This window comes from Mytilus trossulus, chromosome 6 (assembly GCF_036588685.1).
Source record: "Mytilus trossulus isolate FHL-02 chromosome 6, PNRI_Mtr1.1.1.hap1, whole genome shotgun sequence".
NCBI classification, from domain to species: domain Eukaryota; kingdom Metazoa; phylum Mollusca; class Bivalvia; order Mytilida; family Mytilidae; genus Mytilus; species Mytilus trossulus.
The window spans coordinates 62,602,366-62,732,399 of NC_086378.1; the positions used below are offsets into that span (position 1 = coordinate 62,602,366).

General features: G+C 32.3%; 5 protein-coding genes and 1 long non-coding RNA gene across 6 annotated transcripts; 5 read left to right on the forward strand and 1 right to left on the reverse strand.

Annotated features, from left to right (window-relative positions):
• Positions 1-12,867: 12,867 nt before the first annotated feature.
• LOC134722886 (carcinoembryonic antigen-related cell adhesion molecule 20-like) lies at positions 12,868-32,497 on the forward strand. The gene is made up of 5 exons (XM_063586519.1): positions 12,868-13,153; positions 22,089-22,154; positions 23,992-24,333; positions 25,366-25,623; positions 32,223-32,497. The coding sequence occupies exons 2-5, from the start codon at positions 22,100-22,102 to the stop codon at positions 32,495-32,497; spliced, it is 930 nt and encodes a 309-aa protein (XP_063442589.1). The 5' UTR covers positions 12,868-13,153; positions 22,089-22,099.
• Positions 32,498-35,412: 2,915 nt separating this feature from the next.
• Positions 35,413-45,401, forward strand: LOC134721654 (uncharacterized). Its single transcript, XM_063584793.1, has 8 exons — positions 35,413-35,668; positions 36,610-36,900; positions 38,115-38,222; positions 39,561-39,645; positions 40,366-40,445; positions 40,927-40,969; positions 41,833-41,915; positions 43,871-45,401. The coding sequence occupies exons 2-8, from the start codon at positions 36,633-36,635 to the stop codon at positions 44,005-44,007; spliced, it is 804 nt and encodes a 267-aa protein (XP_063440863.1). The 5' UTR covers positions 35,413-35,668; positions 36,610-36,632; the 3' UTR covers positions 44,008-45,401.
• Positions 45,402-49,858: 4,457 nt separating this feature from the next.
• Positions 49,859-80,711, forward strand: LOC134722887 (carcinoembryonic antigen-related cell adhesion molecule 20-like). The gene is made up of 11 exons (XM_063586520.1): positions 49,859-50,002; positions 51,411-51,462; positions 54,093-54,440; positions 71,221-71,478; positions 73,990-74,253; positions 75,740-75,997; positions 76,466-76,759; positions 77,110-77,208; positions 78,782-78,863; positions 79,436-79,589; positions 80,688-80,711. Exons 2-11 carry the CDS (start codon positions 51,417-51,419, stop codon positions 80,709-80,711), a joined length of 1,827 nt encoding a protein of 608 aa, XP_063442590.1. The 5' UTR covers positions 49,859-50,002; positions 51,411-51,416.
• Positions 80,712-81,518: 807 nt separating this feature from the next.
• LOC134721655 (uncharacterized) lies at positions 81,519-84,982 on the forward strand. The gene is made up of 4 exons (XR_010107894.1): positions 81,519-81,608; positions 83,464-83,500; positions 84,134-84,222; positions 84,753-84,982. It is a non-coding gene; the product is annotated as an uncharacterized LOC134721655 (long non-coding RNA).
• Positions 84,983-95,836: 10,854 nt separating this feature from the next.
• On the reverse strand, positions 95,837-97,800 carry LOC134722888 (piggyBac transposable element-derived protein 4-like). The gene is made up of 4 exons (XM_063586522.1): positions 97,692-97,800; positions 97,254-97,437; positions 96,773-96,962; positions 95,837-96,391 (listed from the first exon to the last, which is right to left on the reverse strand). Exons 1-4 carry the CDS (start codon positions 97,798-97,800, stop codon positions 95,837-95,839), a joined length of 1,038 nt encoding a protein of 345 aa, XP_063442592.1.
• Positions 97,801-101,090: 3,290 nt separating this feature from the next.
• On the forward strand, positions 101,091-118,269 carry LOC134722889 (carcinoembryonic antigen-related cell adhesion molecule 5-like). Its single transcript, XM_063586523.1, has 11 exons — positions 101,091-101,233; positions 103,038-103,090; positions 104,535-104,900; positions 107,437-107,691; positions 108,852-109,109; positions 110,676-110,933; positions 111,450-111,743; positions 112,390-112,488; positions 115,023-115,104; positions 116,178-116,251; positions 118,229-118,269. The coding sequence occupies exons 2-11, from the start codon at positions 103,045-103,047 to the stop codon at positions 118,267-118,269; spliced, it is 1,773 nt and encodes a 590-aa protein (XP_063442593.1). The 5' UTR covers positions 101,091-101,233; positions 103,038-103,044.
• The last annotated feature ends 11,765 nt before the right edge of the window (positions 118,270-130,034 follow it).

The window sequence follows — 130,034 nt, forward strand, 5'->3', positions numbered from 1 at the left end:
AAATGCAGTTTTTGCACAAATATCTTAAAACGAATACGAAGATAGAAGCCTTTTCCACTATGTGTGACATTTTTTGTATATAAATATATATTTTGCGTGGTCAGGTCAGTGCAATGACCTCTTTGATACTGATTGAACAATAAATTGAATATGTACACTGCTCTCAACTCCGTACATGTAATTGCTGTTGTGTATGTATTCATGTATATCATCTAATTGTAACAAGACATGATGTATCATATTATAAACAAATATTTACTCACCAATCTTTGAAATTAATCCTTATTGGGAATCAAAATCATTAATCCATTTTATTTATGAATGAACTACACATCCCTTTAACAAATCGCACGTGGTAAATGATCACTCGACCAGAAATTTAATGTAATTGAAATTAACATAACAAAAGACGTGATGTTTGATAAAATTGAAACTGCTTAATAAATACAGGTAGCCTTTGTGAGAAATAAATAATGATAAAAACATACTTTATTCAAATAATTATATATGGTGAGAGGTATAGATATATAGATCGATAAGGATTACATGTACAGGTACATTTGTACAAGGATAGATAATATTTGTAAAGGTGGATGTTAATAATTTATAGTGGGAGTTTTTTTTCTCATTCGCCATTTCCCCGACAAATGAGTCTGTAAAAATGGGGCCCCTTAGTTGTTCCCTGGGCAACTGAGGGTTGATGTAACAGGTGATTATTAATAAAATACGTTAAATATTAAAAAAAAAAAAAATTTTAAATGTCCTAACCGATCCAGGATGGTATAAATTAGACAACGGTAGGGCAATTACAACAGAAACTACATATTTAAGCCTCCCAAACGAATAGCAGTCTAATAATGATTGAAAAAATAAGTTTTGTATAATGAGGTAAAATAATTGAACGTGGCAACGTACTTATACTTCATCCCGAATCAATGAAAACCTGTAATTTAAACTGTTATTTTAAAAATAATTTCGAACTGTAAAGCCAGTACTAAATCCGGCGTTGTTTGAAACAGGTAGTCACAGGAAAATGAGGGACTCGTTCTATGTTTTTTCATTTATACCCTATGGGAGACTGTCGGTCACCTTCTTATCCAAAATCTTTCCCGAGCGACTCTGTCGACCTTCGACCAACCCTCGTTGTGGTCTATGATCGTGATGGTAAGGTTTTTGAAATCAGCTTGTGTGTGTCCAGGTGATCTCAAATGACGACTTACGGGTAGGTCGGGCTTGCAAGTGTAGTCACTTCGATGACCATTCATGCGTTTGTTAAATGGCTGCTCTGTCTCGCCAACATACTGCATGCCACATCGATACTGAAGGAAGTATACAACATTCTGGGTTTTGCAAGTTACATTGCAATATATAGTGTACACAGACCCAGTCGAGTGGCAAGTGAATGTTTGAGTATTCAATATTTGTTGACAAGTCAGGAAACGTCTGTTACCACATGACTTCCACCATCCTGCAATTGAACAGCTTTTATTTGAGGAGACGTCAGCTCTAACAAATAAGTCTTTCAGACTTGCTGGTCTCCGAAAAGCTAAGACAGGAGGATTGGGAAAGATCTTGGATAGTTTTAGAGTGTTTGGCAATAGTTTGCCAATTGGCACGGCTCAAACGTGAAAGGTTATTAAAGGCTGGATTGTATGTAAGAACAAACGGGACTATTTTGCTGCGCCTCTTCCGTTTGTACTGTAAGAGGTCATTGCGGCTGTTATTGTTAGTGCGCGCAAACCCCTTATCTATGTCCAATTTCTTATAACCTCGTTTGGCAAAAATCAGCGAAGTTCCTGTAACCGTTTCGTGAAAGTCTCCTCAGAGGAGCAAATCCGCTTGACTCTGAGAGCTTGACTGTACGGGATACTTTTTGTAGTGTTTGGGGTGACAGCTTTGGGGAGAAAGGTATTGATGTTTATCTGTGGGTTTACAGTATAGGTCTGTTGATATGACACCGTCCTTTATAGATGTGGTTGTCTAAGAAAGATATCTTATAGTCGGAAATTTCATACGTAAATTTAATTGAATGGTGGGCGTTGTTTGCATGTCTGATGAAATCATCCAGTTTTTGTTGAGATTCAATCCATTTCATGTCAACATCATCAATGAAACGGAACCAAGACAAAGGTTTGGATAAAGATGTTGCAATAATTTGTTTTTCTAATTTGCCCTTGCAATATTGGCGTAAGACGGTGCCATTTTCGTCCCCATCGCTGTCCCGTTAATTTGAAGGTAATGCTCACCATTAAAGGTGAAATTGTTGCATTTCAGGACCAGAGTAAGCAGCTGGACTAAATATTCAGTAGGTGGTTCTTAAATGTTGCGCGAGTCCCATATTTCCCTACAAGATTGTATGCCGTCATCATGAGGTATGCTGGTATACAAGGAGGGTTTCCGGAGGAAGAGGGTTCATGGATTCCATTTTACGAAGATAATCTGTAGTGTCTTGAATGTGGGAAGGAAGATTTTCTACATGAGATCTTAAATGAAAATCGACGAATTCCGAGATTTTCTCAGTCGGATGGCCGTTTGCGGATACAATGGGTCTACCAGGGTTGTTAACCTTGTGTATTTTTGGAAGAAGGTACAATCGACCAGGCTTGGCATTCTCTGGCTTTAAATAACCAATTGTATCCTCATCTATGTGACCGTCATTGTACATGGTTTGTACCGCAGTGATAATTTTGGAGCTAAAATCGGAAGTAGGGTCATAGTCTAGCTTTTTATAAAATCTCTCATCAGAGAGCTGACGCACTGCATCCGCGATGTAGTTAGCTTTGTCCATTATCACAACGGCACTGCCCTTGTCTGCTGGTTTTATCACAATATCATATCGGTTTCTCAGCGATTGTATGGGGTTTTTTCTCGTCAGGAGAGGTGTTGTAAAATGGCGAGTACTTGTTGCTAGCTAGATGAACAACATCCGATTTGATTTTGTCGATAACATCTTCCAGTGAAGCAGATTTACTAGGTTTTGGAATCCATGAACTCTTCTTTTTAAAATGCAGAATTATGATTTCTTCCTCCGAGTCGGACGTGTCTGTGTCTTCCTCATTATCCACCTCTTTATCCTTGTTCCCAAAATATTCTTTGATTCTGAGGGTTCTAGCAAAGTTATCAAGGTCATCTCCCAGTTTCATATCATCTATTTTATTGGGAGTAGGGCAAAAATTCAAACCCTTGGACAAGACTTTAGTTTCGTCCTCAGATAAAGAGACTGAGGATAAATTGACAACCGTTTTGTTGGGATCCATCGGAACTCGAATTTTTCTTTTAAATCTACGATTTCGAGGCTTTTTCTTAGATTTTAAAGAGGGTCTAATTGAAGGGTGGTTAATTTGCACACCATCACGTTTAAATTTGTTGATCTGTTTGACGTGGAGCTTATGTGATTCAATATGGTTGATATCACCAAGACGTACTTGAATTTCGTCAAGTTCAGGATCAGACAAATGTTCACGGGATCGGCAGTGCAAATTATCACGTAGTTTATAAAAATAATTAACTTGATGAATTGCCTCTTGGCGAAAGAGATCCATCAGACGAACAGAACTGTTGTATAAAATGTTGTTCCATCTGTGAAAAAATCTGTTCGACTTTTCTCCTGTTGTAAGTGGGGAGGCCTTAAAAATATGTCCTTTCGGTGATGGAATATGCAGTAAGAAAATCGGATCGGGTGAACACACTCGATGCAGACTACCAAAAAGGTAAAACTATTAAATGACTGAATAAATAGTCAACGATCAATCTTACAGGGCGATGTATCATGTAATATGATTCTGTACACTACAAAATATAATATATAACAGGTCAAAAAGGGTACAACATCACCAATAAATAACTATAAAATATACAAATATTAGATATTTCGGATAACAGATATCCTTCTTCGGTAATTGCACAATGACAAATGAATCATGTCAATTCAAATTGAGACTCTATCAAAATCTTTATTTATACAATTTAAATATATTATACAACTCGTCTAAACATCAAACCAACAATGTTAGATCTGTAAATTTGCTTTCGCAAATTTTTGGTTCTTCCCTCGCCGGACTTCGAAGCCATGCTGCTGTAATATCGTGACACCAAATCGCCTGCACTGCAGCCGTCCCGCTAGATATCGTGACACCAAATCGCCTGCAATGCAGCCGTCCCGCTAGACCTAGCGGGACGGCTGCAGTGCAGGCGATTTGGTGTCACGATATCACAGCAGCATGGGATCGAATATATACAACTCATCTCAACATCAATTCAACAATGTTAGATCTGTAAATTTATTCTTCCCTCGCTGGGATTCGAACCCATGCTGCTATGATATCGTGACACCAAATCGCCCGTCCCGCTAGATATCGTGACACCAAATCGCCTGCACTGCAGCCGTCCCGCTAGACCTAGCGGGACGGCTGCAATGCAGGCGATTTGGTGTCACGATATCACAGCAGTATGGGTTCGAATCCCGGCGAGGAAAGAACCAAACTAACATTGTTGGTTTGATGTTTAGACGAGTGGTATATATACGTTATGTACACAGCCATGTATCACCATCATTGATGGCGATCCGATGGATACATCTGTTGTAGGGTTGTCACCGACTCGAATGTACTTATGTATATATATATACTTATGAATATAATTATTTTCTGTGACTGTATCTTACATTAATTTGTAGGATCCTTTACTATAGATAATTTAGCTGATCTGTAAATGTAAATTTTTGGTTCTTCCCTCGCCGGAATTCGAACCCATGCTACTGTGATATCGCGACACCAAATCGCCTGCACTGCAGCCGTCCCGCTAGACCACATGACCACCTGGGCTCTCAAAAAAGAGCTTCGCTGGCCATGTGTTACCTTTCCACGTCAGTTTTAATCTAGCGGCGTACTACAGTACATGATATATAAGGCATGAAGATGTTATTGTTACAGATCAGCTAAATTATCTATAGTAAAGGATCCTACAAATTAATGTAAGATACAGTCACAGAAAATAATTATATTCATAAGTACGTCTGCGTCAGTGACAACCCTACAACAGATGTATCCATCGGATCGCCATCAATGATGGTGATACATGGCTGTGTACATAATGTATATACAACTCGTCTAAACATCAACCCAAGAATGTTAGATCTGTAAATTTGCTTTCGCAAATTTTTGGTTCTTCCCTCGCCGGGATTCGAACCCATGCTACTGTGATATCGTGACACCAAATCGCCTGGACTGCAGCCGTCCCGCTAGACCACACGACCACCTGGGCTTCAAAAAAAGAGCTTTCGCTGGCCATGTGTTACTTTTCCACGTCAGTTTTAATCTAGCGGCGTACTACAGTACATGATATGTACGGGATGAAGATGTTATTTTTACAGATCAGCTAAATTATCTATAGTGAAGGATCCTACAAATTAATGTAAGATACAGTCACAAAAAATAATTATATTCATAAGTACGTCTGAGTCAGTGACAACCCTACAACAGATGTATCCATCAGATGTATATATTATTTGGCAATAGCCAATGGCAGTCAGCAGCATTAAAGAACATCAGTTCTTCGACCTGTTAGTCGATGCGTTTTGTTTAAATATACTTTTTTCACATTTTGGGTCTTTTGGAATATGTTGTTTTTGCTGTTTTTAGACCCTTTTGCAACGAAATTTGTTTAACATGCACACGTATAAAAATTGCGTTTTTTTATCCAACGCAATCATAGGTTTGAACGTAGTTTTCAATTCATGCTCGGTTATATATGTTTCCCCATAGGGCATTAATGATTAAACATAGAAGAGTCACTCATTTTTCCCTATCCTCACTAATTTCCTGCCATCACTTGTGTCCAGTAACTCCGGCTTTCGTACTGGACTCGTACACTTATCAGTAATTTTTAAATTATATTAGTTTTAGTAACAGTTGACAGGGGTGTGTAAATACGCAGCCACGTTCTATTACTTATCCTTAGTAAAAATCAATATTACTCATTTTTGTAGTCTTTGCGCCGTGTATGGAAATTTTAAAATTGTTCCAGCGTTCGCTTAAATTGAAGATTTTGATAGAGACTTAATTTGAATTGACATGATTCATTTGTCATCGTGCAATTACCGGGGAAGGATACCTGTTATCCGAAATATATAACATATTGTTCGTTTTACTGTGTTTTTGGTTATGTTGTACCCTTTAAGACTTGTTATATATTATATATGTTGTAGTGTACTGCATCATGTTTATATAATCCATCGCCCCGTAAGGCTGATCGTTGAATATTTATTCATATATAAAATGACTGAATAAAAAGTCAACGATCAATCTTACAGGGCGAAGGATCATGTAATATGATTATGTACACTACAAAATATAATATATAACAAGTCAAAAAGGGTACAACATCACCATTAAATAAAAATAAAATGAACAAGTATTAGATATTTCGGATAACATATATCCTTCTTCAATAGCAGCACGATGTCAAATGAATCATGTCAATATATTCAAACTGAAAAACTTTTCTAAATCTTGAAATTTATACAATTTAAGCGAATACCACAGACGCCGATACAATTTTAAAATTTCTAAACACGGCGCAAAGAAAGAGAGAGGTACTGATGTGAATCTGTTGATTTACAGTAGAAATCTGTTGATATGACACCGTCATTTATAGATGTGGTTGTGTCTAAGAAAGATATCTTAGAGTCGGAAATTTCATAAGTAAATTTAATTGAATGGTGGGCGTTGTTTGCATGTCTGATGAAATCATCCAGTTTTTGTTGGGATTCAATCCATTTCAACATCAGTACCTCTCGCCCCAAAGCTGTCACCCCAAACACTACAAAAAGTATCCCGTAGAGTCAAGCGGATTTTCCCATATACGACCACCTGAGCTCTACAAAAAAAAGCTTTCAGTGGCCGTGTGTTAACTTTCCTCGTCAGTTTTAATCTAGCGGCGTACTACAGTACATGATATATATATGTTGTGTACAAGATGTAAGTTTGTACAAATTATAATTTGTACAGGAATTTTGTACAAGTTATAAGTTTTTTTACAACAGTCCTACCTTCTTGCAACAGGTGATACAGGTTTATCATATAAAATGTACCAGTGTAATGTTTTAAATTCAAAAACATATACTTCAACCAAACATTTAGTGCTATTCTCCTTGTCTTCAAACATGAAATGAGGATAGCTGAATGGTTTAAATTCTAATTCTATTATTTTCATTATACAATATTCATGTCCATACAAAATCTTTGCGTGGCCTTATAATGTTTGTCCATCAATGCCCAGTTTAAGACTGTATCATGAAGTTGTGAAAATATGACAGAAATATGCGAAGCAAAAGACTTTGTGCTTGCATCATCCATTTTTGTTCAGCAGGTAATAAAACAATGATAACTTGCACAAAAAATCTGTACAAATTATAATTTGTACAACATTACAACTTGTACACGACATATATAACGCATATTTAGGTATTTTTTGTAGTTTATATACATAGTTGGAACATTCATAGTATTTGGTTCTGTCTGTACATGTAGATGCATGTACATGTAGATGCATGTACAAGTTTGTTCCAGATGTCATTTTGCTGAATGTAAAATTGACGTCAAACAATAATGATACATGTACTAAGCAAACCGTTTCCTGTTTTGTTTTTTAAACACTAGTCATTTTAGGTCCCTTTGTAGCTTGCTGTTCGATGTGATCCAGGGCTATGGGTTTAAGGAATGTGTTTGCATGTATCGAGGGTGAGTGGGACATTCACCATGCACTATGTATATGATTTAACGTTTACATTATAACCGGACGTGGCTGAGTATTTATACAGCCAAACAAACTTCACGTACATTTACTACTTTAGAAAGGCCCACCTAACTCCGAAAAGAAGAAGACGTCCACATGTCAATACACTCAGTTTTTCCCTGAGGTTTTTGTTAAACAAAAAGCCATTAAGTCGTTACAACTCTTATAATGTTTTTTTTATGTCCGCCTTTGATAACCAATAGAGATGGATTTTATTTTATATCCAGGTGCAATGATATATTTCCCTATGGCATTGTCTATAAAACGAGGTTATTGCATTTTAAGAAATTCGTCTAGAACTACATGTACATTGTATTCCGGACTATCTCCGCATTAGTAATCAATCGATTAAAAGATTGTACGGCAGGCAAGGAATTTAACAATACGACCTCACTGAAAAGCTATTGCTCAGAATCTTTGGTGTGGTGCAGATAAGTATCATTCTTCAAACACGTTTTTTTTTGTATTAAACGTTCCATTTGGAAATCTAACTTCATAGGTTATTGTTGTTCCATTTCCCACACCTGCTTCACTGCCACCAATAAGTCATCATAGCCGTCATATTGTTTGCTTTCATAGATATATCATCAAAATAAATTGAACATTTGGGAAAATCTAGTCCCGGTTTATGCAAATTTACGACAATCGCCTGGGATTTAAAACAGTTTCAATTTCCGTTTAATAGCATTGGAATTATCGAAACACGGTTGAAGTTTTGGTTTGAATATTTAAAAAAAATATATTCAATGAATAATTGATTTGCTTTTTAAAGGGAACACTTGGTTAACATATTTGAAGTTTTTAGAAGTGGATAATCTGTCGTGATATATGTTTTATCTGAAGAGTTACACACTTTGTCATTCTATTTCATGTTGCGGAAATCTATTCTTCATTCTGAAAGGCTTTGCAATTAAACACTTATGTTAAAATTAAATCACTATTATAATAGCGGAAACTGTATCTTTCTTTCTTCCTACAGGCTATGATAGTAAACACTTGAACATTATAAGATATTGTTTTAGTTTTAGTGCAATAAATCCATTTGCAAAGTAAAATGGGCAACACTCTAGGTGTGAGTGTCTTAGTCAGGTGACGATAAGCTGTTTAATGTGTAGCAGACATAGATATGGCACCTGATAGACATTCGATTTACATATAAGGAGTCAGTTTAACTTCTGTGTATGAAATGAGTGGCTTTGTGAAAGTTATTTTACAATAAACAAAAAATACAGTCTTTTTTTTAGAAATAATTAATGAGACTACAAAACATATGAAACAGAAAGAATTATGTGAAATATGTTTGCTTTTACAAAATGTAATAGACATGTAGTTAACATTGCGTCAAGATTTTACCTATGAAATGTATTGAAGTGCCAGTGGAATGACCGTATGAATCAAACATGAAAAATGTATATTAACTGTTTTTTATGAATACAGCATTAAACGGCATCAATCGCAAAGTCATAACACATCCTTAATTTTCCGTACACTATACTGCTGACTACACACCGATCAAACCTCGAATACTGCTCTTCGGTTTGGTCTCCTAACACCCCAAAACAAACAAAACATAATATTGAAAAGGTACAAAGAAGGGCAGCACGTTACGTCACCAACAGATATCATAACACCAGTAGTGTCACTTCCATGATTGACTATCTTAAATGGAAGACACAGCTGGAAACTCGCAGAAACATCAATGGAGTATCAATGATGTATAAGATAACACACCAACTTATAGCAGTTGACCCAAACCTTTACCTCTCACCACAGCCAGTCAAAAACACCAGATTCAACAATTCACTACAATATCAAACTTTCAGCACCAGAACAGATTACTTAAGTACAGCCAATTTTCCATACACAGTTGTACTCTGAAATTCACTTCCACAAAATATCATTAGTGTTAACTCTTTGGATCAGTTGAAAATAGTAATCCAAAGTCAGTATATTTAGTCATCCAACTTGTTTGTACATAATATGTGAATGAGTTACTTTTTTTATTTTTACAAAATGAATTTAATGTTTGATCAATGCGTATGCACTCATTATATTGTAACATTTTATTAAGTGTCTGTTTGCGATGCGCCGATGTATAGTCATCAATGTGCTGATGGATCGTCGTACGATGTAGATGTACAAAATGTACATGTAGACACATTCATTTGTACGTGTACGCTGTACATGAATAGTACACAAAAAAAATAAGTGAAGTTAACGTTCTTAGTTCCTTAATTAATCACAACAACAAAATGCATTTATAGTCTATTAATATTTATACGAACTTGTTATATGAATTGAAATAATTACCTCTTTGGGCCATTTATACTATACAACGCATTTTTACTCACATTGACATCTTTCGATTAAGGTTACAAGAGCGCAATTTATTTGTTTACAGATAAGATAAGATAAATTTATTTTATTAAAGTGTCACGTATTGACCGGCAAGTACTCAGAATAAAATCCTATACGGCTTTTGATTAGATGATACGGAATTGGAATTACATTTAATCGAAAAATTATATTTACATTTTGCAAAGTTAAGAAAATATCTTCAATTTCTGCACGTTGCGGCCTTTAAATATATTTTTTATTAAGTGGAAAAAAAATCTTTTTCAACTGCATTAAATTTTAGGTAAATTTTTGCCGCATAACACTATATATATTTTTGGTTGTAATGCAACACTGGCATTTCTGGTAACATAAACTGATATCTGTTTTTTCCTAGTCTGTGTAGTATTCAAGCAAAAATACGGAACACCAGTGGTATTCTATGGAAAATGCAAATTACGAATAATTGCGCTCTTGATTAGGAATCGTGAATCAAATTATAAAAGGCGAAAGAAACGAAGGTCTGGTGAATAAACCGATCTATTTAAGACGTTAGTTCCATGTAAGTTCTTCCTAATGTACGACGGGAACACGTATAGAGTTGAACTAATCTGTTACTTCTTGTTAATATGCAAAAATGATTAACGACTATACGTTAGGCCTAATTAAAGTTAAGAGAAATAAATATATGAATCGGATTTATTCTTTAAACAAAAAGGTTTACAATATATATATATATATAATGCAAAGTTAGAACTGTTCTCATATTAACCAGCAAGGAAATAACTTTAAGATAGAACTAAAATGTTCAAACATGGAACAGACATTACTCAATCAGTGGGTAACAGATTGAGTTATGGCAATCATCTCATAGTAAGCATTTTACACTTAAATACACAATGCTTATGTACAGTAAACAACAATAAACATAACTATGAGATAACAGCGTACATTTAAGACATGTTTTGGGTCAAGTAGGACTTTTATACAAATTTAAAAAAAAAGATTGTTAATGAAATCGTCTCCCAATATCCTTCCGCTCACATAAAAATGTTGAATGTTTAACTTACACATTAGATAATTTTGTGATATATGTATAGATTATACTGCATTTCTTTAAATTGTTCGCGGTCTTAGTTGTAAGATTTATGAAATAGAAACTATTCTTTGCAAATCAGACACATAATTATATATCTTTTCTTTACGTTGCATTCCTGTAAATATTGACAATGCATTTTCCCATTACAGGAACTTCCTTTACGGCTTAAACTATACCACTTTTACTATAAAGTTCTAAAAAAAATATATATCCTAGAATGGAAAGTTCAAATGCATTACTATTTTTGTCCAAGCTTAAAAATACAGGCCTGTGCGGCATATTTTCAACCTTAATATGCTCCGAACTTTTAAGAGTTTAAACTAACATTAAATTTCTTAACTATCCCTACCTCTCACGTAGGGTTAGCACAGATTACAATATAAACAATATACACAGCTACTTAAATTTGTTGCATAGGTACTATTTCTGTACCAAAAATCTGTAGTACTGAAAATCTACTTATAATATTCAAATCTATTTTGTAACTTTTGCCCAGAGGAGAAGATTTTTGAAAAAGTTAACGGACGACGATGACAACGACGAACGCAAAATGATGAGAAAAGCTTACTTGGCACTATGGGTAACACAAACCTTCCGAAATACCTTAATAAACTCGTATGGACCGGAAGTGGTGGAATTTGCTGTTCAACAAACATATTTAAGATGTTCTACAAAGCCGATTACCTGGACTACCGACATTAAATAGTTGGTTAATAAGTTTACACGTCGAGTACTGTGTTTTCATATCTATTTTCTCTCTATGCGTTCGCTATACTATGTTGCAAATTAGGCAATTCTGTAATGACGTCTGTAATGTAGGTGTTGTTTTTTCTCGTTTAACGTGTATTGTATCTAGACTACGTGTCATGTTTGTCTTTATGGTAAAGTATTATCATGTTGAAATAAATTAATAAAAATCTTCATTTCGTCCAAACAGTATTAGATTTGTGCATCGATAACTTTCTATCGAATATTAAGTATTTTCTTAAACAAAAAATCTGAATTTCAATTCACTAGAACCCATTAAAGGCTCGTTGTGTTAGAAAAGGGGGGGCGACGGATGCAAAACCAGATTAGGGCATTACCATGAATCATAATCAAACTGATTGATATTAGTTGTAGTGTGGACATTTAAATATATGAAATATATCATGATTACATATTTCTTATACTAGTTTACATTGTATTTATCAGGTAAATTTAACAAATTTTAAAGACCTTTTATTACTAGTTTTAATTTGACCATTTAACTGCCATTTAAATATTTACCACATAAATACACAGTCATATATGTTGACAAATTTTGGGAAAGATGAAATAAAATATATTTTAACATAATATATTTTGTTCATATACATCAAATACACGAGATTTAATTAATATAAAAGAGTCACACACCTATACTATGTACCCTAAGATACTTAGTTTTATTGTGCTCTTTGAATAACCTTCAATACATTTTAACATCTACGAGAAGACAAACTTACATCAAAAACTTCTAAAGTTCGGAAAAAGATAATTTTACGGTCATGATTAAAAGTTGTCACACTTCTGTACCCTCTTATTATTCTTCACATATTCAGATTCATTTAAAAACTATTTAATTTAAATACGTCTAACATACTTCATTCCTTTACTCAAGCCGACCCGGAAGTTTATATTATAAATACACTGGGATTTCTCTGTTAAAGATGACAATAATATCGATATCATTTTGTGAAATGATAATTATCTTCGTTTCCGAATCGTACGGAAAAGCAAGACCGTAGTTTGTGTTCAAAACCATCCTACTAAATTGTCCGGTTTAGTGCATTTGATGGAACGATAAATGTTCTGAGGCAAATTGACGAAGGGAAATACCTTTGTATGTAACCAAGTATAATTTGAAGGAAAAAGTGACACCTAAAATAAAAAGAAGATATTACAGTAAGTGTCAATACTATTTTTTATTTCTTATGTTTAATCTTAAAATGTCTCGTATTTGAATGATGAATTACTTAGTTCAACACTGCTGGTCTAGTATATACTATTTTACTATTTACACTTTTCCAAGTTTACAATGTAGTTTATAAGGAAGTATAGAGTTTATATCTACGAGGCAGCAATTATAAAACGATAAACAGAAATCCAAAAATATATATATACTAGACAAAAGTTTCAATCCTAAGAAGCTATGCACCCTTATCAGACTTGTCATTTACTGTATGTGTTCTTCAGCTTAATGAGTGATCACACAAAAAAAGTCATATACTGTGTTGTTGTCTGGGACATAGGGTAAAGTTAAACTGGGTTGTTGAAGTTTTAAACCCTTTTATATTTTAATCACGAAAAGCGGAATTGCAAAAGAACACAGATGCACATCTATCAAATGTCTGTTTGTGTTGATTGGTTGCTGGCTTGTGTCTATTCCACAGCCCATGTATAATATGTATCCACAACCCAAATAGATTCAGTCTGATGATTTACAACATACAGTAACAAATAAGTAAACTAATACAACTATGTTCGATGTTACAGAAAAAACATTAGAATCGATGGATACGAACGTATTTCAACATCATTGTTTTGATATATTTATACTTCCAATAAGAGAGAGGTAAACATTTATTTTCGTACCACATGTTAGCCAATTCTTATATTAAGACACCTTCGAGTCCTTGTCCCCTTTTCCGACCTTCGTTTATGTAGTCGTAACTATTCAAGCGCAGCAAGTAGCATTTGTGTACGATTACAGAAAACGCTGAGTCAAAAATTAAATATACGGTGCATTTAAACGACATTAACGACCCATAATTTTTTGGACAACTTTTATAAAACAAATACACAGGAAGTTATTAAGCTTTCTCCTACATCACACAATAAAAGTACTCTATTTAAAAAAGATTTTTTTTAGATAAAAATCAATGTTCGAACAGGGACATGTACATGTTACCACAAAACAGAAAGGGAAATCCGAACGAACAAATCAGTGAAGATGAATTAGAGTTAACATTGTTATATGAATGTAATCAGTGGCAGATAAATAAGTGTGATTGGAGCGTTGTTAAACAGGACGAATATAATACATTACGAAACTAAAATATCATAGTCATGATATAAGTAAACTGGAAAATAAAAATATGTGTAGGTTCTGTAAAGGTTTAAGATTAGAAGACCGGTAGTAAAATGTGTGACTTCTACCCCGAATTGAGGAGCGCTGTGAGCAACCGTAGCTTATATAGAGTGCATAATTTTACATTTAACACAAACGATTCAAACGACTAAGCGCGAACATGCTTTGAACACTTCTTTCAGTAACATACGTTTGCAAAGTTTACATACACTTTTACAAACTATGCACACGCTAAAAATGCGTCTGTAGTTTGTCTTTTGTTAGTACAAACGGTACATTAATTTTGTTTATAACTTCAACCTGATTAGACGATGTATTAGTTTCTACGTTTGTAAAAAGTCTGTTAACCAACAACATGTGCATGCTTTATTGAAAGTTCAAACAGGTTCAGTAAAGACTTATTAAACGAAGCATTTTTTTCTACTTTTGTAGCATTAAGAAAACATCAACAAACGCGACACAACGTTTACAAAATTATATTTAGAAAGAAATGCACTCTGAGATTGTATGATTTATTATAAGATTAGTCAACTAATTAATATTTAGTATTCAGTTAATCTTTAAAAAAAAAAAATTTGACAAAAAGCTTTATTTGCATTATATTCAGTGACGGATCCAGGAGGGGGCCTTCCGAGTGCCGTGGTGGACCCCCTTGTTTTAAAACGATGACTGCATTTGAATTTGGACATGTCGTTAACCCCCCCCCCCCCCCCCACACACACACACACACACGTTTATCCTTGTTTGGGAACCCCTTTAAAAATGACCGGATTCGAACCTGATATTTGCTGTTTCCTGTAAGTTTTCAAGATTGTATCATACAATTATTAAGAAGTAACGCAAAATAGTTATTTCGAATTATGAAATTTTGTTGCAATGTAGTTTCCGTTAACAGTATAATCTTTGTTGAATTTGAAACAGAGGATATGTTTTGGTCAAATCTTTCTATTTAGCTCAAGTATTAATTTCTGTTCCTGCATTTTGGTCTGTTTCCTCGTACATTCACGTTTGTGATGTTTCAAATATAACTAGGTCAAATGATAAAAGATGTCGCTTCATCAAGAACTAAAACCATTAAAACAAAAATAAAAACGATGATTTTATCCCAAAGAATTTATTGCAATATGTTTGCCCATTATTCTTAATCTATATTTTTGCCCATTATTCTCTATTCTTTATAAATTTTGCCCATTATTCTCTATTCTATATTTGTGTCCATTATTTTCTATTCCACACAATTTTTGCCATTTTTTCTCTATTCTTAATACATTTTGCCCGTTATTCTCTATTAAATATTTTTGCCCATTATTCTCTATTCTATATAAATGTTGTCCATTATTCTCTATTCTATATAAATTTTGCCCATTATTCTCTATTCTATATTTTTGCCAATTATTTTCTATTCTACATATTTTTTGCCATTTTTTTCTCTTTTCTTTATACATTTTGCCCGTTATTCTCTATTAAATATTTTTGCCCATTATTCTCTATTCTATATAAGTTTTGTCCATTATTATCTATTATATATTTTTGCCCATTATTCTCTATTCTATATTGTTGCCCATTATCCTCTATTCTTTATAAATTTTGCCCATTATTCTCCATTCTATATAAATTTTGCCCATTATTCTCTTTTTTTTATAAATGCTGCCCATTATTTTCGATTCTATATAAATTTTGCCCTCTATTCTATATTTTTGCCTTTGGCATTATTTTCTATTCTTTATAAATTTTGCCCATTATTCTCTATTCTTTATAAATTTTGCCCATTATTCCCTATTTTATATAAGTTTTGCCCATTATTCTCTATTCTATACTTTTGCCCATTATTCTCTATTCTATAAAATGTTTGCCCATTATTCTCTATTCTTTATAGATTTTGTCCATTATTCTCTATTCTATATAAATATTGTCCATTATTCATTATTCTATTATATACATTTTGCCCATTATTCTCTATTCTATATTTTTGCCCATTTTTTTTCTATTTTATGTAATTTTTGCATATTTTTGCCCATTCTCTATTCTTTATAAATTTTGTCCATTATCTCTATTCTGTATAAGTGTTGTCCATTATTCTCTATTCTTTATAGAAAGTCTGTTAACCAACAACATGTGCATGCTTTATTGAAAGTTCAAACAGGTTCAGTAAAGACTTATTAAACGAAGCATTTTTTTCTACTTTTGTAGCATTAAGAAAACATCAACAATTCTTTATTCTTTATAAATTTTGCCCATTATTCTCTATTACATATTTTTGCCCATTCTCTATTCTATATAAGTTTTGTCCATTATTCTCTATTCTTTATAAAAAAGCTATCTACACCAAATACCACTTACTTTTACATTCCAAAAGTGGTTCCACTTAACTTTACTCTACCGTAAACATTTAAACTAGACATGACTTAGAGCGTCAACGGCAAAAGAAAATGACCGAAGGAGATGGGTTGAATAAAATCCATGGAATGAGAAATTCTATTTCGAAATCAAATGCATACCAAATAGTATTGCCTTAAATAAAGGCAACAGTAGTATACCGCTGTTCAAAACTCATAAATCCATGGACAAAAAACAAAATCGGGGTAACAAACCAAAACCGAGCGAAACGCATTAAATATAAGAGGAGAACAACGCAACACACACAGAAACAGACCAATCATCAGACAAAACACCACGAGAATAACAAATGTAACATGAAAACCAAATACATGAATTTGGGATAGACAAGTACCGTGCCACGTCTTATCTCAATATCTCAAAAATAAGAGAAAACACAAACGACTCAACGTTAAAATGCAACACAAAGAGAAAAGAACAATATTATAACAATGACCATCTTCCTGACTTGGTACAGGACACTTTTAAAGGGGAATAAAAGTGGTGGGTTGAACCTGGTTTTAAGGCATGCCAAACCTGCTTAACATAGTTCCCCTTAATAAACTGACATAATAGCTTTTTGTTTGGTGTGAGCCAAGGCTCCGTGTTGAAGGCCGTACACTGACCTAAAATGGTTTACTTTTTTTTAAATTGTTATTGGATGGAGAGTTGTCTCATTGGCACTCACACCACATCTTCCTTTACCTATAATCATATATAAACTTCTACATTTTAACCAAGCAAAAGTTTCAAAATCATTTATTTACTAGTCATTACACCCTACTGAGTTGGCAGTGCTAAATAATTTCTATGAAAATGGCATTGTGCCAATGATATAAAAAACGAATACCAAATATCATTGACTAGCATCAGTGGGCAAAACATAAAAACAGAATGACAATGAATGTAAACACATTAATTGCACTTCTGTCAGTTATGTTAGGGCTTTCGTTCTTAATACACCATTCATTCATTGTACACACAAAAGGGCAATATACACTTATCATTTGAACTTCCTATTTGCGTTACTTGCGATAATGTTAACCCATTGAAATATTTGTAAAGTTAATTTCCTTAATATCTCAAATATCATAGTACATCTAATCTGAGCAGCGGACAAAGGAATGTACGGTCTGCGGAGTCGAAGTTTAAACCAATTTCATACAAGTACACTACATGTACGAAGTACGAACCTATGTATCTGAGCAGCGGACGAAGGAATGTACGGTCTGCGGAGTTAAATAAACACCATACGATTACATTGCATGTACGTAGTACGTAGTACGAACGCTTATATTTAAGCAGTGAGCGGACGAAGAATTGTATGGTCTTTGGACTTAAATCAATCTCATACGATAATATTGCATGTAAGAAGTACGCACCCTTTTATCTGAGTAACGGACGAAGGAATGTATGGCCTGTCGAATTAAATCAATATCATACGATTCCAGTATATGTACGAAATACGAACCCTTGTATCTGAGCAGCGGACAAAGGAATGTATAATGGTCTGTAGAGTAAAATTTATATATGTAATACGATTTCAATACATGTACGACGAACGAACCCTTACAATGTATATCTGTTCTGTGATAATAAGTCCGTTCATAGTCTAGCGAAGGTACATATGCTCAGTATAAAAATGCCTTAGCTGCACTTGAATATGTGAACTTTGTCATCAAATTTGTCTGTATACATGTACATACGTAGGTTTAGGGGTTCATTCCTTCTCCCTTTTAGTTCCATACAAAGAAGTGCAGAATTTTACTTTTTACTCTTTGATATATTGTGTACCTTGACTGCAATGAATCAATTTAAATCTTATTGTAATAGCCTCCCTTTTAGTTCTTGAGCAATTATTGATAGGATGAAATTGTCATAACTTAGGTTAAAAAAAAATACTTGTGTGCGTATGGATCTAGTTTCTTTTATAAAGCGTAGTAAGAAAAAAAAAAATAATAGAAAATTATCCATGAAATTCATTCGTATTCATAGGTTATTTTGAAGAAAATTTTTTGCAATTTCATAATCATCTTTGAAAAGATTGGTTTTATTCAAAATGAACTGTTTTGTTTTGTATGCTTCAAATATATTTACAGCTGAGCATTTTATTCGCTGGTCATGCTTGTTCTTTATGCTAGTAAACTAAATTTATAAACAACTCAATACAACCCCGCAATGTTCATGTGCCTGTCCTAAGGAAGAAGCCTCGTTTTAATCTATTAGTTTTGTCATTTGGAAAATTGTTATTGATGGTACTAGTCTCAAATACTTTTTTTGCAATATCTCTAGACTCGCTTTGATTTACAGAATGATGGACTCACCATGTGATCCCCTGCGTCTGTGTTTTATTGAAAGCGGCGGGTTTCGACCTCTAGATGGAGTTTTGAATTACATCTAGCATGTCTAGTTTGTTTGTCGTCTGCTACCGGTCTCATGTAGTTAGCCTTTAGGTTTACAATTGTATAATGTAGATATATAAAAAATAAATGCTTATGTTACCTATAAATTGCAGCATGATTGGCTCTTAGTTTATCAGACAAACGATTTCTGCGAACAGTTTTTTAAATTGACATTATGATGCCTTTATTTGTATACAACATTCGTATATTAGTTACGATTATCTTCTCATTTTTTAATACCATAATTACAATTATATTTTTTCCGAGTTACAATTATCATCCCGAATTTATGTGTTAATTTACTAATTTGTCATTCAAAATCATATGATGTATGTAGACTAAGCTCGAAGGATTATGATCGCAGCGATATAACCTATTTTGTGTCAATGCGGCGTAAAGCAACCAACAATCAATCAATCAATGAAAAGAGTATTTTACATCAACATGACCCGAAAACAATTCTGTACAAATACTAATAACTTATAATTTCATTTTACGTTTTGAAATTTCTAGATCATCGGTGCACCTTCATCAAACTTTAATATATTGACTATACGTTTAATCTTATCGAACCCCTACTTCTACCGGATAATGGACACTATTGTTTATTTATCCAATGAAAGGTGTGATGTAGATACATTACGATACTTGATTTGTTAAATATCTATTTTTATATATACAAACTTTTGATTAAATAGTTCCTTCTTCCTAGTTTGATGCACGATTTTTAAAATTTATTCTAAACACTTCATGATGTTCATTGAAGAAAATGACTATTCATTAAAAATTGAAATGATATAATATGATCAAATAGATCGTGAGTTATGAACAACCGATTCTGTAAATATGCAAGTATTTAAAAGTCCTTAAATGAATACCTTTCTGTAAAATTCGTGCAATTAATGTTTATTCGTTGTATAGGTAAAAACATGACACACCCAAGTTAAATGTAAAATGTCTCATTTAAATGGTTTTCTCTATGTGTGCTTTATATTTCTAAATGAATTAGTCATATTTTCCTCTCGTCATGTTGTATTGTAGATCAGTGTAAAAAATAATGATGTGCACCGTAGAGCCATAATATTAATTTATTATTGACTGTCTACATAGTTTGTAACAAGACGTTATAAAGTCTTATAAAAGAAGTAAAAAAAAACCATGATAACCCCCGATTTCCTCCTTTAAAATGCTAAGCACAAACCAAATAACAAAAATAGGACGACCATGATTTTTCAAATTAAAATGTTCACTCATTAGATGTTGGATGTGTACTGATTGATAATTTAGTCTTAGATGCATGCTGGTTTTATTAGTTGTTAGTGGCTTTGAACTACATTGTAGCTGTCAGTAACTGCGAGTACTCTCATATCTTTACTTATTGTTTATTTGTTGTTTGGATGTACAAGTACCCCGACACGTCCACTTGTATTTGTAATATTTGTATTTTTATCCATCTGACGAATTGATCTTTTTTCAACTGATACTTATAATTCGTTCTTATGTTGTACGGTTACACCACTGTCCCAGGTTAGGGATAGAGTTAGGATCCCGCTAACATGTTTAACCCCACCACATTCTGTATGTATGTGCTGGTCTCAAGGAGCCTGTAATTCAGTGGTGGTCGTTTGTTTTATTTATGTTACATATTTGTTTTTCGTTCATGTAAGTATACTCGTTTGAATTGTTTAACAGTGTCATTTCGGGAATTTTTATTGCTGACTATGCGGTATGGAATTTGCTCCTTGCTGAAGGCCGTACGATGACCTACATTTGTTAATTTCTGTGTTATTTGGTCTCTTGTGGAGAGTTGTCTCATTGACAATCATACTCCATCTTCTTTTTTTATAGTTATGAATTATTGTGTCTTGTCATAAAAAGAAGCTATGAATAGCTATAATAAAAGACCATGAGAACCCCCAATTTCCAACCTTAAAATGCCAAGCACAAACTAAAAACATACAAAAAGGAAAACTATGATTTTTCGAATTAAAATGTGCATTAATTTGATGTTGGTTCTGTACTGATTGATAATTTAGTGCATGATTTTTTATTAGTTGTTAGTGGCTTTGAACTAACTGCCAGTATTTCGGTTTGGTCTTTGATACGATTGCCATATTTAAAAATAACACTTCCAGGGGCGTAGCTAGAAAGAAAGGATGTGGAAGCACCTACCGCCTAGCGGAGCATCTAGACTTCACCAGATCTGTACTATGGGATATGAGCTTTCTTTTTTGTTGAAGATCGTATCGGTGATATACATATAACAGTTATTAAATCTGTGTCATTTGGTTTCTTGTGGAGAGTTGTCTTGTGGCAATCATACCACGTCTCCTTTTTTCATAATTACATGACCGATATGATGATATCTGACCTTAACCTCATTTTAACTAACCAGTGTTCATGTTATAATTTCGGATTGAAATCTGTTTCATTGTAACTAAAATGTGTCATCACTTTGTAAAGGACAATATTAAGAGTGCGTCGTACATATGGTATTTTTTTCCCGAAACATGCTCATTGTGCGAAATATTGAATAAAAAGTATTGTTTAAATGATGTTTGCCACATGTACATGTTTTATGTCCCTTGTTGTAGAAGTATACGAAACGATTTTAACTAGAAAGCATGGTAATATTCAACTATATTTTCTACCCCAGGAGTGGCTTACGTTAGCTGTACATGAACATGTATGTGGCAAATCTCTTCGGCATTTTGGTGCCTCTATTCTCTTTAATTACGTAGTTTATTTGTCTTTTAACTCAGTTATTCGAACACCATTGTCTTTTGTAGATGATACGCACATCTGACGTAAGTTTATACGACTGATAATATTGATGAGTATTGAAAGGAAGTACTAAATACTGAAAATTAAAAAAAATACCAAACATTTTTCAAAGCTGTATAATTACATTAACGGAACATGTACTAGTTTAACCGCACCAGAAATTGAGTATACGCTATTTCTCTTGTAGATCGGCAGTAAATGATAAAGATGTTTGGTGTCTTATTGTCTGTTGTGCTTGTCTGCATAATAACAGGTAAGCTTGCTGTTACTGAGAACATGTCTACTAGTTATGTTAGTTATTGGACACATTTTTTTATATGCATTGACGTTACGCGCGATGTTCGTACCTCATTGGAAAATCGATGTAGTTGGCAAGATGCAAGTAAAAAAAAAAAAATTTTGAGATATCATATTTATTGCTATTGTACACATTTTAAATAGAAATATTTTTTTTAAACAAAAAAGAAAAAAATAATTGTTGAAACTATGTTTCATGCTGCATGCGACAAGCTAGCTATCTATAGTTTAAAAAAACCGGCAATTTTTAGGCTGTCCCGCGTAACATATTTCATTTTTTGTAACCACTAAACTGTGATTTTCGTCTAAACTATTTAATGTTTTGAAAAACCGTTTTTTCCATTATTAAACAAATAGGTTCCTTAAGAATTTTATGCATTTTTTATGACGTTATGATGACGTCATAGAAAAAAATAAAGTGTTTCATACTACAAGGGCAAATCTGTCCCACGGGGGAAAAAATGGTATTCCTGATTTGAGATTAAAAAACATTTATCTAAAATGGAAAAAAGGTTAGTATTTGTATTTACTACATCAATGTTAATTTGCTTAATTCTATGAATTTGAAGACAAATATCCTGAAAAATTATATATGGTAATTTATGAGCGATTTTTCAAAGGCTTACAAGGGTGTCACACCGCCAATTTTTGACGTAAAAACGAACGCAACTCAAATTTACGGCAATTGTTTGCTTATCAGAGCTCTTATAATGGTAGAATTTATGATTTTTTAAAATGTTATTTTTCTTAATTTTTAAAAAAATCTAATTTAAAAGTACATCAATTTTCGATAAGTAGTTAAAACGCACCGTCGATTTTGCGGAGTCTTACAAGAATGTCGAACATGCTTAAAACCAACGTTTCAGTCGAAGTTTTGGTTTGAACGTTACGAAATATTTGCGACGTTGTGTTACGCTTACATGTACGATCATTGCGCGTAACGTCATTCAATTTGACTAAATGTCAGTTTTAACTGGCGAAATATGGGACGTAGTAAGTCAAGTATGACATTCATTAAGATTATGGCATAAAACCACTAATTCAAAGCCCCCTTACGTTTTATGTTAAATTGTGCAATTTCAAGCATTAATTGCTACTTGAACTGAATTTTTAACAAAGCGGCATGTATTTCATGTCAAAACTATACTGTATCCTGACTTGTGCTGAAAAAGTCAACATACTTTTAATTGCATATTAGATCGTACTGGTTCCTGGAAGTTTGATGGTACAAAATATGTACTTCTGATCTGAAAAACAAAGCAAATGTGTCCTCCTGTTAAAATGTTATATTCTTCTTTATTGTTCAAAAAACTTTCAACAATAGTTCTACAGTGATCCAAAGTCCATAAGCATCCAGTTGATACCTGATTGAACTATCAAAATCCTTCACCTATAATTGACAAAGATACAGATAATTTATGCGTAGGAACTATTTTGTTTTAAATATGTACTACTTTCTTGTAACTATCTTCTTTTCGACCGGTCCTGAATCAGTGGTTCTACACCTTATATGCCATATGAGCCAGGTTTGACAGAAAGGTTTGAGACTTACTAATAAACATAAGATGATTAAGGTTAAGAGATACATAGTGTGTCGTTTATTGAAAAGATTCTGTATACTCATGCTTGCATCATTATATAAAACTCTCAATATTAAGTATTTTTGTTTTAATTTGTAAAATGTAGTTTGCATAATTGCTTGTGTTGTCCGATTGTTTCGATTGCCTCTAATCATTTACCATTGTTTTTGTTCAAATGTTTTAATCACATATTTCAATGTTTAATTTTTGTAGGACATGTATCGTGTAGGAACCTTACAGCCTCACCGAATTATGTACACAGTGGCACACAACTGACATTAACATGTGATGTAGGTGAATCAATTGTTAATGGAACAGCAACCTTCCGCAGTAGCTCTGGAAGTTTAGGCAGCATTACGTATGATGATATGAACAATTGTTATGTGAATTCTTCATCTACGCCCTGTTCATCAACGTGTTCATGTGAGGAAAATAACAATCGAATGATATGGAAATACACACAATCGTCCACACCTTCTTCTGACCAGACCTTTTTTTGTGATTTTATTGGTGATAGTGATCTATTCACTACAAGTACAACAGTGAAACGGGCTGGTATGTTTATTTGAAGCTGTATATTACAATATTGTTTTATTTCATTTCTTCAAACAAACACATTACCCGTGGATAAAGTGAATTAGGTAAAAAAAGTAAACATCACCATTATAACAAAAAATATATAAAAATTTCGTTTCATAGCGAAACATTATACACGTTTTATATGTTTTTTAATACATTACTTACAATAAAACGGATACATGCATACTTGCATACATGTATTTAACAAATTTGTTCCATTAGAAAAAAAATCCTTTTTTTCCAGTAACCATCGTGGTGGTCTTTGATACGTTGGTTTTTGTCTTTGCTATATGGAGATGAAGATTATTTGTGTATACATCCACATCTGAATCTCATTTTGACAGGAAAGTCGTGAAATCGCAAACAAATGAACAAAATATAAAAAATATATTCATTTGGTACAAAACTGTGTGACTTATGTTTATTTTATAGGCTAAATTGTCTGCTAAGAGTTTCTGAAGATATGTATGTCAAATATTGTACATGACTGTAACAAAGACACATGTATATATAAAACAAATCAAGTATTAGAAAAATGTCCTGTATGTGACTCAATTGTTTAGACCAATTGTCGTATTATTCTTGAGATACATTATTATTCCCTCTAAACAATCAAATGTATGACCCCAGAATTACATTTTTGACGTGACTTTTCAAAAGAGTTGATTCACATGGCGGGTACAGAATAGAATATTCAATGAAGGACTTCCTATCCTGCCAACGCACCTGTTCTCTTTTAAGGGGCTTTATTTTACTTCTTTTAATATGGGAGTTTGAATACGGTATGCATGTATGAAACGCACTATAAACCAACAAATAGTATGAGCAACACACTAGTAAAATCTAACTATTAAATAAAATAAACAATCATTACAAGAAGATAATAAAAATATAATTTTAGAATACATTTTTATATTTATGCACCATACATAAAAATAATGAGTTAAGATCCAATTGGCTGCAAATATGTCAAAAACCTTAATTACAACTCGTTTTTGTTTGTTTCAGTATTACAATTACCAACGATATCACCATCAACATCATCTTACACTGTGACAATAGGGAGACAGCTGTCACCAATACAATGTACAGAGACGTGTTGGCCATCTTGCAATGTTCAATGGATTGGACCAAACATTTTCCCGGGTCATGGTGACAATTTAACACTGTCTAATATTCAAAAGATACATTCTGGACAGTATCGATGTCGAGTGACAAATTTGTTAGGGAAACAAACCAGTCAAATTATCACAGTTACAGTGCAGTGCAAGTATAGTTTGAAATAATTAAAAAGTGTATTAATTGTTAAATATTTTAAATCAAAGAAATGCATATAACATATTAAGTTAATATCCAAACGGTCTGTATTTTAAATTCCATCGAACGTTGGTAACTATCATGATTAATCTTTTAAATAGAAACTGAGATTTCCCAAACCATCATCACGGTGGGTAAAGTTGTCCTGCGAGAAAACGATATGTGCTGGTTATTCAGTCCAGTCCGGTGCTGGTGATCATCGAAATTATGTAAACAAAGACCAACATTGTGATGTTTTACGTTTTTTTAACCCTCTACACTGGTTCAGTGAGCGAAACACAAAAATACTCCTTTTCAGAAAATCTAGAACTGAAAAAAAAATCCCCCTTCAGTCCGCTTTTTACCCTAATCCACACGACAAAAGTTATTTTGTGAAAAACCTGTATAACGACATGTTATTTGAAATTACGACATGCTATGTCGTAACTACGATATATATTTTTAATGGCCCTTATCGGCTTCCGTACTTTTACATGTTTTTTCCACAATATACACTTTGGGATTTACTCTATCATTGTCTATAATCCTTTATTTTATATCGGTTAACAATGCAACAACCTTATATTATAAAAAAAAGGGGCCACATGACATGACATTATTCTATAGTAATAAATTAAATCGTTCATTAACAGAACACAGCAGACCAGATAACCGGTCGTGAACAAACTTTAACATGATAATGACCGGTGGGGCATGGTTTCCGTCTAATAATGACTGTTGGGCGTGGTTTCCGTCAGAAAATGACCATTGGGGCGTGGTTTCTCTTTTAATATATATATATATATATATTATTGTGAAACTAATTCTTTTACTACGGGGGCAAGGGCCAGCGGGGTACTGACTCCTGCGTCATTAAAAATGCACATCATAGTATTTACAAACAACATTATATGAGTGTATTAAAAATGGTATAAGATACTTGCAAAAGGCTTTAAAAGTCTAATAAAAACATAAACGCTAAAATATCATAGTAAATTGGTTATTTCGTAAAAGTACATTACAGTGACAATTTAAAATGCATAACTACTTTGAAATCTTTCATCAATAAAAGATTAAAAAAATCAAACTTAAAACTAAAAAACGTTCACACACAGTTCAAGACATTATACATTGGAAATCTTATCAATTTCAAAAGAACGTCCATTCATTACGTCTGCAAGGTATTTTTTAATCCTCGGTCACACCTTACCGGATAGCTCGAACGGACGCTTACCGGATAAAAAAAAAAGTTACCCGTTGACAAAATTTGTATCCGTTGGGAGTCCGTTGGTGTACTAACGGACATGTAACGAATGCCTAACGGACACACAACGGACATTGAACGTACGTGAAACGGATACGTACCGGACAGAACGGACGTCGAACGTACATCCAACAGACGAGTACCGGATAAAACGGACACCTAACGAAAGTGTAACGGATAAAATGGATGAACAAAATAATCTGATAATTAAAGGCAATAAACCATCTAAAAATTAAAGGCAATAAACCACGCGAAATTTCAATTGTCTTTGTCCGTTTTACATCCGAAAGGCATCCGTTTTATCCGTTATCCTTCCGTTAATGTCCGTTTCACATCCGTTTTATCCGTTAGGCTTCCGGTAGACGTCCGTTGGTAAATTGGTCTACCGGATCTCCAACGGATGCATAACGGACACGTAACGAATACAAAACGGACGAGTACCGCACAAAACGGACGCCTAACGGACGTTCAACGGACATTTTATCCGTTGGACGTCCGTTCAAAGTTTTGAACATGCTCAAAATTGTTCACCGGACAGAACGGACGTCAACGGATAAAACGGACGCTTAACGGACATGCAACGGATATGGACGGACGCCTAAAGGATAAGAACGGACGTCTAACGGACATGAACGGATTGAAAAAAAGTTATCCGTTAGGCGTCCGTTCGAGCTATCCGGTAAGGTGTGACCGAGGCTTTAACGATCTTATCTAAACTATTACTTAAGTCTGGAGAATACAAGTAGCTCAGATCGCCTATCATGAACTGTATTTGTGATAAGGGTGGCAACTCTGAAAAACAGATATCCATTTTTAAATTCTCGAAACATGCTTGTATATTAGTACTTGTTCTTTTTCTTATAGCCGAGAAAAAAGTACAACCTAACATAACGTGAAAGATATCCTCAATCGCAATTGAGGAACATAACTGACACTCATTATTTGTTGTCAGATTCATTCGCTGAAGCGTTGCATTTATAGGCAGACAATTCGTTCTTGCCAAATTTTTTAGCCTTGTTGAGCGGAGGTCGTCAACATTTGATAGTCACGGCTGCTTACGACTAACAACCACAAAGGATTGGTACAAGTTTAGGCTACTCTTTCCTAAAATATTACATAATTGAGCATTGGTCGTTTCGTTACCATAAAATTAATTAAAGATATTAACGTTTATGTTTCCATTTGCATAATGGTCTAGACCCGCAGTCTTTAAAATAGTTTCGATATTTTCTATATATTTCTATTCATTACTTTTAACAGGTACAATTTCATCTAGGATCATTTTCGACAGCCGATTATTGGGCATGTTTTTTAATCTAGCGTAGTATGCAATTCTTTGTCTATCCATAAATCTGTATATTGACTCCCATCCAAATTCAGCTAGGAGCGCACATTTAGGAATATTCATTTTTGTGTTTAGGATTATTTCCCCACTTCATATTAAAAACTTTCTAGTAATTCTTTACATTTCTGGGATGACGGGAACCATACTGAACAACCATACGTCAGTGATGGTCGAATAGCCGACATCCAAAATGACATGTCAGAGAATGTCCAAAATTTATACGGTTAAAATCACATGGGGTTCACCTAAAATACGAATTGCATGATTTATTTTCCGTTGAAAATTTTCTTTCAGGTACTGTTCTATATGGTATGTAGATATAAGGGATCTTGAAAAATATACGCCTAAATATTTGTATCTACTTCTTCAATGAGATCGTTCCCCAAATACCATTTTTTATCCGAGTCTTTCTTTTTACCTGTAACCAGGACCTTCGACTTGGATAAATTAAACTTTAAGCTCCATTTTGAGACAAATTTATGCGCTATGTTTAAAAGAATTTGTAGCTCTTCTACAGTGTTTCCTAATAGGAAATGTCATCAGCGAATAAAAAGCAGTTTATTAACTCAGAGGCGATGCTTATACATAAATTTGCCCCCTTCAGCATATCGCACAGGTCAGTCATTAAGACGGAAAAAAGTGTAGGAGATAGGCCACATCCTTGTTTTAGACCAAATTCTTGATCGAACCATTCAGAATCGTAATGATCAAAAAGGGCTTTATTGCAAACATTCTTATATAATGCCCGGAGGATCTTCCAGCATTTACCCTAGATACCCTTTTTCCATAGGAGATAGAACAGTCCATCTCGCCAAACTTTATCGAAAGCTGATGAAAGATCAAGGAAGACAAGAAAAGTCTTTTCCTTCCTTGACTTTTTCATCGAACAAATTCCGTTAAGTGTAAAAATGTGATCCTCCACCCTCCTTTCTTTTCGGAAAGCACCTTGGGTTTCCCCAAGTATCCCTTTATCTTCAATATAGCCCATAACATTACATTCAATTAGCTTACAGCATACCTTATATACATTTGATGTTAAGAGTTATACCTCTGTAGTTACTCAGAGATTGTGTAGACCCACCTTTGTGTATGGGTATAATGATTCCTTTATGCCATATGCATTCATTTGGGATTATTTCTAGATCTGTATTTTTTTTTTTAAATATGCACAAGGGAATTAAACAGGATATCCCCACCATGTTTAAGGAATTCGTTAGGAATGCCATCATTACCACAGGCTTTTCCAGATTTGAGACTTATCAAAGTCTGTGAAATTTTATTTTCGTCGAAAGTAACCGATAGGGGAGAATCTGATATTAATATATTTTCGTCAATATTTATAATAAGGTTTTTAACATCTTTTTCAAGTTCATCATTTTCATTTTGAAAGGAACCTATGGAGCTAAAATGCTTGAAAAGGGTATTATTTATCTCATCCGTATGCGTTAATATTTTATCCGAATCATATGGATCATTAAGCTCTATGGGACCTGTATCGGTTCGTTTTATTTTAAGAAAATTCCAAAAACCTTTCATCTTTTTTTTTTTGCATTTATACAGTCGGATCTTGGCTGATCGTTCTTTCCGTTTGATAGCCTCTTGTACTTAGGATATCCGATTAAAATAAAAATCTTTAAGTCTTTTGCCAATTTCGTGATTATGCGCATGATATTTGTTATGGGTGCGGCTTAATCTATTGGCGTTTCGGCCTTGTTTTAAAAGATAATCAAGTTCTTTATCCCAAAAATCTTTGTAATTTTTTACGGGTTTGGCTTTACCGTGAGCTAACATTGCAGATTTTTCTACCGCATTTTCCCATAAATCCCAGAGTCGGTTTACATCGTTTATTTTGTCACTTTCTTTAGTAAATTGGCTCAAATTGTCATTAAGTTTTTTTCTGGAAGAGGGTCCAGTCTGTTTTATCGTTTATTTTCCAAACGCATTTTTCATTTTGTGTCTTTTTCTGTACAATAGGTTTACAAATTAGAGTTCATCTTATCAAAACATGGTCACTGTGCAAGTCGAACCTGCCTGAATCGTCTATTAAAACACTAGAGACATTTTCTGACAAGCTTTTTGTCAGAAATACGTAATCTATTGCCGACCTCTGATTATTAAAAATGAGCGTGAAATTACCTGTATGTTCGCCAAACACCAACGCAACGCCCGTTGAAATCGCCCATGAGTAGTATTTCATATCCCATGGCATTTAAACGAGACGTTTCGTCTAGCAATTGAAACATTAAAAAATTATTCATCAGTGTAAGATTTATTTGTTCCGTCGTTCGGAAAATAAACTACACCTATTGCCGTTTTCACGTTATTTATTCGGGTTAAAGTCCAAAGCCGTTCATATAAATGGCATTTGCTATCAAGCAAATTTTTATCAAGCATTGGTAAATGCGACTTCAGACAAATACCTATGCCTCCTTTTCCTGTACTACCTCGTCGCGTTTTCCCGACCTAACAATTAGATGTATCTAAGTTAGGTGGTCGGTTGTTACTTTTAAAAATGTCTCAACCAAACGAAAAATACCAACATTATTATATTTTAAATGTTTGTTAACTTCATGTTTTTTTTACGTCATACCACGAATATTGAGATAGTCGATATTAAGAATGGTCTTACCATACGACCGACGATTAATTTTCTTTCCGCGTTTATGTTTACGAGATTATATTGCATGCATTTTCTAACTTTTATCTATAGGATCTATCTTTTCAGAGTTGCCAACTAGCTCTTCGGCACTCTCTTCTTGGCCAGTAACCTAATATCTACATATCTTGGCCTTATGTCCGGGTTCATTACAATTATGATAAACAATACAATTAACATGCCTACAGACAGAAGTCGTATTGTTAGATTCACCACAATACCAAGAACATAAAATGTTATCATGAGTGGTTAATGACCAGTGGGGCGTTAGATTCGCCACACTAGCTATCAACATAAAATGTATCATGAGTGGTTAATGACCGGTGGGGCGTGGTTTCTCTGTTTAGAAGATAGATGTCCCTTTAATAACACATTTTCCTGTTTTCAATATTATATTTAAGTTGTTGAATTGTTAATCAAATGATATCGTAAATTTATAGAATTACAGAGAACTTGTATATTATATTGAAAAATTGCACTAAAATGAATGCAAGTATTACTACGACTGGTCTTCACTCTTTGCCATAAAAATAACTAATCGAGTTTGCTTTAGGCATTTTGGAATTATAATAATTTTCTAAAACATGGTTTCGCAATGAAATAAACATAATAGTTCTGAAACACTGTTCATTATCGTGAAACATGGACTGCCCGTAGAACAGTCGTGTAGACTGCGACAGCAGTCTTGACCTCGCATTCGGCTCAGTGATTATCACTATCTTAGTCAATACCACTGTCCTGTGGGCAGTCCATATATCACGATTATGTGCATCGTACTAAACTTCGAAACCTATAAATGACCTGCAATTAAAGTCCATAAAAGAGTAACAAAGCAAAAGACAGCAGACCTGGGACAGCCGAAATAATGCGGCGGGGTCACACATGTTTTGTATGATCTAAACCCTCCCCTACACCTCTATAGCCAATGTAGACACACGAACGCACAGCAATACGTACGTAAAAAATAAGTGTAAAAGAAGTCCGTGAGTCCGATATCAGAATAGATACTTGTAACAAAAGAAACTAAGCAGAATGACAATAATACATACAATTACAAAGGATTACTAGCAGTTACTGACATGTCAGCTCCAGAACTTACGACCTAGTATGTTTATGTCAATATTTTGAAAGTTAGACATTCATTTGATTATATTTTCAAAATGCTCCTCTAGTATAACGTCGTTTGTCACTTTTTCCCCTCTGAACGTAAGTTTCTCATACAGTTATTATAAAACCGCTATGATTCAATTTTAAATATGCATAAAGACGAATTAAACTTAACTTGTCTATTCAATACATTATAGATGGTCCGGATACTATGGCACTTGATCCAGCTTATTCAGTTATTGAAAGAAGAGAAGGCAGTTCTATTGGACCTATAAACTGTTCGGCTGATTGTGAGCCAGTGTGTAACTTTGGGTGGATATACCCTGATGGCCAAGCAGAAGATGGTAATGTTTTGCCGAGACACAATTTACAAAAGACAAACACTGGTCAGTACAAGTGTAAGGCTTCTAATAAGATTGGAACTGATCAGAAAATAGTCACAGTTACTGTTACCTGTAAGTATTCTATGTAAGAGCTATAAAAGTAGCAGATAATTTATGTCAACGAAAAAATGTTCGCGCCGTCAAGTTTATAATATTCAATACTTAAATAGTTTTAACTGAATTTTGAGTTGAACATTGCAAAGTATGGTCTGAACGGATGTTTAAATCCTATAGATAATGGTCGGTGGTATTCCTGTATAATACTCGTTAAAATCTAATGCTTAAACCGAAACGTTAGTGTGTGAGTTAAGTAAAATAAGTAAAATCAAAAACATACGAAAAGCATCGAAAAGATGAAAAAATGCAAAGGGATGAAATACGTTACTATTATTTCCAAAAGATTTACAAAATTTGATAACATCTTCTCTAAATTCACTTTAAAGATAATAAATGTATCTAGAATTGTTTTTCAGTACTAAAGTAATGGGATAAAGTTTTAGGGTTTGTAACATTCTTATCCTTGGGGACTATTGGCTATTGGCATTAAAGGTTCTGTTTTGGCATGGGTAAAAAATTATCTTTCTGATAGAAAGCAAAGGGTTGTAATTAATAGTGTATCATCCGAGTGGGGTAATATAATGCATGGGGTACCCTAGGGGTCGATCCTGGGTCCTCTTTCATTTTTGATATTTATCAACGATATCATATCTGATATACAGTCTTCTATTAAGTTGTTTGCTGATGATACAAGTTTATATTTGATAGTAGATGACCCCCAAGAATCAGCAAACAACTTGAATAGTGATCTCGCAAAAATCCATAGATGGTCTTCAGATTGGCTAGTGACCTTTAACCCTCAGAAAACCGAGACCATGACAATTTCACGGAAACTTCACAAACCTGATCATCCAAAACTTAACATGGACAACGTAACTGTAACTGAGGTATCAACCCATAAACACCTTGGATTACATATTTCAAACGATGGCACTTGGCACAAACATATTGATGTAATAACCGAAAAGGCATACAAACGACTGAATGTTCTTCGAAAATTTAAATTTATCCTTGACAGACGGACACTCGAGACAATATACCTAACATATATAAGACCATTATTAGAATATGCTGATGTCATCTGGGACAACAACACACATCTTTCGATTGATAAGATTAAAAAAGTGCAAACAGAGGCTGCCAGGATCGTAACTGGGGGTACTAGGTTGGTGTCCCTAGAGAGATTATATCTCGAAACGGGTTGGGAAAAGCTTAAAGATCGAAGGAAGGCCCACAGGTTAATTTATTTTTACAAGATGAAAAATAATATTACTCCGAAATATCTATCAACCTTAGTTCCAGAGTCCCATGCAGCCATACATTATCATAATACGAGAAACTCGTCCCTAATCCCCCCTGTTCGAACAAGAACAGCCCTGTATTCAAATTATTTTTTACCGGCAACTGTACGTTCATGGAATCTCCTCCCTGAGAATGCAAAGACCAGTACTTCGGTGGGGGCAATCAGGAATTGTGTTCAGCCTCGGGCGATTAAACCTCCAAATTATTTTTACATTGGTAAGCGATTAGGTCAAATTTATCACTCAAGACTTCGTATGCAATGCAGTTCTCTAAATCAACATCTTTTTGTTAAAAATATAGTGGATTCGCCACTTTGTTTATGTGGTGCTATAGAAACTACAGCGCACTACTTGTTGCACTGCCCCCGTTTTCATATTATGGGTGAACAGCATTTTTATAATATCAATATAATACATTTTTTGTCGGAAGAAATCTTGCTACACGGTTCAACGGACTTCAGCTACGAACAAAAGATTGAAATATTCTTGGCAGTTCAAACATTTATACTCAGTAGCAAAAGATTTGTCATAGATAGCACACATCTTGTTCAACAAGTAATACTTATATCTATAATTGTGTCCGTTCAGAAACATACACTTTATTATTCCGATGTATATATTTTTTCTTCTTTCTTGTGTGTCACAAACCTTATTATATGTTTTTTTCTTCTTTTCATCTAGTGTAACATTGTTATTTTTTATAACATTTTACCCTTTGAGTATTAAAATATGAAATGTTCTTATTAGGAAACGGATTAATATAAGCTAAGAGCTTGTATCTGGATCCTATTAATTATTTCACTTGTATTATTATGTAAATGCCTATGTATGTACCTGAATATAATCAATAAAATATGTTTACACTAAAAATGTTTTCATCAAATATATCAACACAGTGATAGTAATAACTTTCATGAGAGAAGATGCGCATTTTGACAAACGATGTCTCTTTAATTAGTGATACATGTCATCATATTAAAATAATTGAAAATCTAAATGCAAAAACTAACATTAATTTGCTAAGGATTACACAAACAGGACAAAAAGAAGACACACACGGATAATGACTTGGTGCTATGCGTGAAGAAGATGCATACTTAATTTAAATAACAGAAAATTTCAATAAAATAATATCCATATTAGCATGCCCGCGCCGAAGGATCGATGGTACTATAAAAACCAATTGTAACTTCTGCACCAAATGCTATGATTTTATGTACTCGAGTAATCACTAGTGTCTACCTAGACTTCACTCCAACTACAATATATTATTGGATATGTAAGAGATATGCATTCTACCAGTTTGGGGGGGGACATATTAAGACTTCCAGAAACCAAATGTGCAAGGTAGAAACTATATAAAATTGAGAATGAAAATGGGGAGTATGTCAAAGAGACAACATCTTTACCAGAGAGCGGAAAACAGCTCTATACATCTCCTTTTGATTTTCGATAATAAGCCGACTCAATTGTAAGCCATATAATACCCCGACATGAGACAAAGCTAACAACACAAAAGAGAAAAACTAACGACAGAATCTATTTAAAATTACTTAAGTGTAAACATTGATGAACAACAACAGACGACTTCGAATGAATAACGGACCTCTAGGATTTTTTATTATATATTTTTTAACTATTTTGCAGATCCACCAGAAAACATAACATTATTACCTGCAGGTAACAAGTTCTTTGCAAATGAATTTAGTAACTTCAACTATGTGACATGCTTGGCTGATTGTGTACCAAGTTGCACATACCAGTGGACTGGCCCAACAAGTTCGTCAACAAACCAGTTACAGATAAATAGCATAAGAAGAACAGCGGCTGGATCTTACAAATGTACTGTACGAAACGAAATTGGTACTGATTTCTCGTCAAATATCAATGTTATAGTTTATAGTAAGTTTCAGTTCTCGTCTAATAAGAGTTAAGAGATGTGGTGTGATTTAAACAAATTGGACAACTCCTCAACAAAGACATTGTTTTGTGTACTGCATCCGCTAAAATCTAGGCATTTTGAATATCAAGCTATATCTTTTTGTATTACAAAGGTGGAGTGTGTTATCCCTCGATATTTGCGATAAAAAAATTGCTGAAATATGTATTGAATATAAACCTTGCTCGAATTCATAAATGTATAACATTTTTAAACATTTTTCCGGAAAAAAACATATGAGATGGGAACGATATATTTTTTCTATGTTGCAGACATTTGGTACGCATAGAAGCTAATTGGACGAAACCAGGATCGTCTCAAAAAGAGCTTTATAGTTAAAACATATTAATACATAATATGTATTACATAAGATACGGAATAATACTGATCAGGTCGGAAATTTTATGTACTCCCCTAACAATATGTGTAAATAGTTTTTTTTAACTTTTAAACAATACTTGTTATTCATTGTGGATCTGTTTTGGAAACTAAATGTAGTGATTTACGTTATATGCACAAAAGAATGAACATTGGATAATTGAATAAAACACTTACTTTTACTCCCTCTGTCAAAAATAGAAGGAAAAAAAAACATGTCCCCTACATCTTCAAACACCATAAACATTTAAGCTTCTATTAGGCACGAGTAGCAAAAAAGATGTACGGAAACGTCAATATGACGGCTACTGTTTTATACAAGATGTATAAACATATTACCTCAGCATGTCGTATTCGTCAATTTGAATCAATGATTGTCAAATAAAAACTCATGAAAAGCTTTTGCATACGAATCTTATACTTTTAATAGTTTGTGAAATGTACAAATGAATAAATGGTAAATTGTTAAAACAAAGTCGTAAATGAGTAAATGCTTGATTTTAGTTTATATATATATATGTTTCAGCTAGACCGACACAAGTAAACAAAATGACAGTTGTGTGTACGGGTTCGACGACAGCGTCAATTGCTTGGATTCCAGATAAGACAGTAGTTCCTGGTGAAAATTTTACAGTGAAATACAAAACAAACACCGGACAAATACAACTATTCCCTTTTGAAGAACCGTCAACTAAGGATGACATATATTTGCTACAAGTAGACAGTCTCGCCCCATCTACAAAGTATACATTTACATTGGAATCCAAAAATGGTTTAGGACGAGCTGAATCGAATGAGTACACATGCACAACTATGGGTGCGTGTATATAAATTTATCACACTGTCTAGATATAGAAAGATGTGGTATGAGTGCCAATAGTACAACTCTCCATCCAAGTATCAATTTATAAAAGTAAACGATTATAGGTCAAGGTACGACCTATTTTATTTATAAGGAATATTGGGGGGGGGGGGGGATAGAAAACAAAAATATATAATTCAATTCTTTATTACTTTAATCACATCATTATTATCAGTGCAATAAATACAGTCATATACATTTTTATAACACAACATGACATAATACACCCGAGAAGCAAATAAATATCAATTATTGACCAATAACAGTTCGGTCCTATGATTAAGTGCATTCAACAAGAATTTACACAAATTTCGCAAATCTTTTACATTTTCAGTGCTGAGAAGTTGCACTAATATTTGAACGACGACGAACGTCTATAATAATAAGGTTTAATAAGCTGTCTTCTCAAGTCACTATAGCCTTCACATTGTAAAACAAAATGGAATTCATCTTCAGTGATATTTAAAGTACAAAAAGTACACTTTCTATCTAATATCTAATATATATATTATAATTTTTATAAATAAATAGTTACCCTTTTTGATTGAATTTGTTTCTATTTTGTGCCATTTAGTGACTTCATCAAGAATGAAAATAGAATATTGTCAGTTCTTGTTGAGATGCAAGCGGTTGTACACTTTTCCGCAACTTAAAATTCAAGCAGATTGCTTATCTGGCTAAAAAGTAGTAAACAACTTTGGTCAGTTGTTTTCATTTGCCATACGTCTTCGTCTTGAGCATATTGAGACGTTTACAATGCCACGAAAATAATAGGTATCCATATTTTTGACCAACGAAAGCTATATTGCGGATCATTTTATAATGCTTAGAAAAGATTCGAGTTAATACTTTCATTAACAAATCATTATAAAAGATGATGGTTACAATTATAAAAAATAAAATGTTAGATGCTTAAAATTTCAGAAGAATATACGATTTATTATATATATATATTTTGTTCAAAAATCTTTCTTTTTCTGTGCTGTCACATGACCAATTATTGAACATATTTCAAAAAGCAATATTTATTTTGTTTTAAAATATTTCACAATATTCATACATTCAAATATTACTGTAACAGAAAATACAATACTTAACTGTTCGACAAATGACAATCAACCAGTTATTCGATAATCATCAATACATAATGCTGTAATTGCTGTTTTTAGCTGCATCAGAGGAGTCTGGAGTTAGTGGTGCTCTAATAGGAGGAGTTGTATTGATATCAATTGCGCTACTGCTAATCATAATAGTCATTGCGTTGATTTTACTACGCAGTAAGTAGAACGTTATGACGTTTAATTCTAATGCAATTATTTTGTATCAATGGTTCTGATTGGATGACAGCTAGCGTAAAATTCTCTATCTTCTTGTCTGTAACTAAGGAAGCCGACATTTTGAATTGCTGAATGTTTTGCCGTGTAATTTCTACAATAATATGCCAAAAAAACTCACTTGTTGTAGCTAAAATTCTTCTTTTTTATCAAATTGTATTACATTCTGAAGCGGCACAAAAGCCAGCAAAAGCCCGGTGTTTATGTTTGACGCCGGAAGCATACCTATGACGTCACCTAGTGTAGGGACCAAAGAAGATAACATATTTTTGCGGAATTTTCTTTAATGAAGATTTTACACTAAAATAATGATTGAAATTTAATTATGAACTTGTTTTGCATTAGAATAGAGATAACTGTATTGTATTTGAAGCTTTGCGGACGTCCATCGGTAGTTTTACTGTCGCAAATACCCGTTTACCTGTCTCCGCTCCGCGTCGCCAGGTAAACTAAATTTGCGACAGTAAAACTACCGATGGACGTCCTTATAGCTTCAAATGCAATACAGTTATCTCTTAAATAGACAACTTGTATTAAAGACCCATTGGTGGCCTTCGGTTGTTGTCTGCTCTATGGTCGGGTTGTTGTCTCTTTGAAACATCCCATATTTCCATTCTTCATTTTAACTTGTTTTTTTCAAAGGAATTAAAGTGCACCTAACCAAACGAACCTAAACTGCACCATCTTGAAAAGCAATAAATCAAGTTAAGACAGAAACAAGAATGTTATTATCAGTTTGTCATTTTTCATACTTTTTCTTGTTATGTTGCTGGCTAAAATGAATACTTTTAAAAAAACATATTACATACAACGAGGTTAACCACATACCCCTAGTGGAAGATACAAGTCAAAACCATGGACACAACTGTCAAATTCACAAACAAGAAAGAAATACGCAACACAAAGTTAATAAGAAATAAGTGACTATCTCACATGATCCTGAAGGTTCAGCAGTTCCTCCTTTACTAGTGACACCACGTTGGTCATGTGTCGGTACTTGGTAACGATAAAAAGAAATAATCCCTTACACAATGAGTTTCAACTCTTTGTTTAGTACTGTTAGCTCTGTTACAAACGTGATTCAGAATATAATATACCTTTGAGGCCATGGTGTATGCAAACACTATTTAGCCAACGCGGTTATATAATGCGTTTGAACGCTTATTTGCCAAGTTGATCAAATTAAGAATACTATATAAAAAACTAAAAAATTATCAAAAACTGTATTTATAGCCTATATATCAGTGTTTGAAGGTCAAGTGGAATTAATTTTCTTTTTAGAGTTTAGAATACTCACAACTGATCTTCCTAGTCCCCCCTGTGGATGTCCAAATTGTATAACGACGTGCATCCAAAGAATTGCAAGGTATGTTAAAGCTTTTCACGAAAATATACATTTACATCTTGTATCAATTCCTGTTATTGTGGTGGTCAACTCATGCCACCAGATTGTCAACAGTTTCGTAAAATCTTGTCGACTTTCTATCTTTAAGTCTAACTTGAGAAGAATGTTTACACTTAGCGATGGTAGCGATATCCAGATCAAAAGTCAATGATAAATTTACCATGGCAAACAAAGAACAAAAAACTAACAAGACAAAAACAACAAATAAAAACTAAATACTGAACAAGATGAACCTAACCAACAACCAGAGTGATGTCCGTGTTCCGAAAGGGTAAGCTGGTCCAACTCTTTATGTGAATTTAACTTAGATAGAAGATATAAAATATAATCGGAACTAAGCTCATTTGAAACAATTATCATTTAGTTTATGTCATCATACGTTTTATTAAACCTGAATTTTAAATTGTATTTTTTTTCATTAACTTATACTGGTGCGACTGAACTCTGATTAAGTTGAAACGACTGACGCTAAACTCATGGTTTCTTTAATCGAATGATGAACTTCAATGTATATTCTAGTAAATACAAAAGAAGGCGACGATACATGTACGTATATACATTGTCTTGATTTAGGAAATTAAGAGCTGAAACAGTATGAAGTTTTCACGGAAAAAAATGACATATGATAGTGACAAATCTTTATATAGCTGTAACTTTAGTTCTGCCTATTTCCTATTGTAGGTTATCAAAGAAAGATGAAGGTCCATATATGAATACAGTACACACAAACTATGTAAACACTACCATCAATGGACCACAAGGTAAAATCAGTGTAAAACACAATTTATTTATCAATTCATTGTGGCATGTTACAAAAATTATAACCTACAACAGCTTACATGACCAAAATGTATACACTTTTAACAGTAATTTAATATTAAATGCCTTAATATTAACTGTTTTTTTTTACAATATCCTCTATGTAAGTCATTCTTGTTTGTGGGTTTTGTTTGAAAAGGCAGTGTAAAAATATTCCAAAACAAATTAATGTTTGTAGTGAATTATAACACGTACAATTTTACATACATCGAATATCAGTTATTGCATTATTGTACAGCAAAACAATGAGGGAAAATAACACTATATTAAAGTTGTGATTCCCTGGGTAACGAAGAGTAAGTTGTCTCGATTCGCTTTAATATGATGCCCCTCTTTTTTGAAAGTTCATTGCTATTCTATAAATTAGGAAGTCGCACAAATACTTGAGATATATCTTTGACCATTGCATATATTTTATTATAGAGGGCGATGTCAATACAGAAGTCACAAATGATGACAATGGAAGGTATACTATAACTAAGTTAATCTGTTATTAAGATGGAATATTTGAACGGAATTAATTACATATATCAAAAAATGCGTGTTTATCTATAGTTTTCCAAAATATAATATATGATGTGGAACATATACTATAAATAATTTGTCAAATTGGCTGTCAATTTGTCATTATAATTTCTATTTTATATTGATCATTTAAACACCATTTCGGTTTGTTTCATCAGACAGGAATATAAACTCAGATAATGTCGTTTTAATGCCACTGAGTGCACGACATAAATGTATGCAAATAAATTCAAAAGATGACGACATAAGCATATACGGTTTATCATATAGCATTTAACTTGATTAAAAAAAACGACACCTTTTAGTAAGCTGTAAAAAGCCTCGACATGACAACATGAAAAACAATTTATCAAACACTACCATCATGACTTATTAAAAAAACAATTAACGAAAAAACAAATATAACAGACAGCAACAAACAACAACCACTTTATTACTTGCTCTGGCTTAGGATAGGCTAGTATAGACTGTGTCGATGTTGGGAAAATTTGTTAGCGCTCTTCAATCATCCAACATGACATAATTAGAAAAAGAAATATATCCAGCATCACCAAAAAAAAAAAAAAATATTTTGACTAAGATATTTTTTTTCTCTGAATATCGCTTATAGACCTCATACTTTATTTAAGACCCTTTTGACTTGTTCTGGTTCGAATTTCAATGATGACTCTTTCGTAAAGCACGGCAGGGGTAAACACATATAATTAATAATGAATATGGGGTTAATATATAATAAGTTTTTATTGATCTGTATTATTTTAAGATCTTTCTCGGTTTCTATTATAATAATAATTACATTTTCAGCGATAAGCCTTATGATGATCTTGTAAGAAGAACTTCGAACTCCTCGGAAAAACCATACGATAACTTACACATGTCTCCAACAGGTAAATAGCATATTCGCTGCATTTTAAACAATGCTTCATGTGCTTTGTCTTTCAAAATTGATAATGAAGATCGCGAAACATGTATCCAGTACATTGTAACAAGCATTAATCATTTAGAGTATTTTGTGGGAACTTGATTACCACTCGATTGTTGTTATGCGTCATTGAGAAATGGTCGATATATAATAAAAGCACGAATGAGAGACAAAAGATATCAAAGTGACATTCCAATCCATAACCAGAAAATAAGCCAAACTTGTCATGTCGAAAAAAAAGAAACGTGATACACAGATATTCCATAAAAATCAATCAACTCGTGGTATCGTCTGTAAAATAAACGAAGGGATGATTTCAACTTCAACATTTGGAACTCTTGGTTTAATAGCTTGTAAGCAGAAACTCGCATCATGGAAACTCCAGCCCTGTAATACAGAATCATCTTAGAGATATGTACTCCATACGCAGGCGCTGCATGAATGTTGCTACATATAAAAAATTACATATAAATTCACAAATGGCATGCTAAAATATTTTTTTTGTAATTTTTTTTAACCGACCCTTATTGTCAATTATAAGATGTAAGTCAACTTATGAGGCACACTTGACCGTATCTAGTGCATCCGTAAGTTCAAGTTTAGTCATACATAGAAAAGATAATGAAAGAAAATATATAAAAATAATTTTCAATAATCAAAGTTTTAATTACACGATACACCTTCAACCAAAAAGTAAAACATGCATTAAGCTCCAACCCCAAACCCTACGGTCAGCAAAAACAGAATGACAGGCGGATGCGGATACCTGAAAACGAAAGTCTCTGCTAGCATTATCGAAGATGCATTAAAATGAGTTTTTGACGAGCCTGCCACATTTGTCGCAGAAAACGCGACATAGGGATAGTGATCCGGTGGCGGCTACGGTGGGGATGGCGGCGGCAGCGGCGGTGTCGTTAGCTCACTTCGTAAAAGCTTTATATTTTAGAAGGTGGAAGGCCTGGATGTTTCATACTTTGTATAAAGATACCTTATGTTACGAAGTTTTTGTCTGTCCTTGACCTCAGTTTCATGGTTCAGTGACTATGCAAAAAAAGTTAAGAATTTTGTTTGTAATAATAATTTCTTACTTAAATGAGTAATATGATAACTATATTTGGTATGTGCGTACCTTGCAAAGTCCTCAAAGAAATTTGAGGTGTACTTGTCCAACCGGCAGATTTCATTTGACGTTGACCTCATTATCATGGTTCAGTGGTTATAGTTAAGTTTATGAGTTTTGTTTTTGTTTTTCTAATACTAAATGCAATAGGTCATTTTATATTTGGTGCATAAATTAACTTTATGGTGTACATGTTAGTTATATGAACTACTTTGTAATAAATAAAACATCTGTGTTTATATTCTTTCATAATTATTAATGTAAAACAAATAAAGACCGTATTTCGAACATTTAAATATTGGAAGTTCGTTTCTCATGTTTGATATTTTAAGAAGTATCGCGTAATTGAATACGTGCGAATTCGTCGATAATTCAAAATTTGCAACAATAAGTACTTGCAAAACATTAAACATACAGCAATTTCCCCTTTTAAAAATTGGTAAAGTAAAGAATGTGCACTAAATAGACGAACGTAGGACAAACATCGATTCAGAACCAAAACGATGTCCTCTGGCATAGTATGAAACATGTACTTTGAGAAAAGTATGGGCCATTGCGAGCCTGGTGTATGATGAATCTCAAAAGATACATGTAGTTAAACTTTGTTTACAATTCGTTTTTATCCAATATCAATCAATAATGAAAACCACTAGATAATATTTTTATGTAACGGATATTAGTATAACAAATTTAAAGTGAACCTTCATGCGAAACTATTACTAGGTAAAAAGGCCAACATTTGTATTTAATTTTTTTAAAGAATATGTGTCTGTAAGTAATTTGTTATGTTTTAATTTCAGGTACACAAAATGATTCATCGTCACATTATGCTAATTATGAAAATGTGAAAAAAATGAAGAAGAAAAACGAAAAAGTTGCACTGAAACCTCCTCCAGTGAAACAGAAGCCAAAAAAGAAATTAAAACAGTTAACCTAAACTAACGTTTTATATTAGTATACAGTGCAATACTATTGATGTTTATGTTGAAAGCCAAGGAAAAGTATGGAAAAAGTTCCCAATTGAACTTTGATGAAATGAATTAAGAAATTAACGAGAAACTAATGTGCTAACTTTTTCAGGCAATGTTGATATTAAATATAGTGTGCAACTATTTTACGGTTCCTTTTGGTAAAATCGACCCATATTGTATCTCGTTTTTTCACAACCCCAGCTTTCAAATTTAATTGATTTGCATGTTATTCAAGCGCTTTGGAAACATGATTTTATATTAATTACTTTTTGGTGTTTAAATCCAATCCTACACAATCTTGATTTGTTGCATTTAGTTTCAGCAATGAAACCATCAAGTTTGAGAAATCACAGATATATAACTTTTCGACGTTTGTATCAAACTTTGATAAAATAGTCTCAAAGAAAAATAACAAAGAGAAAAGATAAATAATTTTATATCCGCATTGATAGATTAGTGATAGTACTCATTTTAGGTCAGAAAAATAATGATATTGTTTTTTTAATTGATTTGATAAAAATAAAAAATGAAGTCTTATATCTCACTCCCAACAAAAGCTCTGCATAAGGTTCATTTGAGTTAATCTGTGTATTTAATATTGCATAAATGATCGATATAAAAACTATTTTTGTAAGTTTTAATTAAGTGTAATCAACAGCCTTACAATCAAAGACATATTAATTTGAGAGAATTTATAGCAAAATGTATTTTATGCTATTTCTAGTATCTATATATGGATGGGATGATATCAAAATTATAGACATTGCGTGTAGCCTATACCCGTTTCCTTACATATAAATATTGAAGGTCGAAAAGAAATTATGTTTGACCACGTTGACATTGTTGACATACTAACAGTATGTTCATTAGATCAAGTTTAAATATTCTATATGATCGTTTAAAAACTATGTAACGTGTTTTAAGTCAAAGGGTAAAAATGATTACACAACGGTTACCATATCTTACTGTATATACACGTTATATGTCCATTGCAAGCATTAACATATTACATGAATAAATAGAATTATTTGTGAACTAAGGATCAGGTTCAACTCGATTTGGTATATTATATTCCACGTTTCATAAGGGGAATAAAAAAGGACATCTGTACATCCAAAAAGCAAATGTTGTTCAACCAGGCCCTTTATTAAGGCGTTTTATACTATCAATTATTTCTTGTTAGTTAATTACCACCTGAGACAAGTCATCTTTTTTATTGTACATACTCATAATTCCTTAGAAGTAAGTAAACAGTTGAATTTAAGAACTGAAAAAAAGCATGTACATAGCAGTTTAAATGCTTGTCTACTTGATATTATTGTTACAATTTTTTTTTTCATTAAAAAATTATGAAAAATTATTCATATTTTGTGTTATCAGTTTAAACTGAATATAAAAAACTGGAAAGCCGAAGTTTAAGTCTGACATGTTACGATTGTAAGGGAAACAATTGGTTTATTTGTATTTGCTTATACCGAGTGTCAAATATCGGTTATGATTTTGGGATGTACGACGGTTGGGCGGTCAGTTGGTTTTGCGCACGGCAACCAAATGTTGTCCGTGCATTAACTGATGAACCGTTCAAACAAAGCATTTAAAATTTTAATTTGTTGTTACTGACAACAAAATGGCGGTCAAGATCAATAATGACGATTTTGCCTTTTTCCGTTCAGAGTTATGATTCCTGAAAGATTGAAAAATGACGTGTCTGGTCGTGCTCGTGCATTTACTCATCGACCGTCCAACCAAAGCTTTTCAAATTTAAATTTGTTGTTCCTGGTGACAAAATGGAGATCAAGTTCAATAATGTGAATTTTCTTCTATCCTGTTTATGAGTTATAGTTATGGTTCTTTAAAGATGGTAAATAGCGATTCCAGTCATGTCGTTGCATCTACTCATGAACCCTTCAACCAAAGCCTTTCAAATTTTAAAATGTTGTTACTGATGACAAAATGGATGTCTAGTAGGATAATGACGATTTTGACTTTTGCCGTTTAGTAGTTATCAAAGGTACCAGGATTATAATTTAGTACGCCAGACGCGTGTTTCGTCTACATAAGACTCATCAGTGACGCTCATATCGAAATATTTATACAGCCAAACAATTAAAAGTTGACGAGCATTGAGGATCCAAAATTTTTATAGTAGTTAAAAAATGGCGTTTCCAGTCATGTCAGTGCATTAACTCATAAACCGATTAACCAATGCTTTTTAAATTTTAATATGTTGTTACTGATAACAAAATGGAGGTCAACTTTTATATTCACGTTTTTTACTTTTACCGATCAGGAGTTATGGTTCTTGAAGGATAAAAAAAATCATGTAACGGTTCTTGAAAGATTGAAAAATTGTGAATCATAACTCGGGAACGTAAAATCGAAAATTTACAAAAGAACAAAAGGGAGTTCATGTCAATAGATATAAACAATTCAAAGTTGCAAATTGGATGAAGCCTATTTGAGTTAATGTCCGACATGTTGACGACAGACGGACGGACAAAGATATAAAATAATAAATTCCGTAAACGGGCGTTTACAAAGTTGAAATTAAGGTAAGATAAGTTGCAGATCTATGATTTAGTATGTTAGAAATGAACGAAAACATATTGGGAATTATCAACTATGTAAAAATATATAAAGTTTGATTTTGATTTATACACTTAAAAGGTAAGTGATTAGTACTTACACAAGAACAGACACAAACTGTTGATCGTCAAAGCAATCACCCAATTCCAATTCCGAGCTGTTTTAAGCTTAAATGCTGTGTCTATACTTGCTCAACTATTCAGAGTTTGACCTCTGCGGGAAAATCCGGTCTGCTTTCCCTCTGACAGCTTCTTGTTTTGCAGTTCAATCTTAAGAAGTTATTCTATTGTCTAAAACTTTTCTTATTACAGGGCGACTTAGAGCTTGGATATCCCTTTGGTATATTTCACCTCTCTTCTATACCTTTTTATATCAATGAATAAAAGAAAGTCTCTTTTACACACACATATTCTCATAGTTTTGACAAAACCTAAAGCCTGATCGAGATATGCATGTAATTCGAACCAAATCGTATGCTTTTATCCTAAATTAGGAGCCTGTAGTTCTGTGGTTGTCGTGTATTGTTGTGGTTAATAGGCGTTTTTTTCGGTTTTTATATAAATTACAAATGTAGACTGCATTTCTCCTGTTTGAATTGTTTCAGTTATTTATGGTCCTTTAAAGCATGCTGTTGAGTGTGAGCCAAGAGCTCCGTGTTGAAGGCCGTTCTTCGACTTATCGTGGTTACCTTTTTATACATTGAGACTTGTACAAACAGAAAGTAGAAAGCATTTCCTGACTGTTATACGTATGCGAACATAAAAACATACGACAAGAACTTTCGTTAAGTATTATTATCGAAACACATGTGTTGCAATGTTGCAATAACATGCTTAGTAATGGAGAAGATGCACTTCATCTTGGTTTCAGTCAGATTTTACCTATACTGGCTTCTTTAATATCGGAACCCTGTCAGTCGTAAACACATAATTGCCCCCACGTCAGATAAAATGTCAGACACAAATATGTGTATTGTATAATCGTTAAAAAAGCAGTTGTTTCCTTTTTCCGACGTAGTCGGTATAGTTTCGGTTTGTGCCCTTTGAACTTAAGGACGCTTAACTATGGCAACAAAATACGCATGCTCGAAAATCCTTTCTGTGATTGGACAAAATGCTGTCATGGTGGGTGATTTGGTTGTGTTTGAAAAAACGTCTCGTTAACTATATCGTGATAGAAAGCAAGTAAATAACTATAAATATTTGAACTAGATCTTACAAAGATTTATATTTTTATTAAAATAATTGTTTCTCCAATGGCTCTTTGCATCCGTGACAGCTGTTTTTTCGGGACAATTATGTAATTTTTTATGTAAACTTTGTTGTACGAACGTACATGACTTTTAAAACGCACCTACGCATGTGAGATTTCCGCGGGGTTTTAGTGAATGTAAACAGAAAGACACGAAGACCGAGAATACTGAACACAAACAGAGAAAACGTTATTTAAATGGTATCTTTGTGCTTCTGAAGGTTATCGAAATGTAATTTTGGACATATACTCAAATTTAAATACGTCGGATATCTTTTTTAAAGATAGTTCTTGTTTCCTATTAACAAGAAGATGGAATAATATACGGATTATTTTGTTTTCTAATTCTTTGTTTATAACTAATCATTTATGTACTAGGCTTTGTCTAGAAACAAATTTAAAAATGCATACCGATTGAACTCTCCCTGAAACTATGAGTGTTCAGCTTACTGTTTTGCATTACAATATATATTTCATTAATCGAGTATTGTCTTAAGCTAACTTAAAGATTAAATGATTGTATGTACCAAGTCAGAAATATGACATTCGTTTGATGCGTTTGTGATTTTGATTTTCTATTTGATTAAGGGATTTTCAATTTTGATTTTTTTTCTGAGTTCAGAATTTTTGTGATCTTACTTTTTGCTTTAAAGTAAGTGGCGAATATTGTATGCCTGTCTAGGACGATGATAAGTTTCATTAATACAATATGTAGGTCTTGCAATACGGGTCGACCAGGATTCAAGGGAGATAAATTAGTCATTTGACTGGAAAGTGATAGTATGTTTGACAGGGACAGTATTTTACCCGTAAAACACGCCACCTTCTGACCCCTCAGTGTTATTTCATAGTTCTGAAGCACAAAAAGTGTGACAAGCTCTGTCTGCAGGAAGCTTTAAACGTAAGCTAACCATAGTTACTGGACGATATTATATTGCAGGAAATGTTCAGGCAAAAGAATGTCCCATTTTGGCAAGGGTATTACTGACCGTCGGAAAAAAAGACTAAGGGATGACCATATTTTGTCTATACAGCAGTCATTCTTTACAATGCATTAGGTGCTCAGGGTTGATATATACATGTACTTATAAAACATCTTATTGTACTAAAACTAAGATAACATTCGTCAGTAACAATCCAATCGAGGATAAGCTTTTGTTCCGTGTTGGCCTTTTATCTGACTCTTAAGAATGTTAAGAGATCTTTTTTACTCTTAGATGTGTATACACACGCTAATGTTCAGTTGACGATTGCATTTCATTGTGACAGAGGTTGATACAAATAAAGTTTGAAACACCTGCATTATTTTTTTTTACATATTTCTTTATTAAAACAAAAACACTTGAAGAAAATTAAAAGTGCTTATTTTCTTATTTTATCAATTATTGAAAACAGTGATTGCTATTATGATAATTAATTTGAAATATGCTCTTCAATTTATATCATTTTTTCCTTTATTCTTCGTCAATTTATCCCTTTCTGTACCCATTGTATAAAAACATTTAATCAACGTGTGGTTCGTTTGATCTCAGTTCTTCATTGGTTAAATCCTATAATGACGTCGAGTTTTCTTGCTTTCCTCTGAATTTCCTATTGTGACGGCATGAAAAAAGGCGACCTTGCCTGATGACGTCACATAGAAAGAACACATCTTTTTGTAGATCATTCGAAAAGAAGGAATACTTTTGCCTGCATATTGTTTGAAAAACATTTGAGAAATAGATTCTACCACCAAATCTCGTGTAATACGATATTTATCCACTCTCGACAGTCAAATTTTAAAGACCAGCCTCGCGTTTTAAATTTGAAAATTTAACTGTCTCGAGTGGATACATGTCGTATTACACTCGATGCAGTGGTAGAATCTATATATATCTGGTTTTAGAAGGACGTATTTGCATGGTACAAAATGTATGTGTGCGATTTAATCTTATGTCATTTTTTAAATCGTAGAACGGAAGGATAAAACACTTCTTCTTCAACTACATATTATTTATTACTGCGTGCGCATATACTATCAACTTTTTCTTTCTTTTAGCCGTGGAATTTAAACAAAACGGGATTTTACAGTGGTTTAAGCGTCTATTTTTTTTATTTGTGTTAATTCCTGAATTAACTTTATAGGTGAGTCGATCAATAAGTTCATTTCTTTTCAGTCAGCTGATACCTTCGAAGCTTTGAAATATAAAAAAAGAAGATGTGGTATGATTGCCAATGAGAACACTGTCCACAAGAGACCAACATGACACAGAAATTAACAACTATAGGTCACCGTACGGCCTTCAACAATAATTAAAGCCCATACCGCATAGTCATCTATAAAAGGCCCCGAAATGACAACGTAAAACAATTCAAACGACAAAACTAACGGCCTTATTTAATATATAAAAAAAACGAAAACAAATAAGTAACACATAAATAACCGACAACCACTGAATTACAGGCCCCTGACTTGGGACATGCACATACATATATAATGTGGCAAAATTCATTAGAAATTATTACGATGAATGTCTTTTGTACGGAATTTTTCAGGAAACTTTACTCGTATTTCATTGTTTAAAAAATACAATGAATATAACCTTACAATATGATGTGCGAGCATGAGATGTCTTTCTGGAAAACCTTCATCAGTAACACTCAGAAAAAAAGTTTTGAAGCAAAATAACTTACATGGCGGAGAGCACATATAAAAAGGCTGACAAAAAGTGAAAATAAAATTTAGTTAATAGAAATGTTGCCCTAAACTTAATAACTGAATTATTGCAAGAGTATAAAATATAGAAGAAAAAAAACGAAAGATAGATTTTCAATCGAATTATAAAAAAAATGAGAAATAACACTATCATGTTAATAGTATTATTTTTACAAGTCCAGAAACTTTTTTGTCTTTAGTATTGCTCGGGGCCAAAATATTAAAAAATTGACAAACTTTGATTAAATCTGAGGAAGTTGACTAATGCCAAAGCAAACAAACATTATTTGATTGGAGGAAAATACATTTCCGGACCAGATTGTTTTTCACAGAATTGATAGCGATCAATATCAACGAAATTTTTCAATGCTTTCATTTCAATTGTGTTGCTCGCATTCATCTTTTCTCGTAGTTATTTAGGAAACCGAATTCTTTATACATTTTGTAATTGAAATAATTTTATTGTCTTGATATCCGTTTGATTTCATCTTTAATGAGGACATGCATGTACCATCAAATATATTTCAGCAAGTGTATTTGTTTAGGAGACAGATTAACGTGTTGCTTGTTTCTAAATCTCAATTGTGAATGTGTTTATAAAATATTCTTGTATTATTCATAATAAAATTATTGTTTACAACAACAAATGTAGTTGTTTTCATATTATATTTATACGAATTTTCAAACTTTCAAAGCATTTTGTGGCTGGCTGAAAAGATTTTTTTTATAGATATCTATAATTTGCTTGTAAATAAACCTATTAGTATAGGCTAAAATTGTTATATACATATATATGATTCCATATTAATGATTGTTTTCATTTTTATATTCTCAAAGGAAACAATGCATTCCCTTTTGTTGAAAGCCTTAATCGTTTACATAATGCAAGGTAAGTTTTTATGATGTTCTATACTATAAAATTAACTTTAGTTTTTTTATAGGCATTTCTAAATATAGTTCACCAGTTGCAATACTTGCAAACTTTCAAACAGTCGTCGCAAAATTTAGTGATAAGTATATGACGTTCTTTGTCTATTTTAAACTTTAAATCTTGTTCTATACTTTTTTGAACTTATTGCATTGACAAATGTATACTGTTCGTGACCTTATGCTGTTTTATTCATTGGTAACGGTCGTACGGTGAGATGTAGTTGTTAATTTCTTTGGCATGTTGTTCTCTATGGAGAGTTGTCTCATTGACTATCATACAACATTTGCATATTTCTATTTTTACTGCAGATGAATTACGCGTCCCGTGCACGTGGTGATGTAGTAGAATATGTACGGTGTATGCCCTTATATTTTACATTTGGTGTGTTCTGCTTTTGAAAGAGCTGTTTACAAAAAAATAATATGTGTGTTTCCTATTACATCTTTGAAAAAAATAGGTTAGGTACATGTAGATAGATTTTTTTTTTATTTTCCATTTGCTTTACATTGAGTATGGGATATGGGAGGGACATTCCGACTTTAACAGTGCTTATTTAAAAATGACAAAAAAAAAAACTTAAGGGTAGTCTTTTTTAGCTTATAAAAAAGGTAGGTACCATAATAGGAAACACACCTCTTTTTTTATTTGGCTTAAGCGGTTAGGGTTTTTATCAATATTTGATTACCGTACGTTAACACATAGTTATTAATTCATGTGTCATTTAGTCTTCTGCGTCTCATTGATAATTCTTTTTATTTAAGAAGTGTTTGCATCGTTTAGTTGCTCTGTCTGTGACGCTTATATCCTTCATAGTCATTATGGTCATATTTTATGGTTAAAGTTATAAAAAAGTAATGATAGTGAACGTCAAGTGATAACGTAAGCTACAATTTAACTAAAGGCTTGACAACAGATGAAACGTACAATTAAGGCTTAAGGACATAAATGATAGATACTTTTCGCAAACCAAAAAAAGCCAATAAAGACATAACACATCAAAAATTAAACAAAATACTGTTAATTAAATTATACAGGGAAATACCATGCTGATAATAACCTGCGTGCAAAAAGAAACTACTCGGGTTTCACATAGCAGCTTAATTTGCGAATCGACTTTGAATTATTATAAAATTGAGAATGGAAATGGGGAATGTGTCAAAGCGACAACAACCCGACCAAATAAAAAACCAACAGCAGAGGGTCACCAACAGGTCTTCAATGTAGCGAGAAATTCCCGCACCCGGAGGCGTCCTTCAGCTGGCCCCTAAACAAATATATACTAGCCCAGTGATAATGAACGCCATACTAATTTCCAAATTGTACACAAGAAACTAAAATTAAAATAATACAAGACTAACAAAGGCCAGAGACTCCCGAGGCGCAAAAATGCATTAAGTTATAATAATAAAATATGTTACACTTTATTTCTTATTTTAAATTTTTAAATATTGAATTATTATATATATATATATATATATATATAAAAAGATTTCGTACAAATGTTTTATCATATAATTCTGAGCCGTTTGAAAAGATTCAAATTGAGGTTCTCTAGTATATATTGTGGATTAACGAAGTTATATTGTCATAGGCCTTTTAAAATATTATAGAAAGAGATTTTTTTTTATCTATTTCGAAAAAAAAAAATAGGCGATCGCATTTAGTTGAAAACAACATGATTAACGCATTATATTGCTTGATAATGCGTAGACAATTCAGCAATTTGTTGTTAACAAATGATTAAATTTGCGTGGGATGGGAGGGGGAGTGGGACACTTCCTATAGACAAGGTGATAGGACGTACCGCTGGAATAGGTCCCCTTTCAATAGGTCGGGAAATTATCAGAAATATATGGATAAGGTCAATAAAGTTCCCATAACTTCACCTCCTGTCACATCTCTTGGTGTTTCTGTCTGTGTTTTATCAACAAACTTTTCTCTTTAAACACTTTTGTTTTCCACTCTTATATTAAACACCACAAGAAACCATACATTATGAGAAAAAGATTGCATTTTTACCTACGGAATATATGAAAAGGCATACATTTTTAAAATCTAAATTATATGAAAAGGCTGGCATATCATCCCCTGAGTTGAATTTAACATTATAAAGATCCAATGCATCTATATCCATATGTTCATTCACTCGTGGGAAGAAATTGAGAGGAATAAGGTCTTGAGTGATTGCATGACCACCTGTCTATTGTTGAGAACCGCTTCTAGACCATTATAGGTCGTTCGGTTTGTTGTCCTTTTGACATTCCTTGTATTCAACTAAGAAAAGTTGGATTATAAACTGTTATTACACATATGAAATAATAAATAACTATAACAAAAGGTTAAATTTTGTGTTTCAAAAATGAAAATATCAAATGTTATGACTACCGATCTCAGATGGATGAGAAAGTGCATGTGCATATGGTCTTTGGCTATCAAACTTCAAAAATTGATCCATCTAGAATTTTTTCATACTTTTAATGATGAGTTATAACGAATTGCAATGCTTTGAAAGACAATAAATTTTCATTCTATATAAATAGCGTGTTTAGATATCAAGCTGAATAGAGCTTCTACATTTTCAACTTCAGGACATGTGACGTGTATAACATTATCAGCCTCGCCGAACTATATTTATGCAAACACTAGCATAAGACTCACATGCAATGTAAACCAATCCTTTGGATATGTGCAGAATGTGACATTTTTTAGAAACTCGGATTTACCGGGAAGTAGTGTATGTTCACAGCGGTATTGGAACACACACATGTACGGAGAATGCTATCTTTCGCATTTACCCAGTTGCTGTAGTGTATACAGTAATATGGTGGTATTGACGTACAGACCAGACACAACGCCAAAAACTGACGAATCTTTCTCGTGTGAGGTAAATGGAAAAAATGGCCAAGAGAGAAACTTAACAACAGTTAGGGCGGCTGGTATGTAAACATTCAATTTTAAAAACAACAAAACATAAATTAGATTCCGTCGATGGACCATACAACCGTATAGATCTGAAAATAGTTACTTATTTAAATGGCTAAACCTTTGCAAAAAGTTCTAAAACGTTGCTGATAAATTTTAAAAAAAATACTATATCTTGTGTATTCATGTTGTGGACTGTATACCAATTTATAATCCATATACATGAACAAGAGACTGACTTTCATGGTATTTGTCAGTAGCATAAATATAATTCATTCATTGTAATATTGAGATCAGTTGCCAGGGGTAGTCAATAACAATAGCATCATGTGTATAAGAAATTTGATTAAACGCCAAAAAATCGTCATTTTATAAAATAGATTTAAGCAGGAAGAAATTTTAAAACAAATATTGATAATTATCAAACGGAATCCATATATTCATTATGTCAAGTTCCAGGAAACAAGTACTTTCTTTGAATTGTTGTAAACACTTAATATTTTTATTCCTTTCATCTCTTGAAGAGTTTGCATTATTTTGTCCCTGAATGGTGTAAATTTCAAAACAAACCGTGTATGTTGTAACTGTGTATGCATTAATTTAGAACTGAATGCTGCTTTTTGTAACTTCATTGGGCTGTAAAACTTCATTTGGGTGTAAAAGCATTAACAGAAACACATTTTGTATGAAGTGCAATCTGTAAATGTGCGCACGGTGAAAACAAAACTTTACGACAAAAGAGATGATTTCGGCTTTCCAATTGTGAACTTTCCATTTCTAAGTAGCGACATTCCAGACGCATATATTTCCCAATTGATACGATATTCCTGTGCTTCATTTTCTATCATGTTTTTCTTGATAGAGCGTTGCTGTTCACAAGGGAGCTATTAAACCAAGGGTTCCAAATGGTGAAGTTGAAATCATCCCTTCGTATATTTTACGGACGCCATCACAAGTTGCCGTTATGAAATAACTGTTTCAGAAATGATATCGGATATATGTTCCTAACTACAATCCTCTTCCCTTTCATGAATGTGACCTATCGAATTAGACTATTTACCGGATTTGTGATGACATAAGCAACACGACGGGTGCCACAAGTGGAGCAGGATCTGATTACCATTCCGGAGCACCTGATATCACCCCTAGTTTTTAGTGGCGTTCGTGTTGCTTATTCTTTAGTTTACTATTTTGTGTCATGTGTTCTATTATTTGTCTGTTTGTCTTCTGTCATTTATAGCCAGGCATTGTCAGTTTGTTTTCGATTTATGAGTTTGACTGTCCCTCTGGTATCTTTCGTCCCTCTTGTACAAGAGATTGACTTTCATGTTATTTGTCGGTAGCATAAATAAAGTACATTTATTGTAATATTGAGATCAGATGTCAGGGGTAGTCAATAACTATAGCATCATGTTTATAAAAAAAAATATGATTAAACACTAAACAAGCCTCATCTTATTAAGTAGTTTTTTTAAGTAGAAAGAAATTTAAAAACAATTATTGATAATATTCAAACGGAATCCATATATCCTATATTTCAAGTGGCAGGACATAAATATAGTTTGGTGAGGCTGATAATGTTATAGACTCTACGTGTTCTGAAATTTAAAAAGTGGATCATGAAAAAACAATGTTTATCAAGTTTCATTTACTTTACCTGTGCACTTTATTTTGGGACCTTGTGTCATCATGAATGATAAATTTTATTGTGTAATGCAATTGCTTAAGGAATAAAGCGTGATTGCAATGTAGCCCATCAGTATGACGTATTATAATGAAATACACATCTAACATGTCTAATGTAATTATTGAAACATAAATCTTGGTTGATCGATGTTGATGTTGTGTGTATGTGGTAATTTAAAAGTAGATGGAAAAATGAATGGTGTAATGCATATAGGCAATTGTGCATATGCATTGTTGTATGGTGTTGTAAGGTGTTTGAATTTAAGTGTGTTCCCTATAACATGTATTGAAATTTGACACAATTAATTGTGGATAATTTTGAATGATGTTAACCGTGAATGAATCAAATGTAAACGGACAGGACAATGGTTTATAATGTATTGGTGTGTGTTATTAACGAGAAGGTTGACTGAACATCAAAGATGTTTCGGCTCTTAGTCTAGTATTTTTAATGACTATTTTTACAACCACTGGATCGATGCAACTGCATTTAGACATTGCATCTTGGAGGGAATCAACAACACAGTAGACAGCACTCCTGTGATGACATTCAATAACATTAATGCGGTCATTTCTTTAATATACATTTTTTATTTAGGAAATACCAGTTTCATTTGAAAGCACTAACTTAGGTTATTTTACCCTAAAGCGAAATTCGGTAATGTTCTCCACCAATAAATAGCACAATAGAGCTGATTTTTGGTTTCGTTAAATGTGTGCATAACCACTAAGATGCTGATACTATTAAAACAAACAGATTAATTAAAGAAACTATGATTTTCTAATCCGTTTCCGGCCATGAACAAATTAAAAGTTCTTAGCAAATCACTTAGAGTTTGCATAAATATTTGCATTTCAAGTTTGGTTTGGTTTTCATACATCAAGCGACGTTGATGAATATTGTATAAAAGAAACGCCTTTATTATGGCTGGCTGTTGTGTTATTTTTTCAGTGTTGACACACAATGCCGCTGTTGAAGGATGTATCGCTCGGAATAAGTAACACGCTTAGTAGTAAGCCTTATATTGGCATGGAATACCTGTCACATTGATTTGGTCATTTAATATCGATGGTGTGTTAATTTTTTTTTATTAAATACTGTATTTTTTTAGACTACCCGGCCCAGTTACAATGGGTATATGACATTGTTTTAGGGGGGACAATTGCACTTCAACTTTGTCAACTGCATTGATTTCGGCTACAATGGTGATTTTTGAACGCTCAACTGGCGCACTGAATTATGGGACTTATTTCAGTTTTTTTTTATTTGTTATTTTACGACAATATAAATACGGAATGGTATTTATCTAGTACAACATATGCCTTTACATAAAGGTGAAACATTATACTGGTCCTACATTGAATTACAATTAGAATAAAATGCAAGTGTTATTGGCTCAGAATGAGCAAATTAAAGTAATATACATTTGTAAGATTATTTGTTTACAGTCAGCTTATGTTTTGGCTATAGTGCAGTGCAATAGAGTTACACTTATTTATCAGAAGTATTAACATTGTGACGTAATAGTTGACCTAGCAGGACTTACTCATGTCACTTATATTATTCTTGTAACCTTACTTTAAATTCAGGGCATCCGATACAGTTTCAAGGGAGTTAACTCTTGGCGCGACGTTAAGCGTTTAAATTCCCGCAAAACGTCACTTTTTGCGGGACGTAATGCGTGTAATTTTCCGTAATAAGAAACGTAATGTGGATTTTCCGATGCTCCAATTTCTGTTTCTCCCGCATGCTAACTTCTACACCATTATATTAGTGCATTTGATTCTAAAAGGATAACAGTCTACTAAAATCATAAGAAATAAAACACATTACTGCTTCTGTGAGATCTTCAACAAATTTAAATATCGTATAGTTAGCAATCTCAAGATGACTGACCCTTTTGATGTTACTAATATAATGCATGTCAATTATCATTTTAATACGAGGAAGGTGCTACCTTAAATTCCAGCTTTATACCAAGACTATGTCCAATAAATTGATTGAATGTTGTTTGATTATCGTCCAGTGGCACATATTTCATGCATGTTCAGGACGTATGTCCTACATATGATACAGTTTTTGTCTAAAATAAAATAATAAATGCAGATGGCAAATATTTATGGAACGATCATTGCACTTCAAAAGGTTGAAGGAGGTATGGTATTTTACTATCGTCTTGAAAGGATATTATTTTATTTTTTTCACGCGTCACAGACAGGCAGGCCGTCAAAGCAAAATTTAATATACCCTTCCTTACTGTCATAATTATTTTGACTACTAGTAGTATTTGTCTTAAAAACATATTCTGATTCCCAAATTGATGGGAAAAATATTCTGTTCAAGCATATGACATTTTTATCATCATTCATTATCCACAATTTAGTCCGGCTCCGATTTTCTGTCATTTTGTTTACAGCACAGAAAACCAACAATGATATTTTAAAACTAATACCGAAAATGTAGATACAAGAAGAAGTAAACTTCCTAACTGAACAATTTATTTATGTTAGATAAATAATGGCATTCCGCTAATATCAACAATTATACAACTTGAATAAAGTTCCTATTACATGTACCTCCATGTAACACGTATTTTATCTAACAAAAAGTAAAACGACAAAAAAATACTGAACTTCGCGGAAAATTCAAAAGGCAATAGCCAACAATATTTTTATACGCCCGTACAAATTTTGACGGGACGTATTATGGTACATGTATATAAATGTGCGGTGTCCGTCTGTACGTCGTAAAATGGTACAGCATATTATCCTAAAGTCATTAAACTAAATATTGTTGTTTTTTTCATGATGGTCAAACAATCTGTATATCTTTTTGGTGAACTTTTTGAGTTACAAGACTTTGTAACTACATGTAAAACAGGTTTTTTTTCACAGTTCGCGCTGTATCTCAAAAATGATTTTTGATTATTGCTTAAAACCTTACACACTTCTTAGTTATATGAATCTGAAGATCTGTATAATTTTTGAGGATGATTCTTTTATTTTAGAGTTATTGACATGATTGAGTTTGTGAAAAAAGAGGGGTTTTCACATGTCGAGCCGTATCTAAGAAACTATTTATAATTATTGCATAAAATTTCATATACTTGTTAGTTAAACTAGTCTTAAAGATCTGGGGCCATTTTCACCAAGCTGTCTTAGGACTAAGACATGTCTAAGGATGGTCTTAGGACATATCTTAGTCCTAAGTGGGTTTCACAAAGTGGTCCTAACTTAGGACATCTCTTAAGGTTCATGTGGACCCTATGGTTAAAATGGCCGTATTTTCACCTCAAAATTTACTCTGAGTACAGACAAATCTGCGCATCTGTAAAAAATTTCAGGCTTAGCATGCCCTAGATAAATAAATTTCAAATATGTTTTATGTTTTAGAAAAATAAAAACTTACCAGGATTTTGCCGTGCACTTTTTTTCATTCCTCCAGAAGGTGCCAAAATAAACTAAGTTGGGGAACAGCTTTGGGAACTTCCCCACAGGTAATAATTGAAGTGAGCTGTATTGCTTGACATGGACATGAGATGGACAATAGATACCTGACAATAATTGGTTATTTAAACTGTGTACCTGAGTGGACCATATCAAGGTAAACTCAACTGTTTGTTAATTTTATCATCTTCTGCAGGGACGAAAAAAAGTGTACGGCAAAATCCAGTTAAGTTATGAATTTTCTAAATCATACATTGCATTTGAATTCTATTTATCTAGGGCATGCTATGCCTTAAAACTTTTCCAGATGCACAGGTTTGCCTGTACTCAGAGTAAATTTTGAGGTGAAAATACGGCCATTTTAGCTATAGGGTCCACATGAACCTTAAGGTTCATGTGGACCCTATGGCTAAAATGGCCGTCTATGGCTAAAATGGCCGTATTTTCACCTCAGAATTTACTCTGAGTACAGACAAACCTGCGCATCTGTAAAAAAATTCAGGCATAGCATACGTATACCCTAGATAAATGAATTTTAAGTATGTTTTATGTTTTAGAAAAAAAAAACTTACCAGGATTTTGCCGTGCACTTTTTTCCATTCCTCCAGAAGGTGCCAAAATAAACTAAGTTGAGAAACAGGTATGAGAACTTCCCCACAGGTAAAAATTAAAGTGAGCATTTTTAATTGACATAGACATTAGATGGACAATAGATACATTTGTACCTGACAATAATTGGTTATTTAAACTATGTACCTGAGTGGACCATATCAAGGTAAACTCAACTGTTTGTTAATTTTATCATCTTCTGCAGAGACGAAAAAAAGTGTACGGCAAAATCCAGTTAAGCTATGAATTTTCTAAATCATACAATGCATTTGAATTCTATTTATCTAGGGCATGCTATGCCTTAAACATTTTCCAGATGCACAGGTTTGCCTGTACTCAGAAAAAATTATGAGGTCCACATGAACCTTAAAAGAACTTGCGACAGGTTTAGGATATCTTAGCTAAGATCATCCCAAGACAGCTTCGAGACGAGGTCTGAGATATGTCTTAGGATAGTCATAAGAGGATCATAAGACATGTCCTAAGACATATCCTAGGACAGGTCTTAGGATAGCTTCGTGAAACTGGCCCCTGTATACTTTTTCGTGATGATTATTTAATTCATTTTTTAGTTCTTGAATTTTTATTGAGCTTCAATTTTAATATCATAGTCATTATAAACTTCCTTTTGAGCAAGAATAACAAATGAGTCAGGATATACTTAGCATGACTTCCTGTACAAGCCCCGTGTTATTTCAAAAACATGTTTTATGGGTTTTTTTTCATAAGACGACGGGCGTATCATGCGCTCGTAGTGCAGTTGTTTATTTTTATTTATTTTTTTATTTTTTACAAATATATTAAGAGAAATGATGAAATGACAGCAAATACCATGCACTTTCCAATATAATTAATTTAGTTTCCAAATGGCATAACTCTTTGAAAGAATAGTTGATATGCACTGATTTTCGAACGTGTCCATACGATTTTTTTTTTGCGTCGCGCTTTGGTGAAAATATATATAGTTATTTACCAATGAAATTACGCATAGATAATATGTCCACTCCTCTCGCTATTCAATTAATCCAATCGTTTTTGCGAAATCCAAAAATTTCAAAATATGGTCTAGTTTCTCTCTCTGGACAAAAGCATCCTTTGCATATTCCTTGATAAGATTTTGTTTTTGTTTTCTGACAACATAACAAAGAAGATATGGTATAATTTCCAATGAGACAACTCTCAACAAGAGACAAACATGCCACAGAAATTAACAACTATAGGTCACCGTACGGTCTTCAACAATGAGCAATGCCCATACCGCATAGTCAACTATAAAACTGTGAACTTAAAAATATTTAGGAGCCTCCCAATTTTATTCAATTGTATTCATTGACCAGAATAAAAGTTTAATTTAATGAATAAATGTGAAATTCTAAAAAGTGATTAAAACGTGAATAGAAGGATTTAAAGGGGTATTGGTAATAAAATAGCAGTCAACCAAACAAAACAAAACAAAAACAAACAAAAAACATCTAGAGGTCAACATATGCTATAAATGAATACATAAATTAATGCACGAGTGTGTACAGTACATGTAACCTGTATGTCAAGTTTTAAATTGCCGAGTTTTTAATTTTAAAAGCCGTACAAATTATCAACAGTCCGTAATCACTTTTCTTGGGATGTTTCTCACTTAGACCACACACAAAGAGATGTATATTTATGATTCACATGATTTTATTTTCGAAAACAATACTACCAATTTTTAGTTAGCTCTTTACAAGCAATATGTATACATCTGAAAAATGTCGCCGGTAATTTGCAACGATTACGTCGAAAAAGTCAGCCAGCGACGTCGTGCACGTTAGCGCTAACGTTGAGGTTACAAAGGGGGGGCGCAATTTTTAAGATAAATCGTGTTTATCATAGAATCCAGCACGGTGACATATATTTTTTATTTCAGATTTGAAGAAAGCATGACAAAATGCAGTTCATGCAGAATAATGATGAAAATGACATTTTCAGAAACACTTTATTTCTATATTTTTTGGATTAAAAAAATCCCACTTTGAGCATCTGGTTCGCAATGTCAAGCAAAGCTTGAAAATTTGTATAGTCATTCGTGAAGGGATTTATTTTTTCCCTTATTGTCACTTATCACAGCTTCAAATTGAACCCGATCTTAATAATTTACGACAAAGAATATTTTCTCCAAAAATTTTATAACATTGTTTAACTTTTTTGCAAAATTGCACAAATCCCCAATTTTCAGCCTCAATTTTCTCGCAAACGAGCACGGTGACCTATGTTTTATTTTGTGTTTTATTTTATAACTTGCCAAGGCCTACAACATATTTAAAAATTTGAATTCATCTGTTTGAATAATCAATAATAATATAGTAGTCTACATCAGTGGTTACATTGTATGCAGCCAAATTAGGTGGAAGCAGTAGAACAGAAAACGATCTCCATTGTGTACATATGCAATAACTCATATATCGAAGCGTAAAACAACGGCCCTTATGTTAATTCTCAATGTATTGTCTTACTGATCTCTTTTGTTAAATAATTTTTTTTTTCATCTACAACTGCAAAAGGCGCAACAGATGTGTTAAAATCAGCAATGTGACTTATTTGAAGATTCATGTGACCTTTGTTGTTGTTTAGAAAGATTTTATTCGATGTTCGTATATCCCTTCAACCATTTATTTAGATAGTTTTTAACATATAGATAGCGCGAAATCTAACTGCACTATGCATCGGATATACGACATTTTTATATCGACTAAACAAGGCTGCAAATGTATACATCCGAGCAGCTAAACGGCCGCACCCAACTTTAGCAAAGATATACTGTCGGACGGGAGAAGTCCAGAGATGTGAATATTTCCCTACCCAAATCAATCCTTTTGTTTTGAAAAGATTTAAAAGGTATACATTAATACGACAGCAAACCAACGATCATATAATTCAAAACACTTAGAGTCAACATACAGATTTTTGTTATAGCTAGAAGCTATAAACAATAAAAAGCCCGAAACTGCAAAATGAATAAATAATACGGAGTCAGTGAGTTTTTAGACAAGTGTTTTGTTGCAAAATTTCACGTGCTCCTTGTTAATTTCGATATGTGAAATTATAGACGGTGTAATATAAATCAGTAAAAGCAAAACGCTTCATTGTAAAGTAACGGTGAAATAAATAATGATTATAGATGACGGACGTCAAATGGCATACTAAATGAATATTCAGAACAAAAACATTAAATGGAAATATAATGTAAAAAATTAACCCTGCTTTGTACTATAGACCCAGACACAGAAGCGGATTTCGAACGTGCAATACTTTTATTTTAAAAGAGGGATGAAAGATACCAGAGGGACTATTTTAATAGTTTGTAATTCCACGGTTTGTATGTTTAACACCCGGGTTTCACAATTTTGACGAACACAATAATAAAACTAACTGAATTGTTTTCTCGTCCAGATACTGGTTCAATATAAATAAGAAGATGCGATATGAGTGCTATTGAGACAACTACCGAACAAAGTCACACTGTAAATACATTTGTCTGCCACACCGTCGCACTGCCTTTGAAAAATTAGCGGGGAAATATAACGTTATTTTCGGAATCGTCTTAATTTTTGGCGCAATTTGTGAGGCTCACGGGAGGAATTGAGCAAACAATATTATATTTCTCAATTTTTCTCAAAAACGCGTATGGTGACAAATCTTTTTCAAAACGTTATGACGTTCCATTTTTTTTAAAGAATAACATATCTTACTTTGGCCAAATCGACACCGTTAGAAATATTTAAAAAGATCAAAAATGTGCATTTCAAATGTTCATTTCTTGCCGTTGTTTGGGTCCATCATAACGTTTTTGGCTTTAATTGAGTAAGATTTAATGCTTTAATTGGTAAAGTTAGATTTTTCTTACCATCTTGAATTATTTTGCTTCAATTTGAGCCCAATTATTTAAGTATATATTGATGAAAAAATCATATTTATTTTTTCTAAATAAAAAACGTTTTTTACTCCAAAATTGCAAAAAAGTTTAATTTCAGCAGCATTTTTTGCAAAAACGAAATCGACAACATAATTATATTTTTTTTGGCAAAATGTGATTCTCTGTGAATTGAAGAATAAAAAATCTTGAAGGGAAAAAATTCTCACCGTCAGAAATAAACTGTTAGATATGCCCTTAAGCATGTTAAGGTTTAATAAATATAATAAATGCTCTATAACTGTCTTGTTTCAACTTTTTTTATGGTTACAGCTGCTCGGTCCTATTTAATTAACAAATTCCGCCGAACTGTTTTTATACGCCCGGGACGGGACGTATTATGGTATACCGTTGTCCGTCCGTCCGTCTGTCCGTCCGTCCGTCTGTCCGTCGTACCGTCTGTCCGTCCGTCCGTCTGTCGTACCGTCCGTCTGTCCGTCCGTCGTCCACACTTCGGACAATAACCCAAAAACACTTTCACCAATTTCCAAGAAACTTTGGTGAATTGTTTATATCTATTGACGTAAGCTCCCTTTCGTTTTTTTTTAATTTCAGATTTTAAGTTTTGGATTTATGGGGCTTTATTCATAAAAAAGGGGGTATTTTCAACACTTCGGACAATAACTCAAAAAGGCTTTCACCAATGTCCATGAAACTTTGGTGAATTGTTTATATCTATTGATGTAAGCTCCCTTTCGGTTTTTTTTTTAATTTCAGATTTTAAGTTTTGGATTTATGGGGCTTTATTCAGAAAAAAAGGGGGATTTTTAACACTTCGGACAATAACTCAAAAAGGCTTTCACCAATGTCCATGAAACTTTGGTGAATTGTTTATATCTATTGATGTAAGCTCCCTTTCAATTTTTATAAATTTCAGATTTTAAGTTTTGGATTTATGGGGCTTTATTCATAAAAAAAGGGGGATTTTTAACACTTCGGACAATAACTCAAAAAGGCTTACACCAATGTCCATGAAACTTTGGTGAATTGTTTATATCTATTGATGTAAGCTCCCTTTCAATTTTTATTAATTTCAGATTTTAAGTTTTGGATTTATGGGGCTTTATTCATAAAAAAAGGGGGATTTTTAACACTTCGGACAATAACTCAAAAAGGCTTTCACCAATGTCCATGAAACTTTGGTGAATTGTTTATATCTATTGATGTAAGCTCCCTTTCAACTTTTATAAATTTCAGATTTTACATTTCCGTGTCATGAATTTTTATGCTTAAAAAAGGGGGGATTTTCCAATTTTGGGACAATACATTTAAAGCATAAAAGACAAGTTAAAAGAGCAACGGGCGTATCATGCGCTAAAGCGCAGCCCTTTATTCTTTATTTTTTGCAAACGTAAAATTCTGTTTAGATCGTTGATTTTGCAATATACAAAAATAATGTAGTATGTCTTGGACAGAAAAAACAAGTTATTTTGAGACATATATAGAAATGTAAAATTCTGTAACAAATTTTCATAAATATTGCATTATGTTACCATAAATTTAATGGTTAGAATTAACCTAATTATATAATAGGTATCTAAGTAAAAATTTGTGTAAAGATCCTGAATTTAAAATGAGTTTTTTTAAGTAGTCATACAAGAACCTTACTATATCTTGGTGAAATATTTTATTTTTCAACTTGTGAGACCCTTGTGGCAAATCATGTTTTTGTTTTATTAATCCGTACAAGTCTATATTACTATTAACGAACTGATGTTTTGACTATTAAACTATTTTATGAAGAAAGCAAGACTCTAAAATTGCCCAAAGCTATAAGTTGTTTATGTTCTTGTTTTTGTTCTTTCGGATTTGAATGTTGCTTGTTAGATACACTCCTAAAATTGTTTATTTGGTGGTGTGGGATGCATAAATAAGCATTCACGCCTAATAAGGGATATTACTCAGGAAGCTCACATTTTATTTGGAGTGAAATGAATGAAGATGAGAAAACATGTATGGTGCTGTGAAATATCTGACTCATATCACCGCTATCAAAAGAAAATGTCGTCAGCAGGTCACCATTAAAAGAATGTTCGAACTCAAAATTGTGTCCATGAAGCCGCCTGTAGTGATTTCTTTAATTTTTTTTTTTTCAATGAACAAACTGTTAACTTTTGTTGAATGAATGCCAAAATAAATTAAAAAAAATCTCAAGTTATCTCATCATACTTGATGCAGTGGTAAAATCCAAATGTCTTTTCTAATGTAATGTTAAACCATCTTGTCACATGTTCACATTTTATGATTTTTAACTTCACTTATATTTTCAATTTTATATTTAAAATTTTAATGTTTTTAAAGATTTAAAACATACGTAAATCATGATTGCAAGAACTGAAAATTAAATAATCAAATGGCATTTTCACATTAAAAAAATGATGACTGTTGCAATTACATGTACGCTTGATTAGGTCTATTGGTACATTAATAAGTCATACTCTTTAAGATTCTTTATTTCTTACAAAACCAAGCAAATGGTACAAAGAAAGATATTTTCACATACAATAACATACAGATTTTGCGCATGACAAGTTTGCACAAAAACGAGCAACAAGAATGAGAGATTGTTGTTCAACCAGGAGAACATACTTCTACATTGATAATTCTAATTAATTTACACAAATTTTTCAATACACGAATATTTTTTGAAATAAATAAACTGCCGAATTTCAAAACATTTACTCGGCTTATATAGTAAGGTTTAAGAAAAGCTCTTCTACTTTCTGTTAGAGCTGTACAGTTTAAAATATAGTGAAATTCATCACCTATCACATGAGAATTACAAAGTACACAGTACCTTTCCTGTCTAATAATTTTACGCCATCTACCGGTTTCTATAGGTAACCGGTGATTTCCAGTTCTAAACCTACATAGCGTTATTTTATCTTTATAAGGTAATAAATCTAAATATTCTTCAAATTCAAAGTTTTCTTTAAATAGTTTGTAACATAATGCTTTTGGAGAATTCTCCATTTCTGATTTCCAAGTCTGCTTAAATTGTTCAAAAATTCTTTGTTTAATGCTTAACTTTAACCATTTTGGATTAAAACTGTAGTTACCCTGATTTAACCAAATATTTGAAAATCCATATTTATTTAAGATATTTTTTATACAAATCAACCATTCGAAAGTAAATCCACCATCTACGTTAAGTTTATAAATATATCTATATAGAATATTTGTCATTTTACTATCAGAACTGTTTACAATATTAGACCAAAAAGATACCATACGGTGTTCCACATATACTGACATAGGATAAGCGCCTAGCTCTCCATATACCATAAAGCTTGGGGTTGATTTTTTCATGTTTAACAAAAGTTTACAAAACTTCAAATGCACTCTCTCTATTTCATCAGTATTACTAAATCCCCAAATTTCACAACCATATAGCAATATAGGCCTTACAATTTTATCAAAAAGATCGTACTGACATTTAACTGTCAGGTTATGTAAGCGGCCTTTTCTTAGAACTTCATACATAGCTTTGGTGGCTTTACTAATGAGTTGATTTTTAGCACTTTTAAAACTACCTGTTTTTGAAAAAATAATGCCTAAATATGAAATATCCTTGACAATTTCTAAATCATTACCAGCAAGTGTAAAATTTAATTTGCTTCTCAATCTACCATTACCAAAAATAACAATTTTTGTTTTTGTTGGATTAACTTTCAGTTTCCATATATCACAGTATTCATAAAACGTATTTAGCTGTTTTTGAAGATCTTGTGCAGTTTCAGAAAATAAAACAGTATCATCTGCATAAAGTAATACATAAAGTTTCAAGTAAATATTAATTTGTTCTTCTATTTCATGTGTCACTGTGTTTAGACCTATTACATCATTTCTATGAAAAAAATCTTCCAAGTCATTCAGATATAAAGAAAAAAGAAAAGGAGATAAATTTTCTCCTTGTCTAACACCTATATTACATGGAAAGTATTCGGTAGTATCACCATTAAATGAAATACGAGATTTAATACTACTATACATATTAAAAATTACATTATACATTTTACCATTTATATCATTTAATAGTAATTTTTGCCACAGGCCATTTCTCCAAACGGTATCAAAAGCTTTAGCAAAATCGATAAAAGCACAAAAAAGTTTCCTCTTTTTGTTTTTCATCGTCTGAATGAGAGAATATAAAATAAATAAATTATCAATAGTGGAGTATCCTTTCCGGAAGCCTCCTTGGTTTTCGCATATTAAGCTATATTCTTTCGAATATTTATTTAATCTGTTATTTAATACAGATGTGAAAAGTTTCCCAAAGCAGCTTATTATGGTGATAGGTCTAAAATTCTTTGGATCAAATTTATCCCCTTTATTTTTAAACACTGGAATTATATCACCCCATAACCATTCTTCGGGTACAATACCTGTATCAAAAATTACATTAAATAGTTTTACATAAATATCACACATAACACTGAAAGAATGCTTCAGATATTCATTAACAATTCTATCATTAGAAGATGCTTTATTATTTTTCAGACCCTTTAAAGCATTTTCAACTTCCTCACGAGTTATTACAGAGTTAATATGTACATTCAAACTATCTACATCAACCTGGCTTTCCGAAGGATTTTCATTATCTTCATTTTCACCGCTATTCAAATCTTTAAAATAATCAAACAAAACAGTAATTGGGATATCTGGAGTTTTGGATTTTTTGTTACCGTTTAAAATTTTCCAGTATTCCTTTGGATTTTTTGATTTCAAAGTACTAATCTTGTTTCTAATTTTCTTGCGGTGTTTATTTATACTTTTATCCATTGTTTTTTTGTATTGCTTTTCTAGAGATTTTGTCTCATTGAAAAGATCTGGTGAAAAATTACGTTTCAGTTTTCTCTTAGATTTTTTGAATTTTTTTCTTGCAGTCTTGCAATCTTCGTCAAACCAAGGCTTGGATGTATTCATTTTAACATTATTTTGTTTATCACATTTCATATAAGTACCAAAAGTAGTCTTAGCAGCATCAACAAGTATATCACAAGTTCTTTTAACAATATTATTTACACAATTATGATTTACATCTTCTATATTTACAGACTCAAGCTCAGTTAGAATAATGTCAGTATGGGTTTTATCTATATTTTCAATAAAGGTATCCAAATTTTCGATGTCCCATCTTTTAACCTCTTCAGTTGGTGTGAACATCTCTTTTTTAAAATGATTTCTTTTCTCATTTTCATATGTGCACATAGAAATTGACAATGGAGTGTGAGCATCGGAAAATAATTTTGATGTTTCAAGAATAGAAAAGTTTTGAAGGAGTGTAAGAAAATTTGCAGAGCCAATAACATAATCTACCACACTGACATTTTTACATGTGAATTGGCCTTTATCTTTGTCATTCCCGATTCTACCATTACACATAAATAAATTATTAGCTCTACATAGATGTAAAAAAATGTTACCAAAATTATTTTTCTTTTTATCCATACTTTTTCTTGAAATATTAATATTGGAGCTTGCTAACGTGTTTAAAGATACATCATTCAAATCAAACATTCCTGAAAATTCATCATAGGTTACTTCTGTAAAATCTAAGTCCTCGCCTGTTCTGGCGTTGAAATCTCCAAGAAGGCATATATAGCTATGATCTGAACTAAACATAAGAAGTTCGTGTTCAATTTCGTTAAATGGGTCACCTATACAATATGATGAATTTTCTGGTGGAATATATACAATACCAAAAATAATATCTTGACATAGATGAAACATTTTTTTATCAATTTTGAACCAAAAAATATATTTACTATCTGTTTTAATAGGATGAATGTGCTCAGATAAGTTAGATTTATAAGCAAGGATTATTCCCCCTGATTTAACATTTGCAAATTTACAGCGATTTTTCATTTTAACAGTATACCCTGGTATATTTATTTCATCTACATCATCGGTCTTTGTTTCGACAAAACATAGAATATCATAATTTTGAATAAGTTCATTAAATTCTGGATACTGAATTCTTCTATTTAAACCACATACATTCAATGACAGTATATTTAAATTGATTATATTATTAGACAATAATTTGTTTTTATTTTTAATATTGTTTACAACTTCAGAGTAATGTTTACAATGTTCTCCACGGTAATCCTATCTGTGATCAGGCGTGTCTTCTCTCTCTGGTGTAGAATGTACCCTTGGGCGTTTTTGTGGCCTTGAAGTTGATTGACGAGGATCTACATGTGTACTCTCCGACTCGTATACATCTGGATTTACTAGTTCATCATTAACGTATAACTTATCTCGGTTAAGCACAACCTTTGCTTTTTTTCTTCTCTCCTCTTTCATAATCGGATATAAACGTCTCCGTCTCTGTTCTATTTCGGGTGGAAATTGTTCATTGACACCGTAATCCGATCCTTTCAAGCAACACAAGTTAATAATTGAATATTGTTTTTATTTCTATTGAATTTAACCTTTCATTATACATGTTACTAAACTTGTATGCCATACTAATTTTGTACTTTTAGAATATCATTTACTATCTGTGTACCTCAACTATTGTATCTGTATTGATATTGTATATTTCTCTGTAAACTTGTATTTAGTATTAGAGAATAATAAGTATCTATATATCTAATACAACAACAGGTCTTTTACAAAAAAAAACCATACTATTACTTACTTTTAAGAATTTCTAATGAAGAAAGTTTTTTCGCCATTACCCGTGATCAACAAATGAATCTAATTGTGTACCCGAATAGCAATATATATGGTTAGTTATTGTGTAATCATTATCAATATATTAAGGTCATCTGATGAAAGTACACCAGCTATAAACAATCCGAAATCAGGATACAAAATCAGATACGAATATAAAAAAAATCAAATTGTCCGCCATGACAATATGTGAAATTCCATAAGTGCAATATTACTTGTAAACCTGTTTTTCTTGAATAAGTAAATACTTGAATAAAAGAAATTTTAACGTATCGACAGCCATACATTACAATAATTGTAATTCCGTGTGCTTCAACATGTAATAGTTCGGTAAGTTTCTTACTTTTTTAATAACAAATAAATAAATATTTGAATCTTTGTTGAACAGAAAGTTATTGCGCATCATATTTATCTTTTTTATTTAGCGTTACAATCTGTAACATTATTCCCAACAGCTAGTGAATTCAATGTAACAAAGGGAAAAACACCAGGAGCTATCACATGTTCTGCTGTTTGTTGGCCAAATTGCACATTCAGATGGATTGGACCCAATCATTTCAATGAAAACGGACCTGAGTTGACACTAAAGGTCATACCGAAATCAGGATCTGGAACATATTGGTGTCAAGCTAAAAATGTAATAGGAACACAAAACAGTAAAAACATCACTTTAACAGTGCAATGTAAGTTTTGGACTAAAAATCTGAGAAAATATAACTTATGAATCAATGACCGAGTCAATATATTTACACAAAAAACAAAGACATTTATATTTTGGTTGACGTATAAATGATTTATGATTGATTGATTGCTTTTTGCCTTGCGTCCTTCGAGTGTTCAGTACAGACAAATTTACAAACAGAATGAAGGTCCTGAATTAGAGGGTGACCAGGATGTTCCTTCAAAATGAGGATTAATTTGATAGGGACATCTAGACTTGCAACAGGACACCTCGTGTTGTGAACTATATTGATTTTTTTTAATTTGCAAAAAGGTAGTAATTGTGCGATGAATGTCATACACATCATTACGTAAAGCTCGCAACTGTTTATCCGACTTGGTCAATTGTTATCGGTGTCAGAGCATAATAGTGATATACAAGGGTTTGGTTAAAAACTTTTTCAGAAAATACTAAGTAGAACTAACACATAATATTTAGTATCTGCTTCGTATAGAATACAGGATAGTTGTCATTGCGAATTGTAAGTGTTGATGGTGCGTAGCCTTTTATTTACGTTATGATCACTGTTCCTGATAAAGTGTGTTCTGTCAGACCGTACGATTAGGCGTTCTTGATACGGATTGACGATTCGAAAACTGTTGATCTATAATGTTTGACCTTACCCTTTATCGTAATATATGTGTCATTAAGGTGTACATCCGTTGGTGTGTTTGAACTTCTCTGATGTTGTATATCTGTTATGTAAGATACCCAATATTGGCTTTTGGATCCGAATTATTGTCAAGTTAACCAAATTGAATTAAGTCTGTTTCAGTTGCTCAACAGATTTAGTCAGTATAACGATTCATATACAATATATGTACATTGTCGGAAAATATAAAATTTCTTTGTATGAGCTTCAGAAACAGGACGAAAAGCCTTCTCTGCAGAGCTTTTCTCCTGTTTCGTAGTGGATACGAATACATTTTATATTTTCTGACAATGTACATATATTGTTTTTATTCTGAAATTTATCCCAACACTTGAAACTTTTGTTGTTAAATTAAAATCATTGTCTCTAAATTCTCAAAGAAATCGACATAGTTGAAACACGGACGGCGAAGAGGATCCCAAAATAAACTGGTTAGGAAACAGAAATATTCATTTCAGCGGTTGCTTAACGTTGAAGTGGGGTAACAGGAGACTTTATTTGTACAAGACGTACAAATAAAACAAACAATCATTTGTACTGTTATTTGTACAATATTTGGTTAATTGTAGAATAAAATAAAGATAAGTGGGAGGCAACGCTAGCTTTAAAACTATGTGTACACCGACTTTCAAAAATCTGCCTTCCTAGAATTAAGGAAATGTTGTATTATTGCCAATAAGACAACTATCCACCAAATTTTTTAGTAGTTGCTAGCAATTACAGGCAATCGTTTCGCCTTCAATAATAAGAACATATTTATTGTATTGTGTGCTATAAACATGATAAAAGGTCCAGACATTAAACACGTGAAAACATCCAATTGATGAATTTTACGGCCTAATTTCAAAACAAAACAACTTACGAAATACAAATATGACAGACATGAACCAATGCCAATAACTAAACTTCAGACTCTTGAATTAAGACAGGCACATGCAAAATATGGCGGGGTTCAACTTGTTTGTTAGCACAAAACTATCTCCTAACCTGGGACAGTGGTGTAACATCACAGCATATGAAAAAAAAAACACAGACAATTCTTGGCAGGGTATAAAACTCTCCCTCGCCCCTAACATAAAAAAGGTGAGGCTGATGACCATCATTGAGGTGTAAAATATATTATGTAATGTCACTTTGCAACATACTGACACATCAAAGAGCGTAGGCAAAAAATATTACACAGGCTCTAAACATCATTAATCATTAATCAAAGAAAAGACAGAAGACAAAAATTAACCGGCAGAAATAAAAACACAAAAAAAAAACGAGAAATAGTCTAGCGTCATGGACCCATAAAAGGGAGACGTAAATGAAGTGTTTATGTTTAAAATAATTAACGTGTAATAGTTTTCTTTTATAGCAAAAAAGCAAAAGCAGGACGAAAAATACAAGATGGACATTCAAAATCATAAATCGAAAACAGGCTGACAAATCAATGGCAAAACAAAAAACCACAAAAGCAAACAAACAAAAGTACACAAAATACAACATAGAAAAATCCTGCTGCTCATGTTAGTACAAACCCGGTAATAAGTCGGATTCTGTAGGTCACATTCGTTAAAAGGGAAACGGAATTAAACTTTTTCAATTTGTCTTTTATTTTGAAATAGGGAATAAATGCCAATACTTGTGAACAGTTGAGAAAAGACAAATGTCTTTATTTATTTGTAATAACCATTGTTCTAATTTTTTTGGGTCGCTAAAGTTGTTATTAGAAGATAGGTGGTTCTGTGAGCCATAGACCATTTCTTGTTAAAATATTGTCACAAATTATTATTCATTTATTAGTGTTACAATCACTATTTTAAAAACATATTACAGATGGCCCAGATACCATTGTAGTATTTCCTTCAGAATTGAACGGTAGATATATAAGAACTGAAGGTGATTCGATCAGAAATATAACATGTTGGGCTGATTGTCATCCTGTATGTAACTATACGTGGACATATCCAGACAATACAACAAACGTGACGTCATATTTCTATAAATACGCACTGGAGAAGATACATGATGGGGAATACACATGTAGAGCATTCAATGAGATTGGCTCCAAAGAGAAAACAATTAGAGTTGTTGTAAACTGCAAGTATAATGTACAGTAAAAATCTGACTCATCTGTGTTATCACGACTATACAAACTTGAAAAAATCAAACACAATGTGTGTGTATATATATATTCTTTGTGCATTGGTCATGCATATATCTTTAAGTATATTTTGAACATATTATATAGACATCATTCTTTTTAGAAGAATAATAACAAATATGCCCAATTTGCAGTCTAGCACAGATTCAGGTAAATCAGCGTTTTCTGATTTGTTTATAGAAACTATGTTTTTAAAAGACATGATGAATTATCGGTAGCCATATCATCTTTAGAATGCCATCCCAAATTCCTTGTATACTCGATACAATTTGATTTACCGCCTTACATACATTTTTCGAGACATGTGGAAATACCTTCAGTTTTAATCAATGCACAGGATGCAGAATTGCCTTTTTCAGCAACTTCTATAAATCTGTTCGTATAGACCATTTAAACATTTGCTGCACGGAATCATGTCATATTTTGATTGAAAACTGACAGACAATTTTGTAGATGACTCAACGTTATTTGTAACATGCGAATTCCAAATTTAATACCATAGTTAAATGTAGTAGATCTTTGCGTTAAAATATATTTACAGTCATACATGTACCTGTTTTAAGAGACCACATAAGGGAGAGCAAAAAAGTTTTTTTTTAAGACAGATGGTATTTTAATACAGGTTCAATTTATATGAAGTGTACCATAAAGGGATCTAAATTTGGTGCTGTTTAAAAGCAGTTTTTTTGCTTAGTACAGACAGTCTCTCAAGCCTTAAGCAGGTTTGATACATCATAATTCTGGCGTGTATCAAGTCGTGTTGATACTACATTTCAATCAAACGGGGTTGTAAAGGGTTTGTGCGATCGTTTGTTTATTCGCTTCAACTCCGTATCCACAACTCATCTTATTTAGTTGCATAAATACTTGACATGTTTAAATTGAATTACACTTTGCATTTCTGTTATTATTCGTCTACAATGTAGCATGAAGTATGTAAAAGAATCCGGTACAGATTTACTTTCGAAATCAAAGATTGAAATATAATGAAAAACTTTTGTAAGTTAATGATCTTCAAGAAATAATTTTTTGAAAAAAAAATGCAAGTCACTTTAGAGCTAAAAAAAAATGAAAATGAATAAACATAAAGTTTCCTTGTTTTGTATTAAATGTGTGATTTTTGATTCCGGTTGTTAATTTGGTGGTGGGGACATTTAATGTGATTCTTGATATGCGACTAATCACCAAGCATTGTTTATGCATTTCCTGTAGATGCAAGTTGCGTTCAGGTGAAATGTACTTTCATATTACGAAAATTCCTTGTTATCGACAAAACGTTGAAACTCCAAAAAGATGATTCGATTGATCAGTAGGGTAGCAATGGCTTTCATTCGGTTCAATAAATGAATGTATTTCAACGTCTTATAAGCTACAAATTCCTTTTAATATACGTGTATATTTGAAGTTCTAAAAACATTTTAGATGCACCAGAAAACATACAATTGTCACCAAACATCACACCAATTATAGTTCAAGAGAACATTTTTTATTCAATAACTTGTTCTGCCAACTGTAGACCACAATGCGAATATAAGTGGACAGGACAAACTCGATGGTCAGCATGGAATAATCTGTTATTTAGAAGAAATGTAAAAAGATCAGACAGTGGTAATTACAGATGTGAAGTAAGAAATGGTGTTGGACGAACATATTCTTCGTATGTACGTTTAACTGTCCACAGTAAGTGAATATATTGAAACACATATACATTTTGTACACGTCATTACAATATTCTCCTTCGAAACTTATGATTAAAGTTTAATTATTTCATTACTTATATACGTAACATTAATCAACAAATCTGAGATTTTCTTTTGATATTTATTGATACATTGTGATTTATTGAATGTTTAGATGTTGAAATGAAATTTTCGAACAAGGTTATAGTAATACATGATTTACGCTTAACATCAATACAGAGTGGAGGTAAAAGTATTTACAATGGATAAAAGATGGAAGGCAAATAAAACTTAAAATAAAATAGTTAGTGTGTCCCTGTATTCACAAGTGCTAATAATACCATTAAATTGTTCTTTAATTTTTTTTCTACCAACTTTTTTTTCTGCATGACATATGTAATAGATGTTTTACCTACTCAAAGCATTGAATACAACTTACAAGTATAACATGCATAACGTATATTTGTAGCGAGACCGACAAAAGTAAAAAATATTACTGTAAAAAGCACTGGATCAACCACTGCGTCGATTGCATGGATACCCGATATGACAGTGGTTCCTGCGCAACACTTTATTTTGCATTATAAAACAAGGAACGACATGGATTTCACTAGTGTGCTTTTTAAAGAACCAGAAAATCAGCAAAATATCTTCTTGTTACATGTAAAGAGCCTGATCCCTTCTACAGAATACGTTTTTAAAATATCGTCAGAAAACTATTTAGGACAGACTGAATCGATTGAATTTCGATCTGTAACCAGTGGTATGTATTTACAAAAAGTGAAACTATGATCATATAGAAACATTATTGCATTGTATAATTTTAAATATAGTATACATTCAATAGGTTCAATTAGATAAAAAAAAGTGTGTTGTGCACTTGCAACTTCGGTATATATCTTTCTTAAAGAGGCTGTAATCAAGTAATGTTTTTGAGATGAAAACTGAAAATCGGTGAAAGTTTTGTGCCAAATTAGGAATATGGAAGTTAATTCAGAAGTATGTTCAGTTACTATGTGTTTTTTATAAGTACCAATAGAAACATGTTACAATCTTATTTACATATAATAATTGTTCCTTTATCTATATTATGATTGGATATTTATTTCACAGCAGGTCAGATTTCTCCAATACGCCCTGATTTTATTGGTGGGATTGCATTGATATTGATAGCGTTACTTGTAATCATCATAACAATGGTGCTAGTCCATAGTAAGTCATTATATAAAACATCACTCTTATTCGGTCATACATTTGATCTTCTGCTATTTATCTGCACTTTAATTTGTTTTTGTATCTAACTTTTACAGTGTATAAAATTTAATGATTTAAAAAGAGAATAGACGAAAAGAAACTATACAGCATATGAGTTTAATACCCGATTTATTCTCAATGAAAATCAAATTTATTGAAGAATATATGTACACTCAATATAGGGTAAAACGCATGGTAAAAAGAAGTTTTTATCGACTTGGAATGCATATGGTAATGAGTATTAGTGCATGCATACGGTTCTTTAAATATACAGACACCTGCTGTGAATCTGGAACGTGCGGGAATATAGTGTATTAACTGAAATATAGAAACACTATACCATGGCGCATATGGTTTGTCACTGATGAGAAATGGCAAGTTAACAATTAGAAAGTTGAAAAGTCCCCTTTGCCACATATGCTAGGTTGAATCAGTTCATCCGCGTTATTATTGAGGACAGATCGATATGTGCAGCATACCTTCTGTTTTAGAAATATACTTAACCCCAGGTTCACTTGAATATGCAAGCACTGATTAAAATATGTGTAATTGAGTGATGAGATGTAATCATCATATCTGAAACTAGAGTTTTAAAGAACTTTGAAAGACGTTGTTTTTTCTTATTGTCATTGAAAAGATTATGTATGAACTATCATCATGATTTATATGAGTACCAACAAATAGAATGAAATTCAAAACAGTGTAGCTGTGGCCATTGGTTGACATATGAAATTCATCCATTGACTGGGACAATATACGTGAACGTTTGTCTGTAACGACCACTGTTCACGACGTACCTACGGTAGACATTTAAACTGTTGGGTCACCAAAGGTTTCTTAACGCCTTTAATTATAAAATAGTTCGAAAAATTAATCAGGAATAACCTTTATGTTTTGATTTATATATTATCTATATATCAAAACATCGTGTTATTTCTGATTAATTTTTCGAATTACTTTATTTATGTGTTGAAAACCTTTGGTGACCCCATAGTTAAAGTGTATTTAAAAAGTACATAGTGAGCAGTGGTCGTTACATACAAACGTTCACCTAAATTGTCCCAGTCAATTGATGAATTTAATGTGTCAATCAATGGTCACAGCTACACTGTTTTGAATTTCATTCTAAGTAATGGTGCCAAATCAGTATCAGTTGACATACCTACTGTTTGTTTACCGAACTCAATAAAAAAATGTCGATTACAATTCTGCATTTTAATTCATCTTCGATGTATATATTACTTTTTTAATCGTTTTGAACATTATATATTTGCCACCAGTTGTAAGGCAACCAACAATCAGTAAATCAATTCTTTCTCCAAAGGGCTGACATACAAAATATTTGAATACTTATTTGATGAATTGAAATATTGCAAAGAGTAAACCAATACACGACATCTGATGTTGTTTTAATAGAAATTATATCTCTTTTTTTTTAAAGCAATGTCATATTACAAAAATTAAACAAGCAAGCAAAAATAAAATAATACATAACGGTGTATTCATTAAATAAGCAATGTGTTTTATCAAGGGTTTCGATTACTAACACAACGTTTGGACACTACAAGTGGATGTTCTTGCTGCATCAAGGATAGTACCTCAAAAACTACCAGGTAAGCAAGACCCAGTTGCTACATTTAGTTCACTACTATTCAACGGTTATATTAAACTTAGTTGAGAGAAAACATAAGCATTTGTATTAACATCATATTCCAAAGGTTACACAGAATTGAGTTTAACTTCTTCGGGTCGTGAAGGGAAATATCTTCATTTGTAGATATGATATACTTTTTTCTAGTACGAGTGAGATGAATAATCAAGTAAAGCAGTAGGAGTTGTGCCGTATTAAAATTAAGCATAAATGAAACATTATGTAAATGCTCTGATACTTCAAGTCAATTTAATTGATTAAAGGTCACACAGTATAGGTTTATATTGCATAATGTTCACTTGATACATGTAAGCTTGATGCAAATACCGTTCGCAATCATTCTCAAGTCAGAATAATTTTTATCTTGTTTCGCTTAAACATGTTAAATAAAGTAGTTGTTATCAAGAAAAACGCCGAATATTAGGTAGTTGATTTTAGATACTACGTTCGGTCTTCGTATAGTACTCTCAGCTTTTGTTTAGAACTAGTTAATCATTGACTTATTGTCACATCATTTCTCATGTGTGTTTGTAGACCAACTGAGGAAAGATTATATGAAAATACCAGTCTCCAACTGCAAAACCTAGGAAGTTCCACCGAAGGTAATGGTCAAATATCAGTGCTAAAAACTAGTGGAGAAAGATACCAGAGGGACAATCAAACACATATATCGAAAAACAACGCTCTGGCTAAAAAAGAAAAGACATACAGACAAATAATAGTAGACACGACACAACATAGAAAACTAAAGATTGGGCATCACGATCCCCATAAAATCTGGGGTTGATCTCAGGTGCTCCGAAAGTGCTAAGTGGTTAGTCTATGACGTACATCAAACAGTTTAAATAGTTAAATGATTACAATTACGTGAGTACAGATGATTCACTAACTATGGTTTGATCATATGCACTTGGTTCCGTGTTTTTTTGGCACATCTTTTTGTAATTTTGGGTCCTCAATGCTCTCCAACTTTGTACTTTTTAACTATTTTGATCTCAGCGTCACTGATGAGTCTTATGTAGACGAAACGCGCGTCTGGCGTATTAAATTATAATCCTGGTACCTTTGATAACTATTTATAAAAGGGTCTACATTTTTGTATATTTATCCTTATATTTATGTTATGACACTTAACATTCTGGTTTGAGTATGAAATATCGCCAATATAAATTGTCGCGAATATTATATCTGAATCACCCCTTATGTGAATACATAAACACAGATAGAAAATCTGTCAAATTTCTTGCGGCAAAATCGATCATGGAAAACTACACGCATCTAAGAATCCACCAAGATGAGTTTGGTAACAGTATTTTGTTTTATCTTATAGCAAAAGATTGCCTTCTTTTTTAGACTTTCTCTTAAAAATGGGAATATAATTATTACTATGATTTATGCTAAACAAATGCATGTTTATTCGATTGTTTTTCAAATTTGAATGTGTACAGTTTGTTCAATAAAGGGACAGTTTTTGCAATACTTGTTAGGTATCCGTGAACACGAGTTAGCACATAGCATACTTAAAATCTGAATGTAAGATAATATTTCTTTTAAAACTGAACATACTTATTCATTTTCTATTGATTGATTTGTTACTTGTAACTTGTTGAAATTTTGATTTTTTGATGGAGAAATTATTTGGTAAGATGAAAAAAAAATCAGTTACTTTACTATGTTATTGCCATGGTATTTTAGCAATCATTATATTTACAAATCCTCCCGATTTTTTTTTTTTTATATTATTCATTAAACGATGAACCTTATATCATTTTACATTTTTTTGTAGCTTCAGGAGGGATTGAAGAAATAACACAGGATCGCGGGTAAGCCACTTGTGTCATATTATTCTTAATTGCACGCAAAACTCAATCAATGATGAAATTGCATTCCTATGAAAGATAATTTATTTAGTATTCTAGATTCAATTTGATTGATTGTTTGTTACTTGACGTCCAGTGACAAATAGCTCATGCATATTCAGGACGAGAACAAATTAACAAATAAAAACAATAGGCAGGTCTTGTAATATAGGCCAATTGGGATTATGATGATGGGAAAATTTGGACTACCACTGGAATTGCCTATTGGATAGAGGCAGACATTTTTCCTTGAAACAGACGATATACGGACCCCTCAAAGATTTGTCACAAGGGTTCTTAACGTACAAAGAGCACTCTGAGCGAACGTGGCTGCAAACTTATATATCCCGCACAGCCAAACATTTGACTTTTATTAGTCGCCTGACTTGCAGAAAAATCTTTACAAAAAACGAAACTTATTTGGAACAAGTCATGTATAGAAATTTTGTTGCAATAATCGGGTAAATATTTATACAAAATACAGTTAGGTTTGTGGAAATGCAGATATAAGAAATTCTTTTGTTTGGCCAATAAATGTTCTAACACAGAACTTCCAACAATCGAGGTCAACATGTTTCCATGAGATCATCAACACAATTAGATTAAAGGAGATAATAGTATATTCCATATCAAATAAAGTTTTTACTGCTTTAACTAATGATATCAAATACGGATTATCAATATTTTTAACAAGTCTGACTTCTTCTGGTGTTTTTGTTAACACAAAATAAACTGTTTAAACACACGATGTATTTTCAGTGGGGCGACTCGTGGTAATGTATTGCGCAGACCCGCAGACGAACCTCTTATTGAGGAACAGTATGAAATCATACAAATACCTACCACAGGTAAATAACTCTTTTGGTACCACACACCTTGACTACAACCAATTTGCTTGTTTGATTACTGAAAATTCAGAAATTATTGCGTTCATTTATCATGTTTATTATTGCGATTTTGTCATTTTAGACTTCAATGCGATTCTGATTTTTACGAATTTGAGAAAGGTCCTGTTTAAACCATATAAAATATTTCAAAATGCGAGTTTAAATTATTGCATTTACAATTCTGTCGCATTATTCGCAATAATACAAACCTCGCAATAATTACTGAATTTACAGTATAATAAAATTTTGACAAAATATTTACTTTAACTCTGACAAAAATATAAATATTAAAAAAAAAAATTGAATCACAAACTTTTTCGGTTAACTTTCATTGGATATATAGCTTTTTGACGAAGTCTAATTTTCATCATTCAGAAGTTTAATATTCTCTCAACAATGAAACTCTTGTAAAACGTTCAGCTGATTTATATGTTAAACATCATTAAGTCATATACATATGATTAAATCGAAAGAAGACGGGGGAAATTCAGAAATTAATGTTTTCCTGTGAATCATGAACATTATATATATATATATATATATATATGTATTTAACTAAACCATCCTGCAAGTGATTAAAAGTTATGAATAAAGGGAGCTTTATGTACTACATTTTCATATTATAGATTTGATTTAATAAATATATTTGTGCTTCACTCTAAAATTCAATTGAGATACAATTTGATTTTTAATTGTGAAATGGACGCTCATATCAAAATAGTTATAAAGCCAAAGAAGGTACAAAATTGAAGAACATTGAGGACCCGAAATTCCAAACATCCTCAGTTTTTCGAAAAATCCAAAGTTTTGTAAACAGGACATTTATAGAAATGGCCATATAACTGATATCCATGTCAACCCTAAAGTACTGACTACTAGGCTGGTGATACTCTGGGAACGAAACGTCCAGCAGCAGTGGCATCGACCCAGTGGTGTTTAAAGCTATCAACGGTACCAGGATTAAAATTTGTTAGCCAGAGAAGAAAATCACCAAAGATACCAGGATTAAATTTTGTATTTACGCCAGTCGCGTGTTTCGTTTACGAAAGACTCCTCAGTGACGCCCGAATAAAAAAAAGTTAAAAAGGCCGAAGAAAGTACGAAGTTGAAGAGCATTGAGGACCCATTGAGGACCCAAATTTCTAAAAGTTTTGCCTAATACAGATAAGGTAATCTATTCCTGAGGTATAAAAGCCGTAGTATTTCAATAATTCAAAAGTTTCGTAAACAGTTAGTTTATAAATATGACCATATCAATGATAATTCATGTCAGCACAGAAGTGCTGGCTACGGATTTTTAGAGTATTCATTTATGCTGCATGATTTTGTGAAGGAGCATTTTTTTTATTTATAAATAATCCTTTTGTGAAAAAAGATTGGTGTTGAGTATTGGTTATATAGTAAACATTTGTTTTCATTAGATTAAATAACTCCTATAAATATGATCAGTCGGAGACAACAGAGAAGTAAATCGACTGGCAATCATAAGTACATTAACCATAACATTACACATGTATTTGGTTAATATTTAAGAGTAAAAGTTATTTTATTTACCTATCCCATCGCATTTCTTTCTTTTCTAAAAGCTTTTTGATACTAATTACCTGTCATACAAGTTGGAGGTATAGTAAGCTTAATAACAGATTATTAGTCAACCCGACATTCCTTTTTTTTGAATGTCTGAACCAATGCAGGAGTACAATAGTTATTTTTCAATTGTTCTGTTAGTTGTTCACGTTTGAATGTGCCAGTTTGTATGTTATATCTCTTAATGTTGCATTAAAAACCTTATGTCATTTGAATTTTTATTTTTCAGCTTCACTAGGTGTTGATAAAAAAACAAAGGAATCTAGGTAAATAAAGGCAAGAGTAGTATACCGCTGTTCAAACTCATAAATCCATGGACAAAAAACTAAATCGGGGTAACAAACTAAAACAGAGGGAAACGCATTAAACATAAGAGGAGAACATCGAAACAACACTACAATGTAACACACACAGAAACGGACCAAGCAACAGACAAAATCCCACGAGAATAACAAATATAACATCAAAACTAAATACATGAATCTGGGATAGACAAGTACCGTGACACGTCTTATCGCAATGTGAATTTACACTCAAAAATAAGAGTAAACCATGTATTTAATATTTATATTTAACGAGCATGCTAAGTATTTTCTCTATGTACTAAAGGACACACTGCAAAACAACCATTACCATGTGCACGTGCACTAATGTGGCATTTAACGAAATAAAAATGCTCTTCTCAAATTTCATTTTGAATGTTTATAGCTAGAAATTTGTTCAGTCTAGTGAGTACTTGCATGTAAAACTAAGAAAATTTGTATTTACAAATTAGCTCTTACATGACTTATTGTTCTAAGTAAGAATTTTATTACGGAATATCAATATTTAGCAAGACTGATTTCATCTGATGTATTTATTAACAAAACATTCCATTTAAACACGCCATGTACTTTCAGTGAGACCCTTTGTGATAATAAATTGAGCAGACCTTCTGGCAGGCCTCTTATTGGGAAACAATATGAAAATCTGAAATTGACACACACAGGTATTAAAATTAACATTTATAAAACAAACGATAACACTGAATATGAAAATTAAGAAGTGATTTTTTACGTTTTCATGTCAGTTCACTATTTGTATTTTTATTACCTCTTGCAATTGATTTAAAACTGAAATTACGCTTTGCAATACTCACCTCCATAAAGAAAGCTCAAAGCCAAATATTTAAAGCCATGGATTTATTAGAGAATATTATTCTATTTCCTTCTGGTAACACATAGAATTATATTTTTATGGTCGTGCGTTGAATTTGAAAGCGGAAAACAAAAGAGAAGTAGACCGACAAGATATCATGGAATGCTGCAAAAGGATAAACAATATTTAGTTAATATTCAGTATGAAAATATTTGTTATTGTCTCACGCATATAAATCTGTTTTACGCACGGAAATCGCCCTTGTTAACCCTTTAAAATAACAACTACATATTATTTGGGTTAACATTATCGTCCATATTAGTTATCTTATGTTACTTTAATTTTTTTGGTCGTGACTTTAAATAGTATATTTTATTTCAGATCGAAAGCAGAACAATGTGTCAGTTCATAACGCTAAGACAAGTACTAAAACCAATCAGAGGAAAGATCATGTAGAGAAAAAGTCATTGAAGCCTCTCAACAAATCAAAGCAACATATGAAGACATGACCAGCGTGTGGCCAATCGCTCACTTTATTTATGATAAACATATTAATTTTTATAGCTGTACATATACTTAAATGTAAATAAAAAAATATCTAAGTATTCGGATATGGATTTGAAAATACATTTAAAGAGGAAAAACACATTCCAATTGAGGATTAAACAACCCTAAATTCATGGACATATCCCTTTAATCCTATGTGGAAACTGAAATTGATATCTGGTTCTGTTTGTTTAAACTGTTGGCTTATATTATAGTTATCATGACAAACAACATAGCAGCTTTTTTATGCCTTCTGTCGTTGTTAACACATTTGTTTAAATCATAACTGTTGTATTTGAAGTTTTTGATAGGATGATCACGATTCGTTTTCCGATTGTAAAAGGAAAACTATGCTGTATTTGGTAAACCTTTAGGAATTTTGGTTCTCAATGCTCTTCAACTTTGTACTTTATTTGGATTTATTTACTGTTTTGGATTCGAGCGTTCCTGGCGAGTCTTTTGTTGACGAGACGTGCATCTGGCGTAAATACAAAATGTAATCCTGATATCTATGATGAGTTTATCTATATAGATTACACAATTATCACGAACTTTTTTTTTTTTTTTTTTTTTTTTTAAATATAAAACATATTTTATTAACAATCGCCTGTTACATCAACCCTCAGTTGCCCAGGAGAGCAACTAAGGGGGCCCCAATTGTTACAGTCTCATTTGTCGGGGAAAAATCAAATGAGAAAAAAAAACTCCCACTATAAATTATTAACATTAACCCTCAGTAAAAATATTATCTGTCCTTGTACAAATGTACATGTACCTGCAATCATTATCGATCTATATATCTTTACCTCTCACCATATATAATTTTTTTTAAATAAAGTTTGTTTTGTATCTTTATTTCTCACAAAAGCTACCTGTATTTATTAAGCAGTTTCAAAGTTACCGTACATCAAGTCTTTTGTTATGTTAATTTCAATTACATTTAAATTCTGGTCATGTGATTATTTACCACGTGCGATTTGTTAAAGGGATGTGTTACAGTAGTTCATTCATAAAAAAATGGATTATTTAATGATTTTTGATTTCCAAAAGGTTTTATTTCAAAGATATGGTGAGTAAATATTTGTTTATGAAATTAACCTGTTGATACAACATGTCTTGTTACAATTAGATGATAAACATGAATTACATACACAATAGAAATTACATGTACATAGGGAGCTATATACCCCAGTATACATATTATTATTCAATCAGTATCAAAGAGGTCATTGCACTGACCTGACCACACAAAATGTATATTTATATACAAAAAATGTCACACATAATAGAAAAGGCTTCGTTTTTTGTATTCGGTTTAAAATATTTGAGCAAAAATTGCATTTCTTGTTTTATCATATTTAAAATCAACGATTTACTTATCCCTTTATTTTGATATTTTGCGATATTTCTAGTTTTCCAGATAACCCATTTCGTGATTAGAAGTACCGTATCTAAAATTTGGGTATAAGATGCATCTGCATTAATGACCCCAAATATTATACTTGTTTCCGATTTTTGTAATTTTTCGATATTTAACTGTGAACAAAAATCCCATATTTTCTTAAAAATCTCCCGCCAAACGTCTTCCACCAGTTTACAATAAATAAAAAGATGAAAAAGTGATTCTTTTTCATTGCAAAAGTGACACTTTCCGTTTGAGCGATTCATTTTTTGTAATTTTTCTTCAGTGTAAATTATATTATGTAGTAACTTCCATTGAAGTTGTTTATTTTTCCTATTAGCTAAATTCTTATTCAAGTTTTCCCAAATGTATTCCCATGGAAGCTCATTCCCAAATTGTAAATTCCACTTAAACTGGCTTTTTGGAGCTGTTTTATTCTCATAGAAGTATCTTATATCTTTAAGGCATATTTTTTTGGCATCGACGACAACTCCATTTTTTATAAATTGACAAGAATTTATTAATTTTATAGGTCTATCAGAGTGACTTTGCATGCTAGAGTCTGTTTTTAAAACGTCAATTTGTTGATGTGTTAGCGAAGATTTAATGCCGCTATATTGTGCAATCCAATTCCTTTTATCTTTAAGACGGTTAAAAATATCAAAAGAAGTTTTAAAGGATTTATTGTCTAAGTCCCATATATCTTTAATTTTTTTTATTCCACTGGAAGCAAAATTTGCATAATATAATGCATGTCCCTTGAACTTAAATTTAAAATTGCCGAATATATTTTCTTCTAAAAGGTCCTCTTTCGTGACCGATGTTTGGATTTTCTGTAAGTCAGACCAGGAAATTAAAAGTTCTTTATAATATTTGGACATTTGTATTTGCCTAAAACATGTAGTGTCCGAACAAGAACATATAAAAAAATCTGTATCATATTTTTCGTCTAGTGACGTTAACCAGTATTTTCCTATTGCATTCCATTTTTGTGTTTTTGAGTTGACAATACTGTACATACTTTTCACCTGTTTTGATTTAATAAAGTCCCTTAAGTTTATCATTCCTATCCCCCCTTTTTCTTTCGGTAAACAGCACACTGTTCTAGCGATTTGGTTTGTTTTCCCATCCCATATAAAGGACCATATAATATTATTTATTTGTTTTTCGTATATCTCCGGGATACCTCTCATTTCAATTTCGTATCCAATGACAGACAGTACAAAGGATTTAATAATTAAAACTTTTCCCGAAAATGTGAGATCTCTTGATTTCCAAACTTCCATACAGCTTTTTATCTTATTTATTTTTTCTAACCAAATTTGATCTAAGTCTATCCCGTATCCATGTTGTACCCCTAATGCTTTCACAGGACGCTTAGACCATTTAATTTTGTTAAATTTTGGTTTTTTATTTCGCCACTTGCCTAAATACATGCCAACAGTCTTATCCATATTCATTTTAGCCCCCGAAGCATTTTCGTACAGTTTTAGAATTTTAAATGTTTCTTCGATAGACTCCTCACTTTTATTAAAGAGTTGAGTATCGTCAGCAAACATATTTAGCTTTGTTTCAATATAGTCCCCCGTTCTAGTAGGAAGTTTTATTCCTTCTATATTAGGATTGTTTCTAATTGAAGCTGCAAGTGGTTCTGCTTGCAGGATATATAGCATCGGGGCTATTGGGCACCCTTGACGAATTGAACGGGTTATGCCTACGAATCTAGAAGTAAACCCATTCGTATGAATACACGTCTTGGCGTTAATGAAAAGCATTTTTACCCAACTCCGGAATTTTTCCCCAAACCCAAATTTTAATAAACAAAAATCGATCCATTCCCATTCCGCCCTATCAAATGCTTTTTGTTGATCCAAAAATAATATTGCACCCTCCTCATCTTCTAATTCACAAAAATCTATAACATCTTGTAGTAATCTATTGCCTTGAAAAATGTTGCGCCCTTTGACAAACCCTTTTTGATCGAAATCAATTATTTGCGGTAATACATTTTTTAATCTTTCCGCGAGTACTTTGGAAATAATTTTATAGTCCGTGTTCAAGAGCGTTATAGGACGCCAATTTTTTATGTCTTCTCTCTCCCCAGACTTAAACATAAGCGTGATCATACCTCTATATTGAGATTCACAGAGCAAATTGTTGTCAAAGATATCCTTAATAACCGCCACGAAGTCTTCCTTTATCAAATACCAATATATTTTGTAAAATTCATTTACAATTCCGTCTTCCCCAGGGGATTTATCAGGTTTCAAGATTGTAATGGCCTTACTTATTTCATCCAAAGTTATTTCCATTTCACACATTTTTTTATTTTCTTCGGTTAGTTTATGATCTATATTCTTTAATAGATTTTCTGCCGCCTCCCTATCCCACCCCTCGGACGTAAATAATTTTTTGTAGAAAGATACTTGTTCTTCTAAAATAGATTCTATATCATCTTTATACTTTCCGTCTGCACCTTTTATTCTAGACCATAATTTTTCCGCGCCCCTCTTTTTTTCTAGATTAAAGAAGTACCCTGTAGATTTTTCGCCTTTCTCGTACCAATTAACCTTCGACCTAATTCTTACTGCCTCGGCTTTTTTGTCATAATAGTCTTTTATTTTAACTTTTAAATCATTCAATTCGTTTTCATTATTTGTAAGATCGGATCCCGTAATTTTATCCAATTTTTTTTCCCACTCCCTTATTTGTTTTTCTGTAACGTTTAATTGCTTTGCCACTTCTATAGTAAGACTTTTGATTTTTATCTTAGTTTCCTCCCACCATTCAAGACTATTTGCGAACTTATTTTTTTTTAATTTCCAGTTTTCCCAAAAGCTTTCGAAAGTATTTCTAAATAAGTCTGATTGAATAACTGATGAGTTCATTTTCCACGTTCCGGGACCGCGTTCTGGTTCATTTGTTTTTAATTTCATGAATACACCGTCGTGGTCACTGAACGGGAAATAAACTATTTTTGCCTGTTGCGATTTATTTTGAAGCTCACTACTTATAAAGATGTAATCAATTCGTGACCTTGAGTTACCTCGACAAAAAGTATATTGTTTGTCTTTAGGAAATCGTTTTCTCCACACGTCTATTAATTCGTTATGTTCGACAAATGTTTTTAATTCCAGCGATCCAATGTCTTCTCGAAAAGGCACCGGTTTTCGATCTAATTTTTTTATAAGAGCACAGTTGAAATCCCCAAGAACAATATTTCTATTACCGTTATCAATGAGAATATTTTTTTCAAAAAATAATTTTCTGTCACCAGCCAAATTGGGAGCATAAATATTGTAAATAAAAACCCCGTTATTCCCTGGTGTTTTAACATGTACAGAAATTGTTCTTCCATTATTATCTTGGCCGTTTTTAGAAATTTCAAATTTAAATTTTTCTGAAAAAAGAATTGCTACCCCTTTTGAATTACTTGATCCATGATTCCAAAAACTGTCCCCCTTCCATTCCTTTTTCCATTTCGTCTCGACCTCACTAGAGCTATGTGTTTCTTGCAAGCATATTACGTCAATATTTTTCTTTTTACACCAGTAAAAAACGGCATTTCGTTTTTTGTTATCTACCATACCATTGACATTTAAACTAACAATTGAAATTGACATAATACAAAGTTATGGTAGAATAATGATTTGTTTTGTTCATATTCATAAGTGCTACAGATATGTAACAAGAAGTTACACACAATATATAGAAAGTTTCTCACAATAACAAACGTATCATTTTGCTCGTGCATACTTATGACATCGTCACAGTTCGCTGGGATAAGCATACACCCGTAATTGCCTTTTAAATTTTATTAAATAAACACCTTCATTCATTTTATGAATTTGTGATCTAGGCCGAAACTCACATTGGTAACTACAAATATTCATGGAAACTTGTTTTCGTTGGTCAACATAATAATTAAACATATTGTATATTTCATAGTGTACGTTGGTGAACACACTTAAGTTACAACAACTCTTTAAAATATTTGTCAATTTTACAATGATTATGGGGTCACAATTCAGGACATAGTCCACGTGTTTATATGTAAATAAAAATAAACAAAGAATTTTTACAAGCTGTTTAAAAAAAAGCATTGATTTTAGGTATTGTTGACAAAGTTGAATTAAACAGATGCATTATAGCAATTTAGATTTCGACTACAATAAAAAATCATGTACTACATTTGTATATATATTGTAAATAATTTGTTAGTATGGTTTGGGCATCTTGGTTACTTGTTTCTCGCTTGAGCCAGGAGTGGAACTTGAACTTCGATTACGTTTTTTACTCGGGGTTTGATATTCACCTTCACACACTGAATTAATAAAGTCCTCAAATATATTTTCTACCAGTTCTGTACCGGACATGCTGATATGTACTCCACTCGGGTCGTTCAAATCGAACAGTGCTCGGTATGGTGTTTTGTTGGGAGCGAATTCGTCCCATAGCATGCATAGGTCAATGTATTTCAGCACTTGACTTTTTGCACAGAGTTTTTGTGTAAAACTATTGACAGATCTTGCTGCTGTATTCAATGCTTGTATAGAGGCACTCTTACCTCTTCTTGGTAGAATACTGCTTATGCCAATGCGTGCCTTTGGATATTTGGTTTTAACTGTATCTATGCATGTCGTAAGATTTGCCGTTATTTGCTCGGTGTCACTCCTATGCTTACTGATGTCATTTGTCCCTAATGATAAAATCACATTAGTAACTAGGTCAGAATTAACTATATAGTCAGATTGACAAACAAGTTTGTCAATTTGATCAAGAGTGGTGCCTGATACCGCTATAACATTTACACTTGTGTCCTCAATTCTAAGGCGACTGCAATTGGAAGCGCCAAATATAATTGATTGAGCAATCGGGAATGTGGCGTTCTTTTTTTCAAACACACTTTCGGTGGTTTTATTCAGATCAATCATATTTTCGGTGGTTTTGTTTAGCTCGTTAATAACTTCCTCCGTGTTATTATCCTCGGTACACGAGTCATCTTTATCGGCGTCTCTGCCTTCCTGAATATCATGTACATAGTCACCATACATTTCTTGGTCATCAGTCTGACAATCTCTTTGTATGTGACCTTCTTTCCCGCACCGATAGCATAACTTTTCGGAGTGGGGACAATCTTTTATTGTATGTGAAGTACTGTTGCATCGATAACATTTGCGTGCCGCTTGATTTTGACGGGTGGGTTTGTTTGTACATCGATAGGAAGGGTGGTCTGTTTTCGTACAGTACGGACACTCTGTCCTATTATTGTCTGCAAATACCCTGACACTGAACCTCCCGAATTTGGTTGCGGTCGGAATTATTGGGACACAGTTTGTTAGTTGCACATAACGTGTACCGGTCTCAATGTTTGTATCTTTAATTAGACCCCTGCGTAGGGACCCATTCACAACACTACCAAATTTTGAAATATGGCCACATATTGTAATGTCACTCATTTCACACGGGGCATCTTTTATAGTCACATTTGTAACTTGTTGTTCTACATCTACCATTTTGATGAAACGGTTTTTCAAGTTTATTCCTCGTGTGAGTAAAGTATGTTTTGTGTTCTGGTCGTTTACTGTAACTATACAATCTTTCTCTGTAATTTGTATGGTTTTTATTTCGTTTTGATCAACTAGAGTTTTTAGTTCATTTAATACATCAGTATGTGTAATACCCTTGGTGAAACTAATACCGAAGTGAATAGATAGGTGTCTCTGGATTTGAGCTTTATGAGGGTCTACCGCCATTATGATATCATGTAAACAACTCACGGGCTACTCACAAAAACAAATCGAATCTCCTCAAGTTATAAGGTTCCAGCAAATTAATCTATGGATTCTGGAAGCAAAGTCAATACCACATGTTATAATCCACAAATGACTGCATCAAGATGAGTAAATATATGAAAATTAAATATTTTTTACTCAGAGCTCTGAAAACCTGGACTTGGCACATCAAGGGCACATAACTCCTCCGAACTTGATATTGTAATGATATATTAAAGATGAAATAATAGCAAATTATTTTTAATAAAACTTGAAAAAAAAATGAAAAGTGAACTGGCAACGGACTCGGATTTAAACAAATTGCAAATGAATCTAACTTTTATATGTCATGTATTAAGTCATGAAGTTATCATCAGTCCATTTCTATGTATAGTTCATTGGTTTTTACTTTTGATAGAGTTCAGTGTATCGGGTATTAACCTCTTGCTATCTATCCCTCGGTTTTAGTTTAAAACCCTGATTTGGTTTTGCTTTAACGATTTATGAGCGTTATACTACTGTTGCCTTTAGTTAACCCCTACTATCAATTGCAACGTAAAACAATATAAGATTTGAAAACACTTCTAATCTAATTACTTTTTACAGACATTTTTACATCAACGTTTAATAAATAAAAATAATGTATTAGTTGCCTTAAAACAATAATTGGATGTGACGACTATTCACCATTCTAACATGTTGAAACTTAGATTGATATCTATATATTGCCAGGGCTGTTCCGATTGTACTCCCACGTCATGTGCTTTTTTATGATTGATGTACCCGACGTAATAGAAAGATGACGTTAGAATATAAGCATTTGACGGGAAAATATACGCTTGTGAAACCGAACATCATCACAACAAGGAAACGTAAACATACGATGCTAAAATCTTGTATAGCCAATTATTTTTATACATATAATACATTTAAGTAAATCAATGTAAATTATCATTTGAAGTCCTCCAAAACTATCTAGATACGTTTTTGAAAATAGTTTAAGCATATGCATGTCACTAATTCAGTGTACTCCGTTCGTTTACGTCAATTTAATAGTGCGTTTATTTATAGGAACAGCAAATATTGTCCTCCACCTAAAGCGCTTCGATCCAAAAGAATTGAAATATTTGTCCTATTAGAATTGAAATAATTTATGGGGGTATGAAAATATCGTGATTGTACAACGGGTTGTCCCTTTATGCCGATATTTTTCATAGAGTTATGCTCCTTTACAACTGGAAGTGATGATTTTGTTGTTTCCATTCTCTTACTTAAGTTTGCCTCAATTAAATGTTGTGAAACAAAATGCTTATTTCCACAAAACTCAAATCAGGAACAAATTGTGGCAGTATCACCATTACTGTTCATGATTTATATTCCTTCATAACGTTTTATGCAAACAAAGACATCCTTGAATACATTCCCCATTTATTATCAATATTCCGTTAGCAGAGGATACTGATAAAAATAGTTACTATTATTATAGACCTATTTCATACAGTTACGACTATCTTTCAAATTAATTGTATACCAGTTACGATAATCTTCTTTTGGAGTTACGATGATCTACCATAAATTTTCTATTGCTATTATTTCGGTAACAATACCACATATGATACTAACACACACACACAACAATACGGAAAATATTAACCTTGATGCTGAGTTATTCTTGAAAACAACGCATGTACACGTACAAATTAGATGAAAACGATTTACCTGGTTTTTGGCTCCGCTATATAGGGATCATCGTAACTGCAATTACGATGATCAGTTCAACACCAGTGTAATAAAATAAGTTATATAGACTTGACTGTATTCTAGGTTTGAACACCTTCTAGGCAGACTAGATAAAGCTGATATATACAGTATTTCTTTTACATACCACAAGTCAGCATTTTCAGTTTTAAAACATAGATACAGCCAACGAGGAAGGCATACATTCATAAATAAAGCATATCTGACATAGTGAATGAGAACGCTTTACACAATGCATCCGTTATTGGCATTATTATGTTTGAGGCGTATGGTCTTCATATTGTTTAAATTTCGCTCTTACCTTATTCACGAATGTTACCCAATGCAATACTTTTGTTGTCTAACGTAAAAGAAAGCTCTTGTTCACACACGTTACATGTTCAATAGATATTTGCCACTTTTATTGAGTCATTTAAGCAAATGTTTTTCACTTGACGGAAATGACAAGTAACTGGCATTAATATGTATGTAAAGGCAACAGTAGTATACCGCTGTTCTCAGTATATCTGTCTCAGATATATTTGGTAACTAGCAATGAGTACATGTTTTATCCTTGCCTTGGTTTTTAATTCATATATAAAAAAGGATATGTGTACACGTCGTGTACGCCGTTTTTTTTAACTTGACCGAAACTCTCATGAGCCTCCTATACTTAATGCATGTACTTGTTGTGTTGATAAATTCATTTGATAAGGTTTGGTAGTATCATAATTATATAGAAAGTAATTTCATACATTTTTTTTCCGTGCAGTGACGTACGTTGTCTTGAATAATACGATTCGTTAAAATAACTTTGGAAAGACAATCATAGAAATAGCAAAGCACATTGAAAACAAAGTTAATTACATAGAACATAAAATTACATCTAGGTCAACCTTGTTTAAGGAACTTTGAATAGGTACTTACTTACAGTGTTTTTAAAAATTTTAATTCGAAGGTTGATTGAGAATGCAATTGTAAAAGACAAAACAAAATAAGAAAAAATCCACACATTACTACTTAATGGTTGTGCAACATGCACTAAATCTGAAGCAGAGGCAAACTTGTGTGCTCCGGAAGGGTAATCAGTTTCTGCTCCATATGTAGCAAACATGACGAATTATGTCAGTCTTGTTTATATTCAACATTTCATTCATCTTCTTTTCTTGTGGGTTGTCATCTTTGATTGAGCACTAACCCACACATATATTACATCTTGAAAACACATGAAACATAACATTAAATAATAACCTTTTGTGAATGTATCGATTGTGACATTTCACTAGGTAGGTTTGTTGATTCGTGCATAGCAAAATACCCTTTTGGAATAGGAGGAGATACATTGTAGAATGAATAATGACTATATTTTCCTCCATGATTTTTTTTTACGTACCTGTTTCGCATAGGATTTTTCAATAAAATGTTGAAAATAAGCTTACTTTAATGAAATATTGACTGTGCCTTTATTACACCAGCTAAATATATATAATATTGGTCAGTTATATATCCAAATAAGCACTTTACTTTCTTAAAAAAAAAATCATATATTTGGTTGCCATGGTAACAATTTTATAGATATAAGTATGAAAATATGCTAAAATTAGGATAGCCACTTATAACAGCAGTTAAATCTCCTTGAAACCATTAAATGTTTGACTGACTATGAATAACCTGAATGTTAACTTTTTAATGTGCCCTATGTCTCCATTATTCTCCATAGCAACAGATTTCTTTCCCTAGCAACAACAAAAAATTGTGATGAAAAAAAAAATCTTATATTTGTTGACTGTTATATTACATATATAAGAAATATTAGGATATGTTTTATCATTATATGTTTCCCTAGCAACAAGTTTCATCCATAGCAACTAAGAGAAATTTGTTTAAAATATGAAAATTGAACAACAGTCCATAGAAAACAGCTTAAAAAAATCATTTCATTCACTATGACGGCCATGAAATAGCACACAAACAATCAATATAAATTTGTTTTGTTATCTAGTATTTTAATTAAATGGTAATCCATGTTCCTCGTGATACTGTCCAAAGCATGATTCTTTACATAAGTGAATGTTGCAATTTATGCAGCCATAGACAGTTTCTTTTCGCTTTTTATCACCCTGCTTGGTGCACCATTTACACCGTCTTTTATTTCTATTTAAACGAACACTGACATGATCTTTATTCGGTTGTTTGTTCACAGTTTTCTTTGTTCTCTTGGTAAAATTTCCAGTAAGCTGCTTTTCAATTTCAATTCTAAAATCCAACAAAGAATATCTCTTCTTTCTTGGCGGATACCCGACTGATTCACTCAATACTATATATGCATTTGTAATGCATAAATTAATCATATAAAAAAACAAGTATTTCCACCATTTTTTAGCTGGTCTACCAACTGGTGTTTTGGCACTCAACTGGTTGTTCCTGTCCACTCCTCCCATATAATTATGGTAACCTTCAACTGGAGGTGGCCTATCTATTTCGACTCTATTACCATTCTTTTCTCTTCTGAAGGTGGAGCCTTCACCTGTCGGATTAGAATTTGTAGACAGGAAATGTACCTGAAAAGAAGTTTGTTAATTCAATGATTGTTCAGAATAGAAACAGTTAAGTACAACAACAGACCAAACAACTAGTAAAAATATCATTATTGCTGTTCTTCATTCTAAGTGACAAGAAGTCATCAAACTTTGAGCAACAAATCCTGTAAATACAAATATGTCATGTTTTATAACCTTATCTTGCAAAAAAAAAAATTTTAAGTATAGTTTTAGATTTAACAAATAGATAGGAAACTTAAAAACAAATTTTAAAATTTTCTTTATGATTGTTTTTTTTAGTTAGATTGAAATGAATTCTTATCTTATTTTAAATATATACTGATAAATTTTCCTCATATGTCAATAAAACAAGTACATTTGTAAATATTATATTCTGCTAACTAACTTTTTTCTTATCTTGCCATACAGTTGCTGCCAAATTTCCATTCTGGCGGGTAATGCTCTCCCCTCGCGCCATCCTCGGGGATCTGTTATATCATCTGGAAGACCAATTGATTTGCATTTTATTGTACCACATCCATAAATGCCATTTCTTTCCAAACATCTCAACAATGGTACTGATGCAAAGTATCTGAAAATGAACATTAAAACATATATTTTTTGTTTCTATGATTTTTTTCCTAAAAATCAGGTCAATCATTAATAATTATTATTTTAAGTCCATGTTTATGGCCTTGTTTAATTTCAATCTAATTTTTTTCTCATATTTCATTAATTGTTTTCAACATATGATGTATACAGACAGCATAACATGGTCAATATACTGTTGGTTTTTTTTGGCATATTACATGTATTACAAGGTAATAATGTACACTTTAGATTTATTTTTGTTTTTCTTATTTTAATGTAATTATGTAATTACCTATTCATATATATATGGTGTCCTTTCCATTTAAGATCCTTGCATAGCAGTTTCACCACTTTTCCCCCTAGTTTTGGCCCTTTGTTTGGATCGTCCTTGCCCATGTATACGTTGAATTGATGACAATATCCAGATGTAGAGTCAGACCTCATCCAGACTTTCATGCCTCTTTTGATTGGTTTTCCTAATAAGAAAAATCATCTTTTGTCATTTTACATTCTACTGTATTTGTATTTTTTACCAGGTCAAAATGAAAATATGTTAAATCAAAATGTGGTATAATTACCAATGAGACAATTATCCACCTTGAACTAAGTGACAAAGGTGTTGACAACTATACGTCACCAAACTGCCTTCAACAATAAGCAAAGCTATACCGCATATAAAGTTACGAGCACAATAAGGAGAGAATTTAATTGTGTAAAAATAATATATTACCTGGCATGTACTGTTTAATTGAGAATCTTCCCTTGTATTTAACCATTGCTACATCCACTGTTTGATTCTGTTTTGGTTTGTAATGGTCTTTGAAAGTATGATCTACCATGTTGATCATTGGTCTTACTTTATGTAGTTTGTCAAAACCTTCACTGTCCCTTGGAAATGCTGTTTGATTGTTATTGACATGTATATATTGATATAGTTTTGAGAATCTGTTTTCGGTCATAACACTTCTTATGCCAGTGTTTCCTAAGAAGGGATCTGAACTCCAGTACAGTCTGTATAGTATGATGACAGCTGCATCACTCCCATCAAAATGTTGATTCCAATGAATGCTTTAATTTCAGCAGTAGTAACCTGTTAAATTAGAATTAATACTCAGATTTGTTGTAATAAAGAGTTGTGGTATTTAGATATTGAATGGATTTTAAAATATGTATGTTTTATTTGAAATAACCTTTGTTTGTCCTTGTATTCAGTATTTTAATTCCAAAACTGAAAGTCATGAACAAAAATTTATGAGAAGTATTATACATGGACTGGATGTAATTGATACAGAGAAGATAAGAAAAAGAACATGTAGTGAATGTGTAATATGGTGCGCATTTAGAATATATTGGTCATTAAATACTGAACTCATTCCTGGAAAAGCAGAACCCTTTAATTTTTTGGTGTGATGATTAATACATCTGAATCAGGACATGTAGTTTGAACCCAACCTCCCCATTTTATAAATGGCTGGATCCGCCCCAGGTCTTAGATACGAGTACATTATTTTACCCCTTATAATACCAGCACTTACCTCAAAAATTATCAACATAACCCTCTATTAAACTCTACTTATAGAAAAGATATCTTCTCGACTCCCCACCATCCCTTTTTGCCAGGTTCATAGAAGATTTTAAAGAAAAAGATGAGATTGATGGGGGACAGTTTCATTTATAAGACATGAATCATAAACCAATCTCAATATTTGATTATATGATAAAATTGTGTTTACCTCTTCCCAATGCTGGTCATTTTTGGAAGTTTGTTGTGCATACAGGTTTGTTTGCTTTGCTAGATGTTGAAAGAATCGCTCTTCAAAAAACAACTGAAAAAAGTCAACAGCTTGTGCATTCAATTGCAACATGTGCACAGGACCTGTCATTTCACTAAAATCTAGGATATCTATATCCTCCAGCTGTTCTCACCAAAAGTCATCATCAGATGTACTAGTGAGTTGGCTGCTAGGTATTTCACTTAGCTGTGAATCGAGCTCGCCATCACTTTCCGGCAATTCATCATTGTCTTCCTCAATATCGGAATCAGGGTTTTTGTCAGAAAGATCTGAAGCTCCATCAGATTCTTCATCAAATGATAAGTCTGATGTTCTCACTGAACTAGGTGGGCTAACAGAACCCGGACTTTCACTTTCGTCCTCCAAATCTGATAATCCGAATCCCGAAAATTGCGAGGATTGGGAAGAAAGGAAAATATCCATTTCTTCAGTCGGCCATGTTTTATTACCCAAAATGAATCTCCAAGTACACAAAAGTAAAAGCTGTGTATTTTTTTGGCAAAATGATACATCATGAACATAGAAGTTCACGGAATACTGTATGGATGTTTTTATTGAAATAAAGTACAAGAATAAAAGGATTTCGTCTTTTTTATGCAAAAACAGCGGTGCAAGTGGGGTACTACTTTGTTGATTCCACGTTGTGGGCGGGGTTTTGAAGTCCGAGAGGAAAAAGTTGAAAACTGGTTATTTACGTTAAATTTTTCAATATTTTTTAGGGCTTAATTGATTCAATTTTCATAAGATATATCATAAAAATGCAATGAAAGGTTTATTTTTTTCTGGTTGATAATAGTTATATGTTCCCGCCCACTGTATGACTCGTTGATGCGTAATCGCCGGAAGTCTGAAAAGGGATTCTCCAAAGAATTCACATGTTTACATTTTACACGGTATCAAACTTCTTGTCCAAAATGTGTCGGAAAACAGAACGGTATGACATCGACTGCATATCTTTCATTTCTTAAATGAATTCCTGATATTCAAAATGTTATTTTAAGCACAATTACGTTTTATAGAGCATCTGAGTGCAATTTTCTTGTTGCTTTAAACTTGGACTCACATCGACTTGATCTTCATCATTTTAGAAATTCAAAAAATCTTACCAGCACTCATTCACTTCAAAATATATCGTACAAAATGAAGATAGTGCATTTAATTGACAGTTTTATTAATTTTATTAATTAACTCATGACAGCAATCGAATTTAATTCGATTTCGGCTGCTTTGAAAAGTTGTCAACAAAAAGTGAGACAAAATGGCGACGGCGTTTAAAAAAAAAAACAACAAGTTTAAAATTATAATTCACGTTGATAAACAATTATTCAGCAACACAATTAACACCATTTATTAACGAAATTATATTTCTTATTTTGGATACAACTTTGGTAAAATCTGACACGGATTACTCGAGAAAAATGCGTTTCATCTGAGATAGTAAATGAGGCGTCAAAAGGCGTCATTATGGAGTAAAGGGGGAGGCGTCAAAAGGCGTCATTATGGAGTAAAGGGGGAGGCGTCAAAAGGCGTCATTATGGAGGAAAGGGTTAAGCTCCTGATCCGATTCTGTGCTTTCATAATTTCTTTTGGTTGATGCTGGTGAAGGTTTATCTTAAAAATAAACCAAATTATCGATTTATTTGGTATTTGTTTATAAGGAGTTAGATAAGAAAGGACAAATTTGCACCAGATAATAAGTATACCCTGAACACATAATGATGAAATATGGTTCAAGTGACAGAAGCAAGCCAGACCTACTCTAATTTAAAGCTCTTTCCTTTTTGTTGTTGGATACCATCAGTTTGTAGAATCTCGGTCAATGTCTAAAAAGTAAAATCACAAAAATACTAAAAATTCAATTGGAAAGTCCTTAATCAAATGGCAAAATCAAATGACAAAACACATCAAACGAATGGACAACAACTGTCATATTCCTTACTTGGTAAAGGCATTTTCAAATGTAGAAAATGGTGGATTGAACCTGGTTTAATAGCGCTAAACCTCTCATTTGTACGACAGTAGCATCAAATTTAATAATATTGATAATAATGCGTGAACAAAACAAAAAAGACACAATATATAGGTAAAAATGTCACAAGGTCACAATCTAACCCCGTAGACTTAAGTAAAAATAATATCACAAGCGCCATTTCTCTCGACACTTGTTGTCTTAATTACATCAGGAAATGATAGAACGACTATTACATTCGTTTAAAGCCTGCCCACTTCGTCAGTCACTTATAAAGGTACTTAATGTAAAAATAAAATTCATAAAGCACTTTTAATACAAACCGGAAGATTTTACACTGCGCGATATAGTTGCATGTCTTCTCGTCATATAACGAAAACATTTTATACTAGAAGTGTTTTATTGAATATATTAAACAGTGCCAGGATCGCATGTTTTTAAGTCAGCTAGATAGATGGTGGATCTACACATTCAAATAATTAACCTGTAGAGATAGGCATTATTATTTAGGTTAGCATTGACAATTTCTTTTTAATTTTCATATCTTTCATATCGTCTTGTACTTGTTAACAAAATGTTTATGTTACTATTAATTCATGATTGAATAATGATTGAATAATGTCTTACTAATTAATGTATTTACCCATTTAATTCAAATATTTGTAAAACTGCGATAAGAAATAAGCATAATTTATTAGGTTACAATGAAGCATTGACTATTTCTTTTTAATTTTCAAACTAACATATCTTCTTGTAATTGTTAACAAAATGTATGTGTTACTATTTATTTATGATTGAAAAGTGTCTTTCTAATGTATTTACCCTTTTTAGTTCAAATATTTAAAAAAAAACTGCGATTTTAAACCAAAAGAATTGATTTCTAAAGAAGTATTTTGCAACTTTTTTCTTTTTCTTTTAGAATTTCGGTTTTTGATTTGGAATTTCAACTGTTATAATTCGAAAGGAAATAATGAAATATTTTCAAATGACACACGCTGTGTACATTCGTATATTTTTTAAAACCACTGTTTCGGTTGCACATCATTCAAATACATTGCATGTTTGTGTTTTAATGAATTGTGTATATGTTTTTCTTTGAAAAATGCTTCAACATGTTCATTAAATTTACAAATATTCAAAATGACTAGGTTTATATATCCCGGTGTAGATGCTTTAGCTTTATTATACACTTCTTTCGTTTCAATGCTATCCAAACTATATTTGATATGGTCTTCCCTTAAATTTCTTTAGTTTGGTAAATTTTTCGTCATTTAATTTGGCTGAAAAAAATGAACCATTTCATTGCAATCTTTTTGGCCATAATGTTTTCATTTCTTTTTTGACTGATTGTTTTTGATTGCTCTCTCTGTATAAGTGTTTCTATTTTAAAAAAATTTACAACCTGCAACTAATATAACGACTACTCTTAACAATCCCGATCAGAGGTTTTTTAAGACACCAATTGAAAATTTGCAAATAAATGTATACTTTTTGGTAAAATGCAATTAATCTGGCGGTTGATATATTTCAAACTAACTGTTATACTTATGGTGATACTTCATCAGGCAATGTAGACCTAAAATAGTGGCCATTAATTTTACATCTCTTTTGTCATATCACTCCATGATTATTCATGTATTTATATATGATTTGCACCCAATTTTATAGGTTTCAACTTTCCTTTTAAATATTTATTCCGAAAAGCGCTTCTGACGCAACAGCGTATAAATGATAGCATTCATTTTTAGACATGTTAGATATGCAGTATTTAGAAATTATCTTTAACAGCAATATAGTGCCCTAGACATGTAAAATAGAAATAAATGAGTGTAAGATGCTTCGAAAATATCTTGAATAATACATTAAGAATAATGCTTTAAAATTAATTTTCAAAAGGTATTAGAAACTTTCTGACGTTGTAGGTAAAACATGCAGCCAAGGGTTATTGTATTTACTTATTTGTGTTTCATTTTCCCCCCTAATAAAATGGGTTATAATTCTGTGCTTCGGACGTGCACAATTAAAGGAGGTGATTTGTTTTTGTAATGTTACCACAATATGTTCCGCTTCAGAAAGACAAAAAAATGTAATCTTACTCGACCTGCTAATTTGCAACACAAATTATTAAAAGCTAGTTTAAACTAGTTTGAATTATGTTAATGAATGTAAATATGGTATTGTTAAATGTAAACTAGTAAGTTAAGTACTTTAGAAATATATCTTCTCTATTTACAACGTACCTTAATATAATTCACAGTGTAATGTAATACATGTAATCCAGTATTAATGATACTATCTTTATCATTTTCTGAAGGGGAAGGATGCATTGCCTACTGTTGAAAATTTTAACTATTTATATACTGCAAGGTAAGTCTACGCTTGCGTTTTCTTATCTTTTACAAAAAACTGTTTATTTTTTTTACGACAACAATGGTCAGAAGTTGTTACACCTTGCACTGACAATCTCAAACGCACAATGTACACATATACAAAGGCAATGGGTTTATCCTTTAACGTACGCTATGATTACCCTTAAAGTACTCTTAGTTTGGATTTTATTAAATAAACTGTACGTGAACATTATAAGATGTTATCCCTTTTACATTTTATATTAAGTCATCTTCAAAATTGGTCGTCAATTGCATCGGGTTTTTTTGTAGATTTTTTTCTAATATATGCATGGCTTGTTTCGGGCTAAATTGACTTACTATCCGAACTGAAGATACTTTGGTTTGATATATAAAAAAATGTCAACTTGGGCAACACGAAAAAATATAAAATGTGCATATTTATAAAAAAAAAAAAAAAACAAGCATGTACTTTCTTTATAAAACGTCAGTACTATGATAAATTTGTTCGAAATGTATGAGTTAAACTATGAATGGACCCTGTAAGTCGTTGTCACTTTTTTAATTACTTTAACTAACGGAGTTTTATCTTCAATAATCTTTGTACAATTTCAACAACTATTTAGAAGATTTACATATCGTATGTACACCTGTCTATTGTTATCGCTTTAGTACCTCAAGATTTTTTATTCCGTTTGGTTGTTCTCTCGTGACGAATTACCTGTATCCTCTTTTATTCGTGTTTTTCTTGATCAATAGTTTTTTTCCAAGTATCGATGCCTATTAACACTTTAACAACAGGTTGTCTTTTTTTGGCAAAATACTGGTCCGATTCGGATAAAATGGACTACTGCTCATGCGAATCATAATAGGTTAAACGTGAAATAAGCGTTTTCATCATTATCAATAGATAAAGTTTTAAGATTTAATCAAAATGTCATTTAACGAAAGGATTTAAAAAATTAAAGTTAACACATATTATACACCGAGACATTTAGTTCTCCATCGCAAAGAACATGTAGGATCGTATAATGAAAATAACGTTTAATTGACAAATAAATTCAAAGTAGACGGATACTATGTTATCAGTGTCAATAAGATAAGTACTGTTATAGAGTTATATATTTTTTTCGTCAACGCTCTAAAATGATCTGATGTTCATGAATGACTGATAATGATTGTTGTGTCATCCAGATAACGAAGCATCAACTGTTTATCCTTTAATACATACAATTGATATTTAAGAATTTGACTTTTTAGTTATTTTGAATCATTTTGTGTTTTGTTTTTACTTGTACTTCACAAAAAAGTATTATATAATATTTATCTTATATCTTTATTGCACAATTACATCCATAAGGGTCAAGCAATCCCCCAAAAAAAACCAATTATACACTTTAAATTCAATGCAATACAATGACTAAAAACCTCTACATATTTTTTAAACGTATTTTCAATTTCAGAACACATTATGTGTGTCACACTATCGGCCTCTCCGAACTATGTTTCTGCATTCGTCGACATTAAACTTATTTGCAAAAAAGACGAACCCATTGCAAATGCGGCGTTTGTTTCATTTGTTAGAAACTCGAGTATAATAGGCAGAGTCAGATGTTCTCAATTGTACAGAAACATAAGAAAGTACTTTCCCGGACAAGATAATTTTGGAAGGTGCAATTTTGGGGATGGATACTGTTGTGATTTGATGAATAATACAGTTACATGGAATTATACACCTAGTTCAACGCCTAAAAATGATGAAACGTTTTACTGTGAGGTTAACGGAGATAACGGTCAATATGGTAATAGCACAACAGTGAGGCCTGCTGGTATATAATATAGTACTGACCTATACATTTTAAAATAAAACTGAAATGAAAAATCATAGCATATGTCTACGTCAATTGAACAGCAACTGAAATACACGAAAATCTTTTAAAAGTTTAATATATACGACTGTTGTCTTAACATAATGACAAGCTGTATACGTACAACGTACAAAATAAAAAAGTGACAAGTAAAATTTAAAGATCCTTCTAAATGATAGTCAAAACATACCAAAGTGATATTCAAACTCATTCATGTAAGTCGAAAACAAGCTGTCAATGTCGTAACCCCCAAAAAATATTTCCAAATGACTAAAAAACAATACACTAAACACACCAAAGACAAGTTATATATACCATATGACATTAAACATATAAAGATTGCAAACACGAGTACTGACAAAGTGTTTTTAAATATAACAGTTTCATTCCCATAGGCCTTCTTGTTCACAATTTTTTCAAATCTAAATACACTCTTTTTTTCAATTCAATTTAGTGTGTGTTTACGGTTATAGATTTTTGTTAGATGATTTGTAAAAGGACTTTTACTTCTTCTTTTATTGGCAGTTTAGATGATTGTTTTTATTTTTCATATTCTGGTCAATTTATTATTTAATCTGTTTTAAACATTTTTGCAAATTTATGATTGATATTAAAATGATATGTGAGTAATATGTAATACGATTAAATTACTATACTAATAATCATAGTTGTCGTTTTAAAATTGTGTGTATTGAATTGAATTAAATTGTTCAGTTTATTGTAGTTATCACTGTTAGGTATGATTTTTATCAACTTATAAACAATCAATAGCGAAGAACAACCAAAAGACCTGATTATATTATAATATACATTATATAGTGTGAGTGGTATAAGAAATATAAACATGTATAAGTATATGCCATTTGAAGGAAGTTTGGGTGTAGTGATCTTCTGTCTTCTTTCTTTAGGAAGTTTGAACAAACACCATAAGGTGGAAGTCATTTGATAAAAATAGTAACCAAGCAGGAAGATATAAATAAAACAATTTGTATACACAAGTATATTGAAAATACTTAATCTATATATGTATTTTGTCAAGCGATCGGAAACAAGTCATTTAGACAAGTTTATTGACCTCGAAATAGTATACGTATCCAACCAAAATTATATTCCTAACTATTAATTCAGTATAGCATCTGCCTTTTAGAATATTTGTATTTCCTTGAGCGCGGCCTGTTATTGTTTAACCTGAGTTTTAAATCAATAGCTGCCTTTGACTTAGTACAAAAATCACAATATGCAATAAGTAAAACCAGTAGCGAGGCATTGACTACTAAACTGATCGGGATCGATCAACAGTAAATGCATATATGAAAACACTCTGTGCTTACCCAGATAACCATACAAATACCAGAGTAGTTGTTACACTGAGCTTGTGATATGTTTGCTTCCGACGTTTTTAAACTTATCTTCATTTTGTTTAACCCTTCTACATTATTCTTAAGGTTTTTGTATAACATAACAACAATGCGGCATTCCTAAGATAACAAATTTCAGTACATGTATGTGTCCATTTCAGTTCTTGTAAATTTTTTCTGCTTATGTTTTCAGGCTTTCGTAAAATCAATATCAAATAATATAGTTTTGCAAAGCACAATTAATCTTCAGAAAAATATGACATTTTAATACATCATAACATAAAAGTTTGATAAACGCAGATATAGAGTCGAAGCAGTAGAAAAGAAGTTATATTAATTTTGCAAAAAGAACACACAAATTGTTATGCCCCACCTTCGATAGTAGAGGAGCATTATGTTTTCTGGTCTGTGCGTCCGTCTGTTCTTCCGTCTGTTCGTCTGTCCGTCCTTTTGTCCCACTTCATGTTATTTTTTTTTTGTCAAGGTAGTGTTTGATGAAGTTGAAGTCCAATCAACTTGAAACTTAGTACACATGTTCCTTATGATAAGTTTTTTTTTAATTCTAATTCCAAATTATAGTTTTGACCCCAATTTCATAGTCCACTGAACATAGAAATTGATAGTGCAAGTTTCAGATTAAAGTTGTTGGTCAATTTAGTCTTGGATAAAGCTGAAGCCCTATCAACTTGAATCATAGTATACATGTTCTCTATGATATGATCTTTCTAATTTTAATGCCAAATTAGAGATTTTACCCCAATTTCATGGTCCACTCAACATAGCAAATGATGGTGCAAGTGGGACATTCGTGTAATATGGACACATTCTTGTTAGTCGATGAAATTGAAAGCTACTAACACCATAATTTTTGAAAATCTAAACTTGAAAAAAGGATGATAATATTCAATTTGAAGGAATTTGAAAGACATGCTATTGAAACCAAATGATTGCTCCTTGTTTATATTTTATATATATTATTGAATACAATGTTTTGGGCCCGTTAAGGGAATTGTGTGCGCCCTAATATTTTCATTGTATGAACATAACAATAAATATATTCTAGATATGAAAGCCTGTTACAATACAGTTTGTTAAAAACAAACATGAACTTTAATTAAAAGAATTTAGTTTCTTTTTAGTGTTGTCATATGTAACAGTGTCGCCTTCATCTACTGAATATAAAATAACACAAGGGGGTACAGTAGAAAATGTCACTTGTTCTGCTGTTTGCTGGCCAATCTGCACTTTCCAATGGATTGGACAAAATTATAAGAACGACGGAGCTGAGCTCATACTAAAAAATATTACCATCTCTCAATCTGGAAGATATCAGTGTCAAGCCAATAACAGCATACGAACAGACAGCAGTAAATACATTACCATTAAAGTATTGTGTAAGTCGTGAATATTTTGTTCTCAAGGAAATTTAAATAAGTAGCGGTAAAATAGGTTAATTAAGAAAATAGATTGATATTTAGGTACATATCTTTCACAGACACAAACTTCTATGTCATTAAGTTTCTTGTGGCGAATTGTCTCAATTGCAATCATACTACATCTTATGATGTGTATTAAAACATAACACCTGTATATTTATATAACGTGTTTTTCATTACAAAAGGCAACTTTGATAATAGGAAATAGTTATTGTAAACGGTGCTGTCGCCATTTAAAAACTCCATGCTCTGTTTAAACGGAAATCCAAATATAATTATGATCAGATGCCCCATAGCATTTTGTGGTGTAATTTTGGAATTGACCAATGAATTACAATAAAGGATTATGAAGCAGATATGGACACGAATGTACTCCCACCCGCAAATAAATCAATGGTATATTCGTAGTGAAAAACTGATAGAGTCGAATGAACGCGCTAAAAGAATACTCAACAACCCGATATAAACCTAAATTGTCATATAAAACATAGCGACCATGTGCCGACCACGTGTCGTTTGATTTTATTATTCATGGGTCTGTTTGAATTCCTGCTATAGACTCAAAGGTTCTGTTCATCATCCCTTTCACCTCACGAAACAGTTCATCCTTATTTATCTTTTAACATTGACATTCTTTTCCTTTAATTGATTTCGCCTAATATGTGCATAATCCATTTCGAGTTTAAGGATTGAATTGAAGTTCACATGAGTACTGGTTCACATGAGGTTAAATAGTTTAGTTGCAAGTCAATAATACATGATATAAAACATCAGCGATGTCTGTAAGCTTGTTTTTACAAATATAGTCCACATTGACTGCGTGTGATGAAATCTCATTTCATAATCATAATATTAATATTTATCAATACTTGAAACAAAATGATTTTCTTTTGTTTGTTTGTTTGATTGTTTGTGTTTTGTTTGTTTGGGTTTTTTTGGGGCGGGAGGGGGTATTAATCGTAGCTTATGTGTCGTTACGATACGGCGTTTACGCTAATAATATTGATGATCGACAAATTTCGTATTACCTACTTGTATTTCAAAATATGAAAATTACCAGCATGTTATTTAAACCATTGGCATGGACATTCTTCGTAATAACTTCTTTTTAATTCAAGATGCACCAAAGACCGTTGACATATCCCCTTCAACAGAAATATATACAAGAACAGAAGGTGGTTCGATAAGCATGATAATATGTTCGGCTGATTGCAATCCTGTATGTAACTATACGTGGACATATCCAGACAACAGAACACATGCGACGTCATATTTTTATGAATATTCATTAGAGAGGAAACATCATGGCGAATACAAATGTACAGCAACCAATGAGATTGGATTTAAAGAGAAATCATTTACAGTAATTGTAAACTGCAAGTATTTTGTATTGGTTTGCTAAGTAAAATCAACAGTTATTGTAAACTGCAAGTATTTTGTATCGGGTTGCTAAGTAAAATCGAAGGACTTAAATTAAAGTCCCTATGGAACAAAATAGACAAACAGACTATAGCCTATCCACTTTTCAACAGTAAAAAACATATGAAAAAAGTTTCATTGAAAATGAATAAAAAGAATGATGCTTTATAACTATATTGGTTGATATGTAAATAGTTCTTTGAGTTTTATCAATTTATGATTTCAAAATCCTTCGAAAGTTTTGTTTTTTAAATGTTGATCACAAGCGTACTCGATACATTTTCCCCATCAAATTGTACAATAGTCATGAACATTATGCACTCATTTCAGAATGGTTGGAGTATTAACTTTTGAGTAGAACGAATCCAATTGTATAACGACATTTCTATAAATGAAGTTGTAAATTAAGTTGTTTTTTTTCTCACCTCGTCGTAATTATGTTCATATGCAGTTTTAGGTTTTTTGCAAGAGCATGTTTTTAATTTGAGATTTAATATTTTCTTTATTTTTTTATTTTACCCCTCTTGGTATCAAAAATTATTATCTCGTGCTTATGGAATAGATAACGAGTTAAAGAATGTAAAGATAAAGATACAGCATTCACAAGTTAAAACCCACATACTGTAGAGCTGAAACCAAACATCAGAATCATAAACTACATTTCTTATTGTGAAATTTAGAAAGTAGAGTTATATGCACAATATCTGATTAACTAAATATATAAATTGTTATTGGAGTGTTGATGAAAAACAGGAAAGTAAAAAGAAAAAAAGAAGATGTGGTATGATTGCCTATGAGACAACTATCCACAAAAGACCAAAATGACACAGACATTAACAACTATTGGTCATCGTACGGCCTTCAACAATTAGCAAAGCCCATACCGCATAGTCAGCTATTAAAGGCCCCGATAAGACAATGTATAACAATTCAAACGAGAAAACTAACGGCCTTATTTATGTAACAATATGAACGAAAAAAATATGTTACACATTAACAAACGACAACAACTGAATATGCAGGCTCCTGACTTGGGACAGGCACATATATAGATAATGTGGCGGGGTTGAACATGTTAGTGGGATCCAAACCCTCCCCCTAACCTGGGACAGTGGTATAACAGTATTTATAAGTATATAAGGCTTTGTCGCAAATATAAAATTTCAATTCAGGTATCTATGATGAGTTTATTTGTCCAAATATATATTCATGTTGGAACTTTTTGTGTATTGTGCTGGTATTTTTTTTCTAATAAAAAACTGAGAAACTATAACAATTTCAAACCAATATGTGTATATAAGAAAAGGTTCGTATCCGCGGTTAGGGCGCCCTGGTTTGGTATAACGTTCCCTGGCTACCAATGATATTTTGTTTTGCCTTATACATATTATATAAGCACTTGTTTCCTGATATTGAATAGTTTAAAACTATTTATTTACAACGGACACTAACCGGTAACATGCTTTAAAAACTCCTTGTTGTTCCAATTTCCAAAGATAACATGTTTTACTATTTATTTTCAGATGCCCCATTTGATGTCCAACTGTCACAAAATAGCACGTCATTTATAGTGGAAGAGAATAAACACGTTTTGATCAATTGTTCTGCAAACTGTAGACCACAATGTGAATATCAGTGGACAGGACAAACTAACTGGTCATTATCAAACAACCAGTTAGTTATAAGATATGCAAAAAAAGAAGATAGGGGTTCTTATAGATGTGCAGCTAGAAATAGTGTTGGATATAAATATTCATCGTATGTACTCGTGACCGTGCACTGTAAGTAGTTATATTAAAAAAATATGCTTTAAAGAACCAAAACTATGATTACATTTAGTTAAACAAAAAGGAATGTTAACAACGTCTGAAATGGTATTTTATTACTTAATTTACATAATGTTTCTCGACATGAACAATAGTCTTAAACAAGACAAACACACACGTCATATGATTTAAATAAATAACACAAACATTCGATTATAAGTGAAATAAAAAGAACAATTATTTTCAAATGCGTTCTCGTCCTGAACATGCATAAAATTCTTGCCACTGGACGTTAAGCAATCAACAATTAATTCATCAATCAGCATGATCAAATTTTAAGTCGTATTTACAATTTACATTGTTCTTTTCATGTGTGTTTTACTCGTAAATGTAACTATTCCGTTTTTCGGTAAATTCTTTGTAAATAATACTTAAACAGCATTTAAATTTGAAATTATCTTTATTTAAGTTCAACATTTCAATTAAATGAGAGTGACAACTAATATAAATTTGTCTGTGGTATACTTTTAGCAAGACCGACAAAAGTCAAAACTATTGCTGCAAAAATCCAAGGATCTACCACCGTGTCTATTGCATGGATACCAGATATGAGTGTGGTACCGAGACAGAATTTTACAGTGCAGTATAAAAGAAGGAACGACATAGATTTTTCAAACATGCCATTTGAAGAATATGCAAATCAGCAAAATATTTACTTGTTACATGTTAAAAGTCTAATCCCCTCTTCAGAATACGTATTCAAGATATTGTCAGAAAATTATTTAGGTCGGACCGAAAGTACAGAAGTTAGATTTGTAACCAGAGGTATGCATTTATTGACATGAACATCTTTGAACCGTGTACATAATTATATATCTCGTTTCACAATAAAAAAAATAGAGTTAAGAAGGGAACACATTTTCAAATAAAAAATACTACATTAAATGATATTTTACCCAAGAAATATATTATCTGAGAAGTATTTGGAGAAAACTTAACGATTTTTACATCCTATATCATGTAAATGGTTTTCAGTTTTATACTTGATATAGTATATTTGCCTTTCTTGATTTGAGCCGCACTGATGATTTTTTTGTAGCCATGTGTCTGGTTTAATAATCATAAGCATGGAAATTCTGATGAACTTTTAAAGTCAATATTGCTACACAAAAAAGGTAATGAAATCCTTTGTTGAAAAAGTCTAATAACATTAACGGTACCAATTTTCCTACACCAGATGCGCATTTTGACAATACATGTCTTTTCCGTGATGCTCGTGGCCAAAATGTTGATTAGATATAAATGGAACCCAAAGGTCACGGTCTGCATAATTCAATCAATTATGACCGAAAAAAACTTATTTAAAATTCAAACGTTAAAAAAGTTTAGATGTATGTATAAGGTATGTTTTTTTTTCAACCTCCTCATCAATATCGTTTTATTTGTCAGCATTGAAACTTCCTATTTTCAGCTGAACCGAGCACTCTTATACGCACTGATCAAGTTGTCGGGATTTCGTTGATATCAATAGCTGTACTGTTGATCATGGTAACGTTGCTTTTAGTCCAGAGTAAGTCATTATTTACAATATGACGCCTTTCACAACCAAATAATTGTGAATTAAGCTATCTTCCTTTGAATCTTGACAATGTCTAATCTAAATAGAGCACTTACAATGTAGTGTTGATGTGTTTAGAAGTATATCAAAGATATGTATAATTGAAAATTTTAAAATAAGTTTTTTTGTTAACCAACCATAAATTGTAGATTTGGCGTTCTCTACAGTTAATTGTCAAAGAGAAAACATTCTTAGCTACTTTATATGACTTTCATATGGTAGTATGTAGAAATAGCACGAATAGGTTTTAGTCCAAATAATTATGACGTCTTGAAAGGCTATTATATTTTTTTTCTTTGACGCCTTACTTCGACGTCATAATGCTGAAGTCGCCATTTTCGGTTGGACTTTGAGAGCATATTTTGCTCTCAACTTTGAGACCAAATTTAGCCATCAAATTTTCAAAGAAGGCTAAAACAAAATGCATATATAAAAATTCTTACCTTTTATGTGTTTGTTTTACGAAAATATTTCCAATTAATCCCTACAGAAATAATAACATAAGTAACAATTCCATCCGAGACGGGAACATGTCGACTGCATTTTTTAAAACGTTTGTCGGATTTCTTTTTAGGAGATTATAAAATAATTTTTACACCAAACTCGGTAAAACCCGAATTTCCGGAACCATTGTTTTACATTATCCGGAAATTCAGGTTGGTCAAAATGTACCGAGTTTGGTTCAAAAATATATTTTATACACCTTAAATGAAGCATCTTGAGGAGAAATCAGCTAAACGTTTTTATAAAGCAGTTAATTCCCTATCAAAGTCCAACTGAATATATGAGTTTGGCGTTATGACGTTGATGTAAGGCGTCAAAGAAAAAAAATATAATAGCCTTTCAAGACGTCATAATTATTTGGACTAGAATAGGTTTATACCTTGTCAGTGCACTTTATCTCACAACAGTGGGAGGTATGCGATTAAAACTGTATTCAAACCGTCAAATGTGTCCGCTAATACATGCATGTAGCTTGACCTGATGTTCAAAACAAGATAAGTTAAATAAGCCAAATGCTGTATGTCTGTCATATATCTTATTTCTTTATTATGAATTGGCGTGTTTGGCTCCACGTTGGGCGCCATTGATACGGGTTGAAATAATCAATTGAAAACAGTGATAAAAGACAGCATTTGCAATCTTACTATCAATAAGCATTTGTCTGGCAATTCAACTTTATTTTCATATGTGGATTACAAAATAAATGAAATATACTATTAATTCTAATGCAATTATTTTGTATCAATGGTTCTGATTGGATGACAGTTAGCGTAAAATTCTCTATCTCCTTGTCTGTAACTAAGGAAGCCGACATTTTGAATTGCTGAATGTATTGACATGTAATTTCTACAATAATAAGCCAAAAACGCACATGTTGCACCTACAAATCTTCTTTTTATCAAATATTATTACATTTTGAAGCGGCAAAGAAGCCAGAAAACGCCCGGTGTTTATGTTTGACGCCGGAAGCATACCTATGACGTCACCTAGTGTAGAGACCAAAGAAGATAACATCTTTTCGCGGAATTTTCATTAATGAAGATTTTACACTGAAATAATGATTGAAATTTAAATATGAACTTGTTTTGCATTAGAATAGAGATAACTGTATTGTATTTGAAGCTTTAAGGACGTCCATCGGTAGTTTTACTGTCGCAAATACCCGTTTACCTGTCTCCGCTACGCGTCGCCAGGTAAACTAAATTTGCGACAGTAAAACTACCGATGGACGTCCTTAAAGCTTCAAATACAATACAGTTATCTCTTAATTTGAAAAACAGTACGTATCCCTTCTCCAATTGTCTAACATATAAAATATCAAAAATACTAAATTGCGGCGTGATATATTGATAAACTTAGTCAATTGAATTCAAATCTGTTTCCTGAAGTCTCGGATCGAAAGTTGCCTCATCAGATATTGTACCACATTTCTGTATATCTATAAATTGGGGCACATCGATGAAAATAAAAATGTAGACGAAAGAGTGTTTTATATGTAATGATAACATAGAAGACGAAAAACATGTAATATTATCATGCCCTTTATATGCAGCTTTGCGCTATTTTAAATTTATATAGTGAAGCTATGAAATATAATGGAGATTTTAATGATTTGTCTGATGATGATACATTTGTTTATTTATTTAAAAACATTACTTGTTATGATATGGATGCCAAAACCTGCTTTGATATTTTAAGTAGAAGGAATACCTTTTTACATTCTTTGATGAAATTGTTTAAATAATCTTGTGTATTTTAACTAATAGTAGTTTTATATAGGAATTGTTTTATAGTCTCTCATAATTCTTTATAATGGAACTTGTATCTTCTTTTTGAGTATTGTCTGTTTTATATTGTGTATATACTCTGTATGTTCTGTATATTACGTATTGCAAGTAGTGAGACTTTAATAAAATATTGAATCTTGAATCTATATATTTAGTCCATATCATTCAATTAAATAATTAATCTATTTTACCTAGGGTTTCTATTATCAAAACAACGTTCACATACTTTACCTGAAGTTTCAAGATGCATAAGAGATGGTACCACAACACTTAAAAGGTAAGATCGTTAAAGCTGGTACATGTTTGCATCACTTTTTTAACATGTATATTTAACGTGTAAGAAAACGTGTGAAGTATGTTAGCCTGGTTAGTTTATACCATTTAGTGTCTACAGGCAATGCTATTCGTTTGGAAGGTTTCTCGTTTCTCGTTTTTAATATAGATAATATACCGTTGGTTTACCCGTTTGAATGGTTTTACACGTGGTTTTTTTTTTGGCCCATTCTAGCTTGTTGTTCGGTGTGAGCCAATGCTCCGTGTTGAAGGCAGTACCTTGACCAATAACAGTTAAATTTTATAAATTGTTATGTGGATGGAGAGTTGTCTCATCGGCACTCTTACCACATCTTCTTATACCTAACTAACGCACCTAAAACGTGCGGGACTCTTAGTTTTGACATACTAGTGATAGTGACTTTGGTTTTTTTATACTCTCGGCCAAGTAGACGCTTGTGCAGCACAGCATTGAATATTAATTTACATTGTTATGATTTAAATGTACTAACGCTTGATGTCAATATAATGTACACAGTATAGCTTTGCATTGTTTTGATCTGCATAAAGCCAAATATTTGAAAGATAATTAAATAGAAACTGTTGAGAACTTTCATGACAAACAAAACCCATAAAAATAAATTAAACCATTCAAGGTCAACTTCGCCTAAGACAAGAAAGTTGAAATATTTGTTTCTTTATACTTTTAAAAATAAAACATGGATAATTGTAAACAAGATGTGTTATAAATCAGGTCGGTACTGTGTAGTACCACAGTTCTGCCTTTTGAGGTGATGGAATCCCGAGGACGAATATCCAAACAACAGAAGTATCGACCGAATACTGTTAAAACGAACACAACATTCAATTGTATGCATCGAAAACTATTACGCTTTTAATAATTTCATTGTCTCTATGGATAAGTTTGATTACTTAAACCGTTCTCCTAAATGATATGTTCTGGTTATATGCATATAGAAAAGGTTGTCTTACGAAAAGAAGGATTATGTTTTTTTGTTAAATGCCGGAAGGATTCACATTTAACTATTGACAATATCCGTTTTACCTTTTCTATAGATCAACAAATCCTGAGGAAAGTCTATATGAAATTACGAATCTTCAACTTCTAAATTTTGGATGTTCAAGTGAAGGTATATAATATATTGTTGCTAAGTGTTTAAAATCTTAAAACAAGTTTTGAAATAGCAAAATGATTATCTTCATCCATGAGGTAATATATACATTTGGTTCAATGTTTAATAAGGTACATGTAGTTAATTTAAACTTTGATTTTATAGATATATATTTAGGAACTCTTATCTTTTGAACTTCATTAAGACACATTAAATAAAAAATATTGTCTATAAACGATTTCGTGTTGTTTCATGTGATTATTATAACCTATTTATTTTTGCAATTTGCTTAATTATAAAAAAAACCTTCAAAATGTAAAATGTCGTAAATATAATAAACACCTCTAAAAATATCCACCAAAATAAGTTTGATTTCAGTCTCATATGGGTTTATTGCCTTAAGTTGCTGCAAATTGTGCCTTCTTTTATATACTTATTAATAAGTGTTAAATTATCATTCATATTCATGCAATAAACATTTAAGTTATTGTCTTCAAATGTTGATTAATGATTGTTGATTGTTGGTTGCTTAACGTTGTATCATATTCTGAACTTCCGTACTTTTACATCCCCAACAGCAAAAAGGACCACTTGATTAAATGTTGGTCGGTAGAAGATCTAAGCGACCATTTTGCTATCCCCGGTTGCCCCAGAGGTTTTCAAATGATGAAAAATATACAATGCTCAATAAAGAACTGATCTTGTTGATTGGATTTAAAATATCATTATGAACAAGACATTTCAAATATGTTTTGATTACCATTGCACTATTTTGCTCCTCGCTTCTATTATACAATTTATTAGTGTTGTCAAATCGTACACTTTTGCCTAACCGGTTACTCGGACAATCGTTCGACCGATTAACCGGTTAACCGGTATAGTTTAGATTGGGGTTTGGAAGCCTCATCAATAGTACCCTACACATAGATATAAGATTTAGTTTGAGTGTCAATTTGACAACCTAATCATTAAATTACGCTTTTAAAATTGAATATCGTCCTTTGACATTACACGGCTTGCTTTGAGGATTCCTGGCGAAAAGAAGATGTGGTATGATTGCCAATGAGACAATTCTCCACAAGAGACCAAAATGACACAGAAATCAACAACTATCAGTCACCGCACGACCTGTTTCCTTGTTTCTTTAAGCATGTTACTCGTACTATCACGTATTCATTGAGAACATTCACATTGGTTTGCATTTCACAATTTTTAGCAAGAATTTCATTTCAAGTAAAACTAAGCCTTCCACGACGGAGGTTGCACATTTAGATGTAGGTCAACAAAAAATAAAATCAAAAACAAACTTATGAAGTAAATCATAAAATTTAATCGCATTACTGATTTAAAGTTACTGTTAAAAAAAACATGTAAACTAATATGTTTTTTTAAGATCCTGCCCCCGGGCGAGCTGAGAGACAAGTTCTAATTGATTTTATGTTTTTAGATTTAACAATTGCAATCAATATACTGGACAATTGATCTGTCTAATTAGCTACTACGACGACAATTTTTATTTAAAACAAAACTATCTAATGATTTCAATTCAAATTTATATCAAATCTACAAAAATTGAAAAAAGTCCGGTTAACCGGTTAGCGATTTTGTTATTCGGTATTCGGTCGTTCGACCGGTTAACCGGTTAACCGGTTAATCGTTGACAACACTACAATTTATAGACAATATTATATTTCTTAAATTATGTGTTAAATGATGCTTTACCGAATATGATATCTTTACAAAAAGAAAGTTACAAACAACTTTTTGGCAAAAACTTTTCATCTTGATTTAGGAACAATGGTTGATTTAGAACATGGCATGTTTAAAGAGATCGGGTTTTTTTTTTGGTTAAAAATTTGAATGTTGCCCTATAGATGAGTCATCGATGTTTATTTATTTTAATTTTTTTTAAAAGACATCAGGTACATGTCCCATATAAGAATTAATAAAAAAAAATTTAAAAAACCCGTTACTCATTGAATTTTTATTTTGCAGCATCACGGGATATTAACGAGACAACACAGGAGCTCGGGTAAAATAAACATTTTATGTTGTTATGTAATTAAAATTGAGAAAGGAAACGGGGAATACGTCAAAGAAAAAACAACCTTTCAAAAAAGCATACAACCGTCGAAAGCCACCAACTGGTCTTCAACGCAGCGAGAAAATATTTCACCCGGAGGTTGTTCTCAGCTGGCCACAGAATAAAGCAGTGTACGAGTTCAGTGAAAATGAACCTCGCACTAATCTCCAACTGATATAAATGGAAAAACAAGACTAACAAGAGCCAGAGGTTCCGACTTGGAAGCATACTTTATAAATGTTTTACATGATAAACATTATCGTATATATTACATTAAATATATCGGGCATATTATACTTTTGAAGCGCGTTTCCTTCTTTGTAACGTTACGACTTATCAGTGACTCTTATATCAAACAAGCTAAAAGGCAAATAAAAGTTCTGCGTTTGAGAGGATTAGGTACAAACAAACCCTTAAACTTAAGGACGTATTGGTTTCTTGTTTTTTCTTAGCGTCAAATGTTAATCATGTTTTAATGCAATATATACTTAACTCCAATGGTAGTCTGAACCAAATTTATTGTTGTTATCTGTAAACCGTTGTTTGTCTTCTGTCGTTGTACTTTTTTTAATGTTGACATTGTTGCTTTTGACCCGAATGTTGTGCAGTTCCATTTGCTCTTTTTTCTTCTTAGATATATTGTTTCGTCCCTAAGTCAACCAATAACAGCTTTACTTTGATATAAACACATTTTTAATACATGTCCCTTAATATCACAAGTCAACATGCAGCCATGTAGCTTTCACACTAATGAGATTAGGAACCCGTAGAGTTATGTTCGTATACGAATTCGTGTAATTAGTTGTCATCGCTCACATTCATAATTTCAAATAACGATTGTCATAATGATAAAGTAGTTTTACTTCTTAGATATGAGTGCAAATGACACAACCCTCCATTCAAGTCACAATTTATAAAAGTAAGCCACTATACTATTAGGTTTAAGTACGGTCTCCAACACGGAGGTGTGTACCCATCATACAGCAAGCTATAAAGGGCCTGACAAATAATTACTACTGCAAAACCATTCAAATGGAAAACCCAACTGTACAATCTTTATAAAAAACGAAAAGCATATTTGAACCACATCAACAATCGAAAACTACTGAACATCACATTCCTGACTTAGGACAGGTGCAATAAAGTTCAACGAGCCGGTTTAAACGTTTGAATGATACAAAACCTTCACCCTTATCAGAAACAATATCAATTGAAATGGCTTGACTCAATCAAAAGACTTAATAACACAAGTGAACATACACTTAACGAATATATTTGATTTACAACATACATTCCAAATAAATCAAATAAGGAATGAATAATTAAAGTAACCGTATTATACTGATGTGAAATGTTAAACAATAATTTTGAAAAAAACGCCATTTTTCAATATTATTGTACACATGTATAAATGAAAAAAATTGTGTTGACCGGTTTCGTTTACAAACTCATGGAATTAGCTGTCATCGCTTGAATTCAGAATTTCAAATACGGATCTCTACTTAAAAGTTCAAAATACTTCTTTGACAATAATATTTTTATTTCAGTGATACGCCACGTGATAACTTTTTAAGAACACCTGCAGACAGAAATTTGACAAACAAACAACATGTACGCTTGACTGCCACAGGTAATTACACTTTCTTTAAATCATTCAACAAACGTTAAAATTAAATGTAAACATATGAAGTCGTATACATTAAGTTTAACAACCAGCCTTGCGTTTGGCGCAAATACAAAATGTTAATCCTCTGATGATAAAATTGAGAATGGAAATGGGGAATGTGTCAAAGAGACAACAACACGACAATAGAACCGACAACAGCATAAGGTCACCAACAGGTCTTCAATGCAACGAGAAATTCCCGCATCCAGATGCGTCCTTCAGCTAATCACTAATAAAGAGTTTATTTAGATACATCGATATATAAATACAAGATGTGATAAGATGCGGTGTGAGTGCCAATGAGACAAATCTCCATCCAAGTATTTTAAAATTTGTGAAAGTAAACCATTATACGGTCTTTAACAGCTATTAAAGGGCACCAAAAATGACGACTGTAAAACCACTCAAATGTAAACCAACGGTCTAATGTTTATTATTTAATAAAAAAAAAAACAGATAAGAGAAGCAATTATGAACCACATATCAACGACAACCACTGAACATCACATTTCTCACTAAGGCCAAACCAATTTAGTTTCTTGTTCTACGGACTTTTGGACTCCACAAAATTGGGGCGAGCGAGCGATTTGAAAATTTTAATAAAAAAGTATTTAATTTACATATAAATATCTGTCCACCCAGTCTGGGAATCTGCATCACAGAGCTTATTAGATGTACGGAAAAGCATGATCAAAGCTCGTATGCTCATTGGTACATACTTGGTACAGGCCGACAAATACGAATTTAGTCAATACAAGATAAATGCAACATACCTGCTGTGTCAGAGGGAGGACGAAGATTTAACGCATGTCTTAACATTCTGTCCAGCTTTAAGGGAAACTCGTATGAAGTATTTCCTTCCTCTCAAAATCCTGGTCACAAATATCATAGGTTGCAAAGGATGGGAACAACTTTTTAACATTAACCAAAACATTGTAGCACTTTTGCTAGATTTCTCAGTTTTCCACAATCTGCAAAACCTCAGTAAAACCCAGAAGATGAATGTCGAGTCACTGACTAGAGACTTCTGTTACAAAATACATATCTGCCGCTTACAGCTTCTAAAGAACTTAGAAAACAAGTGAAATTCAAATGGAAGTATGTGAATTCTAGGAATGATCAGTTTAGACAATGTACTTAGTAACTTTTGTACCTAATCAATTTTTAGTTTTTTACTTATGATGGACAAGTTGAGTTTTTAGATTTTATGCCTCCAAACATGCACATTTTGTCTAATCCTGTGAATATTTTTCCATCCCCATTTTATTGTATTTTTATTTCTTAACCACGTTAAACTCTCCACCATATGTACAGAGCACGTCTACTGGCCCTTTTTTACATTATTTATTTTATCGATTATTTTTACCTTTGTCTTTGGTCCTTATATTTTATTCTTTTCATTTTTTATTTTTTTTTACTTTTTAACCCTATTGTAATTAACTTTTAAAAATATAAAATAAATCTTGATTTACCCACTACTGTAAATACTCCTCATAACCCATTGCGGGGTGTTCCTTAGATAGGAAGCTAATACAAAAGAAAGAAAGAAAGAAAGATATCTTCCCGTAAATAGTTATCAAAAGTACCAGGATTATAATTAAGAACGCCAGACTCGCGTTTCGTCTACATAAAGACTCATCAGTGACGCTCATCTCAAAATATTTGTAAAGCCAAAAAAAGTGCAAAGTTGAAGAGCATTCAGGATCCAAAATTCCAAAATGTTGTGCCAAATACGGCTAAGGAAATCTATGCCTGGGATAAGTAAATCCTTAGTTTTACAAAAAAATCAAAGTTTTGTAAACAGGAATGTTTTTAAGTGACCACATTATTGATATTCTGCTGGGCTAGTGATATCCTCGGGGACGAAACTTCCACAAGCAGTGGCATCGACCCAGTGGTGTGACTAGTTATCAAAAGTACCAGGATTATAATTTAGTACGCCAGACGCGCGTTTCGTCTACATAAAGACTCATCAGTGACGCTCATATCAAAATATTTGTAAAGCCAAACAAATGCAAAGTTGAAGAGAATTGAGGATCGAAAATTCCAAAATGTTGTGCCAAATACGGCTTAATTAATCTATGACTGGGATAAGAACATCCTTAGTTTAACAAAAAAATCAAAGTTTTGTAAACAGGAAATTTATAACAATGACCACATTATTGATATTCATGTCAACAACGAAGTGTTGACTACTGGTCTGATGATACCATCGCGGACGAAACGTCCGCCAGCAGAGGCATCGACCCAGTGGTGTAAATAGTTATCAAAAGTACCAGGATTATAATTAAGTACGCCAGACGCGTGTTTCGTCTTCATAAAGACGCATATTACCCCTTGTCTGCGGGAGGGTTGTTTCCAGCCTGATAATAACAAACCCACATGTCAAAGTACACCCCTTAACACATGGCTTCGATCCAGAACAAACAGCAAGCTATAAGGAACCCCAAAAGTGTACCCAATAAGAACAGGAAAACCAAAGATTTAATGTATATGTCCAAACAGGAAAAACCAATGAACCACATCAACAAACGATAACTTCTGAATGACAGGCCCCTGACTCGATCAGGACAGGTGCATAAACTAGCAGCGGCTATGGATAGTTTTGTTTCACCAGCATATATATAATTGCAGTTGAAAGCATATCCTTCAGAAGTTCGTTGAACATCTTTTCATAGGGAATGTAAGTTAGGGGGAAGGAAACCAATGTTTGTTCTGTACCAGTATTTCCGCTTTTATATATATTTTTATCGGAAAACTCACACTTGGGATAAATTGGTTCCATGCTGATACAAATATTCTCACAGATATTAACGCAGTGTGGTGGGGTGTTTATATATTTAAAATCGTTATATGCAGGTTAGACTGATTTTATAACAAATGTTGATATCTTTTTATAAAATTTACAAAAAAAACGTTGCGGGAAATGAACATGATTACATTTCTATATGCAGGAAGCGGGAATATAAATAAAATAAAATAATCTGTTTTGAAAAAATAGTAGGGGCGGGCGGGTCCGTCGAACAAGGAATTAAATTGGTGTGGCCTAATAGTAGAATTACCGTGTAAGAATAAAAAGGAACATTTTGTACGTTAAAATTTGAGTTTTTAACATTCAACATTCATTTGTGTCTTTTTTCAAATAATTCGTAATGTGTTTGTCTTAAAATGCTTCAATTGCAAAAGGTCAAAGTAACATTTGTCAATAGATTACATCATTTGGCATAACTTGTGTGCATCTGTTTTAAAGTTTATTAAAGTAAAGCAATAATGAAAGAGAACTTTTTGTACGAAACAATTATTAAAATATTATTTCAGTCGATAATCCAATATAAGTGATACAAACAAAAAGTGTTGTTGTTTCAATATTCTAAATATTGTTGTTTTTGGTTTATTATTTTTATAGATTGTGTACCCTTGTGTTGCTTCAATGCTAAACATAGGGAAATTTTATAGAAAACCCACAGCCTTAGTCCTTGTTGTATCATATTTGGCAATTTGATGACCGATAGATATAGGATTATTGCATGCAGTGCTAGCATTGATTTCCTTAAAACAAATTTATTTAATGTAGTTTTTGGTTAGAACAAATAAAAATATGGGCCAAATCAAGTACACCTTTTAGGGTGCGCTCGACTTTAGTTACTATGCACGAGGTATTTTGGAATTTACAGGTTGGATAGAACTTTTTGTAAAAAATAAACACTAGCACATCATTGAAAAGCAAGTGAGTAATCTATATTTCAAATTTTATATAAAAAATATCTTTATTAAAGGCTGTAGATTTTCTATAAAAATATTGCTTTATTTGCCACAAAGTGCTCTTTTTCTATTAAATGCAATGCAACAGTAAATAATAATGCTTTGCATAAAGTTTCCCCCCTTGTATACGTTCAAAATGACCTGTAGTTTCAATTTGATACAATTGATGTTTGAAAAATTCGTACAAAAATGGCTACAGAAGGGTACATAAACCTTGAACTATATACCTCACTTTTCAGTGGCGTCAGTGGCAATCATTTGGGTACAGTACAAAAAGGATATAAATCGACAAACAGTCCCAAAAATTTAAGAGTAGTTTTGTCCCAACTATTTTATTTTTACTACTACTTCTATATTATAATGAGTCGTGATCTGTTCTATATACATGATATATGTTTTATAATCAGCAGACTTTAATGACGTTTAGGGTATCTTTTGCAAAAGGTTACAATGCTTGAATTGGAGGTCGTTACTTAGATGTTTATTACTATATTTCAGAGATAAGAAGACAAAGGAACAAATTGTTGGTTCAGTACGCTAATATAACTGCCAAAAACAAGAAGATTAACGATCGTGCAGAGAAAAAAGCACTGAAACCGCTCATTATGCCAAAGCCAAAACTGAAGTCATGACCAGCATTTGAAAGGATGTTTAATTTTATTTGTACATTCATCTAAAAAAAATCATCATTTTAATCAATCTGGTCTAATTGTAAGATGTATGTAAAATTGTGTGTAAATATCAGGTAAAATGATTTGTTATAATTATTTTCTTTTTTATGCTCCACCTACGATAGTAGAGGGGCATTATGTTTTCTGGTCTGTGCGTCCGTTCGTCTGTCCGTTCGTTCGTCCGTCCGTCTGTCCGTTCGTTCGTCCGTCCGTCTGTCCCGCTTCAGGTTAAAGTTTTTGGTCAAGGTAGTTTTTGATGAAGTTGAAGTCCAATCAACTTGAAACTTAGTACACATGTTTCTTATGATATGATCTTTCTAATTTTTAAGCCAAATTAAACTTTTGACCCCAATTTTTCACGGTCCACTGAACATAGAAAATGAAAGTGCATGTTTCAGGTTAAAGTTTTTGGTCAAGGTAGTTTTTGATGAAGTTGAAGTCCAATCAACTTGACACTTAGTACACATGTTCACTATAATATAATCTTTCTAATTTTAATGCCTAACTATATTTTTTATCCAATTTCACGGTCCATTGAACATGAAAAATGATAGTGCGAGTGGGGCATCCGTGTACTTTGGGCACATTCTTGTTTTTTTAATACAATAAAAAACAAAATAGCCAACTAATAAAACAATGTTGACATGTACGTGTAGCATGGGTATATGTAATCATTAAAGTCATAAGAAACCTCAAATAAAAAAAAAAATATGCATATATTTTTTATAACTAAATGAATAGTTTTCATTATACGTCTTGTGTACATATCCTTTTTTCTGAGGAAAATTCTTTAATTTGTCCACATTTAGAAGAAGTTTACTTGTTTCTAATTGCTTGCTTCCAGGAAGCAATTCGCCGACATATTTTCCGTATGCATAGTGACCCGAGCGTAACCCCCCTCGTAAAAATCCGGTGACCACAATACGCCTGGATCTGTCATTCAAGTAAACAAATATCTGATTATACATGCTCAGTACCCATGCTTTTTGTGATTTGTTTACTAAAAGGTGACAATCGATAAAACTCGGCTTCAAAACACAGCATTTAATGAGCAGCCATATTTGTTAAATCATAACAATCAGAGAGAAAAAAAATTGACGATTATATGATATATTTGCAAAAAGATTGATAAAATCGTGCACAGATGACTAAGTTTATGATGTATACATGCATTGGTTCAAAAATTGGACACACATTTTTTTCACCACTCACTCGTTTGTTATGACTTTAAACGTCATATTTTTTCACCTGTTTTTTTATTTTACAGTTAAAGGAATTGTCAGATTTCAAATTCATTTGTTGAACAATTTTCATGGTTTTTTTTGTTTTTTTTTTCATTCGAATGAATACTGTTAACATAGTTGATAAAATTTGAATACTTCAAGTTTAAAAATAAATCTGTAAATTTCCCTTTCGTCACACTAAAAGACTAATGTACTCTTAAACAACAAACATTAACTTGGAAAAAAAAGGAAAATATGTATTTGATTAAAACGCAGGCATTTCAGGATGAAGCCAAACAGATAGCACATGTAGCTAAGCATTTATAACTGAATATAATAATATCAGTATCTACCATTAGATAATTCTAGCAAATTTGTAACCCGCCTATAACAGGTATAATGTTCGCTCTCTATTAAATAGTTTTGCTTAAAGTGAGTGCTTTAACTATGTTAGATCGGTCAATTGAAATTATTCAGCGTTCGATGAGAAAGGATAAAACATGTAACAGATAAAAATAAACATTGTTACATACTGGTATATGTAGATTACTCATTCAATCATGATAAACTCCGGGCATTGTGTAGCCTGGTTATGTCATATCAGAACAATAAACCTACTGATTATGAACTTTTAGCGATATTGTTCTGGAATTAGTAGCATGGATCAGATTGTTGCAAAAAACTATAAGGGGAAGTTACAAACGGCTAACTTAATATCTAATAATATTTATATAATTATTCGATTTGTCACATTTATAGTCTAGAATATATATGACAATAAGTAGTTGAATTGAATCAATAGTACTTAGGTATGTACTACAGTTTACGGCGGGTGTTGTGTTATTCAGTATGTACTTTTCTATTTGTATATATATTGTTTTTGCTTTCAACTTTCTGCATGTTATTTCCTTAGAAGTTATTAGAACACAACAAATCGTAAAGGTGCACTTTAAAGAATAAGCTAAGGTTTGACCTGACGCTATAGTTATTAGTTTTGTATTAACTTTAATCAGTATTGTCGTACTGAGCTGATTTTGCCCTTTTACCTCTCATGTAAAGTAGTAATACATAGTTGGTTTTGTATCTGGTTAGTTTCTAAAAGATACTTACGTGTACCTACTTTTTTAATTGATTTCTTCACAAATTGTTCCATAGAGTGACACCATCTTGACACCTTACAGAGGCATTATTTTGTAACTCGACTGTAATCCACATATCTAATATATATATCTAGTTTGTCTGGATATTCTGAAAACGAAAAATTATAACAATGATGTATTTGCTAAAAAAAAGGTTTGATTATAAAAGTTAAAACACATTTGTTATTATATTACTTATGAAAGAAGTATTACCAGGTCTCGCCAAACCACGTGATATAAAATCTGATTAAAAACTGTTTTGAGATAATAAGTGTTGACCGGTTTAGCAATTTCTTTTTCACAGCCTTACACGGTCAAACCAGAATTTATCTCAGATTGGTTTTTTAAGACTTTACAATGATTGTTTGGTAAAATAACAATTTACATATTAAATAAAAGAAAGGATATATAGTCATTTAACAATGATAAAATTGTGAACAAAAGTTAAAAAAAAGCAACATAACAACTTGACTCTCAGTTACAGAAATTTATTTTCATAATGATTATTTCTGTTTGAAATAGTATATACTTGTTATATCTTTAAGAATAAAATAAAAATGTTTTAAACAAATATCAAACATTTCCTTGTGTAGACCATGATGGGTTAAACCTGGTTCTATAGGTAGCTGAACCTTTCACTTGTGTGAGTCGTATTTTATTCTGTTATATTGATTCAAATACCAGACATGATAAATAAAACAGTGGAAACAGCAGTAACATAACATTAATAACGATATGGGGATGTACTCAATTCCCTTTGGTCGCTAAATATCATTCGCATATTTGTCGTATTGACACCAAACCTCCGTCCTATAGTCACCATAGAATCTTGACATCAACAGAAAAAATAAACAAATAGAGCATACTGTAACAACATCAGAAAATTTTAAACATTTATGACAAGTAAAAATATTTATATAAAATTCCAGAAAATTGACAACAAAAACAATGAGTGTGATAATTTTTAACTGAACCTAATCGTCGCTTTTTCGATAAATGTTGATATATTTGTTTAAAACATTTTTATTTAATTTTAAAAGATATAGCAAGTATATATAGTCCAGTCAAACTACGATTCAACCTCAAACTAATTGCAACAAAAAATATTTTAGTTTTAATCTATAGCAAGAGGGACGAAAGATACCAAAGGGACAGTCAAACTCATAAATATAAAACAAACTGACAACGCCATGGCTAAAAATAAAAAAAACAACAACAGAAAAACAATAGTACACGTGACACAACATAGAACACTAAAGAATAAACAACACGAACCCCAACACAAACTAGGGGTGATCTCAGGTGCTCCGGAAGGGTAAGCAGATCCTGCTCCACATGCGGCACCCGTCGTGTTGCTTATGTGATTACAAATCCGGTGAATAGTCTAATTCGGTAGGTCAAATTCATGAACGGGAAGGGAATTGTAGTTACGACGTAAGGAACATATCCGATATCATTTGTGAAACGGTTATTCCATTACGGTCAACAACTCGTGATGGCGTCCGTAAAATTTACGAAGGGACGAGTTCAACTTCACCATTTGGAACTCTTAGTTAAATAGCTTCCTTGTGAGCAGTAACCCTCTATCAAGAAAATCATGAAAATATGCCCTTTATATACACAGAAAAAAGTCCTATAAAATCTAACTTGAGGAAAACTCATGAAATCAAAACTCATCAAAAATGAGTCTCTTTTGGTCAGATGTTTGTTGTTTTTCTTGAAATTTATGTGGAGTATGATACTTTGATGGGGTTATAAGTTTGTATTGGACTTAATAATATAATCTTCTGCTCATGAAATGTACAAAACTGAAGTGTTATGGGTAGTTTTTTTTTTTTTTTTAGCACTTTTCTTTCAATAAATTGCAAATTTGAAGCTTTGTGACCATTTTGAAAAAATAATGTGAAAAATTGGGATTGTTTATATCAGTATGTTATATTTTTTTCAGCAACTTACTTATCAAAAGAAACTTTAAACCACAAAAAAAGGAATACATGCTTAATTATTTTGATTAAATTTTGGATTCTTTACATTGGCATGTTGGAAAATTCATTAAATGGCCAACTAATGAATAACGAAATCTTGATTTTAGCTTGATAAAAGATATGAAAACACTTTTAGAGTTGTTAGACTCTTAAGACTGCTAAAAAACCAAGAATCAATACATTCAGATGAATAGAAGCGGTAAAGTTATAATTTTGTATTAATTTTTATTAATATTAGAACACACCCACGAAATCGCGGGCATATGCAGCTTGTGACCTGTTGTAGGATGATTTTTTGTAAAAGATATTATGTATTGAGAATTACATAAAAGGTATCTCCCTTTTTCCAAAGTCCGATATTTGTTTTCTTTCTATTAAATTCAATTATATTCGTGTTTCTGGCCTACGACCACAATTATTCTTCTCCTTTGCAACAATGCTTTAAAAAAATTTCACCGTTTAAAACATGAAATAAATGTAACTGTTTATATATAGACCAGTATTAGTCTAAAAAATATGCTTCTATGACAATCCATCAATGCTTTTTTTAGAGCCTTATTAATATGCCAATGGTAGGATTTGAATCATGTATAAATGACTAATACCGACTAAGGCTAATTTTAGGGGTTGTCGATCGGTGGGGTCCTGACCCCGAAAACCCAGGCTTAAAACCATGAAATCCCGAGATGCAGAATTTAAAGAAATACATATCCTGAAATCAAAAAATATATTTCCGGATCCCGTAAGAATCAATCCCCAAATACCGAGCTTAAAAACTCCCGATCCCGACGCCCCGGAAAAGGTCCTACCTCCCTCTAATCTCTACTTTACTCTCATTTTTGCCAAATCAATATTTTCCCTTTTAAGAATAAATTACATATAGAAATTCCCTGGCAGAATACAGAGAGTCTCTATATACTAAAGTAGTATAATCGTAGATTACATGTAGATAAACGCGAAAAATATTTGTCCTCTCTAAGGTATATAATAGTTGTGTTTTTGCTATCTAAACACCATGATATGGAGAACGGTCTACGATTGGTTGTACTTGTGTGACATGTTTTACTTATTTTAATATTAATATAAATGCAACTGGTATTACCCCTTGAATAGTAAACATCTAAACGAAAATATAAAAGACAGAATACAGAGATTCTCTATATATTAGAGAAGTATAATCGTAGTTTACATGTAGATAAACGCGAAAAATAATTGTTATAGTTGTGGTTCTTGCGATATAAACACCATGATATTGATAAAACTCGTTTTTGT

What these genes read in the sequence shown, in the direction of transcription:
- LOC134721654 (XM_063584793.1), top strand. Translation starts at nt 36,633, where the DNA reads ATGACAGTTGTGTGTACGGGTTCGACGACAGCGTCAATTGCTTGGATT. An exon ending in TGCGTTGATTTTACTACGCA is followed by an intron (nt 38,223 to 39,560) that starts GTAAGTAGAACG and finishes TTTTCTTTTTAG; the next exon opens with AGTTTAGAATACTCACAACT. An exon ending in TGCATCCAAAGAATTGCAAG is followed by an intron (nt 39,646 to 40,365) that starts GTATGTTAAAGC and finishes TTCCTATTGTAG; the next exon opens with GTTATCAAAGAAAGATGAAG.
- LOC134722886 (XM_063586519.1), top strand. Translation starts at nt 22,100, where the DNA reads ATGATAAAGATGTTTGGTGTCTTATTGTCTGTTGTGCTTGTCTGCATA. An exon ending in GCTTGTCTGCATAATAACAG is followed by an intron (nt 22,155 to 23,991) that starts GTAAGCTTGCTG and finishes TAATTTTTGTAG; the next exon opens with GACATGTATCGTGTAGGAAC. An exon ending in TATCACAGTTACAGTGCAGT is followed by an intron (nt 25,624 to 32,222) that starts GCAAGTATAGTT and finishes AATACATTATAG; the next exon opens with ATGGTCCGGATACTATGGCA.
- LOC134722889 (XM_063586523.1), top strand. Translation starts at nt 103,045, where the DNA reads ATGCATTGCCTACTGTTGAAAATTTTAACTATTTATATACTGCAAG. An exon ending in GGTACCACAACACTTAAAAG is followed by an intron (nt 115,105 to 116,177) that starts GTAAGATCGTTA and finishes CCTTTTCTATAG; the next exon opens with ATCAACAAATCCTGAGGAAA. An exon ending in TTTTGGATGTTCAAGTGAAG is followed by an intron (nt 116,252 to 118,228) that starts GTATATAATATA and finishes TTTATTTTGCAG; the next exon opens with CATCACGGGATATTAACGAG.
- LOC134722888 (XM_063586522.1), bottom strand. Translation starts at nt 97,800, where the DNA reads ATGGTAGATCATACTTTCAAAGACCATTACAAACCAAAACAGAATCAA. An exon ending in AATTAAACAGTACATGCCAG is followed by an intron (nt 97,438 to 97,691) that starts GTAATATATTAT and finishes TTTTCTTATTAG; the next exon opens with GAAAACCAATCAAAAGAGGC. An exon ending in CACCATATATATATGAATAG is followed by an intron (nt 96,963 to 97,253) that starts GTAATTACATAA and finishes GTTCATTTTCAG; the next exon opens with ATACTTTGCATCAGTACCAT.
- LOC134722887 (XM_063586520.1), top strand. Translation starts at nt 51,417, where the DNA reads ATGCATTCCCTTTTGTTGAAAGCCTTAATCGTTTACATAATGCAAG. An exon ending in AATCGTTTACATAATGCAAG is followed by an intron (nt 51,463 to 54,092) that starts GTAAGTTTTTAT and finishes TTTCAACTTCAG; the next exon opens with GACATGTGACGTGTATAACA. An exon ending in TGTACGTTTAACTGTCCACA is followed by an intron (nt 75,998 to 76,465) that starts GTAAGTGAATAT and finishes GTATATTTGTAG; the next exon opens with CGAGACCGACAAAAGTAAAA.